Source organism: Argiope bruennichi, chromosome 3 (genome assembly GCF_947563725.1).
Source record: "Argiope bruennichi chromosome 3, qqArgBrue1.1, whole genome shotgun sequence".
Classification (NCBI taxonomy): domain Eukaryota; kingdom Metazoa; phylum Arthropoda; class Arachnida; order Araneae; family Araneidae; genus Argiope; species Argiope bruennichi.
Genome location: NC_079153.1, coordinates 70,000,039 through 70,144,217, shown reverse-complemented (window position 1 = coordinate 70,144,217; position 144,179 = coordinate 70,000,039). Strand labels below are relative to the sequence as shown.

Genomic DNA, 144,179 nt, shown 5'->3' with positions numbered 1-144,179 from the left:
GGGGAGAGGGGGATAGAGACCGATGAGGAGTCTCGTGATTGTTTCAAACCGGTTTAAACTGGTTAATGACTTAAATTAATTTAATTTTAATATGCCTAGTATTTAGATTCAATTGCTTTTTTACTATTTCGCTTACTTTACAAAAAAAAATTGCTCTTTTTTTTAAAAAATTTCTTCTTTTTTAAAGCTGGCATTGTTATAAAGCTAGTTAATATATTCATAAATTTACTATTTTACTTTATCGTTCATACTTTTGATCAATTACATTTTTATAAATTCATTCATTCTTTAGTGAACTAAGTTTTAAAAAACATTGGTTTGTTATTTTATTTTATAAACAAGGATTCACCAAAGCTTTCTGTTATCTTTGTCCATTATATCCTTTGTTATAAGTTTTGCATAGAAGGAAAATTCGTAAGAAAGCTTGCTAAATCGACTCTATTTACTGAATCGATTGTTTACTTCTTTTCTTCTTTTTTTTATATTTTTGGAAATAAAAATATTTTATTAATATTTAATCAAAAATCTAATTTAATATTTATTTAATAAACTTATATTTCAGATTTTATATTTATTTTCTGTTCCATTGTGCGAATTTTTCTCCTAGATAATTCATCTTACTGTGAAGACCCATAAAATCACTGAAATTGATGGCATGCCAGAAGCTTTAGAATTTTTCTGCATAACTACGGAATGAAAACAAAGCATGAAGAAAAATCATTTTTAGAATGATGCTATAAAATCGATACAAATAATTAAGTTCAAAATGCTAAAAGATTAACTAAACTATCATGTAAGAACTGGCCATCACTGCTTTGTGTATTATGCCATGGTTGAAAAACATGAATACGAGGATGGTTATAGGATGTATCCTTTGGTTACGATCTTAATAAAAGTTATTCAAAATCCGACAGACTATACATTTGAGAGTGGTCTATCTGACTGGCTGTTCAAGATTTCCCTCGAAACAAAATATAAATGGGGCCAATTTCCCTTGAAATTTCCACCAGGAAAGGATCCTGCCCTCAAATATTAGAACTAATCGAAATAGATTTGTACTTCAGATGCCTAGAAAGCCCAAACTCACTTTGGCCAATAAAAACAGACTTCATGCTTCCCATTTATTGTGTCAAAAAAGATCAAATTATAATTTTATTTACTTCTTTCTAAGCATTTTACAAGATATTATTTTCCTAATAATGTGAAAGTCAAATTTATTGATGGATATATATATATAATCTTATCAATTGTATGATCATAAAATATTATTAATCATAATGTACAATATTTTTAATTAGTAAATATATTTTCAAATATTTTTATTGTATTGATAGTTTAATAAGCATGATCAAAACGAATTTAAAAACGCTGTTCGAATATCATAAATATAATTTTATGTATTTTTAAAAAATTCACATTTGATAGTCTTTTTTTTTTTATTTTTATGTCATACCAATTCTAAATAGCTGCTGATACCCAGTCTGTAACGAATTTTTTAATGTTATTATAAAAATCAAACTCATCGATGAAATATAATCAATCGCGTCTTTTGCCAGTGTTCAAATTAAGATTTACAAAAAAAAAAAAAAAAAAAAAAAAATTGGACATTAGCTCCGGATACTTAGTTCTGCTTTTGTTTTGTATTATATACATTTATTTTAATCCGGGCTGCAGTTATTTGTAGCAAACCGATTCAATTAGATTCATGCTTTTCCGACTTATCAAATGACAGAATTTTTTTTAAAAAATGTATTCAATGTCAATGGTTTAAAAGGTTATCTGGGTGAACAACCAAAGACGACTAATATAGTATATTTTGTATGATTTTGTAATACTTTTTTCTGTTCAGCAAGTCAGTAATATCTACAATTACAAATTTTAAACCTTCTGGTATTTCGATCAAAAACTTCCTATATTTGAATGACATTACAAAACAAATTTTGAAGCGATTTGAATATTTGACTTGTTAAAATAGTTTACAATTTCATTTATAAAATTATTTTTGTAAAATTGAAAGATGCATGCCACTTAATCGTGTTATAATACCTCATTTTGTACTTTTAGCTTCTTTTTATTGCAATTGTTTATCCTTATCACTGATGACATTCCTAAACGTTGGTTGAACTTGAACTGCAAATGAACCCAGTAAAAGTGGTTTCTGACAAGTACTCCAAGTATCATAATCAAATTACGGTTTAAATACCGGAAACTTAACTTTTCGATTTTGATTAGGGTTGATAAATTTTAGTGCAATGAACTTTTCAAACTGGAAACTTAGTATTCTCAGACTTGCTATCAAATTGAATTGTTTTTGATTTCAGAGTTAATTGTTCACGGAACGCATATTTTAAGATAGTTTCCTTAATTAACTGGAAAACTTTATTAACGCCCTTTATATTTGGCTTTAAGAACGGCGGAATCTTCTGCGAGCTTCCAGTAACAAAAATAAGGAAACTTATAAGCGCCATTCGATTCCATTCAACTTAATGAAGCTTTGCAGTACAATTTTCTCCAGTCTGTTTGTGTTGTAACTGAACTTCTCCTGGTAAGTTAAAAAAAATATTTCAAAAGTAATTAATATATTAAGAAAATGTTTAAGAATAATGTTAAGAAATTAAGAAAATATTTTTATTTAAATAAATACTTTCATTGCATGAAATTTCGTTTATCTAATGATTTTGCTGAATAATTGGTAAGTTATTATATATATTATATGTGTTAAGTTATTATATTGAGTTCTCATACTTTCATTAGAGATGAATTTTAAATAACTTCTGCAGTTTTAAATGAAATAGCTTTAAAAAAAATTCTATTTTATTTTTAATTTATCATTGAATATATAAAGTATTTTAATCCATAAATTTCAAGCTTCTTTCGAAAAAAATTATTTTTAGAAATATTCAATTTACTTACTCTCTACAATTTAATTTAGAAACGTAATACAAATTTGATATGAAATCTTTACTTATAGCTTTCTATCAAAATTTGAACGAAATTCATCGACTGAATCTCTGTCTGTACATGTGCAAATAAACTCAATGCAATAGTCTAAATAATATGCGCGATAATTCAAAACTGTAACAAACTACACAAGTGAAATTTGTCAAATGACTTTTTATCAAATTTATAGATCTGTAGCAAATTTTGAACAAAATAGGAGGAACAATTGATCTTCTATCGATCCATATGTCTGTGTCCCTGTAGATGCAATAATTCAAAAACTCTACAATGTAAATAAATAAAATTTAATATGTGGTCTTGTTGCCATATTTGAAGATTTAAATCAAATTTAAAACGCAATTCGTCAAAAAGAAGACTGGCATCCAGAGTCTTTAGCTTGGAATCATTTTCCTGAAATCTTAGAACTTTCATAATTTTTCCTGAAAATAAGATATTTATTCCCTGATAATATGTCTCGAGTGAAATATTTAAGGAATTAAATTAAATATTAATGTTAATTTAAAATTAACATTAAGCATTCTTTAAATAATTATGATATCCTGCATTTATTTGTTGACGAATAACTGGTATTGTGAAATATTTTGACATTTTTCTTACTAAAATTAATGCAAAATGAAAGGGAAAATAATTTTTAATTTCCACTAAAATCAAATGAGGACAAATCCTGAATTCTGCTTGAATAAAAGCTTTTTATTTTTAAAAAAAATTAGGTTTTAAATGGAAACAACGCAAAAAAAAAAAAAATGAGTTTTCCATTTATTTCTAGAGTGATTGTATGTCAGCTATATTCTTTCAAGAACCATTTAAATAATTTTCAAATTTCACATAGTTTTTTTTTTACAAAACAACAAAATATTTGCTTTTACAAATATGTAATATTCAAAAATATCTATATTAATCTTCAAGCCGTTGCCTGTGTTTTCAATTATAATGAGGTGAAGATATTTTTTTTTAATTTAAAAATCGCAGTACTCTATTCTATGACAATTTCATTAACTATTCTATTATACGTAAAACTAATTTCAGCTATTGCAAATTCCAGTATCACAATTATGAAAAATTTATAATCGAATTTAAATGCATTCATCTGAGTAGGTTTTTTCAGTAACATTATTTTTAAAATATTCTTATTTAGTTTAATTTTTGGTATTTGGAAATATATATTTTTTATTTTGACAATCAAATATTAGTTTAATATAATTTTATGAATTGTTTGGATTAAAAAATTACATCATTAATGATAATTATCTCTCCGTGTTTATAAAAGGAAATGTTTGCGCTCATGCGTACTTGCGGTATCCAGAAAAATCCATTGCCTTTACAGCCATGAAATTTAGCACACAAGTAGACGTAATGGCGATTCATTGCACCTGAAAAATTTAACTTTAAATTTTAATATAAAAATTTTTATTTAATATTTTATCCCGTTTAGAATGATTTTTCGTTCATATTTTTTCGTAGTATTGTTCCTAAAGTTTTTAGGAAAAAAAAAATCTAAATACTATCGATCAGAACAAACACATTAATTCTAAAGAAATTTATTTTGAATCGCTGGATTAATTTACTGAATTTTGAGAAATTTTTGTAAAAATACAGTCACTTTCTAGAAAAATTTTAAGAATTAAAACTAAATTCTTGCATCCGATATTCCGATTCCATTCTCTTTTTCAAATTTTTTAAATTTTTAATTTGTCGAACATTTATCTCTAATTTAAAACAAAAACTAATAAAATACCTTCATTCATGGGCTTTAATTGATTATTTTTCTGATTTGTTAAAATATTTGTTCGCCCATTCAGGGAGAGAGGTTTTGCTGTTTTCGCTGATTTGTTAAAAAGTCAAATTAAGAAATCAAGAAACAAGAAACTTATTTTTATGGATTTTGAGTGCAAATATCTCAGTTTACAGGAAAACTTTTTACTCTCTCTTATTTTTACCGCGTTAATATTTTCAATTATTTATTTTAATTAATTAAATTTTTTTGCCTATAATTGATTGGACGATATTATTTTCACAAAGGACGTTAAACGTATAAAATCAGTATTATAATGTTTTTCTACTTCTTTCTATGCAATAAAAGCAAAAATTAGTTTAAATATACAAGTGAAAAGTATTGTAACCGTAAAAAAAAGAAGAAAAAAACTCGAGAGTTTGACGAATTTTCTCGTTTTAGACCACGCAAAGTTCGAAACACGCATTTTTAGAATTATGTCTCTCTATTTGTCGGTGAATATAACAACTCAAAAACATTTTGATAAAAAAATTAGCGCATGATTTTTACCCCAAATTTATATATTTCTATCAAATTTTGAGCGCCTTCCATTCAGAGGAATTTTCTCTGTCCGGTTATCCGAGTACAAGTGAAAACAATAACTACAAAACTTGACTAGCTAGATAAATAAAATTTGGCACAGAGATTAAGCATCTAAAAGGCAAATCCTTATTAAAACCATCAAAGAGTTGACTATTTGTCGGGCCGCACTTTTGCATGGATGTAAAAGCGATAATTCAAAAATGTATACAAACGCTATACAAAAATGTATAGCCAAAGATGGCTTTTGTGCCATAAAAAACAAACTCAATTCGACTCAACTAAAAAAGGTAACAACACATATAAACGACATTTGGTTCACAATTTTAGTATCTAAATTATTATTAAATTTTGAACAAATCTATCAATGGACTAAAAGTCTATTAGTCTGTACTTCAGCATGTAAACGCAATAATTCAAAAAGCATTGACTTAAATGAATGAAATTTAGTATATGATCTTATGACCATAATTGTAGATTTATGTCAAATTTTGATTTTAATCGCTTTATATGATACTATCTTTTACCCGCGACTTCGTACGCGTGGAAATAGATTGGAATTTATAGCATCAATGGCTTTATCTTTTGTTAGTCCTGCGCATGCGTGAATTTTCAACGCCAATTGGGGCAACACAAATGTATGAATTTTCTACTCCAGTTGGGGTAACGCAATATAGATTATAATTTTTTTTTCCTTTATTCTGTTTTATTTTAATTTAAAAGTACTTCAGAATGAATCCGAAAGCTCGATTAATTCACAATGTTTAATTTTAAATGTATCGAACACTAAGAAAATAAACAGAATCGTTTGAAATAATAGTCAAAAATCATGTTAAGCCTAATCTCATTGGCGGGGGGGGGGGAACCTGAAGCTTTACTCATTTGGTGGGAAAGTTAGTTTTTAATTAATAAACAATTAACCACTCAATTAAACGGAATAAATAGTAGCCTATGTCCTATTCCAGACTATAATCTATCTCTCAGCTAAATTTCATCCAATTCTATTCAGCCGTTCTGGCGTGATTGACTAACAAACATCCATCCAACCATCCAAACTTTTACATTTATAATAGTAGTATAGATATATATATCGATTTCTCGAGTAATTTTCACTATAGTTAAAAAAATGGTAAATATATATTTTATATAATTTTCAATAACATATTCCATTGCTATAATATATTCCGGTCTCATTTATTGTTTCACGTGATTTTCTTTTATCATTGAGGCTAAAAAAAGATAATCGTGTGTGCAATTTTTATGAGAAAAAAGAAAAACAATGGGCAGTTAGAAGATGGATTAACCGAATAGTTATATTAAAGATGATCGGTATTGTTATATCATAGGTCTTGATATGATTAGGAAATATATTTTACACTATAAATAAGACAAATGAAAAGCTATCAAATAATACAGCTCTTTCTAACTCCGTTTAAAAATATTTTTTGAGTGAATATATTCATCAAGTCTATGCTTTTTTATTAGTAATAAGGCAATCCTTGTGCGCCACAAAGTACAGCACAAGGCTTACAGAAGTAAGTAGAAACAACTACATACATAGATAAAAACAGATAAAAATAAAGATAAAAACAACAGGAAAAAAAACAAAGCAAAAAAAAACAATACTAATTAAAAACTGAAACATCAATGGCAATAAATGAATATGCTTAAATTATTTAATTGACATTAAAATAATTAATATTCGTAGGAGACCAATTGGTCTTCAAAGGTGGCTAGAATGCTAGTAATAAAGTTGAAACATTCGTCAGTAATTTATTAACTAATGACTATAAAGATACAGAAAAATAACTGCATATCATATATTTTTTATAGATATATACGGAAACAAAAAAAATGGAAACCGAACCTTGTGTAAGATCAGAACATAACTGGGTCCAAGACTTAGCTGACACGTATCATCGGAACTTAATTGAAAAAACAGGTAAGTAAAACTAGAAATTACTTACCATTATGCTTGAAAATCTATAATGAGATATTAAAACTCATTATAGATTTTAGAAAGACATTTTTAAAAGATTTCAGTTCTAAAAAGCAAATTTATTGTTTCTTCAGAAGTCACATTTTATGAATTCCTATTTCTTAATCAATATAATTTTTGTACAAGATTAATTAACAGTCTATACATATATGCATAACTCAACATGTAAATTCTGTTAATTGAATCTTATTATATCCTATGTAAATAGGATCCACGGTTGACGTTGAGAGTTTTGTGGCCAAAGGGTCACAACTTGTGACCAATTTCATATAAGATTCACTGTGACTAGGTATCTATGTTTATGGTATCCATCGAGATTCAAATATCCTTTCTGTTGAAAGTATTGTAAATAGATACTTGGAGAGTGATATCAACTCAGACATCGTCCTCATTTTCTCACTAAGATTCAAAACTGCTATCACTTTCGAGGTCCAACTCTAAGTAGTTTTCTTGTTGCCCCAAAATGAGAAATCAGTATCCTTATTAAAACTAAGCAAAGTTAAATCTACATTGCTCAAAATGTGTTCATTTCTTTAACATGGATATAGATAAATTTCTTAACAAGTGAATACACGTGAAATGGTAATAAAAAATAACTTAGATATTTTTCTTGAAATATTGAACTGAAAAAATATTTTCTTAAAATAAAGAATCAATCTATGAAGAAATTTTTCTTCCTGTTTTGACGATGCCATTTTGAGGGAGTTACTCAAATACATTTCATATATTAAAATAACTTTATAAAGTTTTAATATATTTCATATATAGAGCGTATATAATTCAATATTATTTAAATTTCTAGTTAAAAATTGTATTTATTTTATTTTTAATAAATAAAATCTTTTACCAATCTCTTGATCTTTTTTTTAAATTGATAAAGTAAATGTAGAACAAATTTTCAATAAAGTCCACTTGACCAGTATTCATCCGAGTTGACTTGTGGCTTGAAAGAGTGAACTAGTGATTCAAGCATAAGTTTTTTGCTTTTCAGATCTATCATTTGATCAATCAACTAGATTTTTGAAAAAACTTCCTCAAATTTGTAACGAGGTTTAACCTTAAAAAAAATGCTGTTAACTTTAAGTAACAATTAGAATTTTAACCCATTGCGCATGATTTGAAATTATTTCATATTTTATTGATTTTTTTTGCATCCTAATATTTTGCTTCAAATAACTCATTTATGGATTTCTCATATATTTTAAAAGTTAATTAAAATTATTTTTCATAGATCCTGTAGTTATGCAATGGCCTCTTGTAGGCCGAGACCGCTTGAATCTGTTCATTATATTTTGTTACGTCATGTTTGTAAATATAATCGGACCAAGATTAATGAAGAACCGGAAACCATTCGATCTACGATGGTTGATGGTTCCTTACAACATAGCTCTTGTTATTGTCAACTTCTACGTGTTCATTGAGGTGAGTCCATTTTAATACATTTTTATTAAGTCTCTTTCTTCTGTGTCTGTTTGTTCTGTTCTGTACAAAATATACAATCAATTTTAAACTAACTTCCCGATGAGCTAGAGATTAAAAATTAAATTGAAATTTTAAGCATAGCATAAACTTAGATAACAATGTAATATTAACTCGTTTTCGTGTCTTTCTATTTGTTTCTCTGTTGAGTACAAATTTTTCAATCGATAAAATACTTTCATTACCGACAAATGGTGCGATTGCAATTGTTAGCTCATTGTTAAGTGACTTTAAAATTGACTACAACATTTCACAAACACAAGATAAAAAAAGCAAAAAATAATGAATTTTTAAAATTTACAATCTCTGATTTTCAGGGCAATAGGAATAGAAGAAGTTATTTTATACTTTTTAATCAGTTTTAAAAGCGTGGTATATTTAAAATTTCTTATTTAAATAATTTGATCAATTGATCCTCACGAAGTTCCATTATGATTATTTAGAACTGAATAAGAATATTAAATAATAAATATTTAAATAATACTAAAATTGGACCTTTTTCTTTGATATCATGATCGTTGGATTGTAGATGAGTGTCTGTTGTAGTAGAAGTGTAGAGCAATTCAAAATTCAACATATATTATGTTAACAACACTTAGAAAACACACAAAAATTAGCCAGAATTACAGAGGCAAGAATGGTTAGAAATGCCAATCGCATGATATAGATGGCCTCTGGGCCTGGGGTGCAGTTCGAATTCAGTTTTCATTATTTAAACTTTTGAGTGTGTACCTAAAAAATACAACAATTTACAAATAGTAATTTGGTGGAAATGCTTGGACAGTCGTAAGAGTTATCATCGCGCCGGTTCGGTTTGCTCTTACTTGAGCATTAACCGCAGTAATCATAAAATGAAATAAATTTAGCGATTAATCGCCAAAAAATCGTACTTTAATGTGTGTGAAGCTGAGAATTTTTTAAAGCAACTTGTCATTAGGTGATCAGCTGCTGCAATCTTGTGACATGATTGAACTTGCATAAATTCTTCCAATAAATCAGAGCGAACTAAACATCTCTGATTATTCAGAACTTTTCCAGTTTTCTTATCTTTATTTTAACGGCTTCCTTTTTTTGAATTGTAAGGAGTTAATTCATTCTAAGAAAAAGATGAATCAGATTTTATTTTTTTAAAGTTAGCATTTTCTATTAGTTAATTAGAATTCTACCAGTCAGTTTTGATATAAGTAGAATATGCATACGATCATCTTAATAGAATCCCAATTTTTGACTAATTTGGAGGAAGCAACCTAATAAAAAGATAATAAAATTAATTGCAAAAAATATGCATGCTTATTTTTTTATTTTTAACTATTTTATGGCAATTGTCATACTAAACATATTCTTCTGCTTTCTCCAATATCAAACATCCAAAATTACTTTCCAACTCTTTCAAAAGACCAACAACTGTTAATGGGTATGAAAATTCCACAAGCTAAACATTTTATAGTTGGGGATGCCATCAGGTGCCTTTGTTCTGTCCTAAAACACATTTTTAAAAATAAATCGTCAAAAGATTACCGCCCGCGAAAAAGGCTTTTAAAAAGGAGATTTTGATGAGAAACATAGGTTTTTAATGGAGCATTCTGGATTTAAGTTTTGAAAAATCTAATCATAATGCTATCTTGATTTTTTTTTACTGAATAAATAATGTAAATTAATAATAAACAAAGTTGTTCATCAATGTAATCAGAATTGATTTATTTTATAATATAATATTGCTATAAATTTAATTGCTTGGTATTTTTCATATTTTAGTTTCTCAAAATAAGATTAGTCCTCAGTCACACAGACTCTTGCGCAACTTTGGATTTGAAGAATGATTCGAACATTTTCAGGGTAAGTGTTTCATATTTTAGGAAAAATATTTAAATTTTCTGCGCCATTTTTATAACTAAATAAAACAAATTTTTCCAAAGCATAACTATTTTATTTCGAAATTATGTCATACGATTTTATATTCACAGTTAATTTAGAACAAACATAAATTATCAAAATAAATAATTTTATATATTATATTACAATGTTTGGTCACTTCTTAGGGCCGTGGTGGCCTGGTGGTAAGGTCTCGGCTTGTGAGTCGTAGGGTTTCAGGTTCGAGACCCCATTCTACAGAAGAACCGCCGTGTAAGGGGATCTGCTGCACGATAAATCCGTCAGGGCCAAGCGTCCTCCCTTTGGTGTGGAGTGGAGAGGGGGGTGCCAGCTCAGCTGTCGTCCTCGTCATCTGATCACGGTTCAGAATTACGAGGTCCGTCCCAAAATTGCCCTAGTGTTGCTTTAAAAAAACGCGACGATAATATAACTAAACTAAACTTGCTCACTGCTTAATGTGAAATTTAAAATACGGAATTAATAATTTGAAAGTATATATATATTAGTATTTGAAATTAGAAGCATACTGAGATTATTTTTAGTTGTATCGAAAAAAAAAACTATTAGATGGATGTAGTTAAGTGATGTTGAATTATTTTCAAAAAAAACATACATTGAGTTATAACTCTTTTCGCAAAAGTTTATAGAAGATATAATTTTTTATACCTAATTTCTAAAGCCGCGTTTTCCAAAGACTGATTGCTATATTTAATTTCAATTAAATATCTTATATGCTTGTAATTATCCACTCTGTATTTAATATCAGGCACCTTTAGCGACCAACTTCCTCGACAGTTTATGTTATTCGTAATTTCAATTAAAACTCTTACAAGAAACCTAATCATCATTATCCATTTAGGGAAGTAATTTTAAACGTGCGATTGGGATAGACATTTGCACCAAAATAATTTACAAGCATTTTACCTATTGTATTCACAACATTTATGGATTTTCATAATTCAGTGTCTTAAACCGTAATTAAAAGCTGAATATTAATATGTAAATGAAATTTTGGAAAATTCTATTAATCCATAAATACACCTTTCAAATAAAAGGGAAGACAGGCCAGACAGAGTCAAGCAATTGAATGTTGCAACATGTCCGATAACGAGACATATTTTCTACGAGTATATTGACTTTTGGGCATTTTGTACTGGTCACAGTATTTGTGTTATTGCCGCGGCTACACAATGACCTGAATATTAAGGCTAGGCGGAGGTTTTTCCTGGTAAACTATCAACGTAGTAATGGAATCAAAACACGCTGATTAAATATACAAGGAAAAAAAATTGAATTATTGGGTACCTGGGCTACATGTCTATGGCAGAATATATATGATAATTTATTTAAATATTCGATTTTCTGCATTTATTGACTCAGTAAAAATTATAATGAAAAGTACAATAAGAAAACAAAAATCCATGCTAATAAAAAGCAAATATGTTAAATTATCTTACAGAAAATAATAGTGGGATTGAGAAGCAAGCAAAATATGTCTTTAAAAACTTTTTTTTTTAATTTCTAAAAAATCTTATAACTTCTTCAGTATTTTAAAAAATAGGTTTTATTAATGTACTAAAAAGCAAGAATTTTTTAAAAATTATCTATAATTTCATAAATTCTGTTGAGGTATTCTTATAAATATTGGTTTTATAGCTATTATATAGATTCGTTATATAGGTATTCTTATAGATTTTTCATAACTCGGTGTCTAAAACCTTAATTAAAATTTGAACAATAATATATAAATGAAATTGCTGAAAATTCAGTTGATCCATAAATACACCTTTCAGATAAAAGGGAAGGCAGGCCAGACAGAGTCAAGCAATTAAGTGTTGTCGCAAGTCCGATGACGACACATACTTTCTATGAGTATATTGACTTTTATTGGGCATTCTTTACTGGTCACAGTATTTGTAGATTCCTGTAGGACTACAAAACTTGTTAAGAAGGTCTAAGTCACGTAAAATCCGCCGGTGTAGAATGTTTTCCCATTGATTTTAATCGAAAGTTTGGAGAGGAGGATGACAGCTCAATTGGCATCCTCAACTTCTGATCGACGTTTAAGTTACGAGGACAGTCCCAAAATAGTCCATCGTATTTTTTTGAAACATGTTGTTAGTATATCTTAACTTTACCAACTACCACTCTAATTAGTTTGTTAGAAAACTTCACCGAGCATTGTTAACACGATTTAGCCGATTTGATCAATTTTTTATATTCAATGTGCTAATGAAGCTATAAAGTTTTCTGATTCTGTTACTGACGTAGCCATAATACGTCAGATAAATTGAAAAGTTTTATTCAGTTTCAATTTGAAATAGTACGGCATTGTGAGCTCTGTTATTATTTTCCAGCCAGGCCGAAGACTTTCTTCCAACTTTACATAGAATATTTTCATGGCGCCATCTAGGAAATGACTTGTTAACTAGAGCAGTAGAACGCCTACAAAAGTACAATTTCCGCATATCATAGATGTTCTGGAATCAACAAATTAATTATTTTCTCAATTCCAATACCAGCTGGAATTGCAATTGAAAAAATCATGAATACGAATCAATAATGAAATCTCGAATTGATTCCCCTGATTTTAATAATTAAAATATATTTTATAATTTGAAACTCAACAATATTTTTTTTCCGTTTGAAATATGGATTCATATCGCTTCACTGTTTTCATATTTACTTAATTACTTGCTTCTAATCTATTGTTAAAAACCGTAATATATTTTTGAATAATCTAAATAGCAAGTACTGCCTCTTTAAATAAAGTGTTATTACAAAGTACTGTATATTCAAGTACAATGAAATTTTTTTTTATATTGATATATCTGAAAAGATCTGGAAACAAATATTTACATATTTAAAAATTTATATAATATAGTTATATAAACAATTAAAGGGATTTGAGCTATAAATGAAAAAAAAAAAAAGAATATCATAACTTTGAATATGTCTGAAAATTACCTAAATTTGAAAAAAAAAAAAAAAAATCGAATGAAGATTTGAATTTCACAGACATTATTTTTAATTGTGATTAATAAGAACTACGGTTCCTAAACAGGCTAATTAAGGAACTTCAGAAATAAATTTATGAGAAAAAAAAAGAAGAAAATATACCTAATTTGCATATGGTACTTCAACAAATGAATTTCTGATCAGCATGTTGCCATTTTTCGATTACGCCATTGGATCATCATTGCTGTCGAAATCATATATATATATATATATATATATATATATATATATATATATATGGGGAAAGGCAACGACCAGCATTAATATGTGAAATATATTTATTAAGATTAAAGGACAAAGGACAAAACATTACTACATAGAACATAAAAGATACATGAGCGTGAGCTGCACGTCTTGCAGTCTCACTACCCAACTCTCGTCTGCCAATAATGGCGGGAAAGCATCACGTGATCAATGACGGGACGCAACATGGCCAACATGGCGCCATACAGGATACGAGATCTGTAAGCGCTTCCCACACACACACACACACACACACACACACACATATATATATTCGTTTAAATATCCAGTTTGTAAAGTTTTTAATGGTAATTAATTTTACATATTTCAGGCAAAATTTCTACTTTTTAATGCTATTATAAATAGATCTATACTGTTTATTTGAATTATTGGCTACTTTTGGGGGGGTTGAAATTCATCAAGATTGGAAATTTGATATTTCTGTGTAATTTGGAACGAGGTTCAACTTTAGGTATTTGTATATTAACTCAATGTCAGCAATTTATCGTCAGAAAAAAAAAAAAAATCTAAAAACCGCATTATAGTATTTTTTTTTTCCTAACTATAATTTGGTCATTTTCACCAATGGCATGCAGTTAATAAACAAGTAATCAATTTTATTACTGAAAAATTCAGGGAGTATATTGTTTTTCGCAAAATTATTCAAATAAAATGGACACCAGCATTCAAGACCAAAAGCATCATGTACTTTGTAAATGACCATTATTAACTTAATTCTCGCAAATCAACATTAATACTTCTTTTAATAATCTCGTATTTATTTCAAATACAAAAAGAAGATTTCGAAATTTCTTCTGAAGCATAGTAAATTTATTAGAAATCTTCAAATAATATTTCAATCCTGAAATACAGCATATTTACCAATAATGTTTCGTTCGCAGATTTTATTCCTACAAATAAAAATGCCTCGTGTGTTATTTATTCCTTACACATTGTAAGAAGTTATGCATTTTGCAATGTTATTTTCATAATTTCAAAGTGCGTGAGATTGTAAGTAAAATTTTCTGAATACTTTAAATTTCTAATATATATTTATATTTTTGTTATAGCTAGCAGAGATAACTTGGTGGTTCTACTTAACAAAATACATTGAATTGGCCGACACAGTAAGTTTGCCTCAAAAATATTGTTTCTAGTAATGATTTTAAACGGAATATCCTTCAAAATTTCAGTCTTCGTTTTTTTTTTTTTTTTTTTTTTGCTTTAAATATAAATTTGATTCGATTTTTTTTCTTTTCTTTCTTTTTTATTTTAAAAATAATATATCGAAATCATCTTTGTCGAAATTCAAAGGGTTTACATAAAATATATTATAATTTATGTAGCATTTTTTTATTTAATGAATATCGATAGTTTGATAAATGTTTCTAATTCTGAAGATGCAAGAGTAAGTCAATAAACTAATACGTGATTCAATCACAAAAGAAATTCTTCAATTCAATTCAACACATTCAGAAATTCTTGATGTTAAGTTTTAATTGAAATATATCATTTTATAATCTAACGTATTTTTTATTGTATATATAAATTATCTTTCTATCTGAAAAATGTTGCATAAATAACTCACATTAGAAATGGGATGAAAACTGCAGAAAAGATTCTTTTATGAATTCTTAGGTACTACTTATTTATTTTTACTGTCCCGAGGTTTATTTGGCAATTTTCAGATAAAGTCAAGATCATTAAACTCTATTATATATAAGATGTCAAAATTTCACTATGAAAGTTGCCTTTCCTTGTTTACTTGACGATTTTCAGATTATGCTAATTGGTTTACTTAACAATTTTCAAATTACACCAATACCACCACCACATTGGCGACTGTTGGAATTTTTTGGCGATTTATGACGATGGCCGTAAAAAAATATAAAGTATCTTCCTACGTTTTTTTATTGTTATTATTGCTACTTTGAACAAAATATCATGTAAAATTTTAATATAAAATATTGTTATTTTTTAAATGCATATAATGAATGTTTTGCCCTAAATGAATTGCTTTATAATTTGTTCTATTAAAAGGCACAAAAACTTATAATATATGCTCGAATATCGTGTGGAAAAAAAATTGAAATTTTTTCATGACTTACTTGTAGAAATTAGAGGAAAGGTTTGATTTTTATGGAAATACATAATAATAATAATAATAGTTTCTTGTTAATTTATTTAGATGGAACCCTTATTTAATATTTTGGAATATTATCTTGATTGAAGATTTTACTAGATCAATCTGTAAATAAGAAACATTTAAACCATAATTATCTCAAATTTAACAATAAAGAACTGTTTTTATTTTAAGTAATGCATTTCGTTCTTGTTATATCCAAAATATTTTATGCCAAATTAGTCAAAACAGTATATTGGTAAAAACGCTTGTATACAATCTAAATCCATTCTTATAAATTCATACTCATTTTCTTCGTTTCATAAAATACTATAATTCTTGAATATTTTAAATCAAAATTAATCAAAAAAATCAAATTAATCACATCAAAATTTCGTATTTGTGGCTTGCTATACTTTGACTTTGATCAATATAGACGATATGACACATGTCAAAGCAAATGTCGCTTTGAAATATTTAGTTAAATTTTTTGGAAATTAATGCATATCATAATATTTATAAAACGTCTCCTTTCAATTATGAATGGTTTTCTTTTAAAGGAGCAGGTATTCAAAATATTCTAAAATGGGTTAACAATATTTCTTAAATTTAATCAGAATGCATATTTCTACCATAATAGTATTTTGAAAACTTTGATGAAAATAATTAAAAACAATTAAATTATAGATAAAACAATTTAAAAACCTATGGAATCAAAAGAATTTTTACATTTTATTACTTCATAGTTTTAAGTTGGTTTCTCCCAACTTGTTCAATAGATGGCAGCACGGTAGAAATCTAGAATTGTATTTGGTTTGTTAGCAACATACATTAAATACACAAAAATAAGCGAATGCACATTCTCAGGATTTATTCGGTGTTTACAAATTTATTGACAGGGTAATTTAAGATACAGTGTTTGAAACAATAGAGATAGCAATAAATTTACTATTGTCAACAACAATTGCAATTATTAGAACCATTTAACAAACTTTGCTTTTCTTTTTTTCACAGGTGTTCTTCGTTCTACGAAAAAAAGACAGACAACTTTCACGTTTGCATCTTGTTCACCACAGCACTGTACCTCTGATCATCTTCGGACTTTTAAGATCGGAACCTGGTTTGTAATCAATTAAGTGATTCTTAAAATAAACTGATCAGAGAAGATAAGATCTTATTTACTATTAACCGCCTTTGGCTATCAACTGATTTGCCGAAAATACTGGCTGTGTTTATTTTTGATTAAATATCTTTAAGCATAGCTTGATATACAAGATTCTCCTAAGAAAAAAAATGTAACATTAAATTGTGGCAAATGCTAAAGTCGTGATTTTTAATTGTCTTGTATGCATTCTGTCACTGTGTATTAGAACCAATCTAATGAAGCCAAATCCTATGACCTCAAAGTGCTTTAAAAAGCATGACATTATGTATTTTATAATTTTTTTTACAATATTTTAATATTTTCTCTTATTTCTTCCTAATGTAAATCACACAAATAAAACATAATTATTTTTCTTTAAGTTTCAGAAATGGGAGAAAAAAAAAACCCTACGCTATTAAATGTTTGATGGTACGATGAAAATGGCTTGCATTTCAGGTTGACAATAAAAACGTTTATTGAATATTATGCAAAAAGAATCACAAATTTTTTTCCTAAAATTCCGGAAAAAGTTGCATTGATATTAAATTGCTATAATTAAAAATATACTTTTTAAATTTTAAAATGGTACACAAATTTCTTTTGTACAATAACATTTTCGGATGTGATCACGGAAAATGTCAAACTATCGCTTAGTTTTTAATTAAAATTTCGAAATAAAATTCCGAAAAGGTAGAGATTTTCTCCCCGTATCATTCAATTTTCTCGAAATTCTTTTAGGTGTTACTTTGATATCAGGGAAAAAAAACTGATTACTGTTTGGAAATTCCAGAATAATAAGCATGGAAAATTTGAAATTATGAAACAATATTAACATTATTCTGTTACTTTATTCTAATAAAAAAAATTATTATAGAATGTTGTGAATCTTTTTTCAAAGATAATTTCATCTTTTTCAGGTGGTGCCAATACCTTTTTCCCATTAGCCAACGCATTTGTGCACTGCGTCATGTACACGTATTATGCAGTTTCGGCCCTTGGAGATGACGTCACTGTTCATCTAAAGTTTAAAAAATACGTGACAATGACACAAATGGTAAATTTTAAATTAGATGCATATTTTTCTTGCAAAAAAAAATGAATAAATAAAAGCTTTAATGTTATCGCGTAGTTTAAAGTAGGTTTTGTATATTATACAGGGAGTTTATAGCATTGTTTTATATTGAGCAATGAAATTAGGAAAATTTCTGTTAGTATCTGACTATTGATGATTTTTCAACAATTAATAACTGAAATTATATAATCTGCTAGGATTTTTTTTTTGAGTTTATCTAGGATTTTATATTGAACAATGAAAGTATCTAACAGTTAGGAGAATTTTTATTAGTATCTGACTATTCATGATTTTCCAACAACTAATAATTGAAATTGTATAATATGTTAATAGCAGTATATGCGGGAAATTATGTCATCTGAATAATTGTAAATGGCTTTATTGAAAACTATTGCTATGTTTATTTTTCTTTTTACTTGTGCTAAATTTTAATTTTGATTATTTTCCAATTGAATTTTTCTGTTAACTTTTATATTCATTTAATCGATAGGAAATGCAGTCTTTTGGTTTTCAACGGCAAGGCTCGTACGATAAAATTGCTTTTAATGCTTCAATGCTTTACGCATCTAGTTTCCCAAATAACCTTTTTGACTTTATAATCCTCTATGAAAACCGACAAACTTTCAGATCTAGATATTTTTTTTTAATTCTTCGTTTCCCATATGCCATGAGATTCCACTTTTTATCGCGCTATGATGTAAAGATTCCAGTAGTGATGGAATAGAATGAATAGGTGATAACCATATTAGCCAGGCATAACTGATTGATGACTGTAGCAAAATCTTGTATATGATATGCTTATCGATCTTAAACAAATATCTTAATAAGGGATATGATATGAGTTTTGTTGTTTCCTTTCTTGATATTATTCAAAGATGAAATGTCTGTCGTAAATCATGTCTAGGCAGATTTCTCATTATTTACAAAGAATGCGTTTGCAATGAGCTTGAGTGGTTCGGATAATGGTCTTCACATGTAATATGCAGTTTGGTACTTTTCTATAAATAAGTAATCTTCCATGATTACTTGCTAGTACAATTAGTATGAGTATTTCTCTTTATGGAATGAAGCTTCATTTAAAGTGCTTGTTAAAGTGTAATAATGTTCACAAACTAATTTCTGTATCTTTGATGATAGAACCGTCATTAACAAATATATTTAAACTTATAGGACGGTGTTGGATCTTTGATCTATTTCTTCTTTCATATTTGGAAAGTAACAGAAACACTTTTAATTCTTCGACAAATTTTTTGTTTGAGTTATTAGGTGTCAAATATCTCACCTGAAAATCTGATTATCTTCAATTTCAGAATCTTTTAAAAGACGATGCCAATGAAAATCAATCAAAAACTTTATCAAATCCAAAAAATGCACTTCTAAATCACAGTAGTTCTGAAAATCTTCCTTTATTTTGTTTGTTCATTCTAAATAATTTTTTTCCAAAATTTATTTATTTTTCTAAAGCCTAACCGGGCAATTCATATAACTTTAATTCCTCTTTTATCGATGGATAATTATTTATATATCAATATTTGTTGTGTCACCTTATTTGTTTTAGTTAGAGCATAAAATAATTGCCCTTTGATTGTTAGATGTATTAGCATTATTTTTATTGTGTTTTTTTCTGTTTTGAATTGTTTTGACAATGACAATGTCTATTACATTAAAAGAGTTTATCAATTTTAATATTGAATTGATTACCTCAGTCAATCATACGGAAACTCTAGTTTTATTTCTATTGAAAAAAAAATTCAATTTTAAAAATATTTCAACTATATTTCCATGACGACAATTAAATACAATTCCATAACTGAATTTTTGAGATCTGAATTTTGAAGTATTTTAATGTTTTAGTTAATACTTAAAATATATACTAAAAAATCGATATGATACACGAATGAATAGATATAGTTGAAACTTCTGTGTTTCCTCTAACAGTTTTTCAGGATAAAATACAATTCTTAAAATTGTACTTTTATTCATTTTTTATGATTTTTTCATTGGGCAGATATTGAAGTGTGTAAATTATTAACAATGCACTTTTAATAACTAATAATTAGATTTTTCCTTATTGCCGTAGATATATATTTTTTCCTTTTTATATTTCTCCTAAAGATCCAGTTTATCCTCGTCCTTTGTTACGTCGCATCCCGCCCATTTTATGGTTGCAATCTGAGTACAATATCCATCTACGGCAACATGTGTCTAGCTGGATTCTTTTTCATCCTATTCTGCAATTTCTACTGGAACGAATATCTGGTCAACAAGGAAGAAGCCAGAAAGCAAGCCCTGCTGAATAGTGAAGCATCTGCAAATGGGAAAAAAACTACTTGATTTTTCTGATGAAGTTGACACTTTGTGTGAATGTCACCACTCTGTATCATTTTAGATTATTTCATTAAAATATTTATAATCTGGTTGGGAACTTTTTTTTTAATTTGTTGCTTGGTAGATTGTGATGAAGCATTTAGGAGAAAATTAATAACACACTGAGATATTTTACATTTCCCAGAAAAAATAAACTATGCAATTTCATGCAAAAGGTTAATTCAATAACAAAATTCAAGAATTAAAATACAGTGATAACCAGCGAAGAAGTTTTCCACTGTACTATCCTGAATGCAAAGGTTATGTAGTACTTTTTTTTTCCCCTCCTTCTCTCCAGCCCCTGTTCATATAACGGGATGGAGTAGTAAAGGGAGGTAAGCGCCAAACACTCGAAGGTCGCTATCGCTTTCTGCTATCGTCAGTGTCCTGATTTCCGCAAATACTGATTCAACAAGGTGAGATTTGAACACATTTTTACCACTGATTTGCTAGGCCGGATTATCAAATAGGCAAATGCCTAACCCCCCCCCCCAAATTTCAATATATTATTTGCGATTGAAATTCCAATGTGTTATTTGCGAGTATATTAATTTTATGCTTTCATTTAATTTGAAAGGATTTTGCACTCGAATTGATTCGTATTAAAATAAAATTTAGTTTAAATGTTAAAATATTAATTATCAATTATCACTTCCTTTTAATTATCTTTTACGCTTTCCTTTAATTTGAAAGGATTTTACACTCGAACTGATTTAAATTAAAATAAAATCTAGTTTAAATTGTCCAAATTTATTATGATTCCCTTTTAGTTAACTTTCATACTTTCATGTAATTTGAATGGATTTTGCACTCGAATTGATTCAAATTTAAATAAAATTTAGTTTAAATGTTAAAATAATAATTATCAATTATATCTTCCTTTTAATTATCTTTTATGCTTTCCTTTAATTTGAAAGGATTTTACACTCGTACTGATTTAAATTAAAATAAAATCTAGTTTAAATTGTCCAAATTTATTATGTTTCCCTTTTAGTTATCTTTCATACTTTCATGTATTTAGAAAGGATTTTGCACTCGAATTGATTCAAATTTAAATAAAATTTAGTTTAAATGTTAAAATAATAATTATCAATTATCTCTTCCTTTTAATTATCTTTTATGCTTTCCTTTAATTTGAAAGGATTTTACACTCGAACCGATTTAAATTAAAATAAAATTTAATTTAAATGTTAGGATATTATTGCAACATTCTGAGTTAGTTATCTTTTCCTTTCAATTTTTTGCCTTCATTTGATTTGAAAGGATTTTGCTCTCGAACTTATTCGTATTAAAACAAAATAGGATTTAAATGTTAAAATATTGTTGTAACATTTCAAATAAATTATCTTTTCCTTTTATTTATCTTTTACGCTTTTATTTGATTTGAAAGGATTTTGCATTTGAACTGATTAAAACTGAAATAAAACATGGTTTAAATGTTAATGCGAGATGGGGAATTAATTATCTTTTACATTATGTTCCTTATTAATTAAAAAATTACCCAATTCTTTAGTTAAATAACACTTAGATTATATTCAGACTTTTTTTTTTACGATTTCTTTTTATATTAATATTAAATCTTGAATTTTTACTTGAAATCTGGAATAAACTCACAGGGAAACAAACCTGTATTTAAATGTTTTTTAACCCTTTAAAGGGCCATTTTTTTCTAGTCATATTATGTTAAAATATTTTTAGGCTTGAAATTAGAATAAGAAAAGGGATTCATTTAGCTTATTAGATAAATTTAATTTTATTAATTAATTAATTTGGTTAATTAATAATTAAGTAACAAATTAAGACACATCATTTTGTCTGAAATAAAGAACTGAAGCCTCTAATTTTCTGACTTACTAAAAAAAATTTGTCAGAACTTATGCCAACCTACATAATTTCATACAAAGATTGATAAATTTGGTGGGAGGCATACTTCCCACGGCCCTAGAAACGGTTAATTTATCAGAAGTTGTTCCATAAAATTGATTATATAAGGAATTAAAATCAATTAAAAATATTTAATGTAGAAAATTATAGGGAGTAAAATAGGAACCATAAATTTGCATAGTCCAAGGGCCCCTAAAAGGTTTAATCCAGCCTACCTATTAAAACTAAAACTTAATAAAGATTTACAATTTTGGCTGCAGCCTGTATGCCAAATTTCGTTTTTCTAAATTGTTATATTTTTGATCTATCGAATTCACATATGTGCAAATGGTTCCATTTTTGACAAATGCGATTTAAAATTTACTATAGATATACAATTTTGATGATAAATCTATATATCAAATTTCATCTATATCTCCTTGTATTTCTGAGATATCATGTTCACATGCATACGAACGTAGACTTCTCTAAGACGAATTTTGTCCAAATTTTGACAGAAATCTGTAAAGTTTGGTATTTAGACAGAATGCCTAATTTCTTCGCTTCAGCTTTTGAATGATCGTATTTACAAAGAGCATAATTCCGTAGGTCGATCTTTTTTGACGATCACAGTATTTTCTTTTGGTGTATTTTGCATAAGAAAAAGCAAAAAGTGAAATAAAAAGATACACAGAAAGAAAAATACACTACATATAAGCATTTCCAGAGGAAACTAGATTTTATTATGTATAAAGTAATGATCTACATCACATGCTATTTACAATAGTTAATTCTCAAGGGTAAACAGAAGATACTCTTCTGATCTCTGAGATCTTTGATTTTAGTGTAAAACGTGTTTTACATGAAAAGTCATGGTTTTACAAGTCAAAGTTAACACAAAAGAACATTATCTATCACAGGATGGAAACTAAGTAGTAGACTAGCTCGCGCAAAATTAAATAAAGTTTAAAAATTGGTAAAACAGGAGAATCAGGTACCAGGTTCCTCGCTAAGGTAGACAAAATTCTAGCCAAACGTATTAAACCTAATATAATAAAAAAATTTTAAAATATAATTAACACATTTGGCGACTTATCATCTTAAAAAAGTTACAACTTGGCATCATTGACTGTCATGGACCCGATTCTCCTGTATGCCAAAGAAAGTAAAAAATTTTATTAAAATAAGGAGATATAGGCTAATGATGTGATAGATTCTTTGCTAAGATCACGGCAAGAAATTACCTGATGGTTTATTCCGATTACTTCAACTAAAGAAAAACAGGATTTAAATTTCTAATTATCTTATGAATTTCTTTCGGTAAAGCTTTTTTTAAGTATATATTGTAAAGAAAGGGAATTTTTTCCTCAAAATAAAACAGTTTAATTCATATTCCATGCACTACATTTCTTAATTTTTCTTTAAATTTTGAAATTAAATACTGATTTGTAAATATCTTTTCTTTCTAATTAGTTTTATTTAAAAAAATTCCCTTAAAAATATTTATAATAAAAATTATTATTTAATAAAATCAAAATTTCCCTTTTACATTTAAAAAAAAACTGTCAGCAAAAATTTATAAAAATGTTAATATTAGAATTGTTTTTAAAAAAAATTTCACGGTATGAATTTCTTACGCAATTATTTCGATCAATTCATATTTTTTAAAAAAATTACATTTATTGAAAAAAAATGATTGAACTGAATAATTAATTAATTGAATTAAATTTATTGAATAAATTGAATTAAATTTATTGAATTAATTTAATTACATTCATTGAATTAAATTTATTGAATTAATTTAATTACATTCATTGAATTAAATTTATTGAATTAATTGAATTAAAAAGCATTTATTGAAATCATTATATTCGTTGCATAATTTGATTAAGAAAAATAACTTTAAAAGGAAATAATTTCTTTATAATCTTGAAAGTTTATATTATTTTTACAAATCCAGTGACTATTAATTTATTTTCAATAAAGATGAGTTATGAGACTAGAAAATATATAGATTCTAAAGAGAAATTAGTCTTTCAGTTAGATGTTTCGTACTCTTTCTAAATCTTACCATTATAAATATCAATTCATTTGTATAATTTCTTCTGAAATATCTACAAAATATCAAATGCAGTTACAGAAAGAATAGCACCCACAGCGTCACAGTTATTTACAAAACAATTAGCAATGTTAAGTAGACGTGTGTTCTAGAAACAATATATCAAATGGAGTATGTACAATTTACTGATACTACTAACATGTAATTAATACACAGTTTATACAAAGTAATTGCGTTTAATTCTAACACAAACACGTTTGTTCTCTTGTACATTGCGCGGTTATCAGGAGAGTAACATCCTGTGTTACAACATCCATTTCATTGATATTTATCATAAAAAGTGATTAAAAATCGCCAAAATGTGACGACTAGTTTTGTTCTATATTCAATCACACAATTTCCACGATATCATATATATTTCAAAATAAATAAGAGACACACCAGAACACAGTGCTAAATAATAAGCAGTTCGGAAGAAATCTTTGGTCGCTTGCTGACTTATAGAAATATCTATAGGATTGAAAGTTCTAAGGTTTAAAATAAAATATCTTATTTACACATCTATAATTAAAAAAATCACTAAATGTTTTATCTAATTTTATCAGCAAGTTCGCATCAGCAACAAAATAATAGCATTACAAAATAAAAATTGAAAGTTTCACATTTTCACAAAATATATGTGTAAAACATTTTGTCTCGGTTGATATCCCAAATCATTATCCAGCATTAAAATATTTGTGCAAAATATTTATCTCCTGTTGATTTTCTGTCCGGTAACATCAGAGGCTAAAATGTTTGAAAAAACATCTTTCTTCTGTTAATTTTACAATGGATTACCTTAAGGCTAAAATATGACTAAAAGTTTTTCGTTAGTTTATTTTCCAATAGATTACTATATAGTGTTAAAATATTTGTGTAAAACATTTTTCATCAGCTGATTTCACAATGTATTACTTCAAGACTAAAATATTTGTACAAAGCACTCTTCATCAATTGCTTTAGTGGACTGAATTATCTCAGGATCAAAATATTTGTGCAAATTATTTTTTTTTTCAATTAGCTTCTAGATAAATTATTTCAGGACTTCTTAAATGTTTTACTTCCACCGAGGTGGGGGGGGTGGCACTTCAAAAATGAGGATGAGAAGTTTACGGCATGGTGGGTGGTTCTCGTTACCCTGGTCTCGTTTCTGGTAGGTACAGAAATGGTGGGGACTGGCTACCTCCTATCGATGACGAGATGTACTTCCCACGGTATGGGTTGTACCGTGGCCGGTGAGGGCCCTTAGGACTCAACTAGTTCCTGTCAGTATTGCTGTTGTTGTGGTCCGATCATTCAGTTTTTTCCGTGTGCCTTCGGGCGGGTCAGAGTAGCCGGTTATGGTTATGATGCTTCAATGTTTTACTTTTGCGATACTTTGAAGTTGAAAATCTTTTGTAATTGCCTTTATCAAGAAAATTTTGCTTCAATTTCAAAAGTAGAATGGTGAAATACCAAAATGAAACATAAATTATTAATGAATAAATAAAATGTTTGTAATAATATTTCATAAAATTTTAATAGAGATCTTAAAATCAGCAGTATTTAATTTCTTTCTATTGCGAAATCTAGAAAAGGACAACATGATTTAAATATCGTCCTAGCTAATATCGTTTTAGGAAATCATTATGCACAACTTAAGAAGCTCTATATTTTAGAAATCATATATTATTTCATAGGTATCTCAAATTTGAACAAAAAAATTATTATATTTCTTCTTTTTATATCTATAAACTTAATCTAAAATAAAATGAATCGTTTTTGATAAGAAAAAGAATTTTGACTCAAATGGAAATATTCTTTGTAATCAGTTACAATACTTGCGGACAATATATAATAATCAACGAATCACGTGCTTCTATTTGTTTTGTAGTAAAAGAAAAAGGGTCTTCATACACCTTATTTTTAGAATTTTTAAATATAAATCTTCATCAGATATTCTAACCGATTATCATAATTAAAATTTGGCTACTATTTTATTTTTATTTCAATCCGTGAAGGTTATATCAAGAACTATTTTGACTAAGCGTAATAATACATTGTGAAGCTTTCCTTACCCTGTCATTTTAAACTGTCACTGATTACAGTTGCACCATGGCAAATTTTGTAACAAATTCAAAATAATATTTATTACAAGGAAATAGAAAAGCATTGCGTAAAAATCAATGCATATTATAAACATTATTCTGATAATGATTATCAGCATTTCTGTCCTATGCTAGTACTGAATGAATATGAACCAATTTCATCTACCACAAAAAGCCAAAAAATAAATGATCCATTTGGTTTGCAATGATTTCATATAGCGTCATCACCTCACATCAAAACAACTTTTTTATGTCTGAATCACACGGAGTGATTGGAAGTTCTGTCACATTTCTTTTCAGTCTTTGAGGTAAGATTCTGGCTCGGAAAAGTCCATCATTTATATCTTATATAGATCTCTGTTGCAATAAAATATATTTCAAATGTAAATTTGAAACATTGAACGAGTTTTTAAAAGTTCAGTATTTACAATTTGTGTCCATAAAGTGAAGATAACACTACTTCTTTGTAAATCTCTTCCAAGGGGTGCGTCATTGCATTTCAATTTGTAATCTCACAGTGAACATACAAATCGAACTTGGATTTAGTCCAGCTAAAATCAAGCTCTTTGAATTTCATATTTTTTTTTTGAAGACACTTTATAAAAATAGTTCTCCAGCTCATCGATGAGAAAAGGCGAAAAGTAGAAGAAGTATGCTGAGAACACATTGTAGAATGTAACTGTGATGTGGTCTGCTTGAGGCACTCGCTGGATTAGGACGGGGTCGACCTAAGGACAAGAAGAAAAAAAAATGTGATGAGTTAAACAATTCCTTAATTCTGCAAATGGATCTTATTGAAAATGTAATAAATATAGATGTAACACAACTTCCCTCTCTTATTATTCATTTATTTAAATCTCTATAGATCTACCTACAGAAGAACATAAGGAACAAATGAAACATCGGGGAAGGTTTACAAAAATATATATAACGTTTAAGAGATTATATAATATAGAATGAAATCGAAAATAATATTTAAAATAATACATAGCGAAGTATTAGAACATTTCTTAAATGACCCACTTTGAAATAAAGAAAGAAGGAGAAAGAAAAAGAACCAGAAAAAAAAAACAAGCAATTATTTTCCTTCAATGAGACTTCAATATCTGGTTTTTTAGTTTAATCTGGTTATTCTAACGTCCCTATTTTTCTGATTATTTTATAGCATTTTTCACCACAGATGATAATTTTAAAAAGTTCCCCAAATTACATGGTTTTAAAACCTTTTTATGATAGGAATTTAAATTCTTAATGAAATTTATGCACACATATAATATATATATATATATATATTCATTAATTCTCTCCATATATAGATAGAATTTATTCACAAGTTTCATACAAAATACAAAAAAAAAAAAATTAATATGAAAAACTAAAGTATAAAAACTTCAATATGTTAAAAATAGTTAATCATCATCTAAAAATATAAAAAGAACTAATAATACATAATCTTCTCTTTCATTTCCAAGCGACTACTAGTGTTCAAATGGTACAAAGAAAGAATAACAAGAAGACAAATAGAAGTGGTATGGTATAAAAAAAAGATAATAATAATTAATACAAAATTAGTTTTTACTTTAAAATATTATGCATATAAGTATTTAAATTTTGAGCAATGCCAGGTATTATAACTAACCTGTGATAGGTTTCCAAGGTTTCGTTGTTGGCTGCTCTGTTGCAGTATGGTACCAGTAAGGATCTCTTGATGGTGATGGACGATTGGGAAGTTTAGGTACACCAGTTGGGAGAGGTGGTGGAGCGTACGTCATAGGCTTCCACGGCGGTCTCATGGGTACGAAGTTAGCTGGTGCTAGTTGAGGGCAAGATGCTAAAAGGAGAAAAAAAAAATTTTTTTTAGCTATGACAATCAATATTTTAATGTTATTTGTAATTGGGATGTGCTTTCTTTACTTTCTTCTAATACAGAAGGCTTTATATCTGTTTAATTTGCTCTTTTCCCAATTAATACAGGAGGGCTGATTCCAAAAATACTTCCCGATGTATTATTTCCTTTTTCTGAATAATAATAAAAATTTTCTGAAAGAATGATTCAGAAGGGGTATCCAAACGATTTAGGGCAAATTCTAAAAAAATATTTCAATAACAGTTCATTTATAGTTTAGACACTGTACATAATTTCCATTACTACTGATACATCGAATTAAATGTCTCTTCCATATGGACGAAATTCTTGAATTGCTGAGGGCGCAAGCATTTCATTATGTTCTGTGCTTCTTTTTCACATTTCAACGTTTCAAAAAGCCATTCACGTTTCAAAAGCTTTTTTAAGAAATCGAAGATACAAGAATCCCATAGGGAAGTATTGGTGCTGGAAGGATGTTGGATATCGGTGGCCTATAGAATTGAATATTGGTATTATATTCGATTGGATATTGATGTCTTATAGAAATTTTACTTGACTGTCGAAAATATTCTTGGTCATGTGTGGCTTAAGCTATTCCATAGCAGAACTTTACCTTTTACAGATTGTTTCAGAACTTGTTTTTTATGGCATATTCAAGTTAACAAAATATTATATTACCGGTTAATAGTATATTGTTTGTCTCTGTTTCAAATAAATCGATAAGAAAATACCTTTTTTCACCAGAAAAGAAACTGGATATCACATTTTTGGCCTTCATTGCAAAGTGATCTTTTATTAGATGTGGGAACACGGGGGGAGGGGTCACCATTTTATGTTGTGCATATATCGGCAAATACATTAATTCGTTGCGATCAGAACAGAACTCTTCAGTTGAGCATATTTTATATGTGCATTTAAATTACACTGCGAGAAAAAAAAACATAACATAAACAGGTAATTAATTGGACTGCAAAAATTGAAGGTTAACTAAATAATTCTTGAAGAAAAATCGGGATTTGTTTCCTGTCTTCATTCCACTCAAATATTTCGAAAATGCAGGTAAAAAGATTCTCGATCACGATTGTTCTATTTCATTACTAAATATTTTACCACAAATGTAAGCCATTACTATGTTTCTTGTATAATACTCAACTTAGTGGTGGCATTCCGAAGTTTGCTACGAAGGTCATGAATCATAAGATTGAAAAAAAATTAGAAAAAACCCACTACGCAATCACTGGGAAGTGTTGTCGCGATACATTATGCGATAAATAACAATAGCAATTTAGCTATTCGGCAATTAAACGACTGAAAACCGCAAAAATGATTTTATCTACCCAAATCATCTACCACTGACTTGATGAGTTTCTACCAAGTATATCCACTCTTTTATTACAAAAGCATGGTTGAGTGACATCGTGAATCTCTTCAACATTCGGCTCGCTATTTTGCCGGTTTTCCTATCCTTCATTATTTAAAATAGATACTCAAAGGATGAGAATGCTGTCATTCATTGTTTATAGATAATGAAAAATGAATGATTTATTTAGTCATATTTAGTACTGCCACGATTCAACGACCACCGTAATGGATCAAGTTATTTACATAACCGAATGTACTGTCAAAACGTTTTTATTCCATATTTTTAAATTCGGTTCTAATATTGTATCAGAATAAATGCGTTTCTTTTTCTTTAAGAGAAATCATGAAACGATAGTTTTATGTCAACAGTTTATTTATTCGGAATGCTATAAATGCAAAACAAAAACATTGCTCATTCAAAAGGATTTTTTAAAGATCATTTACAATAAAATATATTTTATTATTTCCTTTCTTAAATAAAGACATTATTACGTTTATTAATTATGTCGTGTTTATTAATTATGTTAATTAAGTGTTATGTCTATCTCGAGACAACATATCTCGAAAAAATATAGATATTATTTTCTTAGAAAACTGTATGCTGTGTATGATTATTTCCCCCTTTCATAATAGACCTAAAGAAGAAGTATATTAAAATTTATATATTTTATTTTTTAGCTTCTTTCTCAACTGTGAAAATAAATTATCAATAATATCAGAAAAAATTCGCAAGTTTCCAATTTTAATCTGAGATTTAAATAGTGTTTCTGTAGATAAATCTCCATCACTGAGGAAATATAGGTTTTAAATATTATGCAAAATTGCCTTTCAATTAATTAGCATACATGTTTGAATAAATTACATTATGATTACGAATTATTTCACATTTAATGCAAATAAATATGAAATTGCAGCCACTCTGTAATGCTAACCGTAACTGACTATGATGACGTCAGAGACAGCTTCTTCTTTCCTCTGAAGCTTTGTGATTCTATGATGGAGTTCAGATCTTGCGGCGGTATGCACTGCATGCTTTGATCCGTGCTCTTACTTATATCTTAAATTTATTCAAAATTTTGATTGCAAATTGTCTGCGTGTAACGTAACGGCTAAATAAATAACTGTTACACTAATTGTGACTTTTTACTGAACCCCTTAAAGAACCCCACAAAGTGAAATAACAAAAAAAGTAGAAACTTACATTGCTTGATAATTTTCATTCCATAAATCAGAGGATCTTCCCCTCGAATGCAACTGTCGCCCGCTTCTTTGATAAAAGCCTCTTCTCCATTTCGAAGCACCTTTCCAGACTGCAATGAAAAAAGATAATTGAAATGTCTCGTCTCTTATAGAATTAGAACATAAAAAAAGAGAATCTTTATTGGTAAACTCACATATCATAACAGTAAATATTAGCCCATTTTAAAAAATAAATATATCTACGGATATAAAAGCCAAGTTATGTTATTTACCTTTCTAGTGGTGTATTTTTATGTCTCAGTCATGCCGTTATATTTTTATTTAGTATTTATATTATACATTTATTACTCACTTTATAAATTGGTTTCACTTTGTGTTTTAGATACTTGTAATTTGTTTGATCTTGTTTTACAGTATACTATATCTTCAGTCCTTTGGACATTGTGATATTATTTTGATGTTTATGTATGTTACTGCTTTCTCTATGTCATTTTCAATTTAAATCTCTTGACTTCAGAATTGGATTGTTTACAATTTAATTTAAATATTTTATTTTAGTTAAGCGAAATATAATATGTACTCTTAATTACCGCCCATATTCTGCCGATGATTGTAAGCCTTTCAAAAAAATAACTAATAGGACTCTCCCCGACGACCTTGAAGGTCTTACACCCTTTCGGGTATGCGGGTCGTCGTGGGGCAGACCAAGATTAAGTTAGTGACAGTTACAGTTGATAGTATTGGAAGAGGAACACATTTTTATTCGTTTTCTAATTTAATTTATAAGGTAAAATAATCATTTTTACAGATTTATATTATGACTGATACCAGAGTAACATTATAATAATGCAGAAAATAAAGAAAAAAATCGTGGGATCCAGCTCAAAATTTATATCCTTTCGAAAATAGAATTTGGGAGAATTAAAAATAATAGCCATTAAATATGTAGCATCGCATATACTTACGAAACATTGGAATCCCTCCATGTCCCTTCTTTGAGTGTAAGTGAAAAGGACGCCGTCTTCTTCCCAACTTCCTAAGCATCGGTATTCTCGTTCTAGAAGCAAATTTTAAAAAAGATTTTGAAAAAATGAAATTAAAAAAAAAATTATACACTAATTCAGAATACAAAATTACGTTTTGTTATTGAAAAGATTCATATTAAATTCAAGTTTGAATAGTATTACAAAATTATTCATTTTGTAATTTTCCGAAAATTTCAACACTTTTTATAAACAGTTCAACAATGGATAATTCTACAATAAAAGACAAACCTATTGTTTTTAATATCAGAGGGAATAGTTTATAACTTCTTGATGATTATAAAGATCGTTAAATATTCGTTAAGGGATATAAAATAAACAAAAGCAAAATAAATACGTAAATGCGGATTTTAAAAGAAACAATTTTAGAGGATGGAAGACAGATCAATTACCTCTTTCCTTGAAATCACATTATTCTACTTTATGTTTTGTTTTTAAACAAAATTAGAATAAAAACATCTGGAAAATTATTAATTTAGGATATTATAGCAGTGGGAATAAACTAAATTATTATTCGAAAAAATAATAAAAAATTAATAAATAAAATAAGATTTGAAGTAATATAAATATAAATATAATCCCAAATGCATAATCAAATAAACAACATGAAAGAAAAAGTGTGAATTGGATTACGGTTATTTAAATAAATTATTTTTGTACTTTAACTTGACTGATTGACACAATCATCACAAATTGCTTTTATTTCTTCCTTTTAACTTTAAATGGCTGATTTGGCATTTTATCCTGTGTTTCTTTTAATATTAATATTTTCAAAAATATAAACAATAACTTTATTATTTTTTTATTTCAAAATGTAATAAAAGTTTCAAAATTTAACTCACTGATCTTACATAATTCATTAAACCTAAAGCTGATTGTTTCTTAAGCTTTCTTTTCCATACGGGATATTATTTTTGAGGTATTTCGGGTATTTTGAGGTAATTTACTTTCATATTATTTCATCTTCAATCATTTGTTCTTAATCGTTCAACAAATAATTATTTTCTAATTAACAGCTGCATTAGTAACCTAAAAAAATGCCGTAAATTTGTAAACCAGCTAGTTCTATAAAAATAAAACAAAATCAAATATTGTGATGTTTCGATCAGAAAAATTCATTAAAATATATATGTCCAACTAGGTTTTTCCAAATATGACTTTGTCCCAATCGTGATGTGAAGTGACGTTAAAGTTGGACAAAGAAAGTTATTTACAAGACCTTATACATTCAATAAGCATTGTTTAATAGAGCCAAATGAGAAGTAAAGTTGTCTCTAGATTTCTACTGAATTTTATTGCGCAATTCCTACAAGGAAATATAAAGAATCCAATGTCTTAGTTAGCGTAGAATTACATGTAGCCAATAATGGAGGGAAAAACTAAAAGGGTGGTTGAACAATTCAAGGTTAATCAGACAATCTGTTAAAAAATATTAGACAATGGACACGTGAATATGTCGCAATTTGAATACGGCTGTATCGCCACTCACATCTAAGCATGACCTTTTGTTTTTCTTGGTAATTGCCTTGCAATTATTTTAATACTGAAATGTTTAAAGACGATAAAAGAACTCACAGTGAAGTTTATTATGAGAGAAATTAGTCGTTTCACTTATTTTATAAAGGCAAGAACTTCGTCTGTAATTTATAATGTGCATGTTATTAGTGAAGCTATTAAAAATCCGGAGCGTCTAATATTCATAAATTCTTTTCATAAAGATGAAATGTTTCTGTTTGAAAATTATGCTTCTTGTGTGACATGAATGATAATGAGATGATCTAAGAGTGTTTCAAAATAATTTGAAATCGAATGTGGAAAAGTTTGAGCATGTCAATAAGCATTTCGTGGACAACGAAAACTTTTTAGTCAAGTTTGCTCTAATTGATTTTTAAAGCTTTAATTTAACTAAAGAAAATGGTGTACAAGAGTATGTGAAATTGAATATTTAACATAATTATTAATATATGAATAAAATTGTTTTTTTAAATATTTTATTTGTTAGTACATTAAAAAAAAATTTCATTTTTGTTTTGTTTTAACATTTAAAAAAAACGATTTTTTTTAAATTTTTTTTATTTAGTTTTAACTTTTTAGTTAATTGGTAATTCATTATTATCAATTTTACGGAAATTTGGATTAAATTTTTCTTTAAGTCATTACTAGATGGCACCACATGCATCGAAACAAAATTTGGTTTTATTAATTGATTAACTGATGTGCGTTTCGGAAATATTAAAATATAGACTTGTCATCAAGAGTACACAAGTAACAAAGCTTTAAAATTTTAATAAATGAGAGAAATAAAAAAAAAATATTTCAAAATTTCACATTTATAGAAATGAAAAACGAAGTTAAAAGTTTTTAAAAATTTATACTTCGTAAATAAATCATATGATTGCTACACGCGGTAAGGAAATTTCCTTGACAAAAAATTGAAAAGACACGTTAAAAAGAAAATCACCAATTCCTGTAAATGTAAAATATACATCACAATCGAATCTACTTTACAGCCAAGGTACTGAGCCCACAATCCAGGATAATAAAAAAAATCAGCAGCAGGAATTAAGACTATGCTGTTATTAGAATGCTCATCAAAAATTAATTTTAAAAAACTTCCTCCATCAGAAAAAGTTAGAAAAATACTTTAGTTAAAAAATAATGGCGAGGGCAATCTAAAATGCCTAAAAGAGATGTGAAAACATGATTACATATCATTTTTTCTAGGATATAAAGTATCATAATCATGAACATACAATAAAAATTATACCTTTACGAAAAAATAATTTTATTAAAAATTTAAATATAATATAATTATATTTAAATTATATATATAATTATAATACTTCATAAATAACGTATGCGTATGTGTGTTTTACACACCGATGTAAGACAAACTTGCAAAAGAGAACTTATTATATTATTATTTGCTTATTATAATTGTCAGCATTAATCTTTAAGTCACCGTCTATAGATGGATTATTCAAACTTTTTTTGAACTCATTCATCATTCAATATGAGAAACTTATTTAACCTCAGTTATAATCAAACAATGCATAAAGAAGAGAATCGTTTTGTGCAATTCTAAAATGTATTTCGGAAATAGCTACTATACATCATTCCACTGTCTAAGCTCACCAATTATCATACTACACGGAGTCAAATATTTCTTTCATCTGTCCCTCAGCGCTGACATCAAGAAACGTGTACGGCAAAACAAAGGCCGGTTCAAGTTCAAAATCAATCAATCAATCCTGATTACATCTTTTACTATCAAAACCCCCCAGGTTTGTAACACAGTACATGGATATCGCGTGTTGTCCTGAACCATTGCTGAATTCACACGCACAAACTCTCTCCCCCCAAAAGGTAACGTCATTTCTTTCTTTTAAGACAACCAAATCTCGGTACGGACAAGTTCTATTGGAATATAAACTGTCGCATTTCCTGAATTTTATTCCCAACTAGAAGGATAATTTAGCCGCAGAGAATTGGAATCTTACCGGTAAGAAAAAAGAATTCCAATTGTTCTTAGGCATCAATTAATGACACTTGTATAGTAGGTGTGGGCTTTGGGTCGCGCGTTTCGCACGCGTCGCTTGCCATCATTGTTAAAGCCGCACACTCATTAAAAACATCCATTGTTCTATCGGTATGGTTCAGCGGTGCAGTATTGACCTTCAACTTCTTGCCCTCACAGAACAGATGGAGAGAGTAAGCAAATTTAGTACCGTTACTTATTGCCTCAGGCTTACTCGATGAACAAGGATTAATGCTGTAAAATTTGGCGTTAGTAATCGCTCCAGGTAGTTAGAATTCTTTGGTGGCACTCCTTTGTCTTTAGTGGGATATATATTATAGAGAAAATATTTGTAGAATAACGAAGAGGTGGTACACGGTATTATATATAGTATATATCTTAAAATGGTAATCTGAAACTAAAGATTAAAAAAATCAAATTACTTGTCTTATCAATATATAATGGGCAATATGATAGGAAAATAATGTAAAACAATTAATTTTAGTAGGTTTTTTTTCAATCTAAGTGTAATTTTAATGATACTAATCAACAATTAATACTAATATAGTCATTTTACCCTAACCTAATCTAAATAAATTCAACAGACTATTCGTAAAAGTTTTCGAATTGAATAATTTTTTGTTGTAATTTAACCGTGACATTTGAATAATTGAATGCCCATCCATCTTAGTATGCTTTTCAAGTGATATATTTGGTGTAAGGACTCAATTGTATAGAATAAGTATTGTAAATTGAATACTAATTATTATAAGTATATACTAAATTGAATTCATCTATTATAAAATCATATTTTATGCAAAATATCCATTTATTTTTGTGATTATATACATCAAATTCTTTCCAAAAATCTGAGAACTATATATATGTGTGTGTGTGTGTGTGTGTGTGTGTGTGTGTGTGTGTGTGTGTGTGTGTGTGTGTGTGTGTGTGTGTGTGTGTGTGTGTGTGTGTGTGTGTGTGTGTGTGTGCGTGTGTGTGCGTGTGTATTCTTCCTAAAAGACTAGACTGAATTGGACATCTAGACTAGCGTTTATCCTTGTTTTATTAATATTTCAGAACTAGTAATTTTATAACTATAGGTTTTTTCCCCATTCTTTAACTGCATCATAATGTATATATGTAACTATCAGCTAAAATTTTATAAATCTGTACGTTAACAGCTTGTATATTTAATAGGTGTTTATAAAATTTCGGCTATTCTTCCATTCAAAATATGCGAGCTGCCCCAACAACTTCAATCATTTTCTACTTTTTTTTCAATTAATCCCAATTTTCAACTTTTTTTTAGTTATCTCAAAGAAAATAAATTTAAATCTGTAAAATCTGTGAATTTCTTCACTTTTTATTATTCAGTTAGTATAGAAAAATATTTGTTTTTCTCTTATTAATATAAAAATTCAAGCAAATTTAGTAAACAATTTTATTTAAACTCTTGGAGGCTGAAAATCAATTTTATTCGTTTCTTATTTTGAAATTTTACATATTTTTCCTAACAAATTCGATATAATTAAATACATTTTTAAGAATATTAAATCCTTGTTCTGAGAGTTATGGATAAAAAGTATTAGAAAGATTAGAAATTCTAAAAAATTTCAATGCAAGATAATAAAAATTTTTACAAAAAGAGACAAAAAAAAAAAAAAAAAAACTCAAATTGCCAACAATTAATTGCTGAAAGATTTATTGGTGTAGTAATACGAAGTAAATGAATTATCTCACACATACAACTATCTTGCAAGTGTATAAGAACCTCATAAATACCGGAGAAAATATTAAAATAAAACAAATACCCTATAGAATTCTTGAATTTAATATATCTCGGTAAGTATAACTAAAATTTTTAAATACGAAATTTCTTGTCTAATCTACGTAAGTTGACAAAACAATACATTTTCATAGAAATTAAATTTCAGTAGAAATTTTTTAATAATTTGCATAACATTACTATCGCTCTCAGTCGTGTATATATGAAAATATATTTATATAATGTTTATTTAAAAGTATTTTTTTCCAACAAACTGCAATTTATATCAGTAATTGATATTTAAAATGCACCAGAAGAAATTAGATAAGACAATCCTAATAAATTGCAGAATAAATTTCTTTTTTTACTATTCCTCTCGACGCACGGTCGACAGCTCTCGGGATCACTCATGCTTATCATCAACGACAGCAAATGAGAAACACATGATTGAAATGTTCGGTTTCTGTGGGATATTTACCAACCTTGGGAATTATCCCAAGAATATTATACAGCCACAAAATAAGTATGTTATTTTACCCATGTGAAAACATTGCAAAGGAAAAATACAAATTTGTCATCCAACAACTTTATATGTTATCGTTACGAAAAATTTCCATGAGAAATTTAAAAGAAAAGAAAAATAAAGTTATACATTCCGAAGCCTAATCGTTTGTGAAAGTTAAAACACAGAGAAAGAAGAAATGATGAGGTTTTGTATTGTGAATTTGATTTTTATCCTTTCCAAATAAATTATTGAGCAAATTATGCGTGTGTGTGTTTTACACACCGATGCAAGACAAATTTGCAAAAGGGAACTTATATTATTAACTTATTATATTTTGCTTGGGAATATGTTTTATGCTCAATTCCAGATTACTCGTACGTTTAAAAGACGAATTTGATTAAAATGTATCCACAAGTATATTACTAAAGCATTTTTTTAAAATAATAACATTTGCATACAGTTCAGTTTTGTTTCTTTAAACATAGACTGTAAAAAAACTTAAAAAAAAAATTAAAATGCAAGTTTGTTTAACGCTTATAAAAATCTCATCGATTCAAGTCTTTTCGTTTTGAATATAGTAGAGAATTAAAAATTATTCCAGCTATAGACTTTTTTAGACATATACTTTGGAAATCATAAGTAATTTTTTATGGTGTTGCAAAGAATTAACTACCAGAACATTTTCTATAGCTTCATTTTATTAACAAGAAAATCAGGAAATGATAGTTTTTAAATGTGAAGGCTAATAAAGATCCGCAGGAAAATAATTTTTCATTTTTCATTTTATCCAGTTTTAGCAATTAGAAATAATATTTTAGAGAATATTAAATTTTTAAAAGTCTTTGGATCCAACAAATCATTGATATGACTATATAAATGAACCGTGAGAATAATTTTGTCATTTTTGACATTAATAAGACATTTATCTTTTATAAATTAAGTTGGGAAAATCTTTTAGTTCAAATATTTCGCATATTAATATACATTTTTTTCTCCATATGTAAACAAGAATAAACGATATTTAATGGCCAATGCATTTTTGATGCTGTGACCAAGGGACAATTTTGTTTGTAATCTGAAGTTCTCAAATTCGAACTTCTGAAGATTCGCGAATATACCAGCTTTACGCATACTAAATCTAATCATGGGTAGGACAACCTTGTAAACCTTTTACTTTAAAATTAGCAGAACTGTATATATATATTCAAGCATTTTTATTAATGTTAAATAACGGTAAACTATATTTATCAATAGATCTATATAGTTTTGAATAAGATATTAATGAACAAAGATAAAGAATGGTATTCTTATATTGGAAGAGGAAATATATAAAAGTAATTTGTTGTTTTTATTTTATCTGAATTTATTCGGATTTAATTGCTTTATTCTTACCATTATTTATTCTTAATATATTTTCAAATATTTTCGTTTTCATGTAGTTAGATTTAAATCAACTGCGAAAGTACAGACCGACAGATGGTCAATTCTTTGGAAGATCTGGTTCAAAATTTGATAAGAATTCAAATTTTAGATGCCAAATCTGTGTAACAAATTTTCATCTATCTGCCTCTTTGCACTTTGCAATTATCAAGTTCATTTACACTTGAATAACCAGTCAGCCAAATTTTCTGTGATTGGATTTCGTTCAAAATTAATAGAAATCTACAAATTTGGTCGTAAATCCGCACACCAAATTTCCTTTTTCTGGCTTAAAATGTTTTTGAGTTGTCGTGTTCACGAATCAACAAACATATTGCCAAAAAAAGGTTTTATCTTCCCATGCTACCCACAAACAATTATGAATCTTGTGGACCAAACAAATACTCAGTATGACATTGGCGAACAATGGTTACGAAATAGAGATCTTTGGCATGAATCTAGCATTTTTTGCCGAATTGATCATGCGAAAAAGTAGTTTGGACGCATTTCTTCTGAAGCCAAATTTGACATAGAACTACAAGTATAAACATAAGATAGTAAACCGAATTTCATTGATTTAAGTCATTAAGTGATAACATTTACGTGCATGCGAAAGTACAGACCGACAGATGGTCAATTCTTTGGAAGATCTGGTTCAAAATTTGATAAGAATTCAAATTTTAGATGCCAAATCTGTGTAACAAATTTTCATCTATCTGCCTCTTTGCACTTTGCAATTATCAAGTTCATTTACACTTGAATAACCAGTCAGCCAAATTTTCTGTGATTGGATTTCGTTCAAAATTAATAGAAATCTACAAATTTGGTCGTAAATCCGCACACCAAATTTCCTTTTTCTGGCTTAAAATGTTTTTGAGTTGTCGTGTTCACGAATCAACAAACATATTGCCAAAAAAAGGTTTTATCTTCCCATGCTACCCACAAACAATTATGAATCTTGTGGACCAAACAAATACTCAGTATGACATTGGCGAACAATGGTTACGAAATAGAGATCTTTGGCATGAATCTAGCATTTTTTGCCGAATTGATCATGCGAAAAAGTAGTTTGGACGCATTTCTTCTGAAGCCAAATTTGACATAGAACTACAAGTATAAACATAAGATAGTAAACCGAATTTCATTGATTTAAGTCATTAAGTGATAACATTTACGTGCATGCGAAAGTACAGACCGACAGATGGTCAATTCTTTGGAAGATCTGGTTCAAAATTTGATAAGAATTCAAATTTTAGATGCCAAATCTGTGTAACAAATTTTCATCTATCTGCCTCTTTGCACTTTGCAATTATCAAGTTCATTTACACTTGAATAACCAGTCAGCCAAATTTTCTGTGATTGGATTTCGTTCAAAATTAATAGAAATCTACAAATTTGGTCGTAAATCCGCACACCAAATTTCCTTTTTCTGGCTTAAAATGTTTTTGAGTTGTCGTGTTCACGAATCAACAAACATATTGCCAAAAAGGTATTTTTTTTTTAATATAGGGAGGATTGGAACGTGGAGATATGTCAACATTTCGAGTTCGAAGTTTTTGATGATTAAGTTATTCCCTCTGTATTTTGCGTGAAAGAAAGTAAAAAGCATTCTATTAACAACTAAGATTTTAATGCACAAAATCTTGCGACGTAATTACACCCATTAGCTTCATCGGCATAAAAATAATTAATAGGTTTTCTATACATTATAGTGGAGGGGAAGTCTACGAAGAATGACATTAATCCTTGAACTATCACTGAGCTTAATCTAGATTAGAATGAAAGAGAGAGAGAGAGAGAGAGAGTAGGTATTGATTGTGCTTCAACACGTGCAATTACTAGACGAAACATCTCTTAACATGCTGATAGTAACAACACTAGAACATAAAAAGGAATTTTTAACACGTCTGCTTTTATTGTATTCTATCAAAGTTCATGATTTTTAAAGAACCGGATACAACATCCAAACGAAGCCGGATGTTAAGATGATATCCTGCCTGATGATTAAATGCCTGTATAGTAAATACATCCGGGAAAGATAGGTTCAAAAGCTGTTATTAGAAGACCAAAACTTTGTGCTTTTGCTGTTTTAGAGTGCGGTTCTTTGAGAGTAGGTCATTTAACATTCCGCTAAATGAGAAGAAACTGGACTGGATTAAGGCCGTTGGAAAAGCCGCACAACATGATCACGCATTAAAAGCGATTCGGTTTATGAATCATAGAAACGTATTTCCCCATTTTCTCAGTACGTTTTACCAAGATAAAATGATTCTAAAGCTAAATTACTTAAAAACAAAATTATCGCTTTTAAAAGTAAAGTAAAGTAAGTAAGAAATTTTTTAAATGATGCAAATTCTATATAACGAACTTCGATATATAGAAAGTCTACAAATTACGAACTTTTTCAAGAATCTTGCATTTTTATTAAATGAATAATTTCTTATTTTTAGAATTAAATTTCTTTATGTTAATCAAAATTTTTCACTTAAAAAATTGTATATGCTTTCTTGCAGTCAAAATAAGATCTTGGTTTCCAACTGCAAGAAGAAATATAAATTAACTGTTAAACAAAACTGTTTGAAAACTGAACCAAAAATAACTGTTTAACCAATTCTTTAGGCAGTAGAAATTAGTACCATCATAAAGTCGTTTACGAAAAAGCAATAAACACTGTCGGTGAGTCAAATATTATTCTTAGCTTCTGTTCTATGAATCTCTGAAGTTGAATATTTACGTCAAATTTAGTTTTAAAGACAAACATTTTTTAATACATTTTTAAAATACTTGCAAATGATATACATATTTGTACAATTTTTAAAATAAATTTCTTTAATAATTTAATTTTCATGGCCCTTAAAAATCCGCAATGCAAAACTATTTTTAGTAATAAAATGATGAAAAACTCACCATGCATATTTCTGTATATCGAAATTTCTATATACTGAAATTTTTAAAAAAGAAATCTTTAAATTTGACAGCGCTATCTTATTTTTATTTAAAACCTGAGAGGCAAAACGAGTAGAAGTAAGAGATTTTGCCGTATAAATAAACAGACTCTAGCGTCTCTAGTAAATAAAGCAATACTGTGAGGTAGAGTTGTTTCCACTCAACCACTATGAGAAAAAATGCACAAATGGTCTATGACAACCCTAGAAATTTCTCTCATTATCTGACTTATGCTGTTGTGATGCTGTGTTATTTATTTTATCATATAAATTAAGAGTCATTTGCAATATATATCAATTTTAAGATTTAACATCATTATATTTAAAACAGTGGGAGAGTTCAAATTGATTTTCTTTACATTCAGTTTTATAAAAGCTAATTTTTATCAAAACATTGCCAAAAGTTTAATACTTTGAAGAAACCTTTGTCATTACTTTGCTGTCAATGACTGCAAATTTTATATTAAATAAAAAAAATTCTAAATATCATAGTAATGAACTGCCTTGAGGGAATTAAGTTAATTTTTTCAGCTCACCTTCGTAAACGTGTCCGCGTTCTTCACAATTGCTGACGGTATAGAACATGATGTCGGGATTGTTGCAATCGGATGATACCTTGGCACATAAACCGTGTGTTCCTGGAACCTCGCCGGTGTAGTCTCCCATTATTGGGCAAGCAGCTATCTGAATCTTATGCAATCCTGGAAAAAGTAATAAATATATTAATCAAATCATTTGCAATAAAAATTTCTAAGCAGAGAATTTCCAGCCTATTTTATATGAACATGGCGATGAATTATGTGCAGATCTGAGCAATATGTGACTGCAAAAAGATAGATAAATTTTAATTCACAGTCTTAACTTTATATTCAAAGGATTATGGGTTATTTTCCCAGAAGATTCTTGAAATTTGATGACGTAATGAACATTGAATGTAATTCTGAATCTGAAGTTGTCAAGCTGATTTCAGGTAGAAATTCGAAAAGGGAAATTCTTTCTCTCATCTGAAAGTTACGAAGCACCTCACATACAACGTTCATCAGACTTCCAAACAAGATATAATGAACTGCACAAGATGTCGATAACTATTTTTAAAAAGTTATACACAAATATTTTAATAAATAGAAATTCATGAGTGCATTTATTGTTAACAATATTTAAATGACATAATGACTATTGTTAACTATAATTAATGATTAAAAATAAAAATTATCAAATAACAAATTTTCAATAATTTCATCTATAATTTATTTGAAAAAGATTAAAACTGGTACTGTATGCAAAACGAAATAAAGTTTTATCATTTTTCATACAATACCTATTTTCATTTTTTGCAAATAAATTATAAATTGTAGCGGTTACACAACTATACTACCTTCTCTTTTGATACAATAGATGGCGTTATCTAATTAACATCAAGATATATTTCCCATGAACTGTCTTGGGGGTCATTATTAGATTGTATTCTGAGTGAATGTTGTGTTTGTTTTGCCTTGTGAAATGTGGAACTTAGAAAATAATTGAATAACTGTTCCCAAAACTCGTCTATTATTTTCATCTACCTCATAATGAGGTTATAAAGAGACTCGACCCTCTACAAAATGAAATTATTAAAAATTTACTTTGATAAGTTCAAAGAAAGTCATTTAAATATTGTTTAGAAAATGAGATAAAATATAAATCTGATATAAATAGTATCGAGGGATTTCAATGATAAATGCTATCTGAAATGAACACTCAAAAATCACTTACTTCCTTCTGTAATCCATGCCTCACCAGGGAACTGCTGGTCATGACACAGACTTTCTGAATACGTGTTACTGGGTTCCACACCTACAAATAAAATACTGATTCAATAATGCCTATCTAAAATTACAAAATGTTTACTTTGATACATTCTTAATAAATCAGCCATTCTAACAATCACTGATTGTCTCACCTCTATTCATAATTAAAACAATTTTAACTTCGTTTATTTTTATTTCCTATTTCAAAATGATGGACACACAATCGATTTCATATTTTAATTGCTTTTAAGGATTTTAATATTTTCATGATAGAAGAATTTTCAATGAACTCACCTAACTGAAATTCCATGACATTTGGCGCTCGTCTTTGCAACCAAATGCAATTGTAACTTTCTTCGCCACTGCAAAAAAAATATTAAAATTCAAAAATTGTTTAAAATTTAACAACATAACAAATTTCAATAATTAAACAATAACAAAATTTAAAAGTTTTTAGCCAGCAAGATTCTAAATATTAAAAGATGAATAATAAATCCAGACCTCAAGGAAAATCTCTTCGCCTTTTTTACGTAATGCTTACATATTTATAAAATTATTTTTAACCGTAATCAACATAATATTTATTTTTTATAATGCTAAGCAGTGCATTAATATTTGGTATTATTAAGATATGGTATATTAAAACGTGCAATAAATGAAATAAATATTCTAAAAATTAACAAAGTAAAAGTTTTCCATTGTCATCGAATACAGAAGTTTCAAGAAATTAACTTTCAACTGATTAAACAAGAATAAAAATTAATTATACAAAATAATAAATAATTAAAATTTTGACTTTTTTCACTTTCAAATTTGCATTATTTTTGATGTGGAAAGAGAAAATACGATCTTGATGCAGTTGGATTGATCGTTTATCAAATTAATTAAAAGTGTTAAGCTAAATCAAATGCAAGAAACATTTTAAAAATATTTGTTATTTTTTTTTTTCTGGAATTTCTGAATTATGAATTAAAGAGAGGAAAAGCAAACATTGAATATTGCAAATGCGAACAAAAATATCTGCAAATGTTTGAAAGAATAAATATCAGCTCTTATCTATATTTCTTTCATCGTAAGGGCCTTTTAAAATAATCTCTATAATAACGCATAACATTATTTTTGAACTGTTCGTCATCTTCAATACAAATTGCATACGATCAGTTTTAGATCTTTGTATAGAATAGACATTTTCGGTCAGAAACGCAGAAATTATTATCTTGTTAAAGGATATTTTTGGAAAGAGAGAGAGAGAGAGTATTTCGGTGAAACGAAGCGTGTCCCCTTACCACTGTGTGACCGTATACACAATGAATCTGTCGTTGGGCGTCGTGTTTTCCCGGAGAATGCAGCGGCCCGTGATGTCTTGAAACAGAGTATGGTCCCTGAACTGGAAAGAATTGCCGTTGACCACCAAGTGCTCCCACTGGCCTTGCGACCACTCAGGAAAGCGGCAGTGGGCAGCCTCCACCTGGGCAGGAAGACTGCGGTCGGGTACTAAAAAAACAAAATAAAAAATCTCTTAAAAATAAAAGAAATTATTCAATGAAATGCTTTTTCTCATTTTAACTAATTGTGAGATTTCAAAGATCTGGTTTTTTATATTTTGTCTATACTAATACAAAAGACGGTTTCTCAAGTTCATTGTCAAAATATTGCATTTGAAGTTTCTAAGCGGTTTTATTTTGATAAAAAAATATTGATTATGAGGCATTTATCGTATGCTATTAGACAATATTCTGTGTATAAACATTGAAATTCACTGTCCTTATTAGTACAAAATGTCCCTAAACATTATTACGATATCTATACGATGCTGGCCGGACACTCTGAGCGAAGAGATAAAAATCCCTAATGTTTACAACATTCTTTTAGATTTCTAAAACTCCCTTTCCTAAATCTATACTTGTTAAAGAAATCCCTATCAAAATCTCATAGTAAAACCATTAAAGGGAAAAATTTTAGTCTCTCCGGTTCTTATATATATATATATATATATATATATATATATATATATATATATATATATATATATATATATATATATATATATATATATATATATATATATATATATATATATATATATATATATATATATATATATATATATATATATATATAAACATTTTCTGGCAGATGCGTGGCTAAATAGAAGAAACTTTTGAAATTTTAGAACTTCGATTTATTTCAACACGGGAGGCATAATTTACGGACTAAAGAAATTATGTAATTAAAGAATAAGTGGTAAGAAATACGTCAGTTTACATGTTTACATTCTAATATAAGAACCGGAGAGACTAAAATTTTTCCCTTTAATGGTTTTACTATGAGATTTTGATAGGGATTTCTTTAACAAGTATAGATTTAGGAAAGGGAGTTTTAGAAATCTAAAAGAATGTTGTAAACATTAGGGATTTTTATCTCTTCGCTCAGAGTGTGAGAAACCTGCTGAATTCAGCAGTTTTATAGAGTACGCGCAGAATTAATTAAATAAGAAAGTGGAAATTGGATCAGGAAATAAGAGAGCATCTAAGAATGACGTTAATATGGATTAAATTAAGATAAAAATTAGAAAATTAATTTACTTAAATCATTGTAATTATCATATATATATACATAGAGAGAGAGCATGCCGTAAGTTAAGTATGGTGACAATGAAAAACAGTAATGATAGCATTACATATGTATAGAAATATTCAAATTCAAATTTTTAAAATACGTTTTTTTCAGTAATAACGAACAGAAACAGTTTTAAAACTTATATGAATGAACAAATCCATATATGATGAGGAAAGACAATCTGTGTATATTTCCTGGTGCATTCTGTATGATCAAAATGCAATTCTTTCATAATATAATTTTAAAAATCTTTATATTTTACTGATTTGCAATCGGCTATGTGTAGCCGATAGCAAATCAGCGATAGCGATAAATTATTGTCATGGTGAAATTCATTAACCAATGACAATAATTTATTCCGCATGCTAAATTTTATTATTTATGACAAGTCAATTTATAATAAATATATAAAACCAATCAAATAAATGTAATATTAGTGAATTGCTCAAACACAAAAATTTAAGGAAATTACTTACATGGACTTAGTACCAGTGATTCATATCCAACAGTAGCTGATGTGAGTTGATTTATACAGGTTGAATCGGATGCTAAAGAGACATACACACGACCAGTAGTCTTATCTTTGCGATATAGCTAAAAGAAAAAAACCGCCATCATTATCACAATTCTTTGAATGTTTGCAACAGATTTTATCATATAAAAATAAAATAATCTTAAATTTTGTAAAATATAATTCAGCGATAGAATTATACATAGATAGTATCATAAAGATGATAGTTTCAAAATTCTTTCAATAGAATGCATTTACACTTTTTCTTATTTAAGAAAATTCCCTAATTTTATATCGTCCCATGCTTTAAAATTATTAAAAAGAGCAACACATTTATTTAGAAAAGTTGACTCGTTTTCATCTCAAAGCCAGTAGCATTCGTAAGATATGAATCATGTTGAGCAAAGTGTATATGAAAGGAGTTCTATTTCCTTGAACCAGATTCAACGCTTTTGTTTGTATTATAAATTTAATCTGTCGTCCTTTCATTTATTTTCTGCTTCTTCATTCCTTTGTTGTTTCGATGGTCCTTCCTCATAAATTAAACAGAAACAATTCGGAATTCATATTAAGTAGAGAATGGAAACTCAAAAGATACACTTACTCCACATCTGTACTTGGGTCGAGCTTGAGGTTCATCTCTCAAATCCATTAAAGCAATGTATCTTTCGCCATTCAGTCCAGCCCAGTCACCAAGGCACAAAAATTGAATGCCTGAAAAATAATAATATATAGTTTTATATAGATTACTTTAGGAAGACTGCCTAGTGTAATGATTCTCAATGGAAAATTTCTTCATTTCTTCATCGATCATGGTCCCTAGAATCCAAAACCACCCTTCTTTAAAAAGTTTAAACACACACACACATGCGTATAACGCTTTTCTCGGGTTACCTTTTGAACAGGATAGTTAAAGTAATTTTGTTTGGATTTTAATCGACTTGGAATATTTTGTTAGAAACGAAAAAAATATCGGATGAGTTCGTAAATGGGTCATCTATCTGAAAGGGAGTGGAAATGGTGGTACGGGGGGGGGGGTCGAATTTTCCAATTTCATTATAATTTTCTTAATATTGAAGATAGAAAAATAAATCCAAATAACCAAATTAGCGCCTCGTTAAAACAAACAACTTTTGTATTTAAATTTTTTCGATACCTGCAATATCTTTGAAGTTAGGGGCTGAAAAGTGATCTAATATTCACTATTTCTAACTAATATATAATATTGACTAATATTAATTATATTCACTATTTCTAACATTAATAATTTATGTTACCAGATAGTAACTTAAATGTAAAGGTTGCTTTCCAGCTTGCCGACAGAAATTTGCTTTTTTATTTAAGTAATGAATTTCACAGCTTAAGGGCTTTCTAAATTTTTATAATTTATTTAATAATTATTAACCTAAATTAAGCATTTCATAGGAACTCATTTCTGAATTTAGTTTTTTAAACTTTAACATTATTTCAAACATATTGATAGATTTCCTAGAAAAGTTCCAATAATTCATTGAATAGGATGAAAACAAAATTACTTAGCAGAATTTAATCGTTTTCACCTTTTAACATTGCATCTATTGAGGGAATACGCGGAAAAATGTTAAAAACATGATGGATTTCTAAAATAAAAGATAGCCTTCTGCTCCTTTAAAAAAAATTAAATAAAAATAGCTATGCAAATAGCATGACTTTAAAGATTCTAATCTTTAAAGTCATCTATTTACTTACTTTTGAAAATGATTTTTTGTTACATTATTTTTTCTGAACAATATTTTCCACATCAATCATCACTAACATTCATCTTTTCGGGAACGTTTAAAACTAGCAGCCGTTTCATTTCTATTTTTCGAATCTAACGATAAAACCTACACATTACCATAAAGAAACAAAATTCGAATAACCGCCCAGTAGAAGCTAAATATAAATACAACACCAACATGACAACAGCCTCGTGCCTTGAATTTCTTAAGCAGCAAACAATCAACCAATCAGCATGCTAGTCACGTTACATTTGTCACGAACAGAGGCTCTTCTTGACTCATCTCGAGAGATTTATACTCTAATTCGTAATGAAATCTGAATCAAGACGAAGTGGCCTATGATTTTCAACCCTAAGGATCTCATCGCTAATATAGATGCTAAGAAGTTTTTCTCACCACTCACAGGTGGCAAGTTCACGGCTTTCACTATCATGGCTCACAGTTTGATACGGAAATATAATACGTTTCCGGCGATTGTGATGAGTTGGATGACGCTTTTCTTGAACAGTATTTGACCCTGTCCACTGGGTGCAAATAATGTATATTCGTGCAAATGCTATCGTGAATGAAGTTAAATTAGCCGTGATCGATTAGACAACGGAAGAAGGGTTATTTTTTTAAGAAAACAGTGTAAGCACATTTGTTGATAAGACTGAAAGCAAATGTCTTATACTTGCACATTTTCCTACAAAAATTATTGTATTAGAAAAACGTTCATGCTGATTTAAATTTTAGATTGGAAACGTAATTATTGGCAAGAGTTCCGGATTCATTCAGACAGAAACAAAAATAAACTTTTTTATTCACATAAATTGGCAACTCTAACTGCGCAACACGTGTTTTAAATAACAGTTTTTCTTGTCAACTTTTCTTCCACTCTTCTTCCACTGTCTAATTGATCACGGGTAATTTAACTTCCTTCACGATAGTATTTGCACGAATATGCATTATTTGCACCTAATTTAATATTGATTTTTAACTGATTAATTATGATTATAATTCGTGGATAATTCATAAAATTCAAATTCATTTTGGATGGTCTAATATTTTCCCTCCAAATGTATGCAAAAATGTAATTTTATAGTAAAAGTATCAATTTTATTATTCTTCTAACAAATAACAGATTCTTAATTAAGAATGGTTCCAAGTTTTAAAGCCGATTATAAGATTTGGAAATTACCTCTAAAAAGTAGTAAAATATGATTAGTTATTAAGAAATGAACCAGCGTAATCCCAAAATATGAAGAAAATCGAAATTAATATTTAAAATTTTAATCTCTTAGTCTATTTATTTTATAATAATAATCAGCAGTTCTCTTAGAAATGTAATCCCTACAATCAATAAGCCTCTAACAATTTTCAGGTATACAAAAACTGATTTAATTTTTTTATTTATTTAAAACTGAAAGATAATCAGATACAAACGAGCAGGGTTCTTTTTTAAAGTTTAATTAAGAAAAAAAATTTTATATTTGACTAGGAGCTTCGCCCTCTGCTCACTTCCAATCGTCAACCCCGGCGTTGTCTGCTAATGTATGTGATGTTCATCAGTTCCAACTAACAAGGTTTTAAAATCCACAGGGCATTTATTCGATGCTGGAAGTTTAATCTTTCCATGATGGGAACATACATTTTCCGATGGGCCTACTTCCGATTCAAAACTGAAAGCCACATAGTGAGGACATTATTTGGTGGCATCACCAATATTTAAATACTGAATAAAATTCATCATTTTGCTGCCAACTTAGCAGCTTCACATCCGCTTTTCTTTTCAAATTGTCAAATTCTCTCTCGGTCTCGTTGGATACCCATTATTATTTTTTAAAAAGCAATACAGGGCTAACACGTTTATTACTTAGATATTCAGACGATTGCTAGAGAGACGAAAAATTTCCGTTACGATGTGTTCCAAATGATGTGTTTAAAAGTAAAATTAACAAATAAAATTGTTTTAAATTCATTTGCTGTCAATTTGGTGTTCATTAAAGCCTTATTTTTTCCTTTTTGTCCCACTTTCATCATCAAGTGCAATATAAATGCTAACTACGATGTAATAATAATTTTCATTAAATATATGAAACAATATTGGCAAAATAAATCTCAAATGTCATCGGTCAGGTGACTCATTATCTATCAATCACAAATCGAATAAAATGCAATGTTTACATAAAAAAATTATATACTAGATAGATAATTGATTCTTTTATTCGTTTATTGGTTACTTAATTTATAATTATAAGCTTACTATAAAATCAATAACTTTCATGTAATTAATCATATTATTAGATGAAGAAAGACTAATTTCCCAATGCGGGCACCACCAGAGTTGCCTTCTTCAAGGCATTACAGAATTAGTTGTCGACATAAGATTAAAGCCTATTCTTACTCATATCTGGGAAGGCACACTGTCGGAATCTGACATTGAGTCCATTTCCATTCGGACAGTTACTCAGCTCGGAGAAGGGTTGCTCACACTGGAACTCCCCGTGGTTCGCAGTGTACGTGAACCTGAACCTGCCACTGATTGGGCAGAACAGGTCCTCTACCGTCATCATTGTCGCCGGCTCGTGCTTGCCTGCAAAAATACAAAGAGCACCTCATGAAAAAAGAAATATCACTTCCGCAATGCATTACTTAGAACGCAATTTCTGTTGTGTCTCCATTCATTGTATACACACGATAAGAGATTCACTATTATTAAGAAGTAGTTTTCCTACGGTGAATTTTCGAGACAATTGTACAATTGATGCAGTAGTCTTGGTGTTTCTCGTAATGTATTTATGTTAGATCAAGCATGATTTTATCTGATTGATGCATAGAAGATAAAAATGGTAAAGAAGTCTTTGAGGTTGGAGGACGGCTGTTCTAAAAAAACTGGTAGATATTTGAGCGTAAATATTAAAGCAGTAGATAAAGAACGTATTTTAATTAGCTCGTAAAAAAGCCGAGATATAAAAATAGCAAATATTGACAGCGTTCATTAAACTTTGAGTACATTATCTTTTTTATAAGCAAAGTCGTCTCCTTAAAAGAAGGATTTAAAAAAAATTGAGAAAAAAAAATAGTAGCCGAAAGAGAAAATTGCTTATCTAAATTATTATTATTAAGTTCTTTGTCGTCATTTCTGTATAAAATCAAAGCAAAATTTACATTACATGATATTTTAGTTAATTTCTTTTCAGACGTCAGACAATTTCTTCAGTCCAGAAGCAATTAAATCTAATATTTGACAAATACAATAGGCCTTTATTTCATGTCAAAAGCGTAAATAAAAGAATATACAGTACACTCCTGAGTATTCGGTTCGCGACTATCCGGTTTCCGTACTATCCGGCCTAGTTTTCTTTTATCGTAATTAAATAAGGAAGACAAGGGTTGAGCAGTCATCTATTAATCATTATGTTCATTTTGTATAGTATACCATACATACAACTTTATAAAAATATACTATCACTATAAAATAATTTTTAACTTAGTTTTATTAAACACATGACATTCTAGATTTTTTTTATTTTTTGATGTTTTTATAGCGTATATATACATTTTTTTTTTTTTTTTTGCTTTTCTTCAAAAAAGCTAAAAGCTGTAAGTTTAGACTCTTATCTTAGGGTTACCTTTTCGTATCCGTGCAATCATTTATCAATGAAAAATAAAATCAGTTTGAATAAATTTTTTTAATAACTTGGACTACGATTTACTTTAACATTATGTTTATATTTCCTATATTTAAGTTAGGTATTACAGAATTTATGTAAAAATGTAAACTGTTTATATCTGTTAACTTACTTTTTCTCTAATAAATTATTGAAATGTGCAGTGCAGTATATAAACATATATAACCAGTACAGAGTCTTATGTTTTAACTCGACACGTTACCGATAACTGCTTCTCACCGGGCAGTGGCCGCGTTCACATTTTACATAGCTTGAGATAAATAAAGGACTTAGTACTCAATAAGAAGTGAGAAAACGCATATTATGCTTACGTATTATTACATACGTTTGGTATAAAAACTTTGTCTTCTGGTATTGGTGAAATGAGTTCATTGAACTCCGCTCTATCCGGCGTTTTTGTTATCCGGTCTGCCCTTCAACCACAAGAGGCCGAATACTCAAGAATATACTGTATATTAAATAGTGCTAATAATGCAATATTTAACAAATATATTTAAGATATTCGCTGTTGATTATGAATGTAATCATATACTTTTCAAGAAATGGTACCATGATTATAAAAAAACCCAAAAGCAAATGAGTTAATATATATTCTTTTATGATATAGTCAGGAATGCTTCCTGAAAAACGTACTTCAGAACTAATTATCAGATAATATAATTTGATATCACTGTCCAAATAAACAGAAATTGATGACATAAATTACATGCCAGCAATTAAGTAATTTCGTAGTTAAGAACAGTGTTCCACTCAGGTAATCCTTGAAATACTAATTCAAATTCACTACCATTTCTACCATCATAAAATAGATGATAGAATGTAAGCTATATAAATTCATTTTTTCTTAAAGTACAAGTAGATAATTCAAATTCTACGATGATTTTCAGGAAATACCACGACTTTTTTTTTTATGATTATCTTTGATAGAACTCAAAAATAAAATATAATATATAAAATTTTTAAAAACAATCCCATAACGCATGGTTAGGTTTTTACACTTTTTTAAATCAAATTTTCTGTAAGAGATTTCTTAAGCACTTGAGATAAACCACATTTCTAGATTTTTTTTTTTTTTTTTTTACGCCCACAGTTTTTTCCTTTTAAAGAATAATAAATCTGCTTGCTATCTCACTTTTCAATCGTTCATGGTCATTCATATAAGGCTGAAACTTGACGGTGTCATGATAAAGCTTCTTTAAATGTAATTAAAATGGTTTATAAAATTCCAGATGGCCTTGATCTGACTAGAACGGTTAAGATTAGGAGTGGATAAACACAGCGGTTTTCGGAGCCAAATAATTTTTTAGCTAGTATATTTAATATATAACTTGAAGTAACTAGTTACATTAAGTTTTAAATTCAATTCATATATGTGTATAAAACTGAAGTTTTACAAGAATACTCGAACACAAATTGTCTCGATCCTTTAACTGCTTTGACAATTTTGGACAAAATTGGCACACATTTTTTTTAAACCTAAGAAGATTACCTGCAGTATTAGAAGATTACTCCTAAATGAGTTAGACTTAAAATTTCAGCTAAGGGATTCATCCTTACTAAACATCAGAAATAATCTTTTAGACAGACATCATTGGAGAGTTGAGGGATGAAATCCAATGGAGTAGTGACGAGGGAGAAGGGTAGCAATCTGTTAATAACCCAAGTACCTTCATAGTACTATGTACATATTGACTTAAAAGGTACTCGGAAAACGAAAACGAATTCATTTCAATTTATAAGACCGAACATGGCAAACGGAGCCATATCCCATGCGTCACATAGACTACTACGTCATTAGTCAGAACCTCTTAGGAAAAAGTGTCGCTTCTGACGTTATAGTACAAAATGATACTATACTATTTTGTTCTCTAGTATAGTACTACAGATCAAAAGTACATCAAAGATCCAATTTTAAACAGGAATCAGAGATAAATGTTAAGGAAACTGCACTTATAATTGTTTTTTAGTTATAAATCGAACTGATTGCCTGTGAGTAAAGAAAGATAGCTAAATACAATACATTTTGTCCGATTACTAATCAAAATATATTCCTTATGTTAAGGTGTATGTACACACTTGAAACTTCGAAAATCGTTCAAAATATCGAATATTTTTTTATTACTTAATAATGTTCTCTGACCCATTAGCTTTCAAACGATACCAAGATGCTGTTAATATTTGAAATATTTCTAGAGTTATAATTATTTTTCTTGAGGAGCTTTCATTAAAAACTCTTGTTACAGCTTTTTAAAGCTCATTTTATGAAGAATGTTATTTTTCTATTATGTTGCTTCATTCAAACAATCATAACTCAACAAGAAATGAGCCAACTGCAATTATTTATATATCAAAATAATCTGTATGAAATAGCGGATGTTTTATATTTCAATCAAAGTTATATTTATAGAAATAAATTTTTAATAGCTATTTAAAAGTTAAAATGACAGAAAAATCTCGCTTTTTCTATTTATCTTTGATGAAATTTTTTTAAAAAAAAATCTATATATTTTTATAACTTCATTGAGGCAAACAACATGAAGACTAATATGAGGCATAATTTCCAACTAGATTTGTGTGTCTGTACAAATTAGAATTTAAGATATTTTGTTTCAAAAAATAGGCTAATTAGCTCATTAAATAGTATTTAATTAATTAATAATTAGTGTAATATGGTTTTTTCTCACTGAAATGAGTTTAACCATATATCAATGACCTACTGTGAAAAATTTGGACTTTTGAAGTTAAAATTTAAAAAAGATCTTCTAGTGTGTACGTACACCTTAAATAAAATATAAAAGTGATATGGGATTTGCTTAATATAGCGAACAGTACATACGGAAGAGCAGGATCTCTTTGAATCTCCTCTCTAAAACTGCTCTTTCATCCGGACATGTAGCTCGAGCTGCTTCTTCATTTGTATAACATCTAGCCAATCCTGATTTAAAATAGAAAATGTGTGATTATTAAATAAAGCTCAAATAAATATAAAATAATCGTAATAATTTGAATTGCAATCATAGAAATACGGTGGTTAATAACTTTTATACAATTTCTATTCAATTCACCTTGAATGTTTGGAGTTTTGAAATCTTTTTTTTTTTTTTCAACTCATAATGCAATATATAGTGAATTAAAAAAAAACAAATTGATTCTGAACAATCTGATTTACGTGCAGATTCATCATTAAAAATTTAAGTTAAAAACTGATTTTTTTAAAAATCGAAATGATAGAATCATGAATTTTTGTTTCTTGATTGCAGTATTCGAATTCATTACTCGTCAGAAATTATAATAAACTAAAGTATAGAATGGAAAGTGTGCATATAAGTATGCATTTAAAGAAAAGACACAATCCACATACAATAAAAGTATCAATAAATTAAACACTTTAGAGCAGATTTGATCAATAATCACTTTTCTTTTTTAATCCTTTCCAAGTTCAGTACATGAAAGATACCAATTATATAAAGGTTTTATAGTTTAAAGTGACCTTTACATTTCTTTGATTGAAAAAGTATAATAAATGATTAATTTTGGGAATTAAAATTATTTATCACAAAAATCAATGCTTAATTATGTTTTAAAAATAATATGAAGTGTTTAAAGCCATTAAATAAAAATCCATTTCCTCAAAGTGTCCTCATTCCCATTGCTGATCAGAGAGATATCTGTTTTAATACATTTAGCATTATTGATCAGATATATTTCAAACAGGTCATCTAGCAACAGGCAGTGGTCAATTGTTTGATTTACATTGATATTTATCAATTATTACAATCTGTCTAACTTTTTTTTAATCCACATAAATATTTATCAGATACATTGTTTATATTTCATATAATTACATTAAGGTTGATTATAATCACAAAGACAAAAAATAACTATAAAATAAAACCGGAAATTAATCATTTCAATGCTAGTATACAGCAAATGTTAAAATAAAACTTTTGAAAACGGAATAATAATTAATCAAAAAGTTAACTAATTTCATATCATAAAAAATATTTTTTTACAACCTTTAAGTTTCTACTTCGGTTTAAATAACCATTTCGGAGAATTTTTTTTTTAATTTTAAACTATTCTATTTTTATAACCATTGTAACAAGAATAAAAATTAGAGGAAGAAACTAATATGTAAAATATTTTTAAAAAATGGATTCTATAACCTTACTTATGGTAAAATATGATTTCTAAAATTCTATCGTGAAGTCTAATATCTAATTCTATAAATTTATTTGATAACAGTATAGTCCTCTCAGACAAAAATATTTAAATATTTTTAAAATATATAGTTTTTTGCATTTCATATATACATTTTTTTTTTCAATTCAGAAATACTGAAATCTCTAATTGTGATATCCATAAATATCATGCAAAGAAAATAAAAATGTATTGAATTGGTTTTGTCACAGTAATTTCTTGACCAAACTCTAAATTTCACATTTTCTATATGTAAAGTTCTTAAAATAAAATAAAACACAACAAATAAAAGCAAAATATTATAATATTTATGTTTTAAATTATATACACCTAACCAATAATTTATGTTCATAAAGGGCTTCAAACACATATATTTCAAATTAATTTATATCCAGCTTAAATAGATAATAAAATCTTTTAAAAACTGAAGACATAAACTTACCTTCTGTGTGTATCTGTATAACATTTAAGGATTTTAATGTGATATGAAAGCACCTAATACAATCTTCACCACCCGTTCTGAAAATAACAAATAATATTTGTAGCACGAGTTACAAACGCAACTAAAAGTTTCACAAAATAATTTTTTATTTTATTTTTATTTCTAGTTAATAATTTGGATAAATTTATCTGATTTTTCAAATACTTACGAATCTTTGAGTATAACATTGTTTCCTCTTCTCCGATGGCAACGTCCCCAGGGAGGTATGGAATCAACTTCTACAGTTATCTCGCTATATGTGACTGTGTGACCTCCATATGCTGCACTCGCTTGCGTTTGCGTTAAAAACGTTCCTTGGAATTCGATTGGAAAATAGCATATTGATGACACTGCAAAAATAAATAAGTTAATTAATTATTGATTATTTTTGAATTACAATTTATTCGTGGCTAAAAATTTTTAAAGTTGAACTTAACAGAAATTATAACAATATTAAATGTATTTCTGTCATTTTATACTAGGACATTGGCACGGAGTAGTCCTAAAATAAAGTTACGCAAGTAAACGAGTTTAAAAAATCAATTATTAATTTGGATGTTTTTTTATTGGAATATGGCTATAATGAGAGGCATTTAAACTTGACTAATAATGCAAAGTTTTAAAGAGCTCATCACTGTTATATTAAAGTGTTTCAAGGTATCTTAATATTATAAAAAAAGCATCGTATATTTAAATAATACTCGTTTTGCACACGGAATTACCTTTCCAAAGTTAATTATTATTATTTTAAATTAAGTTCCATTAAAATGCATCATTTAGTTTTAACACCATTGATATCATTTAAAAAAATATAACTAAATTTGATAATATGACGACAAAAGGCGCCATTTAAACTAATCCACTAACTTTCTCTTCATTCTCTCCACTCTAGAAACAGTAATTAATGCATTCATTCTATTAGGCATTTTGAGCTGATAATAAATGCATTCAATGAATTTATTTTCAATGAAGAATATCAAAGGAACAACAGAAATTATTTCGCAAGTAAATAATTATTGCGAAATATGTTTTATACCTTACTATGATACCCCCCCCCACAAGGAAATCCATAGCACGCAAAGATATTGACATAAACAAAGAAAAACAACAGGTGCAACACTTTTTAAATTGTTTGACTTTATTTACTTATTTAAATAGCTTGTAACATTACCAAAAATCTGCCAATAGCAGGTTTTTGTTCACCTACTGATTTAAGAAATTACATACCAACTTTTAAAAAAAATGATAAAGTTTATTTGTAATATATATTTTTTCTTTGTGTTGATTTTAAATGTGGTTTTTGCGTGTCAATTTTTTAATGCTTTATATTCTTTATGAATAAAATAAATAAAAATGAATTTATTCTAAAAATTTTTTGAATTCGTATGATTTTAGATAGCCAATAGTGACAAAATAGTCACCCACCTGTAACTTCCGGGACCACAGACATATAAAGAAAAAAAAAATCCTCATCGACTCCACCAAAAAACACCCACGCAAAATTGGCCCTATATCAACTAAGACTTTAACCAGGGGAAAAAAATCTCCCCACCTCCCTCCTATTGCCTAGCAACCACGCCCTGCCGGTATCCTGCCGCACGCCGAAACATCCCCAAAATTACATACAATGTATTTCTAAGTTCCCGTGGGACCTTCGATTTCAGCGGATGTTGTGGAACTATTTTTTCCCCTTCGCTCCTTTGAGTGGAGCGGATGAGGGGGACCTTCGACCCTTTTTCCGGCACCTTTTTTCCTGTTTCTGCCTGCTCAACTGCAGGTTGGGGGTAAGGTGGAATGAAGAAATGGATCCCTGGCCCAGGACCAGAGACACTAAATTCTTAAAGCACCACGCACAAAACATCGGCTAGACATAAGATAGATATACTAGATCTGTCTAAGGGGTATAAAAAGAATGCTAGTGGTAAAAAGAGGGGAGCAGGTATATATAATTCACTGGCCTTGAATAAGATGATTTTGATTCAAAAATATGAGATCAGGTAAAATCGTATTTTAGCGTACAATACAGCATCGGCAAATTCGATGCCCTTTGGTGAGTTTTTTCCATTCAATTCAGTAATTTATGTGTGTATTCACATATAAAAAATAGGGAGAGGATTTAAAAAAAAACCATCACGGTTTTTTGACTGAATTCGAATTTATATAAAATGTGTTCATATAAAATTGTGTGAACTATCGTTATCATGGCGAGTCAATACAAAAGAAAATTCAGAGTTTCCTGGTTTTAGTCATAAGTTGGTTTATGTAAAATCTAAATTTAAAAAAATTATGAGCTGTAAAAACTTTTCGCAAAACTAAGAAAATTGCATATTTAAAATATATAGTAAATAAGTACCTTATTAATATGTTTTAAAATGTTCATAACTGCTTCTACATTGCAGAATCAGTTCTGACCTTTTGATCAATTTTCAAACTCATATAAATTAAAAATGAATAAATAAATAAAATAAAATAAAAAAGACACAGGATAATCCAACAATGAGTTCCTTTATTTATTTTCTTATAGCAACATTGACAAATAATTTGAATGTGAGTCTTAGATAAATATGCAATTTGTATGACTCACATTCAAGCTATGCATTTTGCATATGACTCACATTCAAACTATGCATTTTGTATATGACTCACATTCAATCTATGCATTTGTCAACCTATGCATCTTCCAGTTATGACATTCTACGTCATAACTAGAAGAAAATGAAACAACAAACAAACTAGAACATGAAAATGCCACATTTTTTTTTTTCACTCTGCTTAAATATTTGAAATTGTTATTTTCAAAATCATAGAGTTTCATTAAAAATCAAAAATTAAAGGATAGAAATTAAATATTATTTCAAAAACTAAAATATCAGCATTATATATATTAATAATTATAACTATATGAATATTTAGAGATAATTAATTCAAAACTAACAAGCAGCCAAAAATCTTGAAAATCAGAGAAATAAAAATAATTAATGTTTTTAAATTTATTATTTTTTAGCTATTTAATTGTTTTGTTAATTTTCTGCAGCTTCCAATCCAAACAATCTCTTCTTCACGGAAATTCAAATTAATAATACAATATTCTCATAACAATTATTTTAAGACTAACAAGGGATTACTTTTATTTAAGAAATAATAATTCCTACAGTGACTAACTTCTTTTCACAATAAAATAGTAATAAACCCAAAAGCCATTCATCCATTAATATAATGAATAATTCTCAAAAATCTGCGTCACCTCATTTTCGCTCATTAAAGCAAGAAACTTATTTTCTCAAGCCAGACTGCATGTTGTGGAAGCAAAATAAATAAGAACAAACGAGGTCGTATAAAGAACACCGCAAAAATAGGGTACGTTAAGAAGAGCGGATGTTCATTAAGATTCTATAATTGCGAACAAAACCAAAGGCAATCGACACCCCCTCGGCCCCTCGGAAGTAAAAGAAAAATTCTTGGTATCTTCTGCTGATCATTAACAGCTTGAAAACCTGAGCAGTGTGAGAAAAAGGAACTTCGGCAATTCATTTTTAATGCACCAGTAAACGACCTCTCAACTCTACTCGATGACAACAAAGTAGCGAATATTTCCTGACCAATCAAAGACCCCCTTCTGAGACCGGAAACGATTTTTCCAATACCGATGGTGTTACTCTTTGCAGAAACTAGACTACCTGATAAAGAAAAAAGTTTTTTCGTTTTTTTTTTCGTCGATTTTCCCCCCCCCCTTCTTCCTCCCATCTAGCTACCTAGTGGGATGGATATGTTTGAAAAAAGCCCAGCCTTTAAGGTCATCGTATTTCACGAAGTTTACTGATACAAGCAGCTTAAGAATAGGCGTGCAGCCTTAACAAAGGTGGGCGTTTTTTCATAAAAAGGAAAAAGCATGGATGATTAAAAAAATAGGTTGAGAAATTTTATTTTATGGTTAAAATCAGTATATCCGGTTGGGAACTATTTAAAAGTATTTCACTTCTTTTTACTTAAATCAAAGGGTCCACGGAGTCGTTCAACGCTCATGACAGCAGTCCAGATATTTTCCTTTATGAAATCTAAACAAAAATCATCAATTTATTGCCATTTATAACGACAATAAGTGGCAATAAATTAAACGCCTCTATTGACGACAATAAATTAAATGCCTCTAAACGACATCGCTCCTGAATATAACAGGTTCAATAAAAAAAAAATTAAAAATGAGAGAAAACTTCTTTATTTTTAAAGAAACTTACACAACCGTAACTATTTTTACAAATATTAAATACTTGCTGCCCTTGTTAATCAAATCGCAGTAAGAATTTAAAATTGTAAGCAAGCATTGAGAATGATAAGCAAGAATTGAGAACGACGCTATAATATACAGCTTGTACTGCATTATAGCTTGCACATGTATTTTAATTTTTAAATCCAAAGGAACTATTAGAATTGATTTAATAGCGAAAAATGTAATGCTCCTTATAACTTTTTCCTTCAAAATTCTAAATTCGGCAACTTAACTGTGTTCTCTCTTTTATGAAGATAACGTTTTTTGTAATACAGATTTCATAATTTTTTTGAAATATTTTGATATCATAAGAAAATTGAAAAATTTTAAAGAATTAAATAAATGCTGTAAAAATTAATTTTTTAAAAATATAAATATTAAATTCAAAAGATTAGTGCAAAATTGTTTTAAGAGTTCCTATTGTTTCAAAGCCAAAAAGTACTTCACAGCTTTATTTTTTTGAACAATGAATGTAAATTGTCTCTACAAAAATATAAATTATGATATAAAATTAAGGTTAAAAATATAAATTAAGGTTAGGAATAAAACTAGTTTAGCGAATATAAAGAACTATGACAACTATTAGAAATCTCTATTAGAACATTTTATGTAATAATTATGAATGCACTTATGATATTAAAATAAAAGTTACGTTAAAATTCCTTTATTGATACGCACTTACGAAGATGACTTTTCTGCAATTCAAATAGTAAATTCATACTAACTTAGCATGATAACCATACTAAATTAATATGAACGAAAGAGGAAATTGATAAAAAAATACCTAACACGAAACATTATATGCAGAAAACTACAGCTGATGTAAAAGTTTTTTTTATGATAAAAACATTCTACACTTAAGAAATATATAATCTATAAATTAGTAAATATTATATTAGATAAGTGGTCAATGACTGAGAGAAAGAACAAAAATAAGGAAATGAACTTTCTAAAATAACATGGAGCTTTTAACATTTGATCAAAACCTTTAATAAACATCTAATTCGTTGTTAACAAAATTTCTTGATCCATTTTAATAAGCTGCTCGAATAGTCTGATAATCTAGTTAACAAAATCTCTGCATAGTTAACTTCAGTCCATCGAACGACTAAGACGGTTCAATGACAGATACTGAAATATAGCTTTCTGTCAATTATACCAATAATCTCCTGTAATGAAACCAACAGATTAGCAAAAAAGAGTAGTTGCACTTCCGACGACATAAATCCAATGTAAGTACATAATAATGACATCCAAATTTTATTCTTTAGGCAATGATGCTCTATATTCAATGATGAGATTCCGTTTCTATTTAGGATGTGTGACTGAAACCATTAAGCTCTAATCTATCTCAATATCTTTAATACGTTTGCCCCCAGGGGAATCTGATAGATGATGTCACTTCCCCTTTTAAATCGCTCTCATTATTTTCTCTATCCTGAATCTCTAATAAATAATTATTGCCATTCTTGCTTTTAGGAATATGCAATATCGAGAAAAGGTGTGCGGATGATGAAATTAGATGAGTCATGTAAAAAAAATAGCTGTGTAGTTATTGGCACCATCTGTGAAAGAATCAATTAATGAACGGAAGTTTATGATGATAATGAAAACCTTTTTATATGTACTCTTAAAGATTAAAAATAATATTAAAATGTTTTAAATTGAAAATCGCTATTTTAGAATTGATATTAGTATAAATTAGTAGCTAATTACCATATAACACCTCTAAATGAAATAGATTTTATGTTTCTTTCTTTTTATACTCAAGGTCATCAAATTAGAAGTCTTCAAATACGCATGCATATTTTCGTAGAATAATACAATCAGTTGTATATTCATAGCCGTTTAGGATTAAATAGCTTCAGTCTATCAAATCATTTGAAGAGGTCAATGACAGATTCTGAAATAGTTTTAATTTAGTTTTATAAATCCTGTGAAAATAACACTTTTATTTTCATGGATAAATACCTAAGCATAAAAGTTGTATATTATAAATATTAATGATATAAATAGAAGCACTTTTTCTATATATATGTTTTCAATTTATAAAGAGTTGGAAATTAAACTGGAAAATATTCATCTGAATGTAACTATTCAAAAATTACTTTATATATATAATAATCATCTAGAAATTTCTTCCTTTAATTTTTTTTTAAATATATAACCTAATAAATTGAATATTATATACTTTAGTTTACATTGAAATGACTTGTATTTGGAAATCTCTTTCGAGAAGATATCATAAAAAAAATAAGGGAATAAATTTCGGACGATTTTTTTCTGCCTTTCCTTGGCAATCAGATTCATTCATGGCGCGCTTTTAAAAATTAAGTGCCAATGCATTCTTTAAAAGTAATAAGAAATGCACTTTTAAATTCAAAAAATTATCTTTTTCGTTACATTTTTTTTTTTCTTTAATGTTTTATTATACTTTCACATCCCGAAAACAATGCGGGAAACCTCAAACGTTGAAAACTATTGTTCAAGAATTGAAAAACCCTTTTAATGAGCAAAAATTAATTTTTAAATATCAATAACGGAAAAACAAAATTTTAAATGAAAACATGGAGAAAAAGAAATTTAAGAAAATATCAAAAATTTGTTTTTAGAAACTTATTATTATTATTTTTTAACTAAAGAGTTTTAATAAAATTCCCAGAAAAATATCCTTTTCAATGAAAAAAAAAAAAAAAAAAAAAAAAAAAAATTATGTTGACATTTTTTATGGAATTTAGTATGAAAAATAACAAGAATAAATAAAACGTAATTTGAACAAATTAAAACTTTATTTAATGCTGAATTCCCTTAATTTTTTTTTATATAGATTAGATGTTCTTTTATTACAATTACAGAAACAATAATGAATTTTAAAAGAGAAATAAAATAATATAAATAGTCTTTAAAACATTTCTATTACTTTGGAGATTAAAACGAAATGAACCTATAGGAATAATCGTTATCAAAATAATTCTTTTCATCTAGCAGTTAAATAGCAAATACAATTCATTTTTATTACAAGGATAATTTTTTGAAATTAAATAGGGTTATTTCCTACATTTATCATAAGTATAATGTAGTATATTTGACATTATTTAAATGAAATTATCTTATTTAGCAAATGCAAGTAAAAATACATTCCATAAAATAATAATAATAAAGCATTTAGGATAATATTTCACATTAAAAAAAAATTCAGGTTTTCAAAAATTTTTATCTTGTGCGACATAATTTACGTGAGCTGTCGTACAGAATGAGATTTCTCATAAATCTAACCCAATTACATCAGAACAATCAAACTGTACGGCACCAATTTAGCCACAACCGGGAGCATCACGAGCGCAAAGACTATCAGATTAAATCTTGCATTATATTTACTTTAACTTATTGTCATTAGTGAAGGAAGACAATAAAGTTTTTACTGCGTCTCTTGCGTGACGGGGCATAAAGAGGACGAAAAAGAAACATTCAAGGATTCCGATTCATCTGGATCTTCCACATAAGCTTCCTCGGGAGATCAGAGGGTTAAAAAAAAAGTTGCAATATTTTTAGACGATTTGTGATTCTATCACTAAGAGCTGGATGCCAAGAATATCTTAACTCCTTTTCAAATCTTCCGCCTCCAAGAGCTTCTCCGCAGCTGACCGATTAGGGAGGACCGGTCAATAACTTTTTGGTTTTGGTCCGTCGTTCAGTCATCCATTCTCTTGGACTGTTTTGTTTTACTTGCTCATTGAATTGCGTGCTTTGTTGCCGAGGATGAAATACTGGATGACCAGGATAGCAAGACGCGTGTGAACTTCGCTGCTGTGATGCCATTGTTTCATGGCATTAGAAAGGAATGCAATGACAATGGAATTGTTCAATTGTTGAAGTTTTATGTTCAACAAGATTGGTGATTTTTAACCGCAGTTGTGGTTTGCTGTTTCTGCAAGGATGATTATGTCACTGAAATACATGAACTTGTGTAATAAAAGGATGGGAAATGTTCTTCAAAATGGTATAAATGTTGTATTATCTTTGAATTAAGGATTTTCGTTGCGCTTTTTAGAAATGGAGGATGATAAAGAAGTATTTTGTTGGATTTTCGAAATTTTGTAAAATGCTATTAAAAATATACTTTCGTCGTTTTTGTATTCAATTACAATTTTTCACAAAGAAAAATGTAAAATCTTTCAAACCCTAAAACAAAGGCTAAAAGTACGATCGGTTTTGTTAAGTATACACATAAGTTTTACGTAAATACTTTCTAATTTAAAAACTCAATATTCTAATCATATTGTAATCCTATTTCTAAGTAGATTTTTTAAACAGTAATGATATAACTTTTTAAGGTGGATTTGAAATATATTTATCTTATATTTATCCGCTTTTATAATCTTTCAAAGTTTATATATCATATAGTCGCTATTACCATCGAAATAGCTACATTTCTCATTACGTGCATAAAATCTCACATTCTAAAAAAAATGAAAATACAGAATAATTTCTTTTTATTTATATAAAAAAAAGCAATTTCTGCTTTGTTTTTGTTTTTTTCTATGGTGATAAGGAAAAAACCCCCATTTATTGAAAGAATTAATTCGACAAAGAAATATCGTCAAATTTTTAGAATCTAAGTTTGCATTTAAAAACTGTAAAAAAACGGGTTTGAGTTTTTCAAACTATTTTTTAATTTGAGGAGGAATTTAGAATTATAAGTTGCTTCCATTTCAATTCCAGCTAAGAATTTAATATTCTTAATTATTTTACTTGGCTTTAGAGCTATTTCTAAACTCCAATATATATAAAATGTTGAATACGATCTGATAAATATAAATTGATCAAACGAACACTGATGACGTGTCTAATACACTAGTGCCAATTATTTCATGAAACAGTAGAAATAGTTTAGAAGATAACATGGTAAAGTAATTTATAATGATTTGATTTTGTTTTGAATAATCATTACGAATATTAAGACCTTGGATTTAAATGTTTTATCAGAAAATATTAACATAATATCACATTTCCTTACAATTACTTTTAAGATATTCTAATAGTTTAAAACTTCAGGAACAAGCACAATTAAAATCACACACACATATGTACATAAGCTCTCTTGTGTGTGTGTAATAATTTATAGTTAATCTACTTTCTATAAATAATTTACTAATAAATTGAACCCCGTCTTCACTGTAATTTTAATTTCTGTGTATTTAATTTTTGATCTATGTTTCTTCTCAAAGAACAAACGTTGTGTTGGCAAATTGTTTTCAAAATTTATATAAACTCCGCGTACTTTTTCACGATATCTTTGCTTTTTGTCATCTCAATAGGTTGCATTGCTTTCGTCGTAGCTTTGACAAAGAAATCTTGACAAAAATTAAAATTTCACTATTTCCTGGAATTTCTGAAGAATAAAGGTAGTCAAAGAACTTCATGCTTGTTTCTACAAAGAATGTTGCATATATATAGTAATTTTAATTTTTAAATTTAATTGCAACTGATTTTTTACCGTACTTGATAATTAATCGATTGAAAGAAATTATAATTGGACGTAATTTTCATGTATTAAATATTGCGACAAACTAAGTATTAACGAATAATAAGGTAAAAAAAACTGCAATTTACTTGAAGAATATATATTGCTGTATATGAAAAATATCACCAAAAAATACGCCTCAATGCGTCTTTTGAAACAAATAGTCTTTATAAACTTGTATTATTCTTCCGGAAATACAAAGATTGCTCTGTTTCATACTGAATGATAGGACACTAGAAAAGACTCAAACATTTTTATATCACGATTCGTATAGAAATAAGCTCAAGCACGAATAGATATTATGCTTAAAGAATAAATTTGAAACTAATTAGCTCAGCTTTGTTGGGAAGTATCCATTCTCAACTGAATATTTATCGCATGGTTATAAAGTACGCACAAAGGGAGGAAATATAGACATCAAAATAAAAGCAGCAATATTTTTATCATCTGATCTATGACTCATAACACTGAAAGTGATCTTTCTATGCAAGTTTAATTAACACTTATGTAATTCTGAGAAAAACATCCCGTGAACCGCATCGCTCGGAAACGGAAGTTAATTAATCTTAGCAAAAACTCCACCCCGAGATCATTTACGTGCGAATTCGCGTGCCATAACGAAACAAGAATAACAAATTCCGGCGTAATATACCTGAAGTTAGTATTAAAAAAATCTTATTAATTGGCTTGAACTCAACGCCCGATCAAGCACGGATAACATTTTTGACTTTGTTGGGAATGGAGTTTTGGTAGTGGAGAAATGGTTACGAATACGAAAGATTGCAACTTTTTTTTGTATGTGTTTTTATGGTCAGTAACCAGCTATTTTGCATAGTGGTCATGCTACATAGTTTAACCTTAAATGAACATTATTTTGGAGTAGACTTTGATTCATGATTAAAAAAATGTGAAAGAAACAAAAGGAGTAACAAAGAATATAATAAATATAATTTTAGTGTAGTGTTTGCTAGTAAGATATAAAGCTTTATAGCATTCACTCATATACATGATATACTAATAATATCATGCGCATTTTTTTTAAAGTACAAGGTTTTAAAATAACTGCCTACGTTATAATTGACTTAACTATTATTAAGTCACTTATGATATACGTAGCCGGTGGCCTGGTGGGAAGGTCTCGGCTTGTGAGCCGTAGAGTTTCAGGTTCGTGACCCGATTCCACCGAATAACCGTCGTGTAAGGGGGTCTGTTGCACGTTAATCCGTCAGACCAAACGTCCTCCCGCTGGTGTGGTACGGTGTGGAAAGGGGGATGCCAGCTCAGGTGTAGTCCTCGTCATCTGACCATGGTTTTCAAAACTACGAGGTCTGTCCCAAAATAACGTAATTTAAATAACGTAATTACGGAACACGTAATTTTGAACCACGGTCAGATGACGAGGACGACACCTGAGCTGGCACCCCCTTTCCACACTTCACCAGCGGGAGGACGTTTGGCCCCGACGGATTTAATGCGCATCAGACACGATTACACTACGGTTCTTCGGGGGAATTGGGTATTATACCTGAAACTCGTCAGTTCCGAGGCCGAGACCTTACCACCAGGCCACCGCGTTATTATGAAGATATCATGATAATATTAACTCGTAATAGAGTCGATTAACAATCGTTTGTCACTCATTGGACGCCACATCAATTTAATCTTGGAACTCGTTGCACATCTCACAAGCAAAAAAAAGGAAGTAAAAATATAATCTAGTGAAAAGCAAAGTGCTTTCAAATTTTGATGATATGTGCAGTTATACATGTTTGATTCATCTGTAAAATCCCATGAATTCAATCCATTCTACATATAGTGCATAACATGTACATAATTTAAAGTATTACAAATAATAATGCTAATTAAAACAAATTTTGAACTAAAATTATAATAATAATAAATCAAAGAAATATAATAGAAAAGAAATGTTTCTTTTTTTAAAAAATAAAGAAATTACATAATTTTATCCTCTTTTTTACCCAGGAAATATTTTTTATTCAAATATTTTTTATTTTATTTTATTAAACAATGGTACTGAAAAAAAGTTACACTAAGTCCTTGTAGTGGGTAAAACCAACATTGAGAAAAATCAAACGTCCTTGCAATTTATTTATGGCAAGGTTTCTTTTTTTTTTTTTTTTAACTGAAAAATAATGACCGGCAAGCAAATTCATGCAAATGCATCTAGTTAACTTCTTATCACTGTATTTGTGCCAACTATTCTGGACACGTGGTTTTAAGCTGTACAGGAATGCCGAAAATAAAATTTTTGCGTAGGCCAGAGTAGAGGCCTGCCTCCCTGGCTGAAGTCAAATAGTTGTCGTCTCCTGTCACAGACCGGTTAACCTTAGAGAAAAAGGAGATATAGGTGTGCGGCGTTTTCTTACTTCGATTGTTTTCTGGAATAGTGTCGTCATTCGCTAACACCAACGCACTTAACTTCACGAAACATAATATCAGAGCGTATTGGCAACACATTTTATCCACGTTTTAAGTTTCAGCAAAAAGGGTTTGGAGAATTTCTTTTGGTTATTAGGTTATTGTCAAAATGGGGATTGTTTTTCAATGGCTTTATTACTGTTGTTAATTGCGTTTCTTTATGATAAATTATCTTGTATGGAAAGACTGCAAGGAAAGTACCAGTAAAAAGCCTGTCAAGTCACATCAAATAATTGACTCGATAAGTAATTGCGTAGTTTAAATATACTTAAGAATTTACATATGTCAGAGAATAAATGCATGAGAAAATTGCCTATCAATTTATAAAATGAATATTATTTGAGTGCAACAGAACAATATAGCATTTTTAACCAATGTTTTAGTTATTTGTATTACAATAACACTTACAAATAATGATTTTCTTGTCAATATATGTAAAGCTGGCGAATTAATTTCTTTTTTTTTTCTTTTTTCACATCAACGATTGTAAGACTGATCAATAAGGACTTTTTCATTGAGAATAGATTTCGACAGACATATTTTCTGTGAAACAATTTCAAACGTATATTTTAACAAACTAAAAAGCTTAGTTGTGTATTTGTAAAAGGAATCAAATAAAATAAATTATAATTTCAAACAAGGAAATACCTGCAATACCGATATACACTAATAAATTAATCATTAAATATCAAAATTGATAAATATCTTAAACTGTTATTTATTTAATCATTTCTTTCGACTTTTTGTATCAATCACTCGTAGAAATTTGTTAAGCAAAAGTTTAGCAGGAAGTAAATAACATGACAATAGAATTTTGATTATAATTGAATACACAAATAGCAAGAAATGAAAATGCTCTATAAGAAAAAATGTCTGCGTCCCTAACCCTTCAGCTAAATGTATCAGAAAATATGTGAAATTCTTTTATAAAGTTTACGAAATAATAAAGAAATTAAATAATGATCAAAATATATAGTTTTAAAACTGATGATGATGCAAAACTGAAACTGTATGCACAATAAAAAATGAATCAAAAATAAAATTATAATCCCCAAAGTAATTTCGAACATTTTACTATTTTCTCATCAAATTTTATCCATATATTTGTTTACTAGTAATTCAGTAAATAGTTTATTTATCCAATATAATATCCTATTGCAAATATATTCTAAATTAATTCATACTACATGCATAAATAATACATATTGTCAAATCTAATTACTAAAAAGGACTTTATTATTAGATTATAATTAATTACACAATATTGAGTTTCAGAAAATAAAATCGCGACTAAAAACAGATTAAGATTATATTTGATTAAAAGTACCGGAAATTAATGATATGTATAGTCATCACAAGCAAGGTGGTTTATAATAAAAACAATTTATATTTATTTGCTAATTAAAACTACCATTTACACAAATCACAACCGAAAGGAAACCGTTATACATCCCATCTTATCTCACTTCGATTACCCTTCGCAAGCAAAATAAGTCTCCAGTGCCATGTTAGACACTTAGACGGAGAAGAGTGATTAATTTGCCATGCATCCTGTTAGTTGGAAAATGTGCACATGAAAAGTGAAAAAAAAAAGCAAAATAAGAAAATAAGCTGGAGCTTTAACAGCAAAAGGATGTACCGAATGAGGGAAAGTGGTTACAAAAGTAGGCTAGGCCGCCTGCCATGCGTGTCTAGTAGGGAACTACGGGTCACCTCCTACGGCAGAACTTTTAGAACCTGCGTGGGTTAGCGGACGTGACGAGCCAATACCGGACCCCCACTGCATCGTTTTTAAGAGCGGTAAGATGAAGTGCTGGGATGGGCCAATTAATCAGCTCATCATTGGAGCCATCAATCGGCTAAGTGGCTTTCACGTGTGTCGAGTAATGACTTCGATAATGACTGCCAAATTAATCAGATTTGGCGGTGGGTAGTTGATGAAGCCATAAAATAAATGAGATTCAAAATGCAAATGAGGATATTGAATTTAGATACAGCTTTAAAATAAAACAAACAAATAAAGACTGTATAGTTCCGGTTGCTGTTGAAAATGCTTTCTTTTGGAAGTGAAAATTAATTGAAGCAGTAATTGAATCACATAATAATATATGTAACTGAATGTAATCAAAATACGTAAATTTTAATAATGGCTTATTCGCAATAAAACAAAAACTTCTCTGCGTCACAATTTTTTTATTTTATATCTTGAGAATATATTTAGATAATGCTAATCACCAATTTGATATTTAGTGATAGTTTATTTCGTAAAAAATGTATTGCAATGCTTTAAAAGCCCATGAAATGCAAACATCTTTTAGTATATTCATAAGTTTCATATATTTATAATTCATATATTCATTCATTTATATATTTCATATATTCATAAGAAAATACATTTTAAATAAATGTATTTTCATTTTTTCATTCTTAAGCATTAGAGAAACATTACAAAAAAACTTCTTCGGCTTATAATTAATTTTTTCAAATATTTGGAATAAAATTTAAGAATGTGTAAAATTACGTTGCTTAAAGTGTGATATACACAAAATGTAGTAAAATTTTTAATAAAATTACAATATCCTTTTTCCCGAAATATATTAAATCTTCAAAACTTTACAACGCTATTTGGATACTGCGCTTACAAATAGTTCCGGCTTTAATATAAATAACAATGAAGTGAATTGTTATTTATATCACTGTTATAACAGTATAGTGAATAGTACGAAGTAAACCCACAGGAATCGTGGAAACCAGCAGAAAACAGATTAGTTTCCAACCCACGTACATTACAAGAATTGTAGCTGGAGGGTAATCAGCTATCTTCCATTTCAATTAAAATAGAGAGTGAAATAGGTGTTTAAATTGAGTCCTATCCTTCTTCCGTCTTTTCCAAACAAATGAATTCATGTTTCTTAACAATACAATAGCAAACATATCTTAAGAGACTACCTAAACAGACTTTACAATACTCATCTGATTGCTTTTATTCAACGACCGTTCACCTCAGTCTGTCTATGGAATGAAAACTATCAGTACAGAAAGGCTCTACGTTCAGACAGACACTCATCTTTCACAATAGTTCCGAATTTTCATTCTTTCACTGAACCAGGTCACGTAGGACTCATCACTTTCGGCGTTCGTTGTTAATTAGTGCCCCGTTTCCTTTTCTTCCGCAATGCACCTGTTATTATTAGTGAGAGATGGGGGACATTTTAGCGGTGCGATTGCACGTGGCCCGTCACTGACGCGTGTATCCGTAACCGCCGTCTTTATAAACGTTGTTTTTATATCTGCCTAAATGCCTCGTTAGATTACCTTGAAATTCAACACGAGCTCTTCGTTAAATGAAATAAAGTATTAAAGATGGGGAAATGGATAGTAATTAATGAAAGGAAGACATTTGGTACTCGAAGAGTATGAACATCTGCCAAATGTGGCAGAAGGGCCATCTGATTTTTTTATATTAAACCGCTGTAAGTGATATACAAGGTGGTCACAAAGTTTCCCACCAATTATAAAAAAAAAAAAATATTGGAATAAAAACTATTATGATTTAGTATATGGTTGTTTCGGTAAGAAGACTTATAAAGTTTTCCATAAAAATACTTTGGGTAATAAATTTCAATGAGAGTACCCTCGAAAGATTGAAAAAAAATGGCAAGACGGTGTTCCACTTCTTGCCAAGCATTTTTCAATTTTTGGGTATTAAACTAGACCCAGCGTTTGTGATCGTAATTTTGAGTGCATCAAAATCTTCAAATGGTGTTGCAAACATCCTGTCATTTATGTAACTCCAAAATTGACACTGAAGAGTAATGGCCGATTTGAATTCTCGGAACTAAAAAACTTTTTCCTTCGTTGACGTCCTTTTGATAACGATTTTAAAATAAAAGGATTAGTTACATTATCTTTTGGATTAAAAACAAATTACAAACAGGAATTATTCCATATTATAAAATTGATAGTATTTTACTCAATGATTCTTCCTCAATTTGCTTGTAAATAAGGAAAGATTTTATGACCATTGTGTATAGTCAACCATCTAACTCTCTGACCCGCCACGAAGATTTAAACCATAAAACTGAATGACTGGACCGCCGCAACAGCAACATTGGCGGGAACTGCGGTTGAGTCCTAAGGGCCGTCACCGGCCACGGTACAACCCTCCCCGAAGGAAGTACGTCCCGTCATCGATGGGAGGAGTCAGATCCCCCATCTATTAGTGTACCCTCCAGGGTGGCGAGATCCAACCACCATGCCGGAAGCATCTCATCCTCATTCCGAGGTGCCCCCCCCGGGGGTTGACCATTGTATATAATAAGCCAAGAGAGAAATACTCAAAACGCATGTTCCCTTGGAATAAAGAAGAATGCATCTTAGAATATATTGGAATATGGTAACACAAATTTTAAAATCTTTGAAATATGACGATATACATTTTTTTTCCATTTTCAAATTATGGTGAATAGTATATATGTATAAATAATATAATTGAACAAATGGATTAAGAACACGCACCATAAATTTCGGAAATTATTTCAGACATCATGTAACGGGTTTTTTAAAAAGCTTTTTGGATAAAAATTGTCAACCACACAAATATGTATAAAATAAATTAAAGTTATTATAATTGCAATAATATTTAAAGCACCAATTATTGATTCATAAAAAAATGAGATTTTTAACACATTTTCAGAAAAAAAAATTATTTCTAAATTAAATATAATAAATAAATAAATATGAAAGAAAAGGAAACAATATTGCTACTTTGAGAAATATTTTCATATGTTACGTTACATCCCGATGGCCCACCTATTCAATTAAACATGCATAATTGAATAAAAATAAATAAAAAGTTGCATAAAAATTATTTTAAATATTCATTTTAAAACAACAAAAGACGTTTGAAATTTCTATTTCTGTTATTGGAGAGCGAATTCTTAAAATAACAATAACAGTAATAATTGTGAATTTATTCTCTAATCTGTTGTGAATGCTGTTGCAGTATTGCCTGTTTTTAAAAATAAAATGAAAAATCAAATATTTTTCTAAACTCTCAAAAATGTTCCATACAAAGGTTTACATAATAAACTTTTATAAAAAATTTATTTTATAAAAGTTTATTTTTAAATGAACCAACTTCAATTTAACTTAGGTTTGCTCTTTTATTTCTATTGACTTTCCTTGTTTTGTTATTTATGTTTGCAAACGTAGATTACTTCAAAAAACTTAACGATGTTTTCTTTCAATATTACGATTTGTTTCCTGGCAATTGAGGTAAACAATAACGAACGAGTATCTGTATGTCACAACAAACCGCAGTTTGCACAAGTAAAGAAAGAAAAATGACACAAGTATTGAGGATTATTTCGTAAATACTGCATGAGAACATGCGTAACAGAAATGGGTAAATAATTTCTCATCCAACAATGGAATATAATCTCTCAACATCCAAACAAAGGAATGAAAAACGAAGATCCCATGTTCTTATTGACAATTTCATAATGATGCCATCACTTCCTCTTACTTCAATGCTCGTATAGCTTAATCGTAACCCTTGTGGACTCTAATATTCTTGGGGTCTAAGCGAAATTTTATCACAGAAGGAATACCGCATTGTTGGACAAGAGGATTCAGAAAGTAATTTATTAAGAAACCAAGTTTCCTTAAGAAACAAAGGTTTCTTCATGTATTGTTTTATTCTAACGACATTACAAAGATGCTATATCCTTCTATTAGCATATAATAATAATCACATTTCACGCATCGATAATCGGGCAGTTGCCGCACAGGGCTAAGGTTTAAGAGAGCAGGGTCTTCATCACATTGGTAAGGTCAAGTCATGTCAGAGCACTAAAGAATGAGGGTATATCGACTCCGTTAATAGCACTCATTCAAGTACTTTCTGCTCTGTTGCATATCAAACTAGAAAATCTTAGCGAAATCATGTAATTCAGTAAGCTTTAAATATACGCAAAATGCTATTGTTTCAACAAAGGGAATGACACGTTTGCAGTCTTGATAAATCTTTTAATGAATGTAATGATGCAAGTTATTCGTTATGAGTGTTTTTAAGTTCCAAAAAAGTCACTGTATTTAAAAGAACTAGTGAGCTTTGGCGAAATGTATATTCAAAATCCATGCAGAATAATAACTTTAATTGTTTGTTACAATCAACTTTTTCTAGAGTTGTCATTTGTATACAATTTAATCAACTTATGGCTATTTTAAATACGTTTAGTTAAAATTTCTTGATTTCTGAGTTAATTATTTGTGTTGCTTTCATCATGAAATTATATACAATATTATCTTTTGTAGAGGCACTGTCAATTCAAAATGCAGATTTTTTTTTAAAAATCAAAATAGATTATTCATTTCTGAATTAGAGCAAAAATTGTTTTAGAATTGTCTTGCTTTTGGTGCAGTTTGTTTTTTAATACATTTTGTCAAGGTTCAAAAATATTCTTTTCCTTCCAAACAATTTTTTTTTTCATTTCCCTTTACCTAGATGGAAAATAGATTACCATTTTTTGGACTTCTTTTTTTTTTTTTTTTCGTATTCTGAAAAAAACTTTTACATTTCATATATTAATGAGGACACATTTAATTTATCTAAACCTTATTTTGGATAGAAGCCTCAAAAGTTTTAAGCAGATAAGAAAAATTCTTTTAAAATGAAAAGATACCATAAATCATACAACAAAGCAACATTAATATTGTTATTCGTGGATACTAAATATTAGTAATAATATGAAAAATTAGATTCAAGTCAAAGCCTACATGAAGTTAAAAATAATTCAATGAGATAAATACAATACGGCATGTAAGTCCCATGTAAATATACCATGTAATATATCATGTCTTACATGATATTAAGGTACAATTGTTACAAAATATTTTTTGAAGTGAATTTAGCATTTTTACTTAATTTATCGAAACATTCTTGGCCAATTATCCGGCGATTAATCTCTGCCATGCGGTTAATATTATTGTGAAATCGAATTTGTGTTTTAGACACACTTTTTTTTTTAAGTAGAATTACAATTGTAATCACAAAATGACATACCAAATTAAATTAATTGTTTTTATGAATTGTTATGTTTACATATATGTAAACGTATAGACCGACGGACAGTCAACCCGTAGTTGGATTTGGCTCAAAATATGACCGGTGTCTATACTATAGATATTAAATCGATGAACCAAATTTTATCTATCTAGCTATCTTCGTTTTGTAGGTATCGTGTAGAAGTATATTCGAACAGCCAGATAGACAGATTTAATCTAAGTGAATTTCGTTCAAAATTTAATAGTAATTTAAAAATTTGGTGTAAAGACTATATCCAAATTTTACCCGTCTAGCTCAAAGCGTTTTTAAGTTATCTTTGTCTCAGACAGGAAATTCCAAAAATGTGTGTTTCGAACTTAGGGAGGTCTAAAGCATGAAGATTCGTCAAAATCTCGAATTCGAATTTTTTCACTATTATTATACTTTCTCTATACTGCGTATACGAGAAAGTATAAATTTCCCTGTAATATCTCGAATCGAACAATCGCTAATCATCATACATTTTGGCCAGTAAAAATGTAACCCAAAAATGAAATTTTCAGTGATGATGCAACTGGAACAAAGAAACTGTCGCATCGATATTGCAATAAGCATAGCTTCCTTAAGGAAAGGATATCAGTGTCGATAGCTATGAGGAGCTTCTAGCAATTTTTAAGGATTGTAGGTTTCTAGGTTAGTCTTCGTCATCTGAAACCTTCTGATTGTTAAACGATCTGTGAGATCATTTCAAATGAATTTATATCGTTCAGCAACTGGTTTGACGACGTTTGACCTTCAGCTTAAAAGCGAAAGAACTTTCGAAGATTCAAGAATTTTCAGGATGTAATATCCGTGTTAAGAAGAATGCTGTATTAATCATAATCAAGCATTCCCTTGCTGTATTAATCATAATCCCCACCCTTTTCTCCCCTAATATTATTGTGTTGGAATTGATATATAAGCTTAGGGTGTCCAAAATCATATCCTGTTATAAAAAATGGAAAATTGGAGTATTAATTGCTATCAAAAGAAAGATGAAATTTCACCTAACATATTTGAATTTTAGAACCATTGATTGAATTGTAAACTCTAATTCAGATTTAAAAATAACGATAACAGATCTTTTTATTAATAGTGTATTATAACTATTCCTTAAATCAGAGTATTTTTTTTTTTAAATTATAGATGACTATCCCAAGTGAGATCGTATTGTAAAATGACAAGGTATTGAAATTTCTCACGAGGTCTTTTTCTTTCAAACTTTTGACGTAAATTGTAAGAAAAAATAGTTTAAAAAAGAGTCAGTAACTTAAACGATTGTCTAAAAATTTTCATAATAATAGTCTACAACTTAATTTTCTTTCAATTCTAGGCCAAAAGCTATCCCCACCCTGCCGTAGTAAATTGAATGATCATTATTATTACGACAATTCTCTGGTGGAAACTGAGGTTGAGTTCAAATGCCCATCCTCGGCCACAAAATAACCCCTTCCATAGAAGGTATGTCCCGTCATCAGTGGAGTTAACTCGATTCCAACCACATGTTAATTTACGCAAAAGGCAAGCGAGAACCAATAGCCATACAAGAAGTTTCTCATTCCCCATTTTCGGGATGCCTCCAGAGGGAATTTCAATTATCCTAAAGTAAATCAATAATCAATTTCATTCTTATTTTTCTAATTCTAGGTATAGAGCATAACAGAATAGGGATCACGAAACCACTCAATTAAAAAGATGAGACTAATAATAAAAAGAAAGGATTAAGAAGCTCTATCTTTAAAAAAAACGTATTTATATATTGAAATAATAATTTAATGCAAAATATAATATTCTTGCTTTGCGATATGTCGCACAATATCGAGGTATATAAAAAAAACATAATTTCTGCTAATTAGTTTCAATCTGTTCTTTATGGTAATTATAATTAAATATCTTTTATTACGGTCGAATGATTGAAAAACACTTCAAATGGCCTTAATATAGTCAAAGAACAAGAGAAAAGAGAAGCCAACCATGTGTTTAAAAAAGTAATTGCCATTAAATTAAATATACAATGATAATGAGCAAAAAGTGATTCATGATCTAGATGATTTAAGCAAACAAGTCACGATTTGGAATATAGAAATTAACGAAACAGAAGACATTTTTCTTTTATAAATTATTAATGTAAGACATTCTACTAAATAATTGCACAAAATTCGTTGAGAAAAAACTAAAACGCATTCATTTTTTCTTAATCTCTCTCACGCTTATGAATCAGCTCTTCACCTAGGACAGACAGGAAACGATATCTTCCACCACACCAATACGGTTTCTTTTCCTTTTTTATCATCTTTAGCGATCCACAGTTTCAGAAGAGATTAAAACGGAAACCCACCACCGATTACCCACCGACATCATCCATCGGAACGAGACGTGACAAAACACGCAACGCGACAAAATTTCCCCTAACTCCAGAACTTTTTCCCAGGAGAAAACATGGACGATACACCGACGTTCCCTTAAAATGGTGAATGTGTGCCACTCAGGGTTGCCATATAGTCCTATCTAAGGCCAAGTTCGAGAAATTTGGCAGTTTTCCTGCAAAGATCTTGACCTCAGAAATTTTTACTTGCTTGAATATACATTTTAAGAGTTGCTTTCATTCATTTACACATCGATTTCACAACGTTTAGAATTATTTTTAAAATTTATCCTAGTTTATTTTTTCAATAGCTATGCTACTCACAAATATATTTATGCATTCACATGTCTAGCATCTAAAAGCAGAATTGCGGAATATTTTTTTTAATTTGATGATTAAAAGAAATTTTCACATTAATAGTCAAAAAATAAAATTAACAAATTAGGTATTGATTAATGATAAAAGAAATGAAGTTTAACAGATTTATAAAATGGTATAAACCAGAAAGATTTTCTGATCGATTTTCGATAGTAAAATCAGTAAAACTTGCATTTTAATTTCTTTGCGCAATTTACAGCAGAGCAATAAGCACATTTTTTTTACCATCTATTTCATTTTATTGGTTTTCATTTTAGTGAAAATTATACATAGTGTTGAAGTTATTAAACCGGTTTTTGATTTTGCGCGGCTTCAAAAAAATCCTGAAATCGTTTCGGTTTCGATTTAAATGTTTTGGATTGCACCGTTTGATACCTAAAAACTCATGCTAAATATTGATTTATAAAGTTAATTAAATCTGCGAATCAAAATCCAGCCTTTAAAGAATTATCGAGCTTGAATTTTACTATCCAAAAATTAATTCTCCAGCTACTTATCCCGCGATTTCCGCGGGTTGGCAAACAGTCCACTTTCTATTGCATCCCGCGTTTTACTCAGTTTAGAGAGTTTATATTTATGATTACAGATTTTTATTATATGATATAATTAGCGTGTAATATATAATATCAGTTCACTTAGTTTGAAATGTATTTGAACTTATTTGCAAACATCACATCTAAATAGAGATTTTAAGAAATTACGCAGTTGGGAGGTTAAGAGGCTGGTGATTGCCTTATTCTGCAAATAATGGTACTTCAGAATTACCGATCCTTTATGCGGTATTACTTTTGTCAATGGCAAAATGATAAGCTGTTTTTGACCACTTGGTAAAGCACCCGCCTCCCCCGATATTCGACTGTTTGTAATCGTATGACACCTCGAACCCCAAACTTCTAAAGTGTCACAAGTTGAAATTCAAATCAAGTCACTCCGTTTCTGACGAAAATTTCACGAAAAATTAACAAAGCTATTTAAAAAACTTGGCTTTGTTTTTAAACACTTTTGGCATTATTTTGCCATTCCGATCTGGCAGCCCTGGTGCGCCATGGCATCCCTTTTTCGGGGGAGAGTAAGTGCTCTACCGGACTGTGACTGACGATCGAGCGAGGAAACTTAGTTTGCGTGATCATTGCCAGCTCGTTGGTCCGTGACAGAGTCACGCCTCGTCCAAGAGTCCGTGAGACAAAACAAGGAGATTCTCGAAGATCAAGGACAGTCGGAGCCAACGCACCAACGCGATTAAAAAAAGGAAAAGAAAAGAGACGGATACTGTCGTGGGGGTGATTTTAAATGCGCACCCGTCAGATTAAGGATTCTGGTAACACTCATTGTCCTTCAATGACAATAAGGCCCGCGGTATGAGCCTTTGTTACACTCGAAATCTGAGGTGATCACTTATATAGTAATTTGCGCAGAGAAAGGAGTTCACCATTTGTCCTGTCGATGTATATACATGAAAATATTTGACAGATGCATTCTTCTTGTTAAGTTGAAAGGTCATGATCTATTTATATTAGAAAATGAATAAGCATAGAAATCATTTGATAGTCTAAAGATAGAGGGAAATGGTTTGAAAAAATTTAGATTTGCCTTTAAATGCAATACAGTAGTTATGAAGTTGAAAGTATTGTAACCATAAAAAGTAATTTATGGTTATATTTGACATATGAATTAAACGAGAGCAGTTGAGGAGTAGATTTTGCCTGGTTTATAAGAACTGTTATAGTCAATATATTTGAAAGATTTTTAAGTAAAATTATCGGTAGGAACTGATTGTGCCAGAAAAATCCATAGGTATTCTATATTATATCAATCACAATAATATCTTTGTATTGACATGCTTATTAAATATATGTAATGATGTTTTTTTTAATTTAATTTAAATCTGAATTAATTTTCAATTTTTATCTTAAAATTAAACCGTATTAACTTCATTCTAAAATATTCTTTTATTTCCTGATCCAATAAAGAGTTTTATTTAATTATTTTTAACACGTGCTCTAGAAAACGGATGACTTTTGCCTTTTCTCAAGAGCCGAGCAAAGGGATAAAAATTCTTAAAACCAAAGATATCTAAGATTCCCTTACCGAAGTCGACATGTGGCAAAGAAATCCCTATCAAAATCTCAGAGAAAAATCACTGAAGGGAAAACTTTCTGCTCTCGTTTCGCGATGTAAACACAAGTCATTTTATTATCGCCTCTCTCCGGTACAAATTGTGACCCCTTGTAAAATAAATTTAAATTGATTTCAAAAGTTTCTTCACTTCGGCCATGCATCTGCAAAATTATACTAACATACATATATGTCTATAATAAAATCCTACATATTAAAATTTTCGAAACGGAAGTTCTAAATAGCAGTGATAAAAATAAAAATGTAGGATTAATGTATACGTTATGAATTAATTTTAAAAATGTACGAGTTTTGAAATAATTCGTAAAAATTTTGGAAATAAAGTTATTTTAAAACAACTTTTTCAAGCTAGAATTAAAATAGAATATACACAAAACAGATAATTATTAACAAACACAGATACTTCTATTAGTATGATGTGTGTGTGTGTGTGTGTGTGTGTGTGTGTGTGTGTGTGTGTGTGTGTGTGTGTGTGTGTGTGTGTGTGTGTGTGTGTGCCTGCGAATATTAATTATGGTTAAAGGACTCTGATGTAAATGTAGATCACTAATTTGTATCCTATTAAGCAAAGACAAAAAAAAAAAAAGATCTCATAGTCTTAAACCCTAGCATGCGAACTCGTTCACTTTCGCCTACTGGATTTTGTTCTAATCAGTTAGGTATTTTATTCTGCCGCACCTCAGTCTATCCTTGAGATCTCGATCAATATTTTTTCTACTTATGAGAGCTTTGGGGGAGATTAACTTGTCACAGTAGGAGTAGAGTATAGACACGGTTAATCGGTTGAGAAAAACAAAACTACCCGCATTTCACCTTCAAGGCATTATAGAAATCTGAAATGCAAGAGTATGTAGGATGAGATCAAAAATGAAAATCTGAAAGTATCACATTTGTTTAAATGTATCTAATCGAAGTTCCGTAACAAACAAGACAGGAGAAAAAGAGGCCAGACTGGTTGAATACAAGATCATATTGACTATAAAAGGCATGACCAAAAACAAAAAAAGAACCGTTTACAGATTAATGTGGGATTACAATATCAGCTCAGTGCATACAAATCAGTACTTTGGTACCCAGACTTTGATTTAAAAAACTAAATTTAATTACTTTGCTTATCATTGTTCCCAAACTGAGTGGGCGAATAATCAAAGATAAGCAACATAAATTGGACTTAGATGCTTTTCATTCAAAATAAAGTTTCCAAATATTCGAATAAGATGTAGATTCAAACACAGCACATGAAAGTGAGAGATAATTCTACCATACATAAAACAAAAAGGTTAAGCCCAGCTTAAAAGTGAGATTGATTTAGATTTGGAGAGTGTAGCATATGAAGAAATAATAAAAATAAAATAAATGAATTATATTAATTATAATAAGTAAAATTGAGATTATGTCTAAATTTAGTTTATATGAAATAGATGTGCAATGCCGAAAGAAAATACATGTTTTCAGCTGAGTCATACTCGATTCTAAAAAGAAGAATATAATTTTTAGTTCCTCGTCGGTATCAATGGGCTTTTTGAAGCATTTTAGAAAGCTGAATTCTTTAGTAAATTAAAATATAAAAAAACGGCATATTCACCACATTTCTAGTTAAAACTGTTAATCCTACATTTTACATTTTATTATTATTATTATTATAAAATAGAAACCCTAAAATCAATATACACACAAAGGTAAAGAATGTGAGTAAAATTTAAAAAATCAATTTCAAACCAAAATTTTAAATTATTTAAAATTGCATTTAAGTTTAAACTATTTAATTCAGATTTTTTAAAATATTTAATTTACCAAATTAAAAATTGCCCGATTATAATTTCAACTTTAAATAAGTTAAATTTATGTAGTTTTTTTAAGTATTTCTTGTTTGATGCAAAATTATTTAATAAACAAACCAATATTACTCAATTTTTAAAAATACAAAAATGTAAGTGATGTAAATATAAATTAATACGCCGTAAAAATTAATTTTTTCTGTTATCAATAAATTTAAATTATCTCTACATTTTATCTCATTCTTTTAGCACAAATTTATCCTCCCGCAAAATTTGGGATTCAAATGTATCCCAAATTACTAAGCAAATGAAATTAAATGAAAAAAGATATTACTCTATTTAGATAATTGGGCATAATTCTGTAAAAGTGGATATAATTCTCCAAGATATAAACAACAGTGAAATAATTGATTAAAAAGAAATAAGCATATGAAAAAAGGTAAAACTGAAAAAATCTTTATAAATTCTGAAGAAAAGAGGCGAAAAAACTCAAGCAGCTATAAACACAATCTGAAAAAAAAAAAAAAAAAACTGCCAGCTTTCACAAGTCAATTTATTGTCCCCTTACTCAAGTTCTCAATAAAATATAAGATCAAACCATGCTAATTCCTTTATTGAATGACCGAATCCTTTCTTCAGAGTTATCGCAAATTATCTTTTAAAATATCTTAACCCATTGTAGAAGGATATAACGAGCTTAGAAACCGGGACAATATCTTCTTTCTATCGCAGTAATTTCATATATTCAATGGGATCAATGACAAAAATTCATTCTGAGAAATTTTTGATAACAACAATGAAGGAGCAAACACTTGATTACAAATCACATGACGCACCCAACGTTAGACAAAAGACAATTCAACAGATATATATATAATTTTTGTTTTATTAAGAATTGTTTTCCCCTTTTAGGATGGTTTTACAAACGAGTTTTTCTTCCCCGTGCCCTTACTACAATGAGAATTTTGGATACTAAAAACTTCGCGTGAATTGACTTTAAAAGGAATATGCTGGCTCTTTTAATGTTCAGTCTAAGAATACTCTTTTCTTTCTTTATGTTGAATCTGGATCCGTAATTGTTGTTTTGGTGTGAGACACAATAACTGGGCAGATTTCGTTACTACAACCATTGGCAGCGAGTGCGAACTCATGTGGTGGACAATCGGACATAAATCAGACAGCGTTAAATATTTACGAAAGCAATTCTTTTAAACTTTTCCTTTTCCCTGAATCATGTTGTTCATTACCTCCTAATGAGGTGAAATGATGTTTTGTTTTACTCTTAAGGAAAATGCTGCTATTGGCAATGAGCTTATTATAAAGTGTTTTTCTTTACAGATTTTCTTAAGGTCAAATATGGCAAAACTTTAAATGGTTCGTATTATAAAGGACTTGATTCAAAGTACGAATAATGACAAAATCGTCTCGCAATCGTATTGTATGTGACTCAGATGACAAAAATTCAATAGTTAAAGCATTTACATATCTTCAATAAATAAGCATTTCTATTTCTTAAATTGCAAGAGACAGCATAATCAAAATTTATAGGATACTGACCAGCAGCAGAAAAAAAAAACTGAAAATTGAGATACTTTAAATTTTTGCAGAAGTACCTACTGTTGAAAAAATTATTCATTATTAAATCAGAATTTAATTCTTTAAAAAAGGATTTAATTGACTCATTATAAAAATATTTCTATTATAACTAGAGAAAACTATAAACTTATAGCTACGTTCAAATTGTGACTTTTTCAATTTATTCAATAATAAGAAAACATTTAAATATTAATCCTTGCTTGATTACTATTAAAATACAACAATCAAAGGCCAATACTTAATTTAATAATAAGTTGTTAAATTAATATTTTCTTTTCTACTTCAAAATTAAATTTATTTTTGTAAGATTTCATAACGTTGATGAGAAAAATGAACGCTGAAGCTAATTTAACTTCGTTTATTTTAAGAATTAATAAGAAACCTAAAAATTATAAAATACAAAAATTAAATTCTATATAGCAAGTTTGATTGTCAAGATATTAATTTCAAATTATTCTCAATTTCTAGATTCCCTAATTGAGTTTTCCATAAAAAAAAAAGAATAAAATGAATTATTAAAAAGTTTTTGTTTTTCATCTTCAATAGAATATATCTATTCAAAATATATGTTGTTTTAGAAAACATCTAATAACATATTTAATTCAAATGATTACTTCGTTTGCTTTTAGGAAAAAATGTAATCATAATATAAAATATTAATACATTTAATTGACAAAAAATAATGATCTTTGGCCCATAAACTATATTTAGGAACAAAATAATAAACATCATTCAGAATTTAAATGCTTAATATAATAGTCATCTTGTAAGGTAAGACTTTTTTAGGGAATAGCGAAATAACAGGACGATAATGATACGAAAAAAAAAAAAAAATTATTCCGAAAAACTAAAAATTTAAATCAAAATAATATAGATATAAATATCTACAAAGATATTTTGATATGAATTAATTGAGGCACCAAATTTTATTTAAAAGGTGATAAATTATAAATTTCTATGGAATGTTGTATTCCAATTTCTTAAATGTTTAGGTCGTTTAACTTAAGCATCTGTACTGCTCAAGGTACTTTAAGCATTAAATTATATAAGGAATGTTTAAATTATAATTGAACAGGTAGTTGCTTCGATACCACCCTTTGATTTTTAACATACATAAAGATTTTGTAAAGAAATCATTTACAAAACAACCCTTTGCATTTTAATAACCCCAAAAGAAGACACTGGCGTGCTGAGAAACACGTAAGACTCCCAATGAAAGCGATAACATTGACCCAGAAACTTAAAGGCACAGTAGCTCTGAGCTCTGTGAGGATTCTGATTTGTCAACACAGGTTGCCAACCTTCCTCTCTGCGCGCTGTTTTATTTTCTCAGCTTCCATTCTTCGTGAGTCAGTCATATTGTTCTCCCGAGTCGTCCGCGAGCTGCTAATCCCAATTTCCTGCGTCGTTTACTGAAATTATAGCGTCATTGTCTTCGCAGAGAGAACCTCTCCCCCCTATCTGTCCACCGGATCTGCAGACGAAGGAGATCTCGATTTTAGATTCGTTTTTGAGCTTGATCGCTTTTTCCAATAAAAAGTGATTGCGAAATGGTCGGACACGTTTTGATATATTGCACTTATTCCATTAGAAGAAGATGGACTTATAAATATGTATACTACATCCATTAAATATGTTAATAGTGAGTTGTAGGCATAAAACCACAACTTTGTTTCCTAAGAATATGCAATGATAGTTTCTGCCACAATCATTTCACAACGAATTGGAAATCAGAAAAGCAAGAAGTTTTAATAATTAAAATATAGAAATTCAGTGGAAAGCATAACAACAAAAGAATATGTTCCTCTTTAAAAAAAAAAAACGTTGTGTGGGATATGCATTATTGGACAAGATATCGGACATATATAATGAGAAATAATGCATATATGCACATTCAAACCTGTCTCTAATTTGTAAAGGCGCATACTGCTAAAGAAATGTTTCTTTCCCAACAGCTCATGTATAAGTTGTAATACTTGCTTTTCTAAATAAAAACTATGAAAATATTAGAGTTATTTTATGCGTGATACGGACTGTGTGTTAGTAAACATGAAAACTATTCAGAATTCTTTCATCGCACCTTATGGTTTCATGCAATGAGAGAGTACACAATATTTACATTTGCTTTGTTTTGGGTGCGTGTGTAATAAACTTACATTACCAGCCTACTTAACGCACTGTCTGCCGTGTGGATCACCGGAGACCGGCGGATTCATATAAATTACAATGTAGGAAATTCAGCTCGGCAGTTAATGTATTAAAGCTAATTTTCCAATATTTTTCTTAATCATGAAAAAGAATAAGGCTTTGATCTCAAGTTAACTTTAATCTGGTTTATTTTACCCAGAATTTATATTACAAACACACACACACAAGCGCTGATTCTAAAACAATCAGCGCTTCTGCGTATGCGTTAGGATGAATTTAATTCGACAAAATAGGAGTGAGAGAAAAGATGAAAGGAGATGTTTAAACAGTAAATTCCGGAAAGGCGCATAGCCTTCCACGTCCCACCCCTTAGTGAGATAGAATCGGCGAAAATTGGTCGTCTCGGGACACTGAAACTAAAAGTATACGTATTTAGAAATAATTCTTTTGCCTAATATACTGTGGACGCCGAGAAATGAATATGCAATCAGTAATTCGACTAAACAGACTGTCATCAAAGGTGACTAGAAAAGAAAACTGTAAGAAAAATCAAATCTATAGCACACTGGCCAAGGCAAATATCTAACATCAATAAAAATATATCTCAAGAATATTAGGAGCATATTATTTTGATTATTAAAATAAGTGTCTTAATCGCCATTTTTCTATCTAAGTGAAAATTAAATTGAAACTTAACTTATTCTATCCTTTGACAATAACAACAACTTCAAGCATTGATAACGATTACGATGACGATAACTTCAAGCATTATCATTTATTCGAAATTCAGGAAATTAAAGAACATTCATAAAAACCAAATGAACAGGAAGGTTTCCACAAAAACACGAAACAAGGATAAAATATTTTTTGAGTCCACAGGGTTCTTACTCAGACATATGGTATTCACAGCATCTCATTGGTTATTCACTTCTCAAAGTTAACACGATGAAAAGTATTCATTAGAGTTTAAAATAGAATAGAAATAAGGTTGTGGTCGTCGTAAAAATGACAAAATGTAATATGATGCGATAACCTGTTTCATCTGAAAAAAAAAGAAAAGAGTCTAATTTAATTGCCTCAACAAAAACCGAAAAAGTCTAGAAAGAAAAACACCGAATTGAAAGAAAGTATTGATGTATTTTTTTTTTTCATTCGATTCTGAAGTGAACTTGGTGTTTATTATTTGTTTCTTGTCCAATGATGAAGTTTTTCTTCAGTTTTAGAAATCATCTTAAATCATTTCACAGGAAATTGTAGCCTGTTTTAAAACAACCAACAATAATAATAATAATAAAAAACGCTCAATTTGACAAGAATGGATGAAGAATGGACATGTATTATCACAAAATTCATTTTTGTAAAAATTAGTGTTCCCTCTTCCATATTTAGGTTGACCGCCCGAGAAAAAGGTTTAAATTGAATAAATTAAGTCACAATTAGATGGTATTATTCGGATCATTGTAGCACGACAGAGTGACTTGTCTGTCTGTACCTGCCCAACTTCCCCATGTCAAAACAGAAGTAGCCGCTGTCGACGTTACGCTTCAAAGACCGGACATGACCCATCAAACGATAGTGAAATTCGAAAACATAAAAAAAAAATGTCGTCGGCAACTTTTAAAGCCATTATTTTATCGGAATACTTTAAAAAAATGCGTGGAGAATGATATAAGACTAATGGTAAAGGAAATTCATGCAGCGTTGTAATCGTAAAATTTTAATGGAATTTTTCTACTAGTTAATATACCTACTTATTAACAGGAAATTATATGTCACTCACTACATCATCTGGTATTAACAATGAATAGCATAATAAGATTTCAATATGATCTTAAGTAGAATTTTTTTTGTTTCATGCAAATGACAAGTAGGACTTGGTAGAGCGAATTGTCATCAGAGTAATGTCATTTTAAATTTGTCACTGAAGTATACTGATTGGTTTTGACAAATAAGTTACAATTGTAAAACGTAAAAAAAATCTGAATTAATTTAGAATAATCTTGCCGAATAATAAAGTTTTATTTATAAGTGCACTTCCTACTGCTGAAACTAATTCAGCAAAATCTATTATACACATTTTGAGATGCAGTTGCTTTAGCAAAGCAATTTTATAAAGAGAAGTCTACTTTGCTCTTAAGATACGATTTTTAGTAATGAATATGAACTCAATGACATGGGGATTGGTACCCGGTTGTATATCTATATCCGATAAAGCTTTAGTATTTTGGATTTTAATCCGCTAAAGCTTTTATTCTTTTTTGAAATGGTATAAGGAAAAATTGAATACAAGTGTCAGTTTCGTTGCCTGCAATCTAGTGCAGCACACACTTAGCTCTTTTATTTAATTCACAATAATTCGAAGAAATACTAGCTACTAATATGGGAATATTTGTTCATTAATAAATTTCTGACCAAAGTACTATTTCATGTTTTTTTGTTTTTTTTTCTTTTGTAAAGTTAACTTAATGAAGGTCTTAACCATTTCTTGCACAAGAAGCATTAATAAAACAGATTTTTTTTCCATTTATACTTCAAAAAGATAAATTTGGCTACATAATTATAACAATATATTATGAATTTTTCCCATTAAGCGTCCCCATTAATTGACTCAAACCTATCCCATGATAAACTCTCATTTGTGCTACCATATTTTAAAATTGCCGCTGAAGTGCCCGCTTTGGTTTTGGCAAATAAATTACAATTGTAAAATATTAATGAACTAATTTTTGTTAATTTTTGCTATTAATCATTCGGGTAGATAATCATATTGATAATCTGTTGATTGCAATTTAAATTACAGATGCATCATCAGAAATCAGAAATGATTGTTTGACTCTTGCGCCAATAAACAACTACTACAGAAAGGATTGTTGAGTCATATAATTCAAATTTCCCGTATATAAGTGCTTCTGTTTATTATCACATTTTCTTTCGTTCGGTCGGACTACGATTTATTTAGTGGAAGTTTCGTAGTCGAAAGACTCCAGGTTTGAAACACCATTCCACTAAAAAAAATTTGTATACATTGGACAGTTGTGCATTAAACTCGACATTGAAGGTGAAATGTTCTCTTGCTGGTGCATTAAGAAAGTTTGGAAAAAGTACTGCCAGCTCATTTTTTGTCTCCATCATTTGACTATTGTTAAAATTTACAATGTAAGCCCCAAAAATTACCTTTTATTACATTTAGAACGTTAATACAATTAAACTAATGGGGTTTTTTCCATAAAGAATATGCAGTGAACTTCTTTTCACAAACAAAATTATTTTTCTGTCCTTTTTTAATTATTATTCAATTAAAACTCAATTTTAATTGAATAATGTTTAATTATTATATAAGTAAAATGTTTTCTATCATCGGCAGCTCGTTCTAGTCAAGACAAATTTAATCTGATATTTACGCATCGTCAATATTTAAAATAAGTTAATGATTACTCGAAAGAGTTAATAATTTACACAAAACTATTCTAAAGAATGCAAAAATATTCTAAAGGAGAGCGTCTATTTCCAAGATTATGCTGGTTTAGTTAAATATGTTAAAAATTAAATATTAAGATTATATGACTTCACATTTATAAAAATTCGAAGGAACAAGGGAAAAATTCTTTCGCTGAATTTGAAGTCAATTACTAATAAATTTCAAAAAAAAAGGGGGGGGGGTACATTTTTTCTAGGAAAGCAGTTATTCAGGTTTATTCTAATATCCCCTTTAGTTGACATGATTTTTCAAATAATAAAGCAAAAATGAATCAAGCAGTTTAAAAAGACATTAGCTCTATGGAATGATATATGAATTAATTACGCCTCAATATCTCATATTTTATGCTTACAAAAATGACTAATTAGTTCTTTATACTTAATTTAGATCTATCAATCTTATTTTTGATTTAATGATTCCTCTTTTAGATCTTGTAAGGCGCAAGTCGCGTGCAGGTCTAGTATATAATTTTCTATTTCTACGCGATTTAAACGCCCTATCTTCCGAGGGCCAGATGTTTACAGCAGGCGGAAGTATTAAAAACCCCCTTTTTCGACTGTTAACTTCCCCTCTCCCAGCATCTTCAGAACACCAAGAGATTTTCAGTTCCTCTGATTGCGGGAATTCTCTCCCCACCGGATGCAGCCCCATTAGAAATTCTATTTTTGAGAGGAATACAAAATGTTTCTCCCACGAACCTGTTCTTCGTGAAGAAAGGTATCTGGTGTAATAATGGCAGATGAATGTTCTCTTTAAATCTAGTGTAATAACGGCAGATGAATGTCTTCTCTTTAAATGCCGTGTTTAAGACCAACTAAAGCAGCTGAAGAAAATTATAGACTTTTTAGAAAAATAATTAGACACTAATTGGGATTTATTCTGCAATTCAAATACACAACTTTCTTGCTCCTAGCCAGAATATGATTTTAGTAGCTGATTCATAACTTAATTATATAATTTAAGCTTTGTCTTTAGTGAAGATTTTATTTTATTTTAAGTGGTTAAACAACCCATCTGGCGTTTAAGGCACGCGAGTAAGTTGTAAAAAAAACTTAACAGGTGATAAGAATAAGATAAACAATTTAAATAAATGAAATTTTTAAAAAAATGAGATTTTGTGCAATAGATTAAAAAGAATAGTATAAGGTGAGTATTATATTGTTACTATCGGAGCTATCGTAAGTAGGTGAAAAAAACTAAGAGAATGGATTATATTACTTTTGAATTCGAAAATTCATTTTTCCTCTGTATCTAAAACATATCAAAGAAATAAAAAGAATGAAGAACAACCTCAAGTATTAAATGTCATTTAAACCTTAAATAAAATATTTTTTGACAATTTTTTTTATATTTAAACAGATTTAGTGAACTTAGTAAAAAAGTATAGAAACTATTAAATATATATTTTGTAGTAAATGAGTCATGCAGTTTGCAACATTAATCAAATTACAAACAAAAAATTTTGATATTTAGTTAGATTTAATAAAGCAGTCATGATAACTTGTCATTTTCAAATTTCCAAACTATCAAATATTTTATCTTGTTATTGTTCTTCATATATTAACAATTATTTAAATAAGTAAATAATAAATATTTAAATTTAATAAATGCTATTGATATGATATTTTTAGCATTTATGTACAATGTAAGTTTATGTACATATATTAAAATCAAAAATATAAATTCAGTTCTTCAATATATTTAAAATTTAAATAATACTTACACAAAATATATTTTTAAATTAAACAAATTTTTCGAATAATGTTCTTTTTAATCTAAATTTAAACATATAAATCTTAACATTAACTATAACTTCACATGAAATCATCTAAGAATTTTTTAATTCTAATAATGGCTGGATAATATTGCGCTTATTCGATATTCGATTTGTATCCAATACAATTTTAATTAGATTCTAAATTTCTTTTGTTACTCTAATAACCTAAAATATCCTAAACCGTAGTTTAAGTAAATAAAGATATTTGTTCGCTTAAAGATATTTTTGCTTCTTATCCAAATTGTTAATTTATTAAAGATATTTTTTTCAAAAATTCTTCAGAATTTAGCGTTAGTGGATAATCAATTAATAAAAGATCATAAATAATTATAACATTTATATTTTATTGTTAAAGATAAGTTTTTTTTAAATGATCTATTAGAATAGCTATACTTTATTTTAGGCTTGCACGATGCTTTGAGATTATATTGTTTGTCTTAACATAATCCTTATATCCTTTAATATCTTAATTTCAGAAAAAAAAAAAAAAAAACGGTACACGAGAAATTCTGCATTCCTTAAATTGTTGTACTGAGAGTTGCAATGCCGTAACCATTGCTGAAGTTTTTAAGACTCTAATCGCAGAGATAATGAAGATCAATATATAATTATTTATACAACTGAAGCGTTAAATTAATTTGTAAATATACATAAAATTTGTTATAGATCTCTATAACTATCATTATCCTGTCTTTCTTGGCATGATATTCGAAAAAAAGTGTTTTGTTATTCAACCGGCGTAGAACTTAGTAGAGCATGAACTCATCATTGAATTTAAGATTCATTACGTCAGTGCCGATACATTTTTAAAGAACTGTTCAGAAGATAATGATATTTTATGATACATAATAACGTTTACACGAAACAAATTTTCAATTTAAGTATAATAATAATCGTAAAGTGAACTCTATGAAATCAGAAAAATACTGTTTTATAAAATGGGAGACACAGATATTCATATAAAATATTCATAAAATGAGACATCTAAATATTTTTTTTCGATATTAATGAATAAAATAATTAATCGTCTTCACTGTATTACTGATTTATATAAAATAACTTTCACAAAGAAAAAAAATTCGGAAAAAGAATTAAATTTCATATATTAGAAAAAAAGGAGATTGATACTCGCCATAACAAATTCTTTTTGTAGAACAATGAATTTTTTTTTTTTCCATGGGCAAGATTTTTAAAAATATTTTTTTCAATAATTTTTTATTTTGTGATTTCACCAATTTTTAAAAAATAATTTCTACAAATTCCAATTCAGCAAACGATATTTTTACTAAAACTAAGCTATATATATATATAATATTGTATAGATGGAAATTAAGAATGCGTTTCTTTTATTTATTAATTTATTAGATATTTCAAAATTATAACTTTTTATTTGATTTAACTGGAATCTTTAAAAATAGAAGATAGATGGAATACTATTGTGAAACTAATTAAATTCTAGAGAACTGAAAAATGACTTACCAGATTCTATGTAGAACATGAACAGGAAGACACACACTTTAACATTGTAAATAATGTCTTTGAGTGAAATCTTATGACTCAGTTCCGTCATATTCTCTAAAACTGGAGAGCTGGTAAACCTTTTAGCAGAGTTCAATTTCTTACAAATAAATGGAGCTCTTTAGAAAAATTCACTTGTACATTGTTCGATAGAAAAACACTTCTTTAGATTAATCCTCTAATAAATAAACCGATCTCCAGCCGAAAAAAAGAACTGAAGTAACAACTACCAGACGATTTAAATCCTGAATAAAGTATATGAGAACAAATAAAATTCGAATTGTTTAACTCCAAAACTTATAGTAGCTTCTTGAACTTATAAATGTAGAATGAAAAAATAAACTATTTTTAGAGCCTTTTTTTACAATAGGTGACTCACGGAACCTGAGATCGTGGAAAAGTTTTCGAATGTCAGATTTTTTCTTCACAGCTGCTGTAGCATCTGTTCCCGCCGTGCCGGTACAATCGCTTCGAAATGAATGAATGAAATCTCGCGTAGAGAGAGAGGAAAGTTTTTCGTAGTCTTCGTGACGTAGCCGGTATCACGTGACCTCTCTTTTCCAGAGATGAGTAAAGTACGGCGCCTGCGCAATGGCTCTCCGTCTGGCATGAATGAACGTCAAAAATGCATTTTCTGTTACGACACCTGTAGTCGCCGAATGTGTTGAGCGCATATTAAAGGGCATCTGTGTTGACACAGGTAACAGATTTTCAGTTGAGCCGGGAGAAAGAATGAGTTCAGAAGATCGGAATTCACGAATTTTTAATGGGCCGCTAGAACTTGGTGAAGTGTGGTCAATGCTCTTTGTTTTCTTTTCTTCCTTTTTTTTTTTTTTTTTTGTTGGTTTGGGAAAAAGGAAGACAGATTACCGCACAGTTATCGACTATTCTAGAATGAGTAACCGCATCATTATAATGATGCAAAAAAGATAAAATTGAATAAATTTATGATTTTTTTTTCTTTTAAAAAAAGATTTCCTAAGGATATAATGAGATTTCATTATAAATGTGTAATAATATTCAACTATTCTGAAATTTTCATGAGAATTATTTTACATCATTCCTATATTATTAAGAAAAATCAACTGTGATCATGATAAACATTAATAATATTTTGACATAAACTAGCAAAATGAATTTATTATTTTTCTGAAGTAAGAGAGAAATTTATATGATTACATACAAATGTTTGAATTTAAAAAAATACGTCTTAAGGATACAATATTTTACAATATATAACTCAATATAGTTGAAAATTATTACACATTTTCTTTAAAAATGTGTAATAATATTTAATTATTGATCTGGAATTTCCTTGATATTTTTTTTTACATCATTCCTATATTATTAAGAAAATTCAACTATGACATTTTTGACAAGCACTAGCTAAATGCACTTGTGAATTTTTGATGCAAATGCGAAATTTATGTAATTGTATACAAATGTTTGAATTAAAAAAAAAGATGCCCTAACAAAGCGTTATCTTTATAAATGTGTAATGGTATTCAACTACCAATGACCTAAAATTTTCACGATAATTTTTTTTACATCATTCCTATATTATTAAGAAAATTCAACTATGACATTTTTGACAAGCACTAGCTAAATGCACTTGTGAATTTTTGATGCAAATGCGAAATTTATGTAATTGTATACAAATGTTTGAATTAAAAAAAAAAGATGCCCTAACAAAGCGTTATCTTTATAAATGTGTAATGGTATTCAACTACCAATGACCTAAAATTTTCACGATAATTTTTTTTTACATCATTCCTATATTATTAAGAAAATTCAACTATGACATTTTTGACAAGCACTAGCTAAATGCACTTGTGAATTTTTGATGCAAATGCGAAATTTATGTAATTGTATACAAATGTTTGAATTAAAAAAAAAGATGCCCTAACAAAGCGTTATCTTTATAAATGTGTAATGGTATTCAACTACCAATGACCTAAAATTTTCACGATAATTTTTTTTTACATCATTCCTATATTATTAAGAAAATTCAACTATGACATTTTTGACAAGCACTAGCTAAATGCACTTGTGAATTTTTGATGCAAATGCGAAATTTATGTAATTGTATACAAATGTTTGAATTAAAAAAAAAGATGCCCTAACAAAGCGTTATCTTTATAAATGTGTAATGGTATTCAACTACCAATGACCTAAAATTTTCACGATAATTTTTTTTACATCATTCCTATATTATTAAGAAAAGTCAACTAAATGTATTAATAACATTTTGACAAAAAGTGGCAAAATGCTTTTGCAATTTTTGTTTATACAAGTAGGGAATTTATGTACTTGTATATAAAAGTTTAATAAGCAAAAATATTTATCTTATTTCTTGTTAATTATTAGTGAAAATTAATTTCATCGTATATCTCAAAATGTAATGGCATGTTAATTGCACTTTTTTATGTTAAGTAGATTCCCTTTAAGAAATCTACCTATTGAATTGGTTTTTCATGAAAATAATCCCTAGTCCATATTATCTTGTAAACATTATAATTAGAATTTTTTTTTATTAAATTTGAATTTACGAGAGAGATATTTCGAAGGAGAAAATCTCGAACGAGTTCATTAATGGGCCTTACAGTTCAAAAGGAAGAGGAAATGAAATTTTCATTTCTTAACTTTTGAAGATAAATAAATTACTCTAATTCGATGAACAATTGCTTCATTACATGGAACAACTTTTACACAGAAAAAAATTTATGATATTCTCCATCTCTTAAAAATTAGAAGTCGATAATCCTACTCGCAGAAAAAAGCATCGCAATATACACATATGTTTTGCTGTTTTTAGCTCACCGATGATACGGTTGCTCCTGGCCTCGAGGCCACGTGTTTCAGACTCGGTTCTTCTGGAGATTTGTCTTGTATACGTGTCGCATGCCTACACTTAACCTAGACAAAAGGGAATCAATACTGTTTTTCCAAATTGCTGACAAGATTTGTTTGCTGAAGAGAAAAGCATGAGCATAAAATTCTGTGATGCGTATCAGCAAAATTGGAATCGCTAATACGACTTTGTTATTTGTGAACAAAATTATTTGACTACATTTTCAAAGCTTTAAAAGTAAATTTAACACTTATGGATATGCACTTTGTATTTATTCTGTTATTTTTATTTCGGGTTTTACAGAAGTATTTTTATAAATTATTAGCCTGAAAATATAAATCAATGAATTTTTTTCTTGTTAATCTTGTTCTAAAATTTTGAGTGAAGATTGATTTGAATTAATATATAGAGATTTTAAAGATTTTTATATCTGTTATTGTATATTATTTTTCCACTCATTCTTGAGAGATTCAAACACAAAAATAATGGTACGGATTTTTTAAAAAAATAAGTAGAATTCAGCGATGAAAGTCCTCCCCAAATTTTACAGTTTTTCCGAAAACTGGATTTTTTACTAAGGAAACAAAAGCTGAATATCTTTTACAGAATAAATAAATATTTGGGAAAAAATTATACAAAATTTAGAGTCTAATTTGATTCTTAGGGTAAAAGGTTCAAGGAAAAAACTAGCAATATGCTTTAAAAAATGAAAACATATCAGTTTTTTTTAATCTGAATTGAAATACGTTTAAGTGTTATACATTAAAATAAAATAATTAAGAAATTAAAAATAAATATATAAATTTGTAGGCTGAAGTTTAAAGGTCAAGTATACCAGAAATAATATTTTATAAGTGGACCAATTGTGTAAAATCCCCATTTAAAAAGTGGAGATGAAATTAAATTCAAAAACTGCGAATTCTTTAATGTATATTCAATATTTTTTTTAAATACTAGCTGCCTTTAGTGGTGGTTATATCAAAATTGTTTCCACCTGATTAGTTATTGAAAATTCTACTTAAATATTTTCTATAACTATGTCTTGATAACATTCCAACAAAATATTTTTAATTCAAATTTTGATAGGCATATAATGTGTACTATCTTACAAATCTTATACCTTTCCATTCATAGTATTATGCATTTCCCGAATTTTCTGTTTTTATTACTGGAAAGCACTTAAAAATGGGCATTCTTAAAAATTTCTTCACCGTTGCTTTATTCTGAAATTAAATTTTAATTGTATGCACAGCAAAATTTAAAAAATTTCATTAAAAGCTTGTCGGCGGAAGACGATAAAAAAAGAAGCCAGAATGAAATATTAATAGCAACAATGAAAACGATTTGAGTTTCACGCCAGCAGTATAGCTCCGAAATACGTTTAAAATATTTTTTTTTTTTTAAACTGATTAAAAAAATAGAAAAACTTATTGGTAAATAAAACATTGAAGTTTTTTTTAAGTTTTAAAATGATATAAAAAACGTTTTGTTTTTGTTTTTTTTGATACCATATTTTTCGAAGTTATTGGGGGGGACGCCAAAATTTAAATTTAAATTAATGAAACTTCCAAAAATTCACTCCCAGATGTACATTTTCACCCTCAAAAGCATATATCTGGAAAATGCACTAGATCAAGTGATCTGACCTGCAGCACCAACGCAGAGACATAAGTACATTTATCTATATTATTAGAAGAGATAGAGATTCATAACCAGATACAATTGCTAAAAAATATTTTTTTTCCTCTTATGGGATCCATAAGAGAAACACCGTATTTTGATGTAAAAATCATGTCTGCAATTTTCATGTTTTTTAATGTACATTCATTTGTCACTTATTATTTTATAAGCAGTCTTTGGTACCCGTTGTGAATATCGGTTGTGTTTCATTTCAATTAAATCTCCCGTTCAAGCGTTGAAATGCACGATGAAACAGTGAAAACGCTTAGAACTTCAGAACAACGATGTAATTTATTGTTGGAAATCAGACAAAAATAATAAGAAGAAAAATTTTTAAAAATCGACAAAATTCGGAAAAATGCGCAAAATTTTAATTCGTATCATTAAAAAGACAATTTTTAAAGTCTTTTTAAAAAAATTTTATATAGTGTAAATTTTATTTTAGTGCAATAATGATGATGTCATATTGAAAAAAAATCATCTCAAGTTTTAATTAATTAAAATTTTTAAAAAAATCACTCCAAAGTGCACACTCTCGCTCACCAAGTTGTATATATACATATGATAAATTTGGAATTTGTAGGTCAAAAAGTCTGGTCTGTAGAGAGCCAACACACAGTCACACATATTCATCTTTATTATTACTATATAGAGAGACATTTGTAATTTCCTTTTCGGATTATTCCTGTAAACTGCGCAAATAATTAGCAGAATTATTTTTCTTTAGGTTCCAACATCGATAGAATATCTAATAAAATGTTTGAAACCCAACGCAACAATAAAATCTACTGTCAAAATTATTTTAAAAATATTATAAAAAAAAACTGCCAAAATTTCTAAATATTCGCATGGCAATTAAATTCGTATCATTAAACAAACGATTTTTTTAAATGTTAAAATGGTTTAAAAATTAATGTATGCAATTGTATTTTCAGAAAACGACAAAATCTCATTTAATTTTTAACTAATCAAAATTCTAATAAAATCAAAATAAAAAAAAACTTTTGAGTTGCACATTTCTGATATTTAAAATGTATTTATGCTAAATTTGATATCTGTAGGCCAAATTCCTGTTTTCCATTATTATTAATATATTTATTTCTATTTTAAATAATCTTTCTATATAATATATCGTTTTTAATGAAATGTATCGCCACTACATGAAAATTTATGAACACCTTTGCTAACTCAATACCTCTAGAAACGGCAATGAATTTCAGAAGAAAAGCCGTTATATAAACAGTGGTGAAATCAGAAGAACTGCGAGAACAGTTGTTTTAATATCAAAAGTTCAAGGTGCATATTTTGAGCTGCTTTCAACAGGAAGCCTGTTGGTGTTGAAAGGATTTCTAAGTTTGTCGTGTTGACTTTTCCAAGCGAATGTTCTTTGGGTTCTATTTTTGCAGAATACTTCCATAATTATAAAGGCGGTATAAATACAGAGTGATGAGACAGGCAAAACTTCATGGAATTTACATGATAGAAGTTTTAAACAAAATGCTGCTTCCTGCCCTCTACGACTGAAAAATTGAAAATACATATACTACTAAAATTATTGCAATGTTGAATTAGCGTAAAATTAAATGATAACTTTATAGTCATTAGAAGAAGTAACAGTAACTTTTCCGAAATGGAAGCCTAAAATAAACATTTTAAATTAATTGTAAAATATTGTTAGTTTGCAACAAATAAACAGTTGTTTCCGTTAATAATCTACATCATTCCTTAAGTTTTTCTAAATTATAAGATCTTTTTAAATGAGTTAAGCATTCGGAAAAAAGAAATGTTTTTGTAATTAGAAATAATAATGACTTTAGTTTGTTAAGCTCCCATCCCCTAAAGCATTTGACGAGAGACCAATAGTGTGTAGTTACACCACTGATTGATTGTGTCTGAGATGCTAAAATATCTTTTTTTAAACTGTCTGTAAGAATTAGAAGGTATTTTCCTTATCATCATGTCAGTGGAATATAAAAAGTGTCGCCTCTTTCAACTCCCATAGGATTCAGGACCGGATTATAAAACAGAATAAGTAGGTGAATATGCTAAGGACCCGACGACTTAGAAAGGTTTCTAATTCTTGATATTTTATAGAACATTTTCAGGGGTATCTAATTTTGTGCATGGGTCATAGCCATTTATATATTAAAAGTACAAGTACCTATTTTCACGGATATCTAATTTTGTACATGGGTCATAGCCATTTATATATTAAAAGTACAAGTACCTGAGGATCATGTATTTGAACTTATACAAATTCAAAATTTTTTTATACTTTTAAAATCACTTCTATAGCTTTTTTTTTCCTTCCTTTATTTTGCAATTGGTTCATTGATTCACAAATCAATAAACATTTCTGGTTAATTAGAATGCTTTAAAAATGTTTTTATTTTTTTATATATTTATTCGCCATTTTGTTCATGAATTAAAAAAAATACATGCGAGATACTGCATCTACCTAACTGTTTACGTTTTATAGTTATAGAGTTCATCTGTACACAAACAGCCATACAGACAAACTTAATCTGAATGGGTTTCGTTTAAAATTTGATAAAAATCCAAAAATTTGATCGTAAATCCATATATTAAAATTCATTAATCTCACTTCAAATTATTTTTGAATAATCTAGTTCACAGTCAGACATAATGACAAAAATGCGCTTTACGGACTCAGATAAGTATGAAACATGGAAAGTGGTCAACATCTCGTGTCTTCTTCTTTGATGATTACAATACAATACTTCGCATACGAGAAAATGCAAAGGCTCATTTAATAATGCAATCAAAAATAATAATGTAGTCAAAACTTTTCACCTTTAACTCTTATAGCTTAAAATTAACAAAATAATATTTTTTCTTTTAAGTTACCATTCTTGATTTATTTACTGATTTTATTAATCCTTAGTAGTTGCAGCTAACAGCAACAATTTTATTAAGTTAAAGCTCCAGCATAAAGTTCTAATCAAGCGAAAACATTTGCAATTCTTCTTCATAGAGCAAGTTTTATTTTGATTGTGAAATAAATACGAAAAATTATTGAGGATCGAAAGCTCAAACATACTTGATAGAATATCCTCTACTACACATGAAATCTACGAATTGGTTCTAGAAATACACGTGGTTTTCATGTAATAGCTATTAAAACTGATAAAAACAAGTTTTAATCGATGTTTCTGAGGTAATACAAAACAACAGGACACACTGAAAATGTAAGGCGTTCCGATAAACTGCGAAAGGAAAAAAAATCACTTTGAGCAAGAAAGTGCTATATTTTTTTAATGCTACATTATTTTTTTGATATCAATTCTTGTGCTTTCATTATTATAATTTGGGAAAACAGACTTTTTGATTCCGTCATAACGATATTTTAATTAAGTATTTCCAATTTAACATAGCTATAAATCTTAATTAATACTTTAATTTTTTAAAAGAAAAGACAGTACGAAATTTGATCAAAATACAAAAATCCTGCGAAATACTGTTTATCTCTCATATAAAGTAAAATTTATCTAGGCGTAGTTTTTAAAGGAAGCGTGTTTTTTAATGAAATTTAAAAGTGTACGAATTCGAGTAAAGTTGAAAATTTTATTAATGAAGCTTTTACCAATCAATTAAAAAAATGTGCTACATTTTAAAAAATTAATTAAGTATTATTTTTAAAAAAAACGAAATATTTTTTTCGTACTCTTGCAAGCAACAAGGTATACGTTGCACCTTGGTGCTGAGGACAAAATGCAAAATAAAATACTTATTTTTAAAAAAGTAAATAAATATTTAAATAAATACAAATAAGTAAATAAAAATTTAGCGAATGTGTGTGTCATTTTCATTTGAGCTAGAAGTCCGACTTCTGCCCTCGGGTGCTCAGGTGTCTTTATCCTCAGAAGCTACTGCATCCCCTTTCCGTGGTAATGCTGACACGATATCATCATTTAAATTTTATACTACATGAGTCATTAAATAGACTGCCGACATAAATTCTTTGAACTAACTTTTTATAATACTTGAATCCTCTTAATCATATTTAGTAAAATATTAATGAAATATCAGTATTTTAAACAAAAATGTTCCACTCTTTTGCGCTAAAACTGACCAATTTATGTAGCTTTTGAATGCCACTTTTTAAATAATTTTAGACAGTTTCAATGGCTGCCTCAAGGAAGATCAACATAGAGCTGATACTTGAGGAGGCTATTGAATGTTTCAAAATAATGAAATTCAAAGTTTCATACCTTGGTCATTTTTTGCAGCTGGAGATCGCATTTTTTTAGTTAAAACGTTACCTTGTAAACATAGTTTACTAAATATGACTGATAGAGTCGGTGTATTGTATTATATTTTAGATTTCATAATTTTTGAATTTTTTCATAAGTCTGAACTACGAGTTACCAAATTTGGCAATTAGTTATTTCTTTCGTAATAGAGTCCTATTAAGAAATTGCTTTAAAAAATTTTATTTGTGTTTTGAATTGACCAAAACCATTTTTATACCTTCTAAATTTCAAAAATATGAATGCTTTAATCACATTAATTTTATTGCCGAACAGGTATTTTTTTTCTAATTTCGATAAATTTTCAAATATAAATTAAATTGTAGTTGGCAAAAATATTTTTATCATTAGTTCAAAAAAAAAAAAAAAAAATGTAGATATACATTTGTGTGTGTATGCGTGTGTGTGTGCCTGAGTTATTTAGATGTTGTCGATATGTAATTTAGAAGTATATTTTACAAATGAAGTAAAGATCGAAGAAGCAAGCCTAAATTATTATCATACTGCAATGCTTCGAATTAAAATTTCAAATTTCCTTTAATTTTTTACTACTATACACACACGCGTTTGCAATAATATTAAATATCAGTTGGGTTTTTTTTTCATGATATATAACTACTACCCAATTTCGGAATAAATTTTTTAAAATGAAATAAGAACAGAAAAACAGGCCTAAAACATTATCATGCTTCTGTGTTTCGATCAAGAATTTCCAATTTCTTTTAATTTTTTTACCGTTTATTTTATGTACAATTAAAAAAAAAAACGTTAAAAGTTTTAAATACATATGCATATTTTTCAAGAATATTTGTGTTATTTCTCATTGTTTTATTTTTCTTCAACTCTAGGTGATCAAAAAGATTAAAAAATGCTAAAGAGGTATCTTGTGTTTTCTTCCATTTAATAGTAAGGACATCTTTCAATTTTTATTTTTCAAGTGAACATTTCATTTGTGGAATTCTAAGAGGGAAAGAGTGCCTTGAAATTCCTCTCTCAGAAGATGGAAAACCCAAAAGTAAGAATTTGAATTCGCTTCCCAACTGAAATTGTTTCTTTCGGAATAAAAAGGAAATAATAATATTGTATTGTATTCTTGTCTTGCTATTGTGTTATTTTCTCCATACATTTCAAAAGTTCGTTTTGGAGCTGACTGTCTAATGTAAGTTATCTGTTTTTCTTTTTCTCAGAATTCTGATAAAAATTCCAATTAATCTGGAATAATTTCGGATTTTAATTAAACTATTCTGCATGAAATTTTTCAGTACTAATTTTTTTAATAAGTAATTTTTAATAGCAAAGTTATTTTTGAGCTGAAATATGTTAGTTAACATTACTATAGAATTTTGGGAGATTTCTTCGAGAATTGATTATTTATTTAATGTTTAACCAAAATTTCAAGCAATCTTATATGTTTTTCTCAACTTCCAGAGAAATTTTTACAAAAATAAAAATCAATCCTATTGTCCAAAATAATTAAAACTATCATTAGCCGCATTCTATCGCCTTACTTAATTTTTAATTTTTTTAATTAGATCGGAGAATTTCAGTTTTGTTACCCATTGTGTGTATCGGACGTAAATCATTATAAGTTTTTTTCAGATAGATGTTTGTCATAATTTTAAATATTTTCTTTATATATATAAATATATAATATCGAAAATCTATCTTTTGTTTGAAGGAACACAAGATCATGGCCAAATATTCATTTTCTTTGAAATAATTTTTTTTTCCTTTCCATTCAGCTAACTCTTTTATATTTTTAATATTTTATTACTTCCTGTTATTAATGATGTGCGGAAAAAATAATCAATAAGTGATCACTATAATTTCGTTTCAAAAATATGCTCTGATTAGTTTCTAAAATTCAAATTCTTGACATTCTTTTCTTTCATTTTGCAATCATTAACCTATTTTGGGAATATATCCTACAAATAAAAGAGCAATTTCCAAAAGCTGCATTTTATTTCTTATACGTTTATTTATCTAAAGAATTAAAAAGGAGGTCATTTGAATCATATTTTGTTTGTTTCTTGCGTGTTAAGTACCAATTAAAGAAAATTTATTTCTTTAAACAAAACTGCATAGAACCATAGAATATCTTTCGCCTCTTTTTTCTTCCCTTCCGCTTCTCTCCCCCCACCCCACGCCACCCCCTGTCCAATTTTTGCGTGAGAACTTTCAAAAATATCTTCAAGCACCATTGATTCATGCATGAGCTCGGAAATCAGTGGCTGTTTGTCACAATATCCTATTCCTTCAAAAACCACACCGCTGTCTTCTAATGTCTAAGACATGTCCCATCCTGACATCGCCTGAACAGGTGGGAAACACCCCATCTCGAATCCCAAACCGGAGAAACGCCGGTCCATTCCCCCTTCTCCATCCGTGACTTGAGGCCAATTCGTCAGCTGATAGCCATCGCTTCCTGCCCAAGGTCCGAGCATCGTCCCTGGACATTGCAGGTAAATATCGAGCAATTATTGAGAGAAGTGAAAGAAACAAAAGAAGAGAGAGAATCTTCCTCTTCTTCCTTTGTGGGGTGCACGTGGAACCTGCCGGTCATTCCTCGCTGCGGTGGCACGCATTCACGTAATCATCACTTATTTTCGATCTCGTCTTTCTTTGTTTCCTCTCGCCCCGCCCTCTCCTGAATGGGGGAGTGAACAATCAAAGATCGGACCTTGAGGGACCGTACATTCATTAAAATCAGTTTCTCCAGAAAGTTATTTCTTAACTATGTATTGTTTATACTGGAAAGGTGAAATATCATCTGAATTTCTGCTAATTTTTACATAGTTTAAATAAAAAGATTTCAGGAGATTATCTAGAAAGACCACTATTTTACTTTATCCTATACAGAGTATAGAAAAAATTCGAACTCATGATTTTGACGAATCTCCAAGTTTTAGACCTCCTTGATTTTTAGAAAACGCCCACCTGTCTGTTTGTCTTTTTGTGATAAAGATAACTCAAAAATAGAGCTAGACGCATAAAATTTGGTCTTTATACCAAATTAACAGATTTCTATCAAATTTTGAGCAAAATCCGTTCAAAGGAAGTGGGTCTATCCTGCAGTTCAAATATAATTTAACATGGTAAAACCAAAACAAAAAGAGCTAGATAGATAAAATTCAGCACATAGATATAACAACTATAATATAGACACTTATCAAAATTTGAATCAAATCCGACAACTGTACTTTCAGAAAAATGTAAACGCTATAACTCAAAAACACAGTGGTTTAAATAAATAAAATTGGGTATAGCAGTTTGCGACTACAAGTATAGTTTTGTGGCACATTTTTGTTTCGATCGGTTTGGAAACAGCGTCTAAAACCCAAATTCGAATTTTGGATATTATTAATTATTAACTATGGATATTTGGATATTATTAATTATTTATTTGGATATTATTAATTATTTATTTGGATATTATTAATTATTTATTTGGATATTATTAATTTGGATATTAGTATTATTAAAAACTCGCCGAGTTTGACACGATAGATTCAGTAAAAATTCTAAAATCACGCTAAAGGTTAATATTTCGCCAAAAAGCTCGCCAAGTTTGATACGATAAATTCAGTAAAAATTCAAAAAACAGGCTAAAGGTTAATATTTCGCCAAAAAACTCGCCAAGTTTGATACGATAGATTCAGTAAAAATTCTAAAATCATGCTAAAGGTTAATATTTCGTAATTATTGTACTCCAATGCTATGCAAAGCATTATTTGGAATAACACCTTTATTAGAGAGTATGCAAGAAAGTTTTGGGGAGACCACATCCGCTGGTTTTTACAATGAATGTACATGTTTTTTTCTTCTATTATCAGTCAGTAGCCAATCAAAGCCGCGTTTCTATAGTATAAGCAGGAACGGAATAAAGCCTGAAGAGCCCTTAGACAAGATCTCTTCCTCTTCCATTTTCTAAAATCATGTACTTTTCATTGTTAATAATTTATTCTCTACTGAACTCTTAATTTATTCTCTAATTTATTCTTTCATGGAACTTAGTCAAAGCTCGAATGTGAATTATTCTGTAACCTAACTTTGAAAAGTTATTTTTCTTTGTTGGGATAATCTCTCATTTTGAAGATTCACCAATGCCCTGTAGGTAATCATGGATTGTGGACACATGACGAATGTGATATTTGAGCCTGAATTCCAGACCTCCCTCTTGTGAGGATATTTAAATTATGACAATAGATATGAAAGTCCATCTGATAGGACCATAAATATTTAATGAGATACATTCTTGGACTCGGATGCAAGTAACAGATATGCAAGTACATACATACTCACGCAATTTCTTAAGAACTTCGAGGGAAAATTATACACCACTTTCAACAGATAGTCCAAATATTAATATTTAAATAAAAAATTGGTTCTATTACAGTCATTGACAATATAAGATGGCAAGCTATTGAAAGCTAGAAATTACTGGTGAATTACGTCATGTCGGTTTTAATGCATCAAAGCATTATAAATATAGAGCGAAAAAATTTAACTACTTTCATCATATATACAGAATTTCATTTCATTAAATATCGAAAGTAAAAAGTCAGAACATGTTTTTTTTCTAAAAACATATTAATAATTCCGACATAAGATCATACTTAGAACTATTTAATTAGGCACAATGAAGCAACGCGTAGAATTCTGCATACTGTCAGTCTGAAAAGTCATTGTACAAATAGAGAAATAAAGTAAACAAAATTTAAATCTAATTCCTGTTGATTTCAAACATACATATTGAATTTATATCGAGGCTCGAACCATCCTTTGGGAAAAAACCCCCAAAATGCTGAAATCAAAATAAGAAATCTAGTGCAAATCCTAGAGAATACCGAAGACTTGCTTTCCCTAGAATTAAGCCCGAAATTATTTATTTGCGCCTACCAAATTTTGTTAATTTGCATCCGTTTCATCAACATTCCCAATAAAGAGAATCATAATCATCAACATTCCCAATAAAACTTCTCCAAGCAAATTAAACTTGACATCAAATTCCAAGAACTCATCGTTTTTTCCCCTTATGCACTTTATTTTGTATAGTTGTATAGAGAGTATTGTAATATAGTGTTTCTTATAAAGCAATTTTAAACATGTATTTTTTTTTTTTTGATTTTTAAAAAATAAATCTTTTTACAAATTTAATTGACTTGGAATTCAAGAGGTTGCGAGTTCGAAACACACAGGAAAAAAAAAAAAAAAAAAAAAAAAAAAAGAACAGAAAACTTGCACACGCACATCACTTGAAGCGTTTGCGAGGCAGATATCAAAATCATCCGTTTAAAGGACCCGTTGAAGCTAAAATTATTTTATTTCCTTTTATAGTTTTTTTTTCTCATATTATTGGAAAAGAATCCGATCTAATGATTGACGAATCGGTGAACCGTTTTCTATCTGATCGAATTTCATAGCGAGACGGAATTCGAGATATCTTGGGAAAAAAAAAAAAAAAATCGGCGATTGTATCAGAATTCTGAAATAACATGGTATTATTAATAAAAAAAAGAGGGGCGGTGGAATGTAATGAAATATGAGAAGGGGAAAAAATATTTCGCGTCTGTTGATGATGTGGACGATATTACCAACACTGAAAATGAAATTTCTTGTTGGTGTCAATGCAATATAATCAATTAGAAATGGCACTCAGCTTTAAAAAAAAATGCGATATATTAAATAAAATACACGTACTCATTTTTTATCGTTTCGTACAAAAATAAAATGAAATGAAACGGAGATTAAAAAAATATATTTTTATATAAATAGTAAAGCTTTAGCCCATTGCTTTGATATTTGGTGAACATACACACACACACACACACACACACACACACACACACACACACACACAAAAAGAAAAAAAATGGTGGGAAATGAAACTGAATTTTTTTTTCAATAATAAAATGTATAGATAAAATATGAAATCATTTATTTTATGATTTCTTTACGATATATAGAGGAATTTTAAAGATAACGTAATGCTACTTGTTTATAGAATTTAAATGACATATTGTAGTTCAGAAGTTGTTTATCAATGTATCCTTATTGATGGGAGTGTTTTATTTTTAAAAAATTAAAGTTCGACAAATTTTTGAAGTTGTAGAGGCCAGACTTAATCTTATTAGATATTTGTAAATATTCGATAGACATACATTTGTATACTTTTTAATATAAAGAAACAGTAATATAATACAGAAAAAATAATAATATTTAGTATATTTTTACTACGACGAAAAAAAAATCACTTTATAGATTGCTTTGTTTATTTTTTATTATCGTGAGAAATATTCTGTGCTTCTGGTTCGTAAAAACGTTTTAAGTGGAAGTGTTTTAATTTTTTAAATAAAAGTTTGGAGAATTTTTGAATCGGGAGAGGTCAAACTTAGCCTTATTAGATATTGGGAAAATATTCAAAACACATACATTTGTATATTTTTTAATTTAAAGAAACATTAGTATAATATATAAACAAATAATAATATTTATCATATTTTTATCAGGGCGTGAAAAAGAATCACATAATAGATTGCTTTACTTATTTTTTACTATCCTGAGAAATAATCTCACATTTCATGAAAAATTTTTTGCTCCTTCATGGTTTGTAAAGACATTTTAAAATTAAAACAAGTTTTTAAGTTAGCATTGGAAATGTAACTTAAATTTATATTTAATGAAACATTTTTTTCTTGAAACCTCTTAAACATGTTGCCAAATTATACTGAGCAAGCAAATCGAACGCGTGTATATTTAGATATGAATGAACAGATACAGATGTACAGTTCATTCACATGTTCTTTCATGTAAATACATTTCATGTTTCTTCAACAGTTTTTTGTATTGAAGTTTTGTTCTAAAGTGTAAAATTTTTTATTAGAACAATTGTGATTCAGTGATACAATGCAAAATAGATGAATGGCCTAATATCTGAACATTTTGAAACATAAATACATAGTGTAATATGAGTACTTCTGCAAAGTGAAAAGCGCCACATATCATAATTTTTAATATATCCATTTCATATTTTAATATATCATAATTTTAATAAATCCAAGCAACTCCATATCATAATTTAATTTGAAATTTGCATCATCGAAAATTTTAGATTTATCATTTTGTATGAACAGCTCATATCCTCTTGAAAAAATTTATAATAGTGAGTTATTTTTTAAACTATTCGGGGGGGGGGGGTAAGAATATTTAGAATAAGCTAATTGATTTTGCCTTAAATCATACGATTGATTTTGATCCTAAAACAAAACAAAAAAAATTCGAAAAGGAATATATTGCAGCTATCTAAGTCCTAAAAAAGAATAATTTAGAAAAACTTTAACATTCCAGATTAGCATCAATAAAAGTGCATCTCCGTCTTTTAACAAACCTGGAATTTTCAAAATCTTTATTTATAATAAAGATAAATGTTTGTGTTTTGATGTTCTACAGGCCAGACTATTTGACCCCGAGCTTCCAAAATTTCCCAGATGTACTTTGGAGGGTGGGAATGTGCATCTCAGAGTGCTTTTTTAAAAAAATCTTCATTAGAATTTTAATTAATTAAAGATAAGCTAGATTTTGACTTTTCTTTGCCATTTCGTCTAAAAATAATTCCGCTCAAAAATGATTTTTATAATGTTTTAAATTCAAGAAAATCATCTTTTAAATGGTGCCAATTTAGTTACTTTAAAATTCTTTAATTTATTTAATTCACTTCCAAAAATATTTTTTTATATATTTCACAACAATACCTTCATTGTTGTGATTAATACCAAAATCATTATCATTGTTTTCATCAAATATTTTGTCGCGTGATTTTCTCCCATTATTGAAAGCTAAGGAAAGATCCTGTTTAATATCTATGTAGTTTACGCGACAAATAAAAAAGTGATGTTATGATACCGCGAAATAAATAAATTTGCAGATGAACCGGACGTAATAGCGCTATGATGTCATGCAACTGATCTGCATTAGAATAGCTCATATATACACTGAACAAAACAGAATATTAATATACAATACACAAGAATAATAAAACAACACTATAAGAAAATAATAATACACAAGAATAATAAAATAACACCATAATAAAATAATAATACACAAGAATAATAAAATAACACTATAATAAATAATAATACACAAGAATAATAAAATAACACCATAATAAAATAATAATACAAAAGAATATTAAAATAACACAGTTTCAGTGTCAGACTATTTGATAGAATCAACAACATGAAGTTTTGTCTAAACGATTTAATTGAAATTAAATATAGCCATTATTAAGTAGAATCAGCTGGTCGTCAAAGGCGACTAGTTATGAATGACATAAATCCGTCCTTGTTTTATTCTGCGAGACGGGAGTAGCAGGATCTAAGGTGGATTATGAATCGCTATTAGTCTCTGCAAATTTGGGGTAATATTTTTAAAAAATTTCTTTTTCTGTGTGTATGTTTTTAATAAGTATTGCTGCTCTGTCCAGTTGATGGGTATTCGTATTTCCTCTTTGTTTACATGAAATATCAAATGGTTAACATATCAGTAGGCTTTTTTGTAGCCTTTTCACTAATCTGACTGCAATTATCGATATAATCTCTTTATAACGATTCTCTTTTGCACAAACTTTAACAAGTTGAAAAAAACTATAAGATTCAGTTCTAATTTTATATTTAAAAAAAAAAAAAATCCCGATTTCCAATTCATTAGCGACATTTCTAATTCATTGACATTTTTCTAATTCAGTCAAATATTTTCATGAATAAAATTGTCCATAAACGTGCTTTGTTTTTTAATATTTTCTATAACCAGAAAATTTAACTTACGGCATGTGTATAACACATGTGCTTGACTTTTTTAAAAACAATTATCTTTATTTCTCCCACTGTCCTCTTGCAAGATTTAGATGCCTTTTTGTGGTTAAAAATAACTGCATAATCATTAATCAATAAGTACTACATTATTCAAACTTGGTTTTTATGATAGCTTTCTTTGGTTACTCATAATTTCGTTTTGTCCTCGAGGATCAGCATTTTATATTTGTATTTTAATATATGGACACCAGAACTCAGAATTAAGTTAAATCAAGAATTAAGCGGCCGATATCTTCTTACATTAAGAACACACGATGACTAATATGATAAAAATTTGATAAAATGAAAATTACTAATGCCCATGCTCAGTTATGTCTTCAAATGCCACGCATTGTTTTGGTCGAAACGCGATCTTCAAATAACCCAAACATTCCCAATGCGGCGATCCCTCCGCGGACACAATGCAAGGTGCGAGGCAAGCATTCATGTTGTTGTGGGGGTGGGAGAGGGAGGGTCTCGAGAAGAAGGATCAGTGGCTTGATGATCAACGAAGCAAGCTTCCGGAAACGGCACCGGCCTGCTTCCGGTGGTCCCACGCTTTTCATCCAGCAGATGGCGAACCCGCCAGGTTGCCTTTCACACATCGAGAAAAGACGCCAAATCGGCCGCCAACTGTGCGCATTTCAGTCACAGCGGGAGCAGGTGGAGAAGAATAAAAACGAGTGTTATTTATTTTTTTGCTCATCGTTTGTTATAAAATTTTGTTCTGCAAAGTTTTCTCGGATTGTGTTAGGATAACGATGTAATAGCTTCTCGATGGTGGGTAGTGAAAAATGTGGGTTGAAGACGATTTGTGGTATTTAGCTCAGATAAAAGGAGGCCTGGCGTTTGGGGCAGAGGAGAGTCTTTTGGCGTTACAGCAGTTGTGTTTATGAATGGAATTTTCGATAAAATGCAGCAGATGTTTATAAATTTTGAATCTATACCTATCGATTTGAATGAAATGAGTGAAAAATATAAAATAAGTCCTAGAAGCTTTTATATTTATTCCTAAAATTTGAATTGTACAATTTTATTTGTTATTTGCATTGCGAAAATTGCAATACTATTCTCATTCAGACATTTAAATATATATATAATGATTATAAAAGGGAAATTTCAGAAAAAAAAAAGTTTCAAAGAATCTTTTTTTTTTAAATTAAATTTATTATTATTCGAAAAGTAAAAATTAAATTTCTGATTATTCATTTCTATTAAAAATTAAATTTCTTATTATTCGAAAGGTGAAAATAAAATGGAAGCACGAACAACTAATTTAAGAAAAAATTCACTCTTTATGTGTTGATATTTTTTGCTTTGTTTTCCCTAGTATATGATTAACTTTCCTTTAAATTAAATAATGATGGGTTTAAGCATTTTTTACCCTAGACAATGCATATTATGAGACCCCTCTTTTAATAATTTTGTAAATTCAGTTCTACATATCAGCACATTTTTAACTTAACCTACATGCTGATGGCGTATTTTAGTTTCTTTTTATTTTGTAAATTTTGTGAAATGATATATATATATATCTATATATATATTTTCTTTCCTTTGTTATGACTCAAAAATAATATATATATATGTAATGACATTTTAAACTCTGAGTTCAATTCTAATTAATTTACAAAGTTTTATCTTAATTTAGCCCATAGTAAGTTCATTCTTTTATTTCTTGATCCAATTCCATTTTCTCTACTTAATTAATTCAACCGCAGCTTTATAAAATTGGTGAATCGGCTAAACGCCGACACATTCTCACGCTCCGCGTGAAGGGCTAGAAAAATGTCCAATAAGCACATTCTATTTTAAAGATCCCTGTGTTTCCCTTACTTGTGATTGACATGCGTCAGAAATCCCTATCAGAATCTTAATAATATATTAGTACTGTAAAAAAATATTTTCCCTATCAATTTCTCATGCTATATAAGACGAGGGATAATTTATTTCGCTCTTCTTCCCGACTTCTGCTTTTGCAACGTGCCTTGTTCGCGCCTTCTTGTAAATAATCTTGCCTGCCTCCCGAGAGAAAATAAAACGAACTTAAAAATACAAAGTTTCTTCACTGTTTGTCACACATGCATTCTGCTTCACAGAAAGTAATGTTTACACACACACACACACACACACACACACACACACACACACATATATATATATATATATATATATATATATATATATATATATATATATATATATATATATATATATATATATATATATATATATATATATATATATATATATATATATATATATATATATATATATATATATATATATATATATATATATATATATATATATATATATATATATATATAAAATATATTTTGTCTGATTTTAATCAATAGATTACATTATCCTGGAATTCATATTCATTTTCAAAATTCAAAATTTATAAGATAGATGAACCGAATAATTGCGTTTTCTATAATGCAATAATGTATGAGATTGCTCCCTTTAAAAAGGTTCATGTATAATAAAACTGAAACAATTAAAAATACCACTATTTTAATGTCAGACAATTTGATGAAATCATGAAAATAAAGTTATAAAATTCGATTTATCGTAAATCAAAAATAACTAATATTCCCAGTGAACCAGCCGGGCACCGAAATATCAGTTTAATGCTTCAGCAGTAAAAAAAAAAAAAAAAAAAAAAAGTTAAAAATCAGTGTTAGAAAATCCTCACTTTATCAAGCTCATTTTCTGATAAAAAAAATAGGTTCACCAAAATTTGCCCACAATTGCACTCATAATAACCCATACCAGCGCATTACTGATGTAAATTCACCTGCGTAGTAACTACTATAATCTTCAGCGATAAATCGCCAAATACTGAAAAAAAAAATTGTGAAAGAGGCAGAAAAAACTGTGTAAAGCTACCTAATTATTAATTCTTCTGCCTATTTGAGGGTTGTAATTGGTACGGAATAGGTATTCCTTGAGTGCCCATTACTGTTACTTGTGTGACAAGTGAGGTATGGTCAGTGATTAGTTTCGCACGGCAGATCACTCTTTCAAATCACTGCTGCAATAACGGTCGGTTCTTGGATGTTTTTTAATTGTCTCATTTGGGGGTGGCTTTCAAAGATATTGATGCAGTGTAATAAGAAAAGAACATGAATAGAATCGTTAATTTTTTATCTGTATTTTACGGTTCTTGGCTCCATAAATTTTCGATTATGTTTGTCATATATTATACACATTATGTGTGAGTTTTTGTATTAGTTTTTCATGAAGCAATTAGATCTACTGCTCCTGTTTAGAAAACCGTTAAGAATAATTTAAGTCATTTGTTACGAGTGAATAACTTAAATGTCGTTGGTTTATTGCATTAAAATACCATAAAATTGAATTTTTTGTTTAAGTGTATAAAGCAGTTTTTTTTAATTCTAATTACCTTCTGTCCTTATTAAATATATTTCAAAATTAGATATATTTGCCTTTTGAGGAAAGAGAGAAAACAAACATCATTGTTTAAAACTCATTTTGTAACTTTTTTTTTTTTTTTTTTGCTTAATCATTATATCTCTGAATAGACTAAATTTGAAGGAAATAATAATGGTTTTATTTCTAATACTATAAAATGGTTTTCCAATTTTGAATAATGATATAAAAAGAAAGAAAGATGGTGAAGTATTAATAAATACTCAATTAAATTTTTACATTTTTATAGAGATTTTATTAAATGATTCTGATTGAAATATCGATTGTTTTTGTTTTTTGTTTTGTTTTTTTAAGATTTTCTTTAAAAATGCAGCGAAAGTATTTGAAACAAAAATATCTCTTATAAATAAAAATCGAACATTTCTGGAGAATTTTAAAACGCAATAAATCAACACCAGCTTCTGTTTTGTAACTGTAGAAGTGCCAGTAAAAGATGCAAACAGCAAAAAAAAAAAAAAAAAAAAAAAAGATGTTTACTCTCTATGTACAAATATGAATAAAATTTTCATAATTCTAAATCTATAATTATCAATACTTGTAAATATATGCCAAAATAATTTTTTGCTTGATTATCCATAATCTGGAAACTAGTAAAAATAAATAAATAAATGCTTAAGCTATTTGAAAATCTGAATCTTCTCAATTTCACCTTATCTTCCGGTTTTTCGATTCATACGGGGATGATGGATCTTGAAGTTACGCAAAAAAATGGCTAAAATGCAAAATTTCCTTTTTAATGTTTCTTGTCACTAATAAAATATAATAAACTGCATCATAAAAAATGAATATTTGATGGGCTCAAAGAAGTGAATATACAATAATTTTTCCCAAAATGAAATTTCTTTCAGATTTTAAGTGTCTTAACTTTAGAAGAAATTACATAAAATTTATATTAAGCATTCACGTTAAACATTAAAATAAAAGTGAATATGCATTCTATTTTTCAAGTGCTTTTAGATAATTATAGATAATAAAGTCTATTTTGGTTCAGGGAAACACATAATTCAATGTATGCTCATAAAAATGTTATTAAAAATTGAACTTTGACATGAAATAATGAAACAATACCTATTTCTGTTCCAAATTACTTTTATGTAAATTCTATAAAGAGAAAAAAAGAGAAAATTAAAAATTTCACAGCCTGGAATATCAAAAAAATTTCACATTTTTTTAAAGATTGCATAATGTATTTATTTCATCAAAAAAATTTTTAATGATATTTTATATTTTTTATTTTTATAAATATGCATAAAATTTTCGTAATTCTAAATAAATAATTATCAAAAATGTATTATAAAATTTACACAATCCTTAATCGTATTCATAGTAAAAAGAAAAGAAAGATTGCATAATGTATTTTATTTTAAAATTTTCTAATGAGATTTGACATTTTTATATTCTAATAAATATGCGAAGACAGGGGGATTTTTATAATATAATAAATTCTACCCGCTCCTTAAATGCATACATGGTAAACGATAACAGCTTTTACTGTTTCTATACAACTTAAAATGGCCGATTTACCATTTTTCCGTCCTAAAATAAAAAGCTCGATTTTTAACAGTCAAATGTTTATTATTTCTTTTTAATGAATGCAAGCATACAATACTGATTTAGCTTAGTTATACTTATTTCTCATTTTGGAGAAACAGGGATGATTGGTCTCGAAATTTTGAACTATGGTCAGATGACGAAGATGGCACCTGAATCATCACCTTATTCTACAAATTTCCACTCCATACGAACAGGTGAACATTTAACCTTGACGGATTTAACGAGCATGAGGGTGATTTCAGTTCTTCGATGAAATCGGGTTTCGAACTTTCTGATCAGATGCAGAGACTTCCCCATTAAGTCATCGCGGCTTTCTTACTAGTGGCATAGCCAATAAAGGTGGGAAGGGGGACAAAAGGATTAGAGTTGCCTGAGAGATTTGTCTTAAGACTGCCATACGAACATTCCTTTATTACTTTTATGTCGCTTTTTTTAAAAGAAATATCATGAGAGGACAAAAAAATAATTCTATGTCTTGGGCGCCACTTAATTTCGTTACTCCACCGCTGCTTACTATGCACCCAATGGCCCTCTATAGAAACTTAATATATAAGTTACGTGCTTGATACAAAGCTCAAATCTCAAAATACTGCAGTAGGTAATTGATCATTACTTTCCAAACTATCTTTTGCCTTTTGGAATATATTATTATGATTATTATCTTGTGAGAACATGATATTGTTTTAATTTGAGGTTTTTAAAGCCATGAAATGCATGGGCAGAAAATTGATGATTTATAACTTTTGAGACATCACTTTTTCGTTTTTAGGGTTATTAGAAAATGATAAAGATGGTTGTCACATTTAGCAACTTATCGCCAACAAAATGTTACAACTTAGCTCGATCGAATGTTCGCCATGTACCCGATTCTCCAGTCTGTCCAAGAAAGGACAGGTTCATGAAAACGGGAATTTACATAAGGAGAGGTATCAAAAGCTGCGTATGTGTATATATATATATATATATGTGGTAAATTAACTCCACGAGAGGGCACTCTGTGTTCATCCGGTCCGGTGATAGCCAGCAGTCGGAGGGCAGAGTTCAGAGTTCACTAGACGAGGGGAGAGAACGGACGTCCGCCGAGAAGGGTGCGACCGGAAACCGAGAAGCCGTGATACTCTGAGAAAGGGCCGAAACTGGAATTCTTGCGTTGAAGGATTCCTCTGAAAATGCCAGTGCACCACGCGTAGGTGGGAAAGATCCTTTGAACGACATCAACTGTCCATCTTCATGTAATATAAATTCCTTCATCATTGAATTCTCATTTGTAAAGCTCATCAGAATCATCAATTGTTAATCAAGAATAAAAAGATTAAGCTAATCCAAGTGGACTGATGCATTAAAACCCATCACACCCACATATATATATATATATATATATATATATATACGAAGATTTTGAGATGGGGAAAAAAACCCATCCTTTTTCTAAATATCGGAGCATGCGTAATCTGATAGTCACGAGATTTTTTCAAGCCGGTTAATGACTTTAATTAATTTAGACAAGCAAACTTAAAAAATAATGTTCTCACATGATGGCTTGAAATTTGCGATAACAGATTTAATTTTTTCCCCATTAGGGTCCTGATTTATATATATTTATATAGATAGATAGATAGACAGATATATAGATAGATATAGATATATTTTTACACTAGAAATATTGAGAAAATTCATCTGTGAATAAACTTATTCCAGAAACGAGGAGGCAAAACCATTATGGCAGCTTCATTTTTTTTAAGGAATCATGAAGACATGAGCAACTTTATATTTGAAACCACACGTTGCTGCACACACAAAGAGATAATTATCTGGTATAGAGATAATTAGATAATTATCTCTTTGTGTGTGCAGCAACGTGTCTTTATATATATATATATATATATAGAAGGTCAAATATGTCTTTGACCTTTTTTAAAAAAAATAATCTGTAAAGAAGAAGGCTAATCGGTCATCTAAAACTGGAGGGAAAAAATATTCAAATATTTAGAAAACCTTTGTTTTTTTTAAACCATTTAGCCTGCATTGAAAAAAAAATCTTTAATAGCGGACGTTTAGATAAGTGCCTCATACAAACCACATGGCGATTCGATATAAAATAAAACCACCACGGATGCTTCAACGAACGTGATTCAGGAACGTTTTAAGTCACACCACTCCTTTCTCCCACATATATATGTCTAGCTGAATTATTAAGAGACAGACAATCTTTTTCAAAACGCTTCTTTTCGTTTTGGGAGGCACGTTTTCTTCATCGTACCCAGCGGAAGTCTCAACAATTCATGCCTATTTGGTCCTTTCAGAGCTTCCCTTTTTCGGTGCCACCTCCACAAGATGGGAGTTTTTGTCACAGCTGCCTCCACCTGGCATTTTTGTAGGGCAGGTGGCACGCGAGCACATTGCCTCGAGTGCTCCTGGAGGAGGGGAGCACCGGTGCAGGGGGAGGCAGATTGTAAGGGAGGAAAGTTGATGCGAATCTAAACGGACATTGATGCACTGTCATACGATTTTGTGAAATGGTCAGGAACTCGAGGTAGACGAGGTAGTTGGTTTTAGTTAGGTAACGTTTTTATAGTATTTGATTAACCTGCGACGTAGAAGCATTATTTAGCAAGAGGATATAAATGCTCATTATGTTTGACGTCAGGTTAAATTTGGTTGTGATGTTGAGGATAAACCTACTTTTAATGCATAGCTTTATAGAGGTAGACAAGAGAAAGTAAATATTCGAGAAAGAAATTTAAGTTTTGCTTAATTTAGTACTTAACTTGATGGCCAGTTTGCTTTTAATGTTTGATATCAGGTTAAGTCTGGTTGTGAACTTGAGGATAAGTCTACTTTTAATGCATGGCATTTTAGAGGCAGACAAGAGAAAATAAATACGCACTGCAGAAGGTTAAGTTAAGCTTAGTTTAGTGGTAAACTTGATGACCAATCTTCCTATGACACAGTGGAATAGTATAGAAAGTTAAAACAATACAACGGCTTTGATTTCAGAGTATCGTTTTGTTTAGTGATTATATGACGATCAGTCTACCTTTGTCGCAGTTGCATTGTAAAGGGAGGTGGAGGCAAGAATGCTAGAAATGCTTCTAATTCTTGATTTCAGGATTTAGTATATATTTTGACATGCTATCAATCCGATTGGATAATGAAATCGAAGGCTAAGCGGACGCACCTTTTTCCTCGGTTCCATTTCATATCTTAACGAGAATCAAGAACATATACACAAGGAATTTTCTTTAGAATCAGGTCTCAAACCCATCAGAGATGCTCTGATCATCAAACCAAGAATCTAATACTGTCCTGAAACACTTTGATGACACTAAAAAAACAAAATATTATATATTTCCTTCGATAACCACAAATATAACGAGCAATGGAAAATGCTATTTACAGGTTCCATTTACGCCAATGTGGGCGAAATGTTGTGGCAAATTTAAGACATTTTTTACTTTCTCGTGTATAGGGAAAGTATTATACTGGTCAAAAAATTGAAACTGGATATTTTGACGAATCAGAACACTATGAGATCAAAAATCCCTTTTTTAGCATTATGACTGTCTGTAAACAGGATAATTCAAAAATGTTTTGAGCTAGATGAATGAAAGTTGGTATGTGGACTTTAAATCAAATTTGTAGATATCTTTGAAATTTTGATAGAAATCCATTCAGAGAAAGTCTGACGAGTGCAAGTGAATTCTATATCTACGGGTAATCTATATCCAGGTAGGTAATTTCTATATCTACAGGTATCTACTTCTATATCCAGGTAGATAAATTTTGATACAACATCTAAAATATAGATTCTTATCAAATTTTCAATCATAACTATCAAGCAATTGATTGTCTGTCGGTCTGTTTATGCACATTTTTTTAAACACAAGTATTTATAAATACAATGACTTAAATCAATGAAACTCACTATAATTGTCGATAGGGAATGACAATAATTGCCATTCAGTATCAAATTTTGATTGAATTCTGTGGGAAAAGGGTGTTCAAAACAAATATCTGCTCGATAGATTCAAGGAAAATGCTGATTCTTTCCAAATATCTATATATCTTAACATTTGTTCGGCAATGCCATGCAAAGCATTGGTTGCCTTACCCGAGAGCTCACAATATTATGGGGGTGGGGCTGGAATAGGACCTTTAAAAGAGAGTATGAGAGAAAGTTTCGAGGATATCACTCCATTGGTTTTATACTCCTTGGTTTAAAGTATGTAAATAAAATCATATAATAACGTACTTCATTAAAACACTCCTTTTATTTAGGGGGATAGTATTTATTTATTCGTATCCAAAATATGCCTCAAAAAATCTTATTTCTTTTCCTCAGAAAATTATTCCTTCACTCATAGAAATTTTTACCAGATTTTGCATTTGATAAATGTATTAATCTGATTATTTCTTTGTGATAAATGAATAAAACAATGGAATTAGATTTTAAGTACTGTGCATGTACTCAGGGCCGATTTAAGCCCTCTAGGAAGCCCTTAAACAATAGGGGGTGGATGGAATCCTTTTTACCCCGACTTCCAAAACAGAATTTTAAACATTTTTATTTATTTTAATTTACTCTCTATATACGTAGTTCCAAATTTTGCCAAATGGAAATAAAAAATTATTGAATTATGAATTTATTTTAAGAGATATGGTTTCAGTATATATATATATATATATATATATATATATATATATATATATATATATATATATATATATATATATATATATATATATATATATATATATATATATATATATATATATATATATATATATATATATATATATATATATATATATATATATATATATATATATATATATATATATATATATATATATATATATATATATAATTAAAATTTGAAAACAGTTTTGTATAGAATAGTCAGAAAAATAACAAAACCTTTTAGGATAATCTAAATTCCACTGAATTTTAAAATGTAATATTTTTTTTTAAAGCATGATATCTTTCAGAATATAAAGCAACGTAATATTAAACTTACAAATGATAATTAAATATTAAAGTTGTTAGAGTAAAGTTTCAAAATACAAATAATATTTGATTTTAGTTTGTTTAAGTTCAAGTATATGTTTTTGTTTTTTTTAATCTTACAAAAGGTACAAAATCAAATTACTCTGAAAATAGTACAGAAAATCGCGTGGCCTCTGAGCCCCTAAAAGTCTCTTGACAGTTGCTTGTTTTTTTTTTTAAATTCTAGTATAATGTGGAGAAGATGAGTTATCATTGCTACTCCACTGACTCTAAGAGCTTTTAGGGTTCTCTGTAATCTCTGAATAAATGAATAAACGATTTAAATTTAATGATCTTTGAAATAACCGTATGTAATGGAATAATAATAGCCAAAGGTTAAATCTATTCATAATATGAAATGAGTAGCATACGTGCATTTAAACACACATACAAGGAACTTCAAAAAAGAAAAGAGAATCGCTTTCGCCTCTTCACCGCTCTACTTTTGGAAGTTCTTGATTATATTCCCGCATAAGTGGGTCATTGAATAATACGAGGAAATTAACAAAATATTTTAATTTGAATAAATAACAAGTTCAAAACAAATTTGTAACTAACTATTGAAAAATTCCCATTTCAAAATTAAATGAATGCCTCTAATATATATCTGAATTGAATTGATGAATTATTGGAAGTTAACACTCTAAGTGTTAAGGATTATGTAAACTATGCCTTAGTATAAAAGATGCCATCGGAAAACTGTCCAGATGCGTAGAATTTATTTTCTTTAAAAAGGAAAGGTTTGGGAGATATTTATGTATTATTAACTGCATACCATTAACAAACAATAGTTACGAAAAAGTCTATTAGCCTGCTTCGGCAGTTTTTGGAGGGCTATTAATCGTTGAGATTAACCCCCAAAATTCTGAATGAACATTTTTGACTTCTTTTTTCTGAACCAATTGTAACCAAAACATGACATAGAACTACAATTGTCGTCACAAAATGACATACCAAATGTTAAATACTTATGTCGCCCTGTTTTTCAGTATCACATTTTTATTCCAAATTTGACAAGTATCTACAGTTAACGCGATAAAACTGTGTACTAAATTTCATCCATTTAGTTCTTTGTCGTGTAATTATCATACTAACTTATATTCGAACAGCCAGGGAGACAAAAGGATTTCGTGACTATTGATTCCTTTGAATGATTTCATTCAAAGTTTGATAGAAATCTTAAATTTAGTGAAAACACCATATATTAGTCATAATATAAAGTTATATACATTTCATCCATTTAGCTTTTGAATTGTCGTTTTCATAAACAGACGGGCAGGTATAATTCCAAAAACATTTTTTTTTTTTCGATCTCGAGGAGATATGAAACGTGGAGATTCTGCAAAATCTCAGAGTTCGAATTTTTTACTGATTACTATATTTTCTCTTCGTATAGGAGAAAGTAAAAAGTCACCGAAGGAACTCAGTAAAATTTTTAACTGTATTCATTCAGAGATTAACTGCTTGTAATGCATTTCAAGATTGTTCAACGTTCTGAAATTTTTTTTATCAATGTTTAGATAATTAACGCCTCATTTTAACACAACACGAAGACATTTTTTAGACAAATCACATAATTTGAGTTGGCATTCCCTCTCTAAGATTCCACACCAGGGAGAGTATTTAACTCAGAAGGATATAAAGTGCTCCAAATTCACATGCACGGCTATTCTTTGCTGAAATCTGGTTTCAAGTCTAGAATTTTTAGGCCTTGAAGTTTTGATCTTACCACTAAGTTACCGCAGTCCAGTTTCGTCATAACTAATAAGTCAATTATCTCCACTTCTTGATGCCCTCATTCTTGGTTAAAAGAGACGGAAATTTTCTATTTTTTAAAAAACAGGAATATCTTTTTAACACGATTTTTGAAAGCATGTTTTTTTTTTTTGAAAGCTAAAGATTTTTTTTATTTTAATCATTTTCTATTTTTGAGCCTTTAATTTATATCTCATTAATATTATAAATATTATGGAATATTGAAACCCATTTTATCTCAAACTTATTACTTGCTTAATTTTTTTTTTTAATATTACCGAAAATAACAACTTGGTAAATTTTTTAGTTATTTTAACTCAAATTTTAACAGCTTGTAATAAATTAACAGTCTTCTTAATAGATCATATTACTAAATTACTGCTTAATTATTTATTAAGCTCTAAAAGATTCAAAATGATATATTATCATCGAGAATATACAATTAGACGAAGTTTCGAAACTCTAACAAATTAAGCAAAGGGGAAAAAAATAGATTTTGAAATTTCATTCTTACAAACATGAAGCAATATAAGTTTAATAAAAAATATGTGATAAAAAGACTTCCGAATAACTTAAATCACATAAACAAGTAAAACATAAAATGAAAATTTTATTAATATTTTTCACAATTTTATTATTTGATATTTATTAATTCGTTGAAATTTGTTCTTTCTATAATATATTTGTGTGATTTTAGGGTAATGTGATCTATTTTAATTGCATTAATCTCGGATCTGTGAATCTTCGGATCTAGTGATTCGGTTGATCTATGCGAAATCACTTACAAAAATTTAACTTCCTCACATTTGCTTTTTCGTGAGTAGTAGTAAGTTAGCTGAGACTGCCTCTTTTTCATTTATCTTTATTTAGAAAGTAGAGAATCTCATGAATTATTCTGGCATTGTCTGAAGGTGAGGCAACAACGGAGCAAAATAATCATTTTTATTATACCTAAATAAATACAAATGTCCATATTGGGACTTGATTTAATTATTAATCAATTATTCTTTGGATAGTTTATAACACATTTATAAAAAAAAATGCTCTACTAATTAAAAATTTGTTTCTTATGATTTTTTTTACTAAAGAAATCGCAAATTTCATCGAACATTTTAAAGAGAACAGTTGTTAACTCTTCGAGTTCGAAGGCTAAAAACTGTCCCATCTCTTTCTAAACCTTTTATGCAAGTTGAGTTATATTTTAACCCACTTCGAAAAGTTGAAGATACTCATTGTCATTAAAATTTAATATTTTATTAAGGCTTTTTTCAATAAACCAATATTAAAAGTATAAGTGAAAACAAAAATTTAAACAAATCAAAACGAATTAGCAATTTATTGGCACTGTTGTGAATGAGATTGGCAAATTGTGTGGTGCAGTGAATTTTACCTTTTATAGTAGAATGCACTGTTTTTTTTCCCCTTTGTAATTTAAATAATATAAACTGTTTCTTTTCTTGATATGAATGAATAAGTTGTTTCAAAATAAACGAAAGCATAATATTTCATGCTTTATATGGTTTTTGAAACGAGTAAATGATGGGCTTGTATATGTTAAAAAAAGCAAATGACTGAAAATAATTTTAAAAAAAATATTTTTTATTTATAAAATTATAATTAGTGAGTTTTGTCTTTCATAGTGATACACATTGTTTTTTCTCTTAAAAATTAAACGTTCCTTTTTTTTTTTTATTATGAGTGAATAAGTTGTTTCGAAATAAATTAAAGCATAATATTTCATATTTTATTCCATTTTTGAATACGTGATGGGATTGTATTTGTTGCAAGAAGCAAATTATCGAAAATAATTAAAAAAATATATTGTTTCTTTAATTTATAAAATTATAAATGCATTGTTGGCTATTTAGCTCTTTGTTCTTTAGATTTAATATGCGAGACATGAAAAGGCGAAAATTATTATATGAAGATGATATTAAAATGTTATTATGACTTGACTGAATATTGAGAATCATTGATTTTCTCCTTTTATGTAATATTTTATGATAAATAATTGAAATAAATGTCTTCATATTAAAAATATTCTGTGCAACTTGGATTTTTATCGAGTACTTAAAGAGCTAAGTCATAAAAACGTGCGTTCTGTAAGATAAGTTCAAGCGGAACAGGAAAAACAATATTTTCCGCCTTAGCCAAACATCAAACAGATCAATTTCTCTCTCCAATTCTTTTTCAACAAACAAATAAATCCAGCATTGCATCTTGTTGTCTCACTTTACCAGAAACGAACTGTCATTCTTTCAACTTTACGGCCACAACAAAAATTTCCTTTACATCATACATCACATAACAGTCTTTCGTCTAGGAGACATTCCTATGCTAAATCTTCTTTTAAAATCACCCTTTTACCGGTCTTCATTTCATAAGAAGCCTAACCTCATTAAGAGCAATTTCTAGTTTTCATTGTGTTGGCTGAAGCATATCTCCTGAGGTTTTCTTTCTATATAAATCGGATTCTGCGAATCGATCAGTTAGGAAGCACTGGGAAGAAAGTGTATAAATCACGGCGGAGGTTTAGCATGTTAGGTATGTCGCGTGTTTCTTTGCTCATTTCGAGGTCCCGCTAACCTTGGAGGATCTCATGAATATTTCACGCACTCACGTTTTATAAGGGTGTCTTGCACTCGTCAAGAACGTTCTTTCTAGTCTGGTGAGCGGTGAAAATCAACCAAGCAGGCGATATACTAAAATCTGAATTCATTTAAAATAGAATCAGTGCTTGAAAATTTACGATAGCTATTTAGGGAAGGTAATTCTCCATTACAAATACAAAAGTGGAGTTTATCTCTATGGTATTTTAAATAATTCAGAACAATGATAAAGTTCCTTTATAAACTTACTCAACAGAGCCAAAAGGTCATTTACTACCATAGTAGACAAGGTATAAAAAGACAAGTCATTTTTGCAACAACTTGGAAAAAAATATGAAAACATTTCATGGCTTTTGATTAGAGTATAAAGTTAACGAAGAGGATACAAAAAGAAGAAAGACAAAACATTTTATACAAATTTAATGGAATTCAAGTTTAGTAAAATAGGACGGATTGCAGATTATTTTACTATAAATAACCTACAATCCCATGCTAGAAAAGCTTGTAATATTGTACATTGGAAAACAATATTATAAATCGTATGAAGGAATAGATAAAATAATGAGAAAAAGGCCTCGATATTAATTACAAATCTTTGAAATACTTTTAAGTCCTTAACTGCTTTTTTTATTATTTATTTCTTCCATTTCAGGAGAGGCTGTCTTACTGATTCAATTAAGGCTTAAAGAGCACTTGACATGCTTGTGAATTTTGTATAGTTTTTGAACTAAATTACAATATCTTTAATTGTTTTAATTCCAACTTATAATTTTGAGATGTGATAATTCTATGTCTGTATGAAATTAAGAAATTAAAATAAGTGCTCAAGTGAATGATCTTCAGAAATAATAAATACGTTTTATGCTTTGTTACTCTTGAAACTGGGTTGTTGTGCTATTGCAAATTAGCACTCCAATCTGTGTTGGAGTCTATGCTATATATTTTATCTGGCGTATCTTTTCATTTTACTTAATTCATTTGCAGTAATCCTACGGTGGAGTTTCTTTACATTTCCGCTTCTTTTAATTACCAGTAATATTTAAAATAAACATTACATGAATTATAATTATTTATCAATATTCGAATAAGTATAGATAGAATGGATTAACAGCAGAAAACAACATGAAAAAAAATCTAATTTCAGAAGGCTTCATATGAAGGAATAATTTTTTAACGTGCCGGAAATAGAATTGAAAGAGGTTCTTGATGGCATTCCTGAATATAATGACAAAAATTATGTTAGACTAAGAATTGATATTTAAATGTGGGTAAGTACAGAAGTTTGTACTTAAAAAAATGATACTGTTGCACAGAAACATCTATGACACATCTGAAATAAGATATAATAGGAAATTTATATTAAAGATTAACATATTTAAATAGATTGATATCGTTTTCAAGTTACGCATGAGCTTTTGGGAAACGGACTTCAAAAATTTTGAATCACAATCAGATAAAGAAGACAATATCTGAAATGACATTCTTTTTCCAAAATTCAGCAATCACCGCATTCAACCATTTGGCTTTGTATTTGACATGTAACAGGCCCAATTACACAGCGGATCTTTGATAAAATGATGCGGGGAGGAGGCAGTGAAAGAAAGTTTTCTTCAACAATGGCATTAGAAAATAAAAATATATGAAGCTAATATTTATGGTTCGCGAATTCCTAGGAGAAATGTTCGAATAAAATAATCCAAAATGTTTTAAGAAACGAAATATTTAAATTCCTTTTTTTCAAGCATTAAACAAATTCCGTTTTTTTTTTTTTTTCCAACCGCGACATTTAAATCGAGGGCAGAAATTTTAATTTTAATTCAGGTAAAGTGAATATTTTTAAAAAATTCTCAAAATTCAGATTTTTTTTTAACAAATATTAGAATAGAACCAATATGTCCGAAAATCATCCAAACTGGCACAAAATATTCAATAAAAATTGTTCTACAATAAAATATGAATTTCAAGCTCCTGGGTATCATAATAGTACACACAAGTAGACACTATTATGACTACCTGTCAAATTCTACGACTGTAAGTATGATAGATTTAGTTATAGATCACAGACATATGTGCGCACACATACAAACACTTCCTTTTATACAAACTAAATATATTTTATGAAAAATATAGCCTACAAAATAAAATCGTAAAAAAAGAGAAAGAATGAAAACAATGTTAAAAGAAATTCAGCCATCTCTACTAAAAACAAGTAATATATATATATATATATATATATATATATATATATATATATATATATATATATATATATATATATATATATATATATATATATATATATATATATATATATATATATATAAAGAATTTAAGTTAATTCCTACTTAGGGCAACAATTTTTTATTTTTATTTTAGTTACTTTTTATTAAATAATTGCAATTAATATAAATATGTATATACATATGACAGAATTACAATAATAAGTGGCAAAATAGAGCTTGGCGACAAACGTGGTGACCATTTGGCGACATGGCGACGGATTTGGCGATTAAATAGAAATAACTGGACAAATTTAATTAATTAATTAATATTTTTAAAAAAACTGCATTAAGATCAAGTGTCAATCACTACAAGTTTTTAAAAAAAAATGCATTTACTAACGATTGAAAATTTGAACAAGATATATATATAGAGAGAGTGAGAGCTAAAAGAGGAATTGAATAAAGAATAATATGTGTGTTTATGTGTGTTGGTGCTCTACAGGCGAGAACGTTTGACCTAGAACTACCGAATTTGGAGTTTAAGTGCCATGGAAGATGAAATATGCAAAAAAATTTGACATTTTAATTAATTAAAAGCTAAGCAGAACTTTTCCGCTTTTCCGCGATAACTTCCAAGAATATTATTACACGAAACTGAATTTTACTTCGTTTCAAATTTTAAAAGATTGTTTTTTAATGATTCAAATTTCGTATCGTGGGTATTTTTTCTGAATTTCGGCAATTAAAAAATTTTACTTAATTTTCAACAAGTGATTACAATGTTGACCTGGAATTCAAATGGTTTTCATTGTTTCATCAAATATTTAATCTTGGAATTTTCTTCTATTATTCAAAGCTAAGGAAAAACAAATCTGTTTAATATCCGTGTAATTCACAAGACAATTAAGAAATGCAGTTATAATACAAAGAAATTTAGAAGATAGGTAAACCGAATATTTACGTTTGCTACGATGTTATTAGAAAGGTTTATGTAGACAAAGAGTATAACATATGCAATTAAAGTTATACTGTTTTGATATTTAAGATATTTAAAGATTCGGAGGATTCAATGACATGAAACTACATTTAAACTATTAAGTTGAAATGTGTTGTAACCAATATTCCGGCGAATCAAATGATTGCCAAAAAGCTTAGATATAAGGAAAAAATTAAGAAAGAAAATTCCAGAATATTTATTAAAAATTATAATATAGTATAAAGCGATTAAAATTTAAATTTGTCTAAAAGTTTCTGTGAGCATCTCATACCTTCGTAGTTTATTATTCATGTACATGATTTAAAAAAAAACAAACATTTTCTACTCTTTTGCATATTAATATAAGTGCGTTTTTAAAAACACTTTTGTTATTATTATCGTCATTTAACATAAATTCGTAATAGCAGCATTTTTTTTACTTCATAATCTATAAAAATTTCAGGATTACAGCAACTCATAATCTATGCAGAATAAATATACCGGCAGCATCCTAACATTCAATTTTTTTTCCAGATGACACAATATCTTAAAATCTGTCGTCATAATTCATAAAAACCAAAAATAGCGACTTCCTCAGAATAATCTCATAATTTACATCTCTCTCGAATGCTGCAAGAATCATAAAAATTTCTCGGAAAAGATCGTTCGAAGAAAACAAGGCAGTTAGGGCAGACGATTTCTCGTAAATAAAACAAGCAAGCAACAAAACAACGAGTTAAAGGTGCGTCTCCGCATTCCGTAACGCCAGAGCCAGAGTAAATTTAATTAAAACTAAAATCACTATTTGTTTGCACTGTTCCATTCCTTCTGCTGTATCGAATCGAATCACACCTAAGTGAATCCGTCATGAAATAAACTAAAAAAGTGGAAGAGTGCATTCCGCAGAAAGTGAGGCAGTCGTGTCACAGTTGGGAAAACATGAAACTACCGAACTGTTCGTGCTCAGGCAGGTTGCTTCATTTTGGAAAACTTTTTCGGACGGAACTACGGATTGGCGACTGACCCGCTTTGTTTCGGAGATGAAACTGTCTGCAACATTTGGCTTTTTATCCTTGAATAAAGAAAAAAGTTACCTTTTACTGCTTTCATGCAAACGGGATTTTTTTTTTTTTTTTTTTTTTTTTTTTTTTTTTTTGCTGCTTCATTTTAACGATGATAGATTCTTTTGGCTTTTTTATATAGGGCCGGTGTAAGGGAAATAGATCACTTAAATACAGTACTTACCCAAACAAAGAAAAATTCAATCCCCTTAAGGAAAGAAAAAAAGGAGTGCGTCTTTCATTGGAAATATATTCATATGCATAGTCAAATATAACATTAGCAAATGTAAATAAAAAATTAATGTCATAAAAAGAGGCGAATTTCTTAGGGTGCAGCTGCTTAGGGTCGCAGGACTGAGGGGTTTTTGCAGGCTGATAGATTAAAAAAATATTAGTAATACGTTGCCAAATAAATCAATCTGTAAAAGATACAAATTCTCTGAATTATAAAACATTAGGGTCAAATTAATATTTTATAAAGTATAATTGACCAACTTTATTAATTTCACTTAGACATTACTGTACAGTATTTGCAGAAATAATGTGTTTGCTTAAAAAAACACCTTGTACAACCATGGATATCACCAAATAACATGTTACAATAAATATATTTTTTTCAAAGCCATTAACTTAAAAAATAAGCCTTAAATTAATCATTAATATATTAATTAAATTCAAAATGGATTGAAATAAGAAACTAAATTAATTTATTAAAAGAGGAGAATCATAACGTTCACGGTCCATAACAAAATGTCTAAATCTGCTACTAGTTTTATATATAATGTTTTCTTTCTTAATTTACAAAGCATTTAATCTGAACGAAAGGAAAAGCCCATTTAAAAAAATATTCATTAATTTACCTTTTAAATATCGATAGTTAATTTTTTACTTAATATATATTTACTGTCACAGTTGAATCCGTATTGAAATTCCATATTTATTATGAGAGATTAAAATATGTTCAATAAATATCATTTTTATTTAATGGATAAATGTCCTAAAGGATAGTTTAAGATTAACTAATTTTAAAACCAACTCTGGTTTCATATCTAACAATAAGTAGACAAAGTTGAACAAGTTGCACTAAACACTCGTTGCGTATATATCAGTAAATAAAGATAAGCTTATCATTGACACGTGATTAAATGTGAAAAAACATAGACAAAAATGTCTTAAACAATAGTACAAGAGCTATAAAATCAGAAAATAAGTTCAAAAGTACAAAAAAAAAAAAAAAGGATATTAGACAGCTAAACGCGTAGTGCATATGATACCAGCATTAATGAGCATCATACACATCTGTTTTATTTTCGACAACGACTGAAACAAGCATGCTTTTTTCTTTAATAGTTTTGAAAACAACACATGAAAATGTATTGCCTTGGCTCTCTGTCTCAATATCACTAAGTGAAAAATTGTCTGACAGCATCTTGCCAGTTCTCATTGAAGTTAGAGATTGCATTATTTTGTACGTTTACAGAGGAAAGTCCCCCCCCCGTCAATGTACATTGTTTTATTTAACAATTTAGACACAATGACCTAAACAATGATGATAGTTAGAACTTTCATTCTATTTTATAAAGATGATAAATGAAGTGCAAATTACAACTTAAGGTAAATTTTATTTTTTTAAATTCAAAATGAATAAATTTTAAGTTAATGTTTTTTTAATGTTAATAATTTTATCTTAACAAGCAGATATTTTGTAATCATTAATGTCATGAAAATGTCTCAAAACGATTTTTATGCTTAATATTAACAGAATCGGCTTTCCCTTGACGTTTTCATATAGTTACACAAAATGGTGAATTTTATGTTTATAGTATAAGGGGAGGGGGTGAATCTACAAGCACCATCTAGACTTCTGCCTTTTGCAATTTGCTGTCTTCGTAGAGCACATTAAGAATTTTAGCATGCGTGGTCGATTTAATTTCACATTTCAACACGCATTTTGCCGGTGTTCTGGCCTAGGGGTAGCGCGTCTTCCCCGTAATCTAGACATCCCAGGTTCGAGTCCTGGTTCGGGCATGGTTGTTCTCTACCTGTGTTCTATATGTGAGGAGCGTGAATGTGCCTCCCTGGAAAAAGGGGTTGTGCAAGCGAGTGTGTGTGTGCCATCTTCATATGAGCTAGAAGTCAGACTTCTGCCATCGGGTGCTCAGGCGTCTTTACCCTCAGAAGCTACTGCGAAAAAACTTGGCTTAAAAATAGTCACACGAGAAAACAATAACAGCACAGTTTTTAAAATTTAATCGACGTGCTAATTATTTATTTTAATTTAATAATTTTGGGAATTTTATTTATTTATTTATTAGGAGATGTACCCATATAGAGGATTGTTATCCCTCTATATGGGTATTCTCGTATATGAATGCCGCAGATTAAATAACGAATATTGAAGAGAATCTCATAAGCACGGATAAAGTGCTTAAGAATTAAAAAAAAAATATGTAATACAAAATATATTACATACTACACAATATCTGGAACATGGATGTTACAAATTAAATAACGAAACGTTGCAGAGAAACCCGTGAGCATGGATAGAATGCTTAAGCAATTTTTAAAAAATACAATTCAAAATAATGTAATATAATATGCAATATCTCGATCATTTTCATATATCTGCTCGCTGTATTTCTGAATTATCATGCTCATATGTGCACGGATAGAGTAGCGAGATAAATCTCCCGTTTGTCAAAATTTTGTCCAAAATTTGAAAGAGATTTGCAGTTTTAATGTAAAAGCCATATACGAAATATCATTTATCAAAATAGTTTCATTTTTAAGTTACCATTTTTCAAATACGCAAAACTTTCAGACTCAGATCAAAAAATGATTTTTTTTTTCGGATTCTAGCAAAATATCTTGATCAAAATACTTCTTGATTATAATACTTTCGCACTGCATTCTTCGTATGCGAGAAAATTTAGAAAAATATCATTCCACTGGTGTGGAAAGTTGATAAGGGTAATGCTACCGTTGATTTTATCCGTTGCCATTACGTTATAGTTCAAAATTTCCGGATGAATGCTCTTTCCAAAATAACTCTTGTATGTCTTCGAAACGAAATATCAGTTTAACTAAACAAAGCTAAACTGTACTTGGATTCGAATAAAACTGAGAAGAAAAATATCATTCCGCTGATGTGGAAATTTGGAAAGGTTAACGCTAATATTAATGTTGTCATTGTCATCTCGTTACAATGCAAAATATCCGGAGGAACGTTCGTTCCAAAAGAACTCTTATATTCCTTCGAAACAAGATATCAATCTAACTAAACAAAATTAAATTCTACTTAGATTCGATTTATGAGGATGTTGTGTCCGTGTTACCACGGAAAGAGGGTGCAGTAGCTTCTGAGGGTAAGGACCCCTGAGCACCCGAGGGCAGAAGTCTGACTTCTAGCTCATATGAAGATGACACACATATTCGCTTGCACAACCCCTTTTTACAGGGGGGGGGGCACATTCACACACCTCACAGATAGAACACCGATGAAGAACAACCATGCACGAACCGGGATTCGAATCCGGGACGCCCAGATCACGGGTAAGATGCGCTACCCCTATGCCAGGACGTCGGCTAAAACTAGGTTTTTTTGTTTTTTTTTGTCGTGTGACTATTTAAGCCAAATTATTTGCGCAATAGCTTCTGAGGATAAAGACTCCTGAGCACCCGAGAGCAGAAGTCTGATTTCTAGCTCAAATGAAGATAGTACACACACATTCGCTTGCACAACTCCTTTTTACCAGGGGGCTCATTCACGCACCTCACAGAGAGAACACATAGAAGAGAACAACCATCCCCGAACCAGGACTCGAACCCGGAGCACCTAAATCACGGGGAAGACGTGCTACCCCTAGGCCAGGAGGCCGGCACTACTTTGGTTCGAGACTTTTAAAGAAAGAGATTTAATTAGACTTATTACAGAGAGAATTTGAAAGCATTGACTTACCTGAAGATATAAGGTTAAACTGAATGATCAAGGACGTCGCGATAATAATATGAAGGAAATTTGTGTAAGTTTTCATAATCATCACCGGTCACGGTACAACCTATCCTCAAAGAAGCACATCCCGTCATCTACAGGACAAGGCTCGACCTCACATCGTTACTATACCCATCAGGATGGGTGAAACAATCCCCAAACTGGAAGCTTCTCATCCCTATTTTTGAGGTGCCTTCGGATGGAACAAAGAAAATTAGTGTAATTTGGTAATTTAATCACTGTCACAGCATTATGAATCAAATTTTCACATTAGGGATCAAAACTCTTCACATTGATATACTGTCTGAAAGAGTAAGGATTTAAAATAGTACATAACTTTCATGTCTGTTTATCTGTCGACCCTGATTCAATTTTTTCTGTAACATCCATTTAATTGCAAAGGAATGATAGTTTAACTCATAAAAGCTTTCATTCTTGCGAAAGTAGGTTTCGTTTATCAACCGTTCGATGCTCAAAATTTAACAGTCATTGTGTATTCAAAAGCAATACATTGATTCGCTATTATAATCATGGGTAAATATTTTTTGTACCAGAAAATGGAAATGTCAGAAAACCTTTAATGCTTTAAAAGCGATGCAATAATTTGCAAAAACCTCATTTAATTGCACAATTTTATTTAATTTTATTTGTTTCATACTTATAAAGATGTATTCTTCAAGAGAAAAAAAATTATAAGCAAGTGCATTATCAATGGAAATATAATAATGCACATAATTTCATATATAAATGTGTATTTTGATAATTTTAGATCTTAATTATAACTTAAATAATTAATTTATATAAATTTTGATTCTGAACAATTGGTGTCAGATAGAGAAACTGGGAAGAAATTGATTAGTAAGATTCCACAACATTGATAAAAATGAATTATAAATTAAAGGCTCAAAGTAACGAAATAATTTAATTAAATGATTCTGCTTTTAAAATTCTGATAAAAGTGTTTTTGTTAAAATTTGTTTTTTTAAAAGAAATTTATTCCTATTTAATATAAATAGAGATGTTTAATCGACAAATCTCAATTTTGGGATTTGGAACTTAAACTGGAAATTTGTTCCCAACTAGTATTTTCTATATATCAGGGATTGGTACAAATTAATAATTGGTTATTGGTTGTATATCTAAGTTAAAAATATTCAGATAACAATTAATACCTGAGTTTAAAATATTACTTATTTTTATCGAGTTTCTTGATATTAATTAATCACTTTTTCATTAATTGATCGTTCCTGAAATTAAATAAATAAGTTGAAAACATTTCCAGCTCTATTAATATCTCAATCAAATATAAAACATTTCGTGCTCTGTCAAGTAAAAAATATTGCACCTTCTATCAAATTTCTCAAATTTAAATTTCATCTATCAAATATCTGTATCAAGTAAGATTCTACCAATTTCTCAATAGAGTTAAAATATTTATTGTTCTATCAAATATCTCATTTAAGTTCTAAATATTTTCTTTCCTATCAAGTATGTCAAGTTTTAATGTATTTCGAATCCCATCAAACATCTCAATTAATATGCTATATCAAGTATGTCTCTTAATATGATGTCGACATGAAAGTCAAATTAATTAAGATTGAAGGATACTTGATAAATGCAAGTTAATTAAGATTGAGGGATACTTGATATATTTAAGTTAATTTTGATTGAGCGATATTCTATTTCTTAATAAATTTCGTCTACGAAGTATTTATATCAGTAAGATTCTACCAATATCTCAATCGAGTTAAAATGTTTAATGTCCTATCAAATATCTCATTTAAGTTCTAAATATTTTCTTTCCTACCTAGTATGTCAAGCTTTAATGCATTTCGAGCCTTATGAAGTATATTGGTTAATATGTTATGTTGACATGAAATTCAACATATATTAACTGAGATACATAATTCAATTATGTTCAATTAACATGATGCCGAAATGAAAGCCAAATTAATTGAGAGTGAGAGATACGTGATAGAACTAGAAATACATTAAAACTTGTATAATATGTTATTCTATTATTTGAATCCATTTTAAAATATTTAGTCAAGTATCTGAATCAAGTTTAAAGTATTTTGTATATCCGGACCGAAATTCAAACCATGAAATCTTAGCTTCAGCTCAATTTAATAATAATAATAAGATTTCTTGAAATTCAGTGAGTTATTTTGCTCTATTGTTGAGTGTGGACGCTCGCAACAGCATCAACAAGCTTTGGCGATCTCTGACCACGCATCTCGCCAAATCCTGCTCGGTCCATTATCGTGGCTGAGGTGCAAGGGTGCGTATCGCCTGCGTCTTGGTTCCCATCTTTATTTTCCCATCGGAGGAAGAATCCGCTTTTTAAAAGGCACCATTTACTCCTGACATCTCTTCGCTTAAGATTTTATCGTTCCCCTTCTCTTTATTGCCTGCTTTTTTTTGGCTCCGATACTGTGAAAGCTACTCAATTTCGGCTTCGCAGCGCTGAGCACATTACCGTATTGGCGGAATACCTGACACTCATACGCGCGGAACAAATGATAATTATTGACTCTTCTCGCCACAAAATACTTTCGGTCACCTTTTTTTTCGCCTTCTTTGTTCATTTCTCTTTTTTTTCCATTCTTATGAGTGTGTCATCCGGTTTGTGATGTTCTGTCGTTACCGTTACCAACTGGGTGGTAATTTTTGCATCACATTTTGGTAGGCGATCTATTAAGGACTATTAGTACACCTCCAACTCACACGCCTGCAATCTTATTATTGCTGTAAAGAATTTAATGCTAAAAAAACTTGCACTCTCTGAACTCTTGTCTTCTTCTTTCAGCAGTGGATTTCTAAGTAGGCAGCTATCTAAATCCACAAGCAGTTATATATATATATATATATATATATATATATATATATATATATATATATATATATATATATATATATATATATATATATGTATATATATATATATATATATACATATATATATATATATACATATATATATATATATATATATATATATATATATATATATATATATATATATATATATATATATATATATATATATATATATATATATGTATATATATATATATGTATATATATATATATATATATATATACATATATATATATATATACATATATATATATATATATATATATATATATATATATATATATATATATATATATATATATATATATATATATATATATATATATATATATATATATATATATATATATATATATATATATATATAACCTTTGTTTTTTTAGTTGTCAAGTAAATAAGTTTGTAAAAAAATACTATCAAATCTAATTGGTCAAGTTCCTATGTGTTTGCACCTATTTATCAGTATATTTATAAACATCGAAAATCTATTTCAATAATATAGTGTACAAACATGAATATCGAACCATCTGGAATCACAATAAATGAATAAAAACAGATACATTAACACAAAGTTAATAAAATAAAAAACATAATATAAAATAAAACATTAGCATGCTATAAAGTACATTAAAATACGGAAATAAATCGGCCCATTTATTTAGAAAAGGGAGACGTAATCTGCACTGCCTAGGGCCGAAATGTACCTATCCGCCATTAACTTTTCTCATCTGTCAAGATTGGGTTCTAGATCTAATTCCACTAAGATAAAATTCTAACAAGATCGAAGTCATGACAAGTTATTTCTAAATTCATGCATCAAATAATTTAATGATATGAAACTGCATTCTATTTGATTTAATTAACCCTTATTTTTAATAAAATATTTTATATTATTATTTATTAGTTTTAATATGTAAATCATTTTATCATTCATGAAATCATATTTGAATAATTATTGTAAAGACTGGAATGAAAATTTAAGATGTTCATTTAATTAAAAAAAAATGTCTTCATATTCTGTTAACATTCAAATGAAGTATTTAACTACTTATTTCTTATAATAATGTGTCTAAAACTATTATTAACAATTAATATTTACTTAAAAACTCTATTTAATTGAACGAAATTCTAATTGGAAATTGATTTATTGGGATTTTGGGTTGTCGTATATATTCGAAACTTGTTAATCCTTTGGTTGGAATGAAAAGAGGCGACTGAATTTTAATATCCAAATATGGTTTAAAATACCAACAATACCTTAAACCTGTTTTCCTGAACTATTTCTACTGCTCATCTCTTTTTAAATTGAAAAATATTTCCATCTGACTCTTCCAAGAATGTAAAATATTTCCCTCTGACTCTTCTAAGAATGTAAAATATTTCCATCTGACTCTTCCAAGAATATAAAATATTTCCATCTGACTCTTCCAAGAATGTAAAATTTTCTCGGTATCAGCATGCACAAAAGTTAGAAAAGAAATAAATTGACGCACACTGTATTATAAGTGGCATGAAACTACGAAGGGAAGATCCGTAATAACATAAACTAACTAAATGAATTATAGATAAAAAATAAGAGAATACACTAGAATTTAGAACAATACAGTGGAGCACAGAAGAAAAACCGACTATTTTCGAATTATCTTTGAGAATTAATATATGTACACAAAGATAAAGGTATAATTTTGATGATTTAAAATAATTACTATCAAAATAGTTTTACAAACAAGATTACTTGAAGATAGTCTAAAACAAATGCAAGGTAAAAGGAGAGGGAAATTATGTGATCGATTTTGTCTGTATATTCTAATGCTTCAAATTTTTTTAAAATTCCATAATTTATGCTATTATTATACCATGTGTCTGTCCACCATTTAAGATCATACAGATATTTTTAAAAAAACTCTCTCGAGCTCAATATATACTTAAAATATTAATTAAAATATTATTCATTTGATATTGGAGATTGAAAAAAAATAATTTTAGAATCATATAGAGATCTTAAAACTCTCTCGAATTCAATACATACAGGAAACATTTTACATTATATATTTGAGATTGAAAAAAAAAGTTTAGGATCATAGAGAGATTTTAAAACTCTCTCAAATTCAATACATCCTTGAAGAATTTTTCCATTAGATTTTTGAAATTGCAAAAAAAGTAAATTTAAGATCATAGAGAGATTTTAAAACTCTCTCAAGTTCAATAATATTTGAAAACTTTTCACTAGATATTTGAGATTGAAAAAATAAGTATAAAGCAACCATACTGTAGAGCCGAAATTAATGCTTTTGCTTACAGCAGTTGATCGACAAGACCTGTTAAATAAGCAACACAGGACAATATTATAGGAAACTTGTTTGTTTCTAAAATTTTTGATGCATTTCTTTATATCCCCTAGATACGGTCTCAGCGTTATCTGTTGTCTCTTAAAAACCTTACATTTTGAAAATTTTAACCTACAAGCTTCACTTATGCAAAAATTCAAACTACAAGTATCACCTAAACATGTAACAATTGAAGTACCGTTTCCTCATTAATAAGGCTTTTCATTTTCCAGAAAGATCAAGAAATATTCAATAGGTTCTTTCAAACACCTAAATAATGCTTATAAATGGATATAAAAAGATATTCACATATCAATCTAATTTTCTGTATCGATAGAAGAACCATTTAGTGTTAATCAATTGATATGGACAACCACAAATTAGGATATGGGAAGTTTTTGAGGTGCTCTCCTTTCCTTGGTGGTCTATGCACATGTTTATTTTGCATGACAGTTCATTCAACTCTATGTGGTGCTAAAAAAGAAAGCTATGAATATATACTGCGTCTAGTGTTATTGAACAAATGTTGGATGTCGAATTATGTGATGTGAACTCGAATATAATTTTTAACACAGAACAACACAGAAAGGAATGAGGAAAAAGCTCTTGGACATTTTATCCCTGGTCTTATATAACCTATGATTTTGATAGGGAAAATATTTCTTTACAGTGCTAAGGTATTATGAGATTTCAATAGGGATTTTCATTACATGCGCGGAGAAGGTAGGGGAAACACAGGGAGATTTTTAAAAAAGAATTTGCCTGATCAGCGGTATTTTATCTCTTCACACGTAGTGTGGGAAAGTTAGTTTTAGCTGATTCAGCAGTTTAACAAAGCTTCTCTTGAATTAATTAAGTAGAGACAGTGGAATTGGATCACGAAATAAGAGAATATTTTAGAATGAAGTTACTATGGGCTAAATTAAGATAAAATCTTGAAAATTAATTAAATTGAAATTAGAGTTAAAATATCATTACATGCTTGCGTCTTCAAAATGAAATGAAACGACGTCACAAAAATTAAAAGCATCTTCACTGTCTTCAAACTGCATCATGCTTCACAACAAATAATGTTACATATTAAAAAGTCGACAGGATTCGAAATCTGTTACATATATATATATTTATTTTCAATTACTCTTCATCTCTTAATTCATATAATGCATGCATTTTCTTTCATTTTAAAGCATTTTATGCTTTATATCCATGCATACTTTCGTTGAAATATCGTTTTTCGTCATTATTTAGGTCGGTGAACTTTGGTGAAATTTTGTATGATATTCTATTTTTACACCATTTTATCCATCTCTTTCAGATACATTTGTTCTATTATTGCTTATTTTAATTATTTCTTTACTCATTCGATTCTACTTGTGTTTAATTTTTTGAAAATGATTTCTTTTGTGCGTCCTAATCGAAGTGTCTTAGATATTTATTTTTGTAACCTGCGTGTTGTACGTTTTTGATTCACTAGGAATGGCGTAAGTTCAAATAAGTAACAAGTAAATATCCTCATGTCGTTTTTATTGATATTAAACTTCTTCTTTTTCATAAATGCATACATTAATAACTATTTTTCAACCTTTTTGTAAATTCTAACAAACCATACTCTTCATTCCGTCTTCACATTTAAACATGATAGTGTTAAATTTGGAAAAAATTCAAAATAAAAAAAAATGGTGTTAAAACTGGTTTTGTGTGATGTCATAAATTATGGAGAGAAAATTTAAATAATATTAATATTCATTTAATAGCTTTCTGAAACGTTTTAAGTATATTTTACAAGGTTACTTTTCGTACTTTTAGTCACTGTAATTATGCACATGCGCATTGCTTTGATAAATGAAATTTTATAGTGTGCACATTATCTCTTTTAATAACATAGACAGCCAAATCAAATATAACAAAATATTAAGTACGGTGATTCGAATTAGAGCTTGGAATATCCTTTATCTTTTTTTTTATGACACAATGATTAAAAGATATTACGGTCTCTTGATTTATTTCGCTAATATTTTATTGCTTGAGTTTTATCTTTTAGGTTTTTACGTCTTTGGGTACGCTTAAACCCTCACAAGTCACAAAAAGATTGTTTTCTCCCCAAAATTTATTATGCAACATCTCAGCCATATGGTGTAGAACTGTACAATAGCAACCCTATCTGTACTTCAGACCAGACGCTGCATTTTCGCTCTTAAAAGAGCGAAAACACCTGGCAAATCTTGAGCGGCCTTGAGAACCTTCATGGACGCACCAGGGCGTTGACTTTCTTATAAACCGATAACTGTTTTCACACCGAGGGGGCCTGTTTTCGTTTTCGACAAATAAACAGCATCTTTTCGTGGAGATGTTCTAAAAGGAGGATTCAGGTATTATGCAACCGTGAGGAAATGCACACTATGAGACCACTTTTTTTTAACAGTATGGTGAATTTAGTTTCATGTTCCCACGCATATTTAACATGTTAATGAATTATTTTAAGTTAACATTTTTTTTTTTTTTTAGATTTGAGAATTTGTTTTTTTAGATTATGAACTTGTTATGACTCCAGACTGTCCGGTATCCACTTTTATACATAATATTAATGAGGTACACGTATGGTTTCATAAATTTTTTAATAACTAAATAAGTATAATAAAGAATGTAAGAACACAAACAATTATACTTGATAATGTAATAATACTAGTTTAGTATTTTATCATTCACAGAATTTGTATTTTTTTTCAAATTTATTTATTTGGCATCTAGGAAATTAATTTTTTTTTAAAATCTATGCTTTCAATCTAAGCAGATTATACAGTAACGTAAGGTATCTCACAATTTAGACAGAAGTTCAACACTTTGACAGATTTGGTCCAAAATTTAATCTGGATCAACATTTTAGATGCTAAACCATTACACCAAATTATATCTATCTAGCTCTTTAATTTTATGCTTACCGTCTTCACTTATACACGTACAGCCGGACACATAGACTTCGTCTTAATGAATTTCATTTAAAAGTTGACGGAAATATGAAAATTTGGTCTTAAATCCATTTATCAAATTTCACCCGCCTAGCTCAAAGCGGTTTTGAATGATTGTGCTTACAGACAAGCAAACATAATTTCAAAAATGTATTTTTTGAACATAGAGAGATCCGAGATGCAGAGATTTGTTATAAAGTATTTGTTGAAAGGGAAAGTATTTGTTGTAGATTACAATATTTGACCTTTGTAAGGTTCATATATAAGAAAGTAAAAACATATATAACATCTTCCTTCAAGGAGGCCTTGCAATCTTCACCCTGAAACAGAGTTTTTGTAAACATGGGGCTTGAATTTTATACTTAATATACTAAAAGAAACAGTTTTTTTTAATAATAGAATCTTAAATAAATGATGCCATTAAAATCACTCGTAATTTTGCAAAAAATTCATGAGAGGGATTGTTCAGTCAGTGCATGACAATTCCATTAATGACGAAGCAGAAGTTGAAACTTCATAGGTTTATTTTCACACATATATGGACACGGACATTTCTAAGCTAACACACAAACACATCACAACACAAAGACGGGAGAGAGAGTATATATATGTCGCCGCGTCGGCGTCTCGAATACATCTGGTTAGGGGAACAGAATTTCTCCTTTTCTCCACCGGAGGGAGTCAAAACTCTAACAGAGATCAAGAATTATTGTTGATCATGACATAAAGATTTGCGAAAAAAAATGGTTGAAGATGTGCACAATTCTACTATTTAGACTAGATGTCCTTTTTTTATTAGCACGCATCTGTTTTTATTGTTTGCCTAAACTATTGATATAAATTATTCTATTTATCTCTTTATGATGATGTCATGCCAGCATTACCACGGAAAGGGGTGCAGTAGCTTCTGAGGGTAAAGACCCCTGAGCACCCGAGGGCAGAAGTCTGACTTCTAGGTAAACTGAAGATAGCACACACACACTCGCATTCACAACTTCTTTTTACCGGTGGGGCACATTCACACACCTCACAAATAGAACACAGATGAAAAACAACTATGCCCGAACCGGGATTCGAATCCGGGACGCCCAGATCACAGGGAAGATGCGCTACCCCTATGCAATGACGCCGGCTATTTATCTCTTTTATTCGAAATTAACTTTATTTCTGCAGTGAAGTTTAGTTGTTTATTTTTTCGTTGTTAAACTAAGCAACTTCAGAACACAAAATCACTCGCAAGCTTTTTGTGTATTTAAGAGATCGGGAGGATGGGTAGAAAGATTTGAAAGAAAGAAAAACACAAAATTTGTCATTTTCAAAAATTCTTAAAGTGATAGAAATAATTAAAAAAAAAAATTATCAATACCTTTCAGTATGTTGCTCAAAATTTGAATATTTTTAATGGCAACATGTAATTCGGTCGCAACTTAAATCTCTTCCACATAAAATTAAACTACCTTGTATTTGAAAAAGGTGAATAATGAACATACTTAACAACATAAACTAAAGGCGGTATGTTACATTATTAAAATCTATGTATTAATGTATTAACTCTTTAAAATGCCATTTTTTTTTCCTAGTCATTGTATATTAAAATATTTTTACGATTGAAATTGGCTTAAAAAAGTGATTCATTTAGATTATTGTATAAATTTAATTTGATTAATTATTTAATTTGGTTAATTAATAACTAAATAACTAATCAAGACACGCCCTTTTGAACGAAATAAGGGACTGGAGCATCTAAGTTTCTATTTTATTGAAAATTTTTTAAGAACTTATGCTAATCAACATAACTTCATATAAAGATTGATGAATTTGATGGGAAGCATATTTCCCACGGCCGTAGAAAAGTAATCGACCCTAGACATAGAAAGATAATGACCTAGAAAAAA

General features: G+C 28.9%; 2 protein-coding genes across 2 annotated transcripts; one reads left to right on the top strand and one right to left on the bottom strand.

Moving 5' to 3' along the window:
- The first annotated feature begins 2,420 nt into the window (after positions 1 to 2,420).
- Positions 2,421 to 20,638, top strand: LOC129962504 (elongation of very long chain fatty acids protein 1-like). The gene is made up of 8 exons (XM_056076246.1): positions 2,421 to 2,545; positions 7,106 to 7,214; positions 8,503 to 8,693; positions 10,506 to 10,586; positions 14,954 to 15,010; positions 17,020 to 17,125; positions 18,067 to 18,203; positions 20,337 to 20,638. The coding sequence occupies exons 2-8, from the start codon at positions 7,127 to 7,129 to the stop codon at positions 20,553 to 20,555; spliced, it is 879 nt and encodes a 292-aa protein (XP_055932221.1). The 5' UTR covers positions 2,421 to 2,545; positions 7,106 to 7,126; the 3' UTR covers positions 20,556 to 20,638.
- Positions 20,639 to 24,413: 3,775 nt separating this feature from the next.
- On the bottom strand, positions 24,414 to 94,246 carry LOC129964062 (uncharacterized). The gene is made up of 15 exons (XM_056078735.1): positions 93,744 to 94,246; positions 57,461 to 57,641; positions 57,253 to 57,329; positions 55,447 to 55,545; positions 51,323 to 51,511; positions 47,781 to 47,890; positions 47,142 to 47,259; positions 45,333 to 45,540; positions 44,341 to 44,408; positions 44,012 to 44,092; positions 42,796 to 42,960; positions 32,031 to 32,122; positions 31,067 to 31,175; positions 28,276 to 28,467; positions 24,414 to 27,364 (listed from the first exon to the last, which is right to left on the bottom strand). The coding sequence occupies exons 1-15, from the start codon at positions 93,832 to 93,834 to the stop codon at positions 27,255 to 27,257; spliced, it is 1,890 nt and encodes a 629-aa protein (XP_055934710.1). The 5' UTR covers positions 93,835 to 94,246; the 3' UTR covers positions 24,414 to 27,254.
- Positions 94,247 to 144,179: the final 49,933 nt, after the last annotated feature.

Excerpts from the sequence above, each read along its gene's own strand:
- LOC129964062 (XM_056078735.1), bottom strand. The coding sequence starts at position 93,834 with ATGACGGAACTGAGTCATAAGATTTCACTCAAAGACATTATTTACAAT. Across the intron at positions 44,409-45,332 it reads GTGTATACGGTCACACAGTG|TGGCGAAGAAAGTTACAATT; the intron begins GTAAGGGGACAC and ends TTTTTTTTGCAG. Across the intron at positions 27,365-28,275 it reads ACCTTGGAAACCTATCACAG|GTCGACCCCGTCCTAATCCA; the intron begins GTTAGTTATAAT and ends TCTTGTCCTTAG.
- LOC129962504 (XM_056076246.1), top strand. The coding sequence starts at position 7,127 with ATGGAAACCGAACCTTGTGTAAGATCAGAACATAACTGGGTCCAAGAC. Across the intron at positions 8,694-10,505 it reads ACTTCTACGTGTTCATTGAG|TTTCTCAAAATAAGATTAGT; the intron begins GTGAGTCCATTT and ends TTCATATTTTAG. Across the intron at positions 15,011-17,019 it reads ACATTGAATTGGCCGACACA|GTGTTCTTCGTTCTACGAAA; the intron begins GTAAGTTTGCCT and ends TTTTTTTCACAG.